General features: G+C 45.7%; 3 protein-coding genes and 1 long non-coding RNA gene across 14 annotated transcripts in view; 1 reads left to right on the forward strand and 3 right to left on the reverse strand.

Moving 5' to 3' along the window:
• Window positions 1-15,520: 15,520 nt before the first annotated feature.
• On the reverse strand, window positions 15,521-96,205 carry ABCA2 (ATP binding cassette subfamily A member 2). Of its 4 annotated transcripts, none has more exons than XM_085855059.1 (47): window positions 96,007-96,205; window positions 87,746-87,839; window positions 86,872-86,983; window positions 86,405-86,625; window positions 82,702-82,823; window positions 79,171-79,371; window positions 77,415-77,758; window positions 76,747-76,906; window positions 76,493-76,621; window positions 75,549-75,698; window positions 73,251-73,347; window positions 71,583-71,756; window positions 70,477-70,579; window positions 66,482-66,596; window positions 65,841-66,031; window positions 65,537-65,687; window positions 65,211-65,415; window positions 59,810-59,971; window positions 59,515-59,695; window positions 56,308-56,520; window positions 51,497-51,693; window positions 49,794-49,958; window positions 44,102-44,262; window positions 43,804-43,933; window positions 43,488-43,682; window positions 42,954-43,187; window positions 41,828-41,930; window positions 41,417-41,703; window positions 41,005-41,212; window positions 40,778-40,883; window positions 40,304-40,415; window positions 39,713-39,773; window positions 39,148-39,322; window positions 38,776-38,891; window positions 38,514-38,661; window positions 35,028-35,151; window positions 34,795-34,927; window positions 33,466-33,586; window positions 32,973-33,148; window positions 32,609-32,750; window positions 25,983-26,117; window positions 25,667-25,770; window positions 25,473-25,565; window positions 25,160-25,262; window positions 17,952-18,089; window positions 16,387-16,653; window positions 15,521-16,222 (listed from the first exon to the last, which is right to left on the reverse strand). In XM_085855059.1, the coding sequence occupies exons 1-47, from the start codon at window positions 96,070-96,072 to the stop codon at window positions 16,187-16,189; spliced, it is 7,161 nt and encodes a 2,386-aa protein (XP_085711185.1). In that variant the 5' UTR covers window positions 96,073-96,205; the 3' UTR covers window positions 15,521-16,186. The 4 variants fall into 4 exon arrangements, with proteins under 4 accessions (XP_085711185.1, XP_085711184.1, XP_085711186.1 ...); XM_085855058.1 differs by having other exon boundaries at window positions 42,954-43,190; XM_085855060.1 differs by lacking the exon at window positions 79,171-79,371 and having other exon boundaries at window positions 42,954-43,190.
• LOC147013332 (uncharacterized) lies at window positions 32,639-92,955 on the forward strand. Of its 4 annotated transcripts, none has more exons than XR_015051280.1 (5): window positions 32,639-32,763; window positions 33,290-33,668; window positions 73,186-75,708; window positions 89,981-90,105; window positions 92,126-92,955. It is a non-coding gene; the product is annotated as an uncharacterized LOC147013332 (long non-coding RNA). The 4 variants fall into 4 exon arrangements; XR_015051281.1 differs by lacking the exon at window positions 92,126-92,955 and having other exon boundaries at window positions 73,186-73,275; window positions 75,577-75,708; window positions 89,981-90,393; XR_015051279.1 differs by lacking the exon at window positions 92,126-92,955 and having other exon boundaries at window positions 89,981-90,393.
• A 6,993-nt stretch (window positions 96,206-103,198) lies between the features above and the next one.
• MRPL41 (mitochondrial ribosomal protein L41) lies at window positions 103,199-105,999 on the reverse strand. Of its 2 annotated transcripts, none has more exons than XM_085855062.1 (3): window positions 105,845-105,999; window positions 105,308-105,547; window positions 103,199-103,590 (listed from the first exon to the last, which is right to left on the reverse strand). In XM_085855062.1, the coding sequence occupies exons 2-3, from the start codon at window positions 105,539-105,541 to the stop codon at window positions 103,408-103,410; spliced, it is 417 nt and encodes a 138-aa protein (XP_085711188.1). In that variant the 5' UTR covers window positions 105,542-105,547; window positions 105,845-105,999; the 3' UTR covers window positions 103,199-103,407. The 2 variants fall into 2 exon arrangements, with proteins under 2 accessions (XP_085711188.1, XP_085711189.1); XM_085855063.1 differs by having other exon boundaries at window positions 105,697-105,956.
• Window positions 106,000-125,056: 19,057 nt separating this feature from the next.
• LOC147013334 (uncharacterized) overlaps window positions 125,057-144,179 on the reverse strand; it is a 41,436-nt gene continuing 22,313 nt past the window's right edge. For 3 of the 4 annotated variants that reach the window (XM_085855064.1, XM_085855067.1, XM_085855068.1), the window contains exons 4-11: window positions 143,184-143,285; window positions 137,887-137,938; window positions 135,249-135,319; window positions 128,249-128,388; window positions 127,469-127,631; window positions 127,084-127,350; window positions 125,554-125,632; window positions 125,057-125,422 (exon numbers count right to left, since the gene is read on the reverse strand). In XM_085855064.1, the coding sequence (XP_085711190.1) occupies window positions 125,280-125,422; window positions 125,554-125,632; window positions 127,084-127,350; window positions 127,469-127,631; window positions 128,249-128,388; window positions 135,249-135,319; window positions 137,887-137,938; window positions 143,184-143,285 (1,017 nt within the window). In that variant the 3' untranslated portion in view covers window positions 125,057-125,279. The remainder of the gene's footprint in view (window positions 125,423-125,553; window positions 125,633-127,083; window positions 127,351-127,468; window positions 127,632-128,248; window positions 128,389-135,248; window positions 135,320-137,886; window positions 137,939-143,183; window positions 143,286-144,179) is intronic. The other variant, XM_085855066.1, reaches the window with a different exon arrangement.

Here is a 144,179-nt window from a genome sequence, read left to right on the forward strand (position 1 = left end):
AGTTCGGCATGGATGCCACAGATCCCTGGAGCTTTGCCCCGTTTCAACTGGTTCACCGCAGCCCGTGTTTCCACAAGCGTAGGTGGACCACAGTTGATTCGAGGGTCAGCAACAGGGATTGTAACACCCTTGACGTCCAACTCGACAGTTGGGGGATCAGCCTGGTACAACCGCTCAAAGTAACCGGCCCAGCGGGCCTTCACTTCAGACTCCTCTGTCAAGAGCCTACCACTCTCTGCTCGAACTGTAGTGCTCCGAGGGATGGGCTTGGATGAACGTAATGCGCGAATTCCCCTGTAAGCGGGACGAGAATCACCTGTCCACAGGTGATGCTCTACCCCTCACAGATTCCTCGCACATAGGCCTCCTTGTCCACCCTCAGTGCACGTACAGTTTTACGCCTCAGCTCCCTGAACAGCTCAGCTCTGCCATTCAGCCTGGCCCTGCGACTCTGGTCAATGGTATCCAGTGTCCCTTGAGAGACAAAATTCTTCTTTGCCCTGCGGTGAGCTCCAAGGCATCCACCGGCAACATCAAGGACGGTGGTCTTGAAGGCGCTCCACAACTCTTCAGGACCCCCCAAAGCACCCAGACCCCCAAGTGTCCACTCAGCCTGTTCGCAAACTCCTCAGCTACTCTCTCATCCCTGAGCTTGGCAACATCCAGTCTCAGCTGGGATGGTACCATTCTCCAGGATTTAAGGTGCAGCTTTAGAGTTGCTACAACAAGCCTGTGGTCAGTATTGAGGAACTGAGCACTCCGGTAGACCCTGCAGTTCTGGATCATCCTCCAACGACCGTCAATGAGGACATGGTCAATCTCCTTTGCCACACCGCCAGCGTTGGAATACCAAGTCCAGCGATGAGCTTGTGGGCGCTGAAACCATGAACCAGCCACCCTAAGTCCATGACTTCTTGCAAAGTCAAGGAACTTAGTGCTATTCTGGTTCATAGTTCCTGACCCATGGGGACCAACACACACCTCATAACCGTCCCTATCAGTTCCAGTCGATGCATTGAAATCCCCCAAGACTAGAAGTGTATCTCGTCTGGGGCACTGATCAACCACAGACTCGAGTGTGGCGTAGAATGCATCCTTCACGGTGAGATCACTCGCCTCAGTCGGAGCATAAATAGAGACCAGGGAAATGACACCTAAGGAGTGACGAATCCTTAATCTCATAATACGCTCGTTGACCGGTGTTACCTCAATTATCATTGGGGTCAGCTTATTGGACACAGCTACAGCAACTCCTTGGGTATGGTAACCATCAGAGCGACCAGACCAATAGTAGGTGTAACCACCCACCATTATCTCGCCGCAATCCGGTCTCCGAACCTCAGAGAGAGCTGCAATCCCGATGTCCAAACGCTTGAACTCAGATGATAACAGATACAGGTGATCATCCTCTCTTAGGGATAGGACATTCCAGGCACCCACCCGAAGGGACCGCCTCAGGTTAACCCAAGGAGACCGCCGTCTGGTGGACAACACCTCAGCACCACTCCGACACACTCTCCCGCAATCTGACCCAGGGATGTTACCCCGTGATTTCCCTCCTATCAAAGATTGGGGGTCCCGAAGGCTTTGCCCCAATCCCGTCATCCAGTGAGCTGCCCTGCGAAGGGAAGCTGCACAGGAGGTACTCCCACGGAGTGGGTTTTCAGATTTTTTTGCGTTTATGCGTTTTGCGGAATGAAGGGTTTTACGGTGGCCGGAGTGCAAATCCTGCCACCAACCTCCTCGCCTCGACCGAGGCCTGCAGTTTCGATTATTCGCAATTTATTCTTAATGGCCAATTATTCAATTAGCGCCAACGTATTTTGCCTTTTCCCAATGTCATCACAAGGAAAAACACAAAGAGAAGAGGAAAGAGGAGAAAAAAACGTGCAAAAAATAATTTACTTCCTGCTTCGGAGCATACCAGCTTACTCTGATGTTCCCCAAATTTATGCACCGTCTAATATGAAAACTGAAATTGATGCGAGGAAAAACCTTCGGAGTGTAGGCTTTATTTCACTTGAATGAAGCCGCTTCTACAGACACATCAGGGAATACATGTGCAGCAAGGAATACATGTGCAGCAAGGAGTACATGTGCAGCAAGGTATACACGTGCAGTCGATCACCGCAAAATAAATCAGCAATTAGCACGGAGTCCGGTATACTCTCAATTCTTACCATTCAACGAGCACCAAGTGAACCACCGCCGTAAATGACAATGCCCCAGGGACAATCCCACCGACCGCGCGGAATCTCGGTTTTATCTATCCCGTGTGCGAGCCGCGCGACATGTGATCACGCGTCACATCCTTCAATTCATCACATTCTCCCCATCTTTAAAATGTAACTAGAGGCTCAACTAACGCACCATGATTACTTCAACGCTATAGGAGTATACATTTCAAGCAGCGCGAACTATTTAAACTACAGAAGCATACATTCCAAGCAGTGAGGATTATTTTGAGTTTTAGGAGCATGGTAAGGTGCCATCGAGGGATGCCGATAATCCCCTTTACAGATCGAGTCGGCGAGGGGGTTTTATCCATCGACCTCTGCGGGAGTAAATGGTGGTTTCACTTGAGGAAGGCTTCCGATCCTCTTGGGGAGCCTCGACTCGTGCCGGGGATGACTCCTCGATCGCTCTCGGGTGGAACACGGCAGCTCCGTCGCCACCATTCCTGGGGGGGAAACACCTGGGGAGGGAATGTCAGAGGGAGGAGTACCAGATGAAGGAGTACCTGCAGGAGGAGTACCTGCGGGAGCCAGATGGCGAACCAACACAGTGGTCTCCCTGCCATCAGGAAGTCGAACATGAGCATACTCAGGATTAGCATCGATGAGTTCGACCTCCTCCACCATTGGTTCATACTTGCTTTGTCGTACCGGGCGCTTCATGAACACTGTTCCGGGATAGGTTAGCCAGTTGGACACTGATTGGCCGTCAACATAACGTCGTTGGTGAGTAAACATTCGTTCGTGAGGAGTAGCATTGGTGGACGTACAGAGCAAAGAGCGTATGGAATTCAGAGCGTTGAGTAGGGTAACCTCCCACCGCTCGGGCCCCAGTCCTCTCGATTTCAGCGCCAGGGTTACGGCTTTCCAAATGACTCCATTATACCGTTCCACCTGCCCATTACCCTGTGGGTTGTAACCCGTCGTTCGACTAGCTGCTATGCCGTGCTCAAATAGGAACTGTTTTAGCCCGGCCGACATGAAACACGGCCCTCTGTCTGAATGTATGTACGAAGGTTTCCCAAACATGGCGAAGAGGTCAGAGAGACATTTCACGACAGTGCCCGAGGTCATATCCGAGCACGGGAATGCGAATGGGAACCTTGAGTATTCATCAACAACAGTGAATATTGTGACGTCCACGGGACTTGAACAGTCCCGCCAATGTAGAATGAGCCGAAACGATGGAGGCGGTTTATTTGTTTATAACCTAAACATGGCGGTTCTAATCGCTCTACCGCAAACGGGACGAGGAAGGTGGCACGAGTCGCTTTTCACTGAGTTGATGATGTTTATTCGTTTTTTTATTATTACCAGAAATAACAAGACTCGGCAAGAAGAGGGATCCGGGACGATTCGACGGGATGGTGTGGGATCGGGCGTGGGGAAAAACACAGACAATTCCAATGAATATACAGTTCTCAATCCCTCTAAGGCGCCAAGCACACACACACACACACACACACACACACACACACACACACACACACACACACACACACACACACACACACACACAAAACGTAGCTATTTCTGGTGGTCAGGCTGGACCGTGGTGTGGACGCAACTGTCCCTGGATCGGCGTCGGACGAGCCGGCCTTGCTCTCGTCAGGGGGGCAGGAGAAACCGTGGTGCTGTCGACCTCCTGGTCTTGGCCCAATTCCGCTCACAGCCGCCAGGGAACCAGCTCCGGCGCCAAGCCGCGAGCAGGAGAGGGAGGCAGGTCGGCCCGCCGCCCGACCCCGCACTCCGAGTCAGCAGAACCCCAGAGCCAACCAAAGCGAGGCACGAGGCTCGGCAAGGCTCCCAGACACGATCAATAACACGATCGATTCAGCACAACAACCAGGACGCTCTCTGCCGCCACAGCTTCCACACCAAAAAACCACGATCTTTTGGTTGTAATCTTCTTCCTCTTCCTTTTCGACCCCGAACAGAACCTTTTTATCCTTCTGTCCTCGTCACTTCAATCGAGCCGTTTATTGGCCCACCGCCATCGCCCTCCGCCAATTGCGATCACGGGGCGGAGCCATCCGCTGCACTGTCCTGTGACGTCACGGCCAGTCTCCAGAGAATACCAAAAAGGGGTTTACGCAGACACACTTACCCTATCCCGTGTCCCTATCTAATTACGTGACAATTATCATCTCCCCCCTTGAAGAAATGAACATTTACTAGACAACTTATCACCACTGAATTGCTACTTATTACATCGAGATCCTGGTAAACTCGAACAGCATGGCATAACTAATTAAACATCCTAATTACCCTTTGAATGCATACCCCCCCTCAAATGTAACACTGCCCCCTCCTCTGGTACCGCAGCTCCTGCAAGGTATATCACAGGCGCTACCGTACCAGCCTTAACACTTACTGACTCACACCTAATTAACCTAACGAAATAAAGTAGGAGGGGCAATGGGCAGCGAGTCGCAGCTAACTTACCTATCCTGCTTAATGTACTACCCCCTTATGGCCTTATCCTCGCCTAAACAATCATTCGTTTTTTTGTTTTTTTTTTATTTTATTTTATTTCATGAGAGCACTGAGCGAAGTTGCACTCCATCTTCTAGATCATCGCTCTTGCCCAGCACTCTTCCAGTGATCTGGGGGAGGGGAAACAAAAGGTTCCACAAAAACACAACACTTATACTTTACATTCCTACTCTAAGCCTTAACGACACTATTCACAGGATATTTACACTTGACCGCCTCCCCCAGTGGATGCTAATAGACCCAGCGTTACCTGGGGAGCCAATTTTCAAATTTGCTTGCCCCAAAATTATGCGGACATCATGCCCTTGCTGCACATGTCAAGTTGTGCGGGATCGAGTGGGACTCACACATCTTCACAACACTCACACCATGGTCATCATCACATTTCTAGGTCATGGTCCTCATTTTAATCATGCAGGCTGAATCCCGTCATGGCCGTGGGGTGGGTTACCACAAGATGATGGGGGCATCTCAGGTGCAACCATGCCCACAGGTAAGCTTTAGTCCAACCTGGACGTTTCTCCGCCCCGCTCCCTTTGATTCCCTCCCCCCTGGTAGCCATCAGCTCTAATCCCGTACAACACTCTGGAAGGGGTCTCACTGGCTCCTCTGGCCTTCCTGGGTCGCCAAGGTCCTACCCGCCTTGGTCGCCCAACCAGACCCTCTCCCAGTTGCCTCCACACACTGTCATCATTAGCCACCAGGTGGTGAATCTCCTTGAAGGGGGTCGCAATTCATGCTCACCGTGAGCTTCAGCAATCCCTGTGGACAAGCACATCATCCCCACCCACAAAACCCACATGACTCCCCCACCCCATCGGCCTTACATGTGACACCTGCATTTCTAACACTTCACCGACCATGACCTTCCCTGTTACCACACCATGTCCAATAAAAATCAATGTGTGCACCATACATTTCACTTCTTAACTTAAAACAACTCACACAGCACTTCTCACCCAATCCACGCACCAGCCATTGGACAGCCACTCGTGCCCGCTTTGTTTCCAATTACCCACTGTCCCGATTGTCACTCTAAAACCCAGCAAAACTTACAAACCCATGCCAATTTTCCCACAATTCACTTTTTTCACCAAAGGAGGGCACATCGCCACAATCTCACCAGCCGAGCATGGCCCTATATGCTCAGCCCAATCTAGTCTCCCCGACCCCCGACAGTGATCTCCGGACCCGACCTATGAAAGGGCATCTCGGATAGACCTGGCGGTTCAGCAGGAGGATTCATCCTCTCCGGGCTTGAAAGTCTATTGGAGGGTCTCTCCATCTCCGGGTACCGGCAATATCATTACATGTGTCCTCTTCGCCCGCACCGGAAACAACTCCCCATAAAAGGCCCCCGTGAGTATCGGTGAAATGTCTCTTGCGGTTCCGGACCCCCTCGGCCATAATCAAATTGCTCTTTTGGCTGGGCTGGACCCCGCCGCTTTGGCGCATCAACTACCGAATTACCCCTTATCAAACTTGACAGTTTCTGGCAAATTTCCTGAAACATTTGGGTAATGCCAATTTCTCCCAGCCCCCCTCCCTGATCCTGCATCTCCGCCTGTCGGATCGTCACCGATGGCCTCTCTGGAACCCGACCCGGCCGACTCCACGAGGCCAGCCTGGCCGCGCACTCGGCCACTCGGTGAACAGTGGGTGGATCCTGTAACTCCACTAGCGCTCGGACCTCAGGGTCAGGAAGAGCAGCTAAAAATTTCTCTAGTGCCAGTCTGTCCCATGCCTCCACTGTAAGGTCCCGATACGCGATCCTGACTGATTGGTAAATGTCCTGTGCCAGCTCCTGCACTGTCTCACCCGGCTTTAATCTGCGGTGCTGGAGCTGGGCCCGCACCAGATCACAGTTTGCCGCGAACCCAAACCGACGGCTCAACGCCTCGCAAATGTGGGAGCTGGTCAACATCCCCTCCGCGATCACATTTAACACATCTGCGGCTGGTCCCCGCAACGTTGCCACCAAATTCCCTGTACGTTCCCGCTCATTCCACCCGTTTAGTCAGGAAATGCACTCAAATTGCGTCAGAAAAGCTTCAACGCTCCCTGACCCGTCGAAATTTACCAGGGGGATCACTTTTACGGTGGCCCGCTTCTCAGTTTCTCCCTTGTCCGAATCCAGCCCAGGGATCAAACACCCTTGTGGCTGCGTATCCAATTTCGGAGCCCACTGTGGCCAAAGATGTTTTGTGGTGAGCATCTCATGGGTCAATTTTGCCTCCTGTTCCAGACGTTGAATGGACTGATTCACCTCTTCCCGCAGGATCTTCTGGGCCCGCACAACCTCCTCCAAGGCTCCGTCGCGAGTTTGTAGCTGCTCCTCAACCAACCCGGACACTCTACTTACAAAAGACGGCTCTACCAGGCCTTTATCAAAGACTTCATCTTGGCTCATAATTTTATCTTGTTCGTCCAAACGAGCCTCCAATCCTTTTACCTCCTCCGCCAAATTCATCCCTTGATACCTCAGCTCTCCCCACTCTTCAACTTGCAGCTGCATACGAGCATCCACACAGGCACGATGACGTTCCAGGCTTTCATCCACTTTATCAACCCGAATGTTCGTTGCATCAATTTTATCTACCAATTTTTTCCGTATATTTTCCCCCTCCAATGTAATTTCTACCTTTGTTTCCTCCAATCTATCCTCGAATTTACTTTGTATTTCTCCCAATTTAACATCCACACACTCCTGCATCTCAGTTTTCATTTTCTCCATCTTTTCCCCCAATTCATCCCTCATTAAATCAATCCGTGCACCCAACTGTACCCCCATTACCCCCAATTGATCTGTCATTTCTGCCCTCTGTGTCACGAATTGATTCGCCATTTGTACCGTCATGTCCCCTATTAAACGTTCCAACATTGTCCAGATCGACATCGCACCGGTTTCCGGCGCTGCCGGCCCCGTTACGGGCAATGAAGCACGGTCCACGCTCGGAACGGGGGAGGTTCCAACCCTACCCCCGTCTCTCCCCTCTTCCCCCGACTCGCTGCCAGACACGTGGCCTTCCTCCTCAAACATCTGCACATCCGCCATGGTGCAGAAGTCCCGTTTGCCGCCAATTTATTTAAATTTGAAAAATCCTGCCAAAATTTTCCCGCGCTCGCGCGCTTTTCTGTAATAATTTTATATTCCAATTCGTGGCGAGATTTTAATCCTGGTATATAATTTAGAGGGGTTCGAACATCCAACACCCTGACACCAATGTGACGTCCACGGGACTTGAACAGTCCCGCCAACGTAGAATGAGCCGAAACGATGGAGGCGATTTATTTGTTTATAATCCAAACATGGCGGTTCTAATCGCTCTACCGCAAACGGGACGAGGAAGGTGGCACGAGTCGCTTTTCACTGAGTTGATGATGTTTATTCGTTTTTTTATTATTACCAGAAATAACAAGACTCGGCAAGAAGAGGGATCCGGGGCGATTCGACGGGATGGTGTGGGATCGGGCGTGGGGAAAAACAGACAATTCCAATGAATATACAGTTCTCAATCCCTCTAAGGCGCCAAGCGCACACACACACACACACACACACACACACACACACACACACACACACACACACACACACACACACACACACACACACACACACACACACACACACACACACACAAAACGTAGCTATTTCTGGTGGTCAGGCTGGACCGTGGTGTGGACGCAACTGTCCCTGGATCGGCGTCGGACGAGCCGGCCTTGCTCTCGTCAGGGGGGCAGGAGAAACCGTGGTGCTGTCGACCTCCTGGTCTTGGCCCAAGTCCGCTCACAGCCGCCAGGGAACCAGCTCCGGCACCAAGCCGCGAGCAGGAGAGGGAGGCAGGTCCGCCCGCCGCCCGACCCCGCACTCCGAGTCAGCAGAACCCCAGAGCCAACCAAAGCGAGGCACGAGGCTCGGCAAGGCTCCCAGACACGATCAAGAACACGATCGATTCAGCACAACAACCAGGACGCTCTCTGCCGCCACAGCTTCCACACCAAAAAAACCACGATCTTTTGGTTGTAATCTTCTTCCTCTTCCTTTTCGACCCCGAACAGAACCTTTTTATCCTTCTGTCCTCGTCACTTCAATCGAGCCGTTTATTGGCCCACCGCCATCGCCCTCCGCCAACCGCGATCACGGGGCGGAGCCATCCGCTGCACTGTCCTGTGACGTCACGGCCAGTCTCCAGAGAATACCAAAAAGGGGTTTACGCAGACACATTTACCCTATCCCGTGTCCCTATCTAATTACGTGACAATTATCATCTCCCCCCTTGAAGAAATGAACATTTACTAGACAACTTATCACCACTGAATTGCTACTTATTACATCGAGATCCTGGTAAACTCGAACAGCATGGCATACCTAATTAAACATCCTAATTACCCTTTGAATGCATACCCCCCCCCCTCAAACGTAACAATATGTATCTGTTGTCTGTCTCGGTCGGCAGGGGTCCTTTGAAGTCGATATTTAGTCTCTCGAAGGGAGAAGTGGCCTTGAGCAATCTGCCGGGAGCGGCACCATAGAATCTGGGTTTTAGTTCAGCACAAACAGGGCAAGAAGCATTCATTTGTTTAATATCTTCGATAGAATAGGGAAGGTTTTGTCTGCGCACAAAATGTGCCATTCTGGTTACCCCCGGGTGGCACAGACACATGAAGGTCTTGCAAAGCCCGACCGATTGTCGCCGAACAGTGGACCCGAGAGAAGGTGTCTGCAGCAGGGTTTTCCCTCCCAGGCCGATAAACAATGTCGTAACTATAACAAGATAGATCCATCCGCCATCTCATTATTTTCTCGTTCTTAATTTTCCCGTTATTTTTCCCATCAAACATGAAGGCAACGGATCGCTGGTCCGTGACAAGTGTGAAGTGATTGCCCAGTAAATAATGCCTCCATTTACGTAGGGCTTCGACAATAGCGTACGCTTCCTTCTCTATTGCTGAGTGTCTCTGCTCGCTTCCTGAGAGAGTTCTCGAGAAGAACGCGACGGGTCGGCCGGACTGATTGAGCGTCGCGGCGATCGCGTAATTGGAAGCGTCCGTTTCCACCACGAACGGCACCGTGCTGTCGATCGATAATACCACGGAATTACTGATATCATCTTTGAGGCTGTGGAAAGCTTTTACAACAGCGACATCTGGTGGGAAGTTTTTGCAGTGCACCAGGGGATGTATTTTTTCAGAGTATTGGGGGATCCATCTCGCGTCGTAAGCGAACATCCCGATCACCCGACGCAATGTCTGCAGGTCCTGAGGTGGGGGTAGCTCACGAAGTGGGCGCAATCGTTCAGGATCGGGCTTTATCGTGCCGTCGGCTATTGTGTAGCCGAGAAGATTAATTGTCCTTGCCGAGAATACGCATTTCTCGTAGTTGAGAGTCAGATTATATTTTCTAGCAATGCTCAAGAATCTGTCCAGATTCATATCATGTTCCCCCCAATCCTTACCGCACACCGTGACATTGTCCACGTAAACAAAAGTGTCTTTGAGGTTTTCATCCAAGATGATGTCGTCCATAACTCGTTGGAAGCAAGCTACTCCATTAGTGACACCGAACGGAATCCTCCTGAATTGATAGAGGCATCTACCTGCCTCAAACGCGATGTAAGGTTTGTCTTCCTCTCGAATGGGAATTTGATGATAGACGCTTAGCAAATCGATGGTGCTGAATATTTTGGAATTGGCCACGCGTTCGACCATCTCGTCTATGCGCGGCAAAGGGTAGGCATCGAGTTGGGTGAAGCGATTGACCGTTTGAGAGTAATCGACAGCCATTCGTTTCTTATGGTTCTGGTTGGTGATCACCAACACCTGCGCGCGCCATGGCGAATCGCTCGGTTCTATAATACTTTCTTCCAGTAATCGCTTGGTTTCAGAAGTGATGAAGTTCATATCGGCAGTGGTATATCGTCGCGATTTGATCGCTATCGGTTTACAGTCCGGCGACAAGTTAGCAAACAGCAGGGGGGACGATACCTCTGCGGTGGTCAGAGCATTTAGAATTAGACGAGGTTTGCTTCCTCCAAAGGGTATTTCGATGCTCGCGTGCTGCTTGAGGACATTATGACCCAGAATTACATCTGCGCATAAATCACGAAGCACCAGTACCCTTACATCCCGATGCGTGTACCCTTTTACGTCCAACTCAACATTGCAGTACCCTCGTACGCGGGACTGTAGTGATGTGGAGGCCATGCATACCGTATTGTCTGTTGGGTGGATCTTCCATTTCCTGCCCTTCACTAGCGAGCTGTTGACGAAACTTTCAGAGCTACCGGTATCAATCAGAGCCTCAGCCATATGCCCGTTAATTCGTACGTTGATGATAACTTTGGATAGATTCCCCGGTGAAGCTGCTGTTACTTTCTTTTGTGAGTAGAGAGCCGCAGAAGTGGGTTTATTTCTTCTAAGAGGAGATTTGCATACCCTGGCATAATGCCCTTTCTTGTCACAATTCATGCCTGTGGCATCCCTGGCGGGGCATTTGTTGCGGAAGTGTCTTTTATACCCACAAAAGAAGCATTTACCAACCGAAGTCGTTGCTGAGGAGTTTGACGAGGTCTGGGTATCCGATTCCTTGGGTTTATCTCCATCCTCAGTGTCGGAGGTGTCCCGGGGGGTTCCTTGAGTTTCCGCCGTAGCAGCATTCATTAGCAACACCTGTGTCCCATATGACTCAGATTGCTGCTGAGCCGTATCCATAGCTCGGGCCTGGTCAGCTACCATTTCAAGAGTGGGTTGTGCTTTCTCCAGTAAGCGTTGCCGAATGGGGGCTGACCTGAGCCCTTGGATGAACGCCTCTCTGGTCGCTTCATCTCGATGTTCCTCGGCGGTTACAGCCCGGAAACTGCAGTCTTTGCCCAACTGCCTCAGAGCTTGCAGGAACTGATCGATTGTCTCCCCGGCTGCTTGCCTGCGTGTGTTGAGAAGATGTCGTATGTATACCTCGTTCTTGCGCTTCACGTAGAGCGCCCGCAGCACGTCGATCGCTGCGTTGTAGGTGTCACACTCCGAGAAGAGCCTGAATACACTGGGCGAGACATGGTTTACAAGTGCGGCCAATTTGTCGGCTCCCTCTTCAATAATGGTCAGATAGTGTGAGAAGGAACGGAACCAATGCGACCATTTCATTTCCGAGTCAGTAGCGTTTGGGTCTGCATCGAACCTCTCCGGCTTGTAGATCTTGTCCATCGTCGGTTGAGGGAGCCGAAGGGATCAAGTGAAATAAATTGAAATGAATGCGAGGAAAAACCTTCGGAGTGTAGGCTTTATTTCACTTGATTGAAGCCGCTTCTACAGACACATCAGGGAATACATGTGCAGCAAGGAATACATGTGCAGCAAGGAGTACATGTGCAGAAAGGTATGCACGTGCAGTCGATCACCGCAAAATAAATCAGCAATTAGCACGGAGTCCGGTATACTCTCAATTCTTACCATTCAACGAGCACCAAGTGAACCACCGCCGTAAATGACAATGCCCCAGGGACAATCCCACCGACTGCGTGGAATCTCGGTTTTATCTGTCCCGTGTGCGAGCCGCGCGACATGTGATCACGCGTCACATCCTTCAATTCATCACAAAAACGATCATAACTTGGGGCATTGTGTTTATCTATAAATGCACATAAGAAATCGAGAAATTATTCGAATACACGAAAAAAAAACGTGCAAAAAAATAATTTACTTCCTGGTTCGGAGCATACTAGCACTCTGATCTTACCGAAATTTATACACCGTCTAATAGGAAAACGATCATAACTTGGGCCATTGTGTTTATCTATAAATGCGCATAAGAAATCGAGAAATTATTAGAATACACGAAGTCATCACTCTCCGGAAGCCCGTACGTTGTAACCTGTAATGGGCAACGTGGTTGTGCTTCCCTTCACCATCGGACACGCCCACACAACAACGTGTCTTGCCATTGGTTTGGTAAATAAATGGCCATAACTTGGGAAGCACTTGTCTGATTAATATCAAACCTTGAAAAGGCACATCCTCAGGTCCCCAGCAATATATCTGGCAAGTTTCAATTAGATCGGACCAGAGGTTGTCGAGAAACAGCGGTCACACACACACACACACACACACACACACACACACACACACACACACACACACACACACACACACACAGATTGCTGGAATTATAGATAGATATTTAATATAAATACCCAACAAGTTGGTTGAGTCGGTTGACTATTTCTGAATTGTGAGGCTTGGAAGTTCAAATCCCAAATTTGTAAGTTACCCTTTATTTCAGTATTCAAAGCTATTTGATTGTTGTAATTATTTAATTTGAATACCTAACAGTTTCAGTGGATTGAACACCAACTGCTGAGGCCGATAAATTCGAATTGTCTCTTTATCCTTTATTTAACTGCTGAAATGTTTTTTTGTTTTTTTTTAATTGACGTGAACGGGGTTGGGGCGAGTTGAAAGACTTAGTTCATCACTTGAAAGGTGTGGATTCGAGTCCCGTGGCTGTACCTTCGGTGCTGAGTCCTGAACTTCCAACTTGATCAGTTAGTTGGCTCTTTTAACCTGCTCTTTTATTTAAGGGGCTGGTGTGAGGTTGGGTGTGACGGGCTCGCCCTCCAGTTGAGTCTGGAGCTTTAGGGGGGTTATGGGTGCCCGGAGGGATAAGGAAATGAAGGGGATAAGAGCGGGTTAGAGGAAGGGGATTTTTTTAAAATAATTAAATATTATACAAGTTGGGCACATTACAAAGTCATAATTAACAAGAAACTCCAACCAGGATTCAAACCACAACTACAAAGAAGAATCCTTAACTACTCAGCCATCGAGTAATAAGTTGTTTTGTTTTTTCAGTCTCATACAGTAGATTAACCTTCATATTAACAAATTACAGGTGTTAAAACCCACCCTTTGCTCCAGCACTCTCTACCTCATCCTTCTCTTCTCCCTCAACACCTCCACCTCATGGCACCAGCCCTCCCATTTTTATGAGATCCTCCCATGTTATGCGGAAGTGTGCCCCGTCTCGTTTCATCTGTTCCCGGGATGCCCTTTGTCGCCGTGTTCTCAGGTCAGGTATGCGCCGGAGCATCGCTTATTCTCAGCATGTCCCATTATTAGGTTTTCATGCCAATTACGAGAACGGGCCTGGTCTGCCCATACACAACGTGACCTTAACATGCCATTGAAGCAGTCTCAAGTATAAATCCTTAAAACCTCCTACATTATTTAAATACAGTACTTCATTCAACCTTAAGAGCTCCTTTAAATAATTAAAACCTCATTCATTTTAGTCATCCCCTATTTCCCCCACAAGGGGGCCAAAAGCAGCCCACTTTATGGATGACTGCGTCACTTTTTTATTTTTCATGAGAGCTGCTCACTCTTTTGAGGTCGGGGTGGCAGTCTCTTCTTCTTCTTCTTCTTCTTCTTCTTCTTCTTTCGGCTGCTCCCATTAGGGGTCGCCACAGCGGATCATTCGTATGATCCGCATAGTGATTTGGCACATGTTTTACGCTGGATGCCCTTCCTGACGCAACCCTGGTCGCCTCTTACGACACAGGGATATGGTACACCTATTTTAACCGGGGTATACACCGGCCCAGTATATTGGTACTCATTTCGCCGACCTCGGAAGGATGACAGGCTGAGTCAACCCCCTGGTGTATTAATTCAGTGGCCCAACGGGGCTTGAACTCAGGACCTTTTGGATCCCAAGCCGCTGCCCTAACCACTGCGCCAACACCAGGCTTGTCGGGGTGGCAGTCTATAGTTGGGGATATAAGCAATGTGGGTAGTTTAGCATTTGTCAAAAGGTGAGTGAGGGGGTAGTGTGGAATAGCATCTTAAAGCTAGTATTCTGCTCAGGGCCAGAAGGCCAGAACTATGGGTCAGAGGATGAAATCAATGGGTCAAGAGGACGAGGGCTCGGAATAGGCAGTTGGCGGGAGAGAGAGAGAGCTCGGGTATAGTTGGATGGGCGAGAGCATGTATCGGTTTATGGTTGGAAGCCGTCAAGCTAGAGATGACAAAGGCCTTATTTCTAAACAGGATCAAGTTATGCAAGTTTACATGAGAACCCAATTATTTTTGGTCCTTTGGGAAGCCAATAATTGACCTGCACGAGATGGCCAGTTTAGTGGGCCATCTGAGTAATCAACTGAGCCCTGAGCAACGGGAGCTTTTACACAAGTGTGCAAGCTTGGAGAAATTATCCTCTGCTGCTCCATATGTTTGTATTTCCACGTATTTTCGTCCAGTTAATTGTGTCAGAGGACCCAGGTAACGTCCTGGCACAGATTTTGTTCTTTTTCTCAGGGTTGCATCCCATCTGTTTGTGTGTGTGATCCCTTTTGCTATCCCAGAACTTTTTCCCTCTTGCTATCCAGCACTTCTTCTTGCGACTTACCTTGAGCAAGAGATAGGGTGGTGGTGGTGGTGGCGGCGGCGGTAGCGGCATAAGAGTAGGAAATTGGTACCAGTTTCCTTGGATGTCAGATCCACCATTTGCATTCACCTACTGTCCAGACACCATGGAATCTTTAATATCCACCAACAAATGTGAGTACATGGAACACCTGTCGTAATGTTCATTGGAAGGATGGCATGCTTTTGTGAAGCTACCAATCCAACAGTTCGTCGGGTCAGAAATCAAACTTAGACACAACAGCTTAAAGACATGTGCTACCTCGACACCATAATGTCAAACCAATCCATTCCACAAATAATATTCACATTTGCAAGTCAGCAAGAAATGGGGATGATGTTCAGGAGAATGCAATAAATATACAGAGGGCAAATTTAGAATTCTCAACAAAATGTTTACTTCACTCACACCATACAAAACATGCAACTTCATGTGTATCACAGCCAAATTGCATGTCACCAACAATGAGACACATGATAAATAAGACTGGCCATCAAAAGCAACACACATCCCTGTTTTGGAGGAAAGAAAAAAACTCAACCTGTATTTGATAAGATTCTTCATGATGGGCATCAAAACAAATAAAATTTTAAAAATCAAGTGATGGCTATTAGACATTGATCACACTCAGCTGCAGCACAACAGGCAACAAGGGGTTCAGGATCCACGATCGGTAATGAAGAGTCACTGTGTGACGTCCCGATGGAGTTCCACCGTATGCAAATGCAGATCTCGAGTGCAATTACAGTGGATTTGAAATACGTAAAGCCACCAGGCTCCACTAAGGAATACATCTCCTTCGCCACCAATTGGCAGGAGGAAAAAAAAAGTCATGCGCAATAGACTTCGATTCATACCTGGCACTTCGAGCATAATGTCCTCCATTGTAACCAGGACTTGGCCAGTCAAGGTACAGATATAAGTGCAGAGACTGGCTAATGTCCTCTCTTTGTTACTTGGTGGTTTGGGTGAACAGGCTGGGATAGATATCAGGCAGTGATGGTCTGATAATGAAAGGTGAAGAACAGTCAGAGAAGAGCTAACAGTGAAGATCGGTGCTGAAGGCAAGATGTGCCTAAAGAAAGAAATTGAAACATTTGATTAGTTTGTGCTGGCAGTGAAGAAAATGAGAATGAAGAAGAGTTGAACTGGTTAATAGTGATCGACACGAATACACAGTGCAATTCAAAGCAAGAAATCGTCATGAAAACAACAAAAATGGCACAGGTTACAACACACCCTTTCCTCTGGAAAGCTCAGCAAAGCTTCATCGTCGTCATATTCGTCAGAATAGCTGTAATCCTCTACAGGATGTGCTGAAGAAGATCCTTGAACCGAAGGCGGGGCCGTCATCCGATGGAACAGCCGACACCATGAGGTCAAGGAGTGGTGCAGCTCACACCCTGCAATGCGCCAGGTTCCCACGTCACCCATAGGTGTCATGAGGGTCACCTGTTCATCACCATCCCGGCTCTCACTCTGCCGTTTAGCAAAGTTCACAAAAACCTGCAAAGTGAGTCAAGAAGTTAAATACCTTCCACAATAAGTGCTCAACACCATGGAAATATCCCACTATATGAGTTCCAGCTTATGTTCACATGACAACCATTAAATATATACCTGGCCATTTGAGTTAAGTAGCTCTCAACATATTTAATCAAATAAATGGCAGGAATGTTTGAACCCCTTCCCTCCTCTCATCACTTCCTAACTTTCCTTTCGAGATGTTCTTCCTCAATACACGACTTTCAAAATGACACACAACTGCACATGAGGCCTTTTCAACACGATTTTCAGCTTTGAGACAAAAGAGCGGCAATTTCAGGATGTTTAACCATAACTGTTCTGTTCCTGAATGCAAATCGGACTCATGAAAATGTAGGAAACGTGAGCATATCCGTGGATGAGAGGTGTCAAGTTTGTACCATTTCCTGGTCGGACAAGCGAGCGGCGGCAGTGTGTGTAACACACGTACAAGGACGGACGCTTTTTTCCCTTGCAAAAAAAAAAAAAAAAAATACAGCACAATTTCTCTTGCAGCCCCGAAAGCAAGCAAAAAAAAAATACATGACAGCCTCACACTCCACACAACTTCCACTCCCATCCATCCACCCCAACCCCCCCTCCTCCTTCCAAACATGATTTATAGTAAATACCGGCATTTTTAATGAATTCCATGTGCATCGACAAGCCATCGATACAACCTTTCCATCGGTGTTAAGAAGCATCGATATCGGATATGGTGTCTCCCTCTGGGAAGTCTCCCTGAATGTTGGGAATGATGGCATCAGCTTTTCAATTGCAGACTCCATTAAATAAATCACCAAGCCTGCCATGTACACACGAGGTAATCCCGCAAGGTTCAAAGTCCACTCAGTGGCAGGGATGATTGGAGAGGTCGGGTAGCACGTACCCATCCACAGGCTTTTACACGGACCCACATCGTTGGGAGTTTGTACCGTATGGGCGGCAAGCTATCACCTTTTTACGCAAGTTGATTGGAAAGTTTTCCAAAAAATCTTTCTTGAACAGAGGCACTCCCCTCTCTTACAATCATGTACTTTTCCATGTGTTTTAAACTTTGTTTTCAAAGCTTTGTTAGCCATTTGAGGTAACAGTCCTTATCTGGCACACACGATGTATGTTCCCAGCCCCACTTTGCTCGGGGTTTCTGTGCACGTGCGCCAAGCATTCTGGGGCAGATTACATCAGGTCAAAGTTGAGGTGAGGGAGGGGGCTGGTAAAGAGCTTGAACATTGACACAGTTATGCTTTCCTCCACCACCGCACAACCACCATGCTCACATTATCCAATGTTGTTTGGCTCAAAGAGTAGTCCACGATGCCCAACACATGCTGGTCCTGCTGTAAATACCGAAACACCTTTGCCAGGGAGATGTTTGTTCCAGCCAGCTGGAACTGCACTTCGGTGTGATGACATTCCTGGAAGGAGACACAAAAGCACAAATCGACGGGGCTCCAGGGACGAGTCCCCATGGCCTGATGAGTCTGACAGGTGGAGTGAATAGTTCATACAACGGTGACCACCTAACTTCCTGGCTTGAGGAAGTGACTTCTGATCATGTTAAAGGACCATTTAATCTATTACATATGCAAATATGGAAGAATTGTTGAACACCCCACACCCTGCAAGGAACGGGCGGAAGAACTTTGTTTCCACAATAGAACGACATATTGCCAGAGCATCCTCTGTCAGTTTTCAAGCCCAAAATGTTAGACATTTTAATGTTTTGTGTTAAATAAGAGTAGAGATCATTACCTATGCCACCAGGTTATGTTTTCATCCCTGTCTGTCTGCTTATTACTTTCAAAATCAAAGATTTTTCAAGCACTATATCGGTCAGTCGATTTTGTTGTCTGTCTGTCTGTTTGTCAATTGCCTACAAGTCACAATTTTAAACCAATCTTCACAAAACTTCACCACATGGTAGAGTTTGCCATAAGCACAAAGCCTACTGTTTGAGGTCAAAAGGTCAACATAGGCCACAGGTCAACAAATTTGTCAAACTTCTAAAATCCTCAATTTTCATCTAATTTGAACAGGATTTTCATATCAGCTTACAGAATTCAACCACCAATTATTTTTGAGGTCAACATTCGTCAAAAGGTCAACTTAGGTGAGATTTCTAAATCCTCATTTTTATCCCATTGACTTGAAATTTGAAGAGGATTTGCATATCAGGAGGTCACTGAATTCAACCACCAATTATTTTTGAGGTCAACATTCGCCAAAAGGTCAACAACTTAGGTGAGATTTCTAAATCCTCACTTTTTATCCCATTGACTTGAAATTTAAAGAGGATTTGCATATCAGGAGGTCACTGAATTCAACCAGCAATTATTTTTGAAGTCAGCATAGGCCAAGTTTCTAAAATTGTCAATTTTAATCTGATCGACTTCAAATTTGAAGAGGAGTTGCATATCAGGTCATTGAATTCAACCACCAATTATTGTTGAGGTCAAATTTGTTTTAGGGATTTTGCAAGTACCATGCTCTGCACGACATCTTTATCTTGCCAAAACAAAGTTTTTGCAAGATATGTTAGTCAGCTTGTATGTTTTTTTTTTGTCTGTAATCACGTATAAAAAATTCTGCAGAGCACAGTTATCATCGGAAATTTTTGTAACTTCGCATATCAGAGGCCTATAGAGGTCCCTTTCAGTGCACAAAATTTTGAAGGTCAAGGTCAAAGGTCAAGGTCACTTTGGCGCAAATCAGGGGAGTCGACGAAACCCTTATTTTTTGATTAATTTTGATCGGATCGCCTCAAACTTCATGGGAATATAGTTCATGGTCTGGCGCTCAGCTGATTAATTTTTGGTGGCGATTGGCCTTGACCTTCATATGTTTTTTTTTGTTTGTTTGTTTGTTTGTTTTTTTGGTCTGTAATCACGTATAAATCACTCTGCAGAGCACAGTTATCATTGGAAATTTTTGTAACTTCGCATATCAGAGGCCTATAGAGGTCCCTTTCAGCACATAAAATTTTAAAGGTCAAGGTCAAAGGTCAAGGTCACTTTGTCGCAAATCAGGGGAGTCGACGAAACCCTTATTTTTTGAGTAATTTTGATCGGATCGTCTTCAAACTTCATGGGAATATAGTTCATGGTCTGGCGCTCAGCTGATTAATTTTTGGTGGCGATTGGCCTTGACCTTCATATGTTTTTTTTGTTTGTTTGTTTGTTTTTTTTGGTCTGTAATCACGTATAAATCACTCTGCAGAGCACAGTTATCATTGGAAATTTTTGTAACTTCGCATATCAGAGGCCTATAGAGGTCCCTTTCAGCGCATAAAATTTTAAAGGTCAAGGTCAAAGGTCAAGGTCACTTTGTCGCAAATCAGGGGAGTCGACGAAACCCTTATTTTTTTGAGTAATTTTGATCGGATCGTCTTCAAACTTCATGGGAATATAGTTCATGGTCTGGCGCTCAGCTGATTAATTTTTGGTGGCGATTGGCCTTGACCTTCATATGTTTTTTTTTGTTTGTTTGTTTGTTTGTTTTTTTGGTCTGTAATCACGTATAAATCACTCTGCAGAGCACAGTTATCATTGGAAATTTTTGTAACTTCGCATATCAGAGGCCTATAGAGGTCCCTTTCAGCGCATAAAATTTTAAAGGTCAAGGTCAAAGGTCAAGGTCACTTTGTCGCAAATCAGGGGAGTCGACGAAACCCTTATTTTTTTGAGTAATTTTGATCGGATCGTCTTCAAACTTCATGGGAATATAGTTCATGGTCTGGCGCTCAGCTGATTAATTTTTGGTGGCGATTGGCCTTGACGTTCATGGTTAGCGCCTGAGGTCAAACATATTTGACCACAAGGTCAAATTTTCAAGTTTTAGGAACCATATCGTGTAGTACCTCAAATTGAACACCTCGATGAGTGCTTTCTAGATATGTCAAGCTTGAGACATTATGACATCATTTGGTGACGTTATGAGGCAAAAGCATATTTTTCATGGTTTCTCTGTAGAACGATTCTCATTGGAATCTCTTGTAGGCAGATATTCCTCAAGGAGTCGCTCCTGGTGGATAGCAGCTCTGTTCACCTCAGTGTGACCTTAAAGAAGTCACACGTGGTCACCTTTTGGCAAGATACGGGTCACCCTGCGGGTGACATTGGTTTATTTTCTTGTTTGTCTGTGAGCAGGATATCTCAGGTTATGGACAGATTCAGACAAAACTTGGTGGACAGGATGGGTGTGTGACAAGGATGAATAGATTCGATCTTGGTGAACATCCAGATCCGGATTTGACAATTTTCGAAGTGATTCTTCGCCATTGAGAGATAGGGCCAAAAACGATATCTCAAACAATTATGGACGTATTCAAATGAATCTTGGTGGATGAGTTCGTTCGGTGACAAGAACAAGCTGATTAGATTTTGGTTAAGGTCCAGATGCAGATCTGGCCCATCATTGGGATACAATATGTAAACTGTTCAACCTGGTGGAGGTATGTGTTCTACCGAGTACCATTCAAGTTTTAATACAGGTCAGGTCAGGCATGGGAAAATGCGCCGGAGCAGCGCATCACTGCATCCACTTTCTGCCGCTAGTCCAAGGGCCTCCATCTGGCCACCCCCAGATCGAGAGATGGGGAATTAAGTCTCCGTCTCAGATCCCTGGTTAGAGTCCAAGTCTGACATCCATAGAGCAAGACTGAAAGCACCAAGGACCTGAAGACTCGGACTTTCGGTCTCCCACACAGGTACCGGCAGCGCCACATCCCCTGATCCAATGAATCCATGACTCCCCAGGCCCGACTCAGACATCTATTGACCTCTGGCTCACAGCCAGCAGAGACATGAATATCACTGCCAAGGTAAGTGAATCTCTCCATGACCTCAACATCCTCAACTCAAACAGGTACAGATAGGATAGCAGCATCCAAGATGTCATTGAAAGCCTGGATCTTAGTTTTGACCCAAGAAACCTGCAATCCCAACGGCTCTGACTCCTCAATCAGCACCACGAGGGAGCCCAAAAGGATATCCAGAGTGTCTGCAAAGATGACTGCATCATCTGCGAAATCAAGGTCAGAGATCTTGACATTTCCAAACGATGCACCGCAGCTTGATCTCTCTGAAATCCTCCCCAGAATCCAGTCCACACAAGTGCTGAAAAGTGTAGGGGCCAGTACACACCCCTGACAAACTCCAGTAACAACTGGAAATAAGTCAGAGATGGTACCACCACATGTCACAGCACTCTTAGTACCAGAGTAGAGTTCAGACATCAGATCGATCAGTTTTGGTGGCACCCCACGAAGACCAAGAATCCTCTGGAGGGCATCCCGATTCACTGAATCAAATGCTTTACAGAGATCAACAGAGGCTGCAAGCAACCCCTGCCGAAACTCTTGTCTGGGTTCAGTGAGGACCCGAAGAGCAAGGATACGGTCAATCATTGACCTCATCTGGTATAAAGCCTGACTGCTCTGGACGCTGGTGCTCAAGCAGATGGTGGCGAACCCTATCAAGAATTATCTGAGCAAAGACCTTGCCAGCACTGAGAGCAGTGTCACCCCTCCGTAGCTGCAGTCTTTGCGATCACCCTTCCCTTTCCAGAGAGGGACAACAAGGCCCCTCTTCCAGTCAGTTGGGATGATGCCTGTGTTCCAGGCAGAGCACAAAACTGCATGCAATGACATGAGCAGAGCACTTTCACCAGCATTGAGAAGTTCAACATGGATGCCACAGATCCCAGGAGCTTTACCCCATTTCAACTGGTTCACCACAGTCTGCGTTTCCACAAACAAAGGTGGACTACAGTTGATTGGAGGGTCAGAAATAGGGATTGCAATACCCCTGACATCCAACTCGACAGCTGGTGGATCAATCTGGTAGAGCCGGTCAAAGTAAATGGCCCAGCGGGCCTTCACTTCGGACTCCTCTGTGAAGAGCCTACCGCCCTCTGCTTTAACTGCAGTCCACCGAGGGACGGTCTTGGAGGGGCACATTGTGCGAATTCCCCTGTAAGCAGGATGAGAATCCCTTAACCACAGGTGATGCTCTACCCACTCACAGATTCCTCACACATAGGCCTCCTTGTCCACCCTTAGTACACATACAGTTTTACACCTCAGCTCCCTGAACAGTTCAGCTCTGCCATTCAGCCTGGCCCTGCGACTCTGGTCAATTGTATCCAGTGTCCCTTGAGACAAAATTCTTCTTTGCCCTACGGTGAGTTCCAAGGCATCCACCGGCAACATCAAGGACGGTGGTCTTGAAGGCACTCCACAAATCTTGAGAATCCCCCAAAGCACCCAGACTCCTCAAATCTACACTCAGCCTGTTCGCAAACTCCTCAAGTACCCTCTCATCCTTCAGATTGCCAACATCCACTCAGGCTGGGATGGTTTGCATATCAGCATCTTGGTGGATGAGTTTGTTCTGGCCATCCCCAGACGGAGAGATGGGGAATTAAGTCTCCGTCTTTTTTTGGTCAGCTTTGGTCAACCGCTTTTACTATTTTTCCAACACGCAGCACGCTAAGCTTTGAATATTGTCCAATTGCCCTCTTCTTATATTTGATTCCAAAACAATTGCAACATCAAAAGATGTAAAGAAATGCATGGAAAGAAATGTATAATCCAGTCATCCGGTGAGCTGCCCTGCGAAGGGAACTTAAATCCATTCTCCTGGATTTAAGCTGCAACTTCAGAGTTGCTCCAACAAGACTGTGGTCAATATTGAAGAACTGAGCACTCCAGTGGACCCTGCAGTTCTGGATTATCCTCCAGCGACCATCAACGCTGATAATGGTCAATCTCCTTTGCCACACCACCAGCGTTGGAATACCAAGTCCAGCAATGAGCTTGTGGGGGCTAAAACCATGAACCAGCCACCCTAAGTCCATGACTTCTTGCAAAGTCAAGGAACTTGTTGCTCTTCTGGTTCACAGTTCCAGACCCATGGTGACCAACACACGCTTCATAACCATTCCTATCAGTTCCAGTCGATGCATTGAAATCCCCCAAGAATAGAAGAGTATCTCGCCTGGGGCACTGATCAACTGCAGACTCAAGTGTGGCATAGAATGCATCCTTCACGGTGAGATCACTCGCCTCAGTTAGAGCATATTCAGAGACCAGGGAAATGACACCCAGGGAGTGACGAATCATTAGTCTCATAATACGCTCGTTGACTGGTATTACCTCAATTATCATTGAAGTCAGCTCATTGGACACAGCTACAGCAACTCCTTGAGTATGGTAACCATCAGAGCGACCATTCCAATATTAGTTGCAATCACCCACCATGATCTCGCCGCAATCCGGTCTCAGAACCTCAGAGTGTGCTGCAATACCGATGTCCAAACGCTTGAGCTCAGAGGATAACAGAGACAGGTATTCATCCTCTCTTTGGGATAGGAAATTCTAGGCACCCACCCGAAGGGACCGCCTCAGGTAAACCCAAGGAGACCACCCTCTGGTGGACAACACCTCAGCTACACCCCGACACACACTACCGCAATCTGACCCAGGAAGGTTACCCCGTGGTTTCCCTCCTATCATCAAAGATTGGGGGTCCTGAAGACTTTGCCACAATCCAGTCATCCGGTGAGCTGCCCTGCGAAGGGAAGCTGCACAGAAGGTACTCCCACAGAGTGGGTTTTCAGATTTTTTTTGTGCTTTTCATACGTTTTGCGGAATGAAGGGATTTACGGTGGCCAGAGTGCAAATCCTGCCACAAACCTTCTCATAAAAAGTAATCCAACTGCAGGAGGACGTCCGCAGACACAGTTGGGCACTAGATATGGATGACCGTTGGCTCACAAGGAGCTCCTCCGCCCTTTGACAGGTTTTGTTTTTAATCCTGCTGGGTGTCCATATCCAAACACCCTCCTCACCCAGAAAGCTGGTGGGGGAGACGGTTTAGTCGCCGACAACCCGACCATGAAGCAATTTGGTCGAGGTTTACATGGTACCTGTAGCAAGTCACAGATCTCACCTGACGTGACAAACTTTAATGCAGCATTGTGCTAAAGAAATGCATGGAAAGTTGTCGCAAAACAACGTACATCAGAACATACCTCCAAACAAGGGAAGGTGTATTCCACAAGTGAAACAGGTGAGTCGAGTTTTCAGCTCCATAATATGGACTGCATGCTCTCCATAAAAATATTGCAAGTAAAAGAGATTCCTCTCACAGCCAAGGCTCTGGGTGTCATTTGGACACACCCAAAGCATTCAAACCTCACAGTTATTTATGGAACATACTAGTATCAATATGCCTTGCTGCACACAGATATTTAATATATTGTAACGCTTTCCAAATAATAAAACAAAAGGTTGATCATTGAAAGGAAACAGTTGGGGAGGCAAGGGGTGGGGAGGAAGCAATGTCCCCTCCCCCCCAATACCCTCACATATCCAATGCATATGCAATAGATGGTTCCGAAATAAAAACAGGACATCACTGATTGTTACAGGTCGGTATGAACCGAATCAAGCTTTTTGCCCAGCAAAAATTGTAGCGAGTCTTACCTTCAACACCGAATCAGGAAAGTTGTGCAAGAAAAAGCGTGTAACGTCCTTCACACTGCTGGTGGATTTTGTACGAATAGTAACCATGTAACCATCACCGAACCTGCGTCGGACATCCAAAAGCCTAATCTTAAAATACAACCTGCTCAACTCCAATAGGTTTTATTTTTTACCAAAACCAGGTCATGTGATGGAACTCATTACGGCTTCCAATATTGTCCAATTGCCCTCTTCTTATATTTGATTCCAAAAGAATCGCAACATCAAAAGAAGTAAAGAAGCATTATACAATACGCAAGTCACCAACGCTCACCTGTTTTTGAGATGTTGGCTGCTGCCCAGGCAACGGAAACTGCCATTGACCATAATGGCAAGTCGTGTGCACAAAGCCTCACATTCCTCCATGCTAATGGGACACAATCCAGTGGACAACCATTCGGTCATCATGTCAGATTTGCACCATCGATGTTGCTAACAGATTATGGTCAAGTTGCACTGACAATGTACCTGTGGGATGTAAGAATGACTGAACGACCAGACTTGACAATGTCCAGAATCAGATTCCACAAAAACCGCCGTGATGCTGGGTCCATTCCAGTGGTTGGTTCATCCTAGAGCCACGGATGCAGGAAGTTCTGGGTATTACTCAGAAGCAGACAATATGCAAACAGATCTAATAATGCTGATTAATTGTCCAACATGTTTGCACTTTCATATTGCCTGGCCACACGTGGTGATTACGAGTCAAATCTCACTCGAGTCCTCCATACTCGATGAGTTAAAAAAGTCGAAGTGCACAGGTTAAAGTAAGCAACTTTATTACCAAAAAGATGAGACGTGGGCAGCCAGTCAATGCAATGGCAGTGCTAAGCTTGCGCTTATCGCCACCGCTGTATGTTCCAGCAGGTCGGTTCGCCTGGTTTGATAGATCCAACTTCTGAAGACCCCATTCCACTACCTGGAGATGGAGGACAATAAGAGCAATGAGGAAAAAAAAAGAATTAAGCAGCAAAGTAAATAAATGTATGTACCATTGACAAATAGATAGTTGACTGTTGATCAACTCTACTCCGTACTTATTTAGTGTCTGCAGTGGTACTTAAGTTCTTCAACAAAGCAACACCAAAAAAGATAGCAGGTTACCTTCGCAATCTCAAACCACCAAAACAAATGGAAAAATAAATAATATGATATTGTTATGTTTATGAAGGGAGGTCTATAGTTGGTTTAAGGCCTCAGGACCAAATGGGTTTTCCATAGTAATATTGTTGCGGGGCCGGGCGTCGGCTGCGAGCACGACCCCTAGATGGAGCAGTAGAGTCTGCTCGACCGATCGCCCGGAATTCAGATCGTACTTTTTGGAAAAGTACGGGTCCCTTTTGAACCGTGAAGCGTCAATATTTCGGCCACGTGGTACAGGGTTATTTGCCAAATATTCAAAATACCTCGAGACCACGTGGCGATCTACCGAGTATTCACACCCTAGACGGCTCCCGTACGAGCCGAGCCGTATTCGCGCTCAACCCGTGTGCGATCAGAGCGGTTTAATTGCCGAGATCTGTCGATCCAAATGTCCCCTTACAGCCATAACCACTTTTACTATTTCTCCAACACCCAGCACGCTCAGTCAATGAAGGAATAGACACAAACGAGCTGAAACATTGAACAAATGGGGTTTATTTATACAACAATAATTGGGGAACGAGGGAAGCACGGAAGAAACAGTTAAACCAAATATTAATAAATGCATGTATATACAGTCAAAAAGTACTTACACAGTTTACTGCTTAGCAGACGGGCCCATGGGCACACACACCCAAAAGAAGTGGTGGCTGAAGCCTTTATTGCGGACTTCAGCTCGGAGGGACAGGCGAGCTGAAGACCAGGGTCTATCTTGGACCTGTCCACCTCGTATGGTCTTCAAGCTGACTCAATCCGCGGAGGAGGAGGAGGACGACAACCAAGACGAGATAAGACCAGCCCTCGACGACGACGAAGGCCCAACAGGACGAGGTCTCCAGACCAGCTCGCTAACCACCAAGACCAACACGACGAGCCCAGCAAGACGAGCACTCCAGCAAGATGAACCTTGCAAGACGACGACCACGATGGCGACCACCAAGACAAGAAGGCTCCAGACCTCCCAGACGACGACCAAGCCCAGCAAAGACGAGATGTGATGTGATGTCCCAGATGCAGATGTACCTCACCAAGATCAGCGCCCACGTCTTTATTCACCCTGTTTCGGGGTGGGGGGGGGGAAGTCTCCGCCATCCCCGCTCTCTATCTGAGGTGGAGAGGTCCCTGATTGGCCAGGGGGGCCCACCCCTCCCATCCTGGGCGGAGTCTCGATCTGAGGGGATGCGAATCCCTGCCCACGTTCGTGGTTGAACGCACGAAGAACAATGGCACCGGTCAGAGCGGTGGGGGGGGATAAGGTGTAGAAATAAAAGAAAAACCCTATCAAAGTAACTCACAGCGCATTTCCATTTAATCACCCTTTAAACACGGGCAAGGAAGCTATCTATAAAACACATACTTACCGATATAACTAATCTATAGGACCTGAATGTTGTGTGCGATAGGTTTCCAAATTCGTAACAATATCACTTTTGGACAATCTGTATCAAGTATATGTGGAGGGTAAAATTGTCTGGTGTGGCCCAGCTGGGTGAATGAGCAGTCATTTTAGCTGAGTTATGGAAAGACTTCTCATCCTGTGTACCATGAGTCTGACAGGGCGGGAGTTGGGTGAGAAGGGGGTGCTCCCCAACATTGGCACGGCCGACTTGTGGCTCAGGGCGTGAGCGACGATACTTGCTCCCTCCCGTACACCACTGGGAGAGGTGGTGGAGAAAGTTCAGGCCTATAAGGTTCATCAGGTGAGGGGCAGACCATCGAGCATGGCCGTGAGAAAGCCGGCACGCGATTGGCCCATGCTGCTAGAAAAGGACGGGCCTTGCACCACGGCCACCTCTGATTAGAGGAAGAGGTGACACACCATTTGCCATGCTGCTTGATGGACACAGAACTGATTGGTCAAGAATGTCTCCATACAGAAGTGCAGTAGGTCATGGGCCGACAACACTCCCAAGCCATCCCGGATGTGAACTTCGCCACCCTCTTCAGCACACAAAGATAGCCTGCAGTGTTCATTCTGGGATGAACTGATAGCCCTTTAATTATCCTGCTCAGTTGTGTGAATGTTCGAGTGCGTCCCTTGCCCTGAGGAATTTGTTTGTTAAGTCATTGCTTGTTTATTAATGACCGAATGTTGGCTTCTGTGTTTGAGATTCCATTACCGTCCGTCCGTCCGTCTTGTGTGCATGTGCAATTAAATGATTTCTAAGTGCACTCGTGTGTATCTGGTTTCCACCATCTTTCTCATATTGACCGACGTCAGTTAATTGAAAACCCCTGGAAGAAAATAAACTAATGATATCCACTTTATGAGAGAGACAGAGAGAGACAGAGACAGAGACAGAGACAGAGACAGAGACAGAGACAGAGACAGAGACAGAGACAGAGACAGAGACAGAGACAGAGACAGAGAGAGAGAGAGAGAGAGAGAGAGAGAGAGAGAGAGAGAGAGAGAGAGAGAGAGAGAGAGAGAGAGAGAGAGAGAGAGAGAGAGAGAGAGAGAGAGAGAGAGAGAGAGAGAGAGAGAGAGAGAGAGAGACAGAGACAGAGAGAGACAGAGACAGAGACAGAGACAGACACGCGGTCACAAGGTTCGGGTGGCGTGTCATCCAAATTGAGCCTTAAACTTGCTATTCATGGGATATGAACTCCCGGCATTTACGGTTCCCGTCTTATCGCTTATAGTTTTGGGTTGAGGCCCATACATACATGACAATACATTTTTAGCTCGCCTGTTCGAAGAACAGAGAGCTATAGCGATATCCCCGGCGTGAGCACACTGAACAACAAAAATTTTTTACTGGAGATGTGTAAAGTGATTTAGACTAATTTGGGTACGCTGATTTCAAAAATCATAACCGTTTTGCTGTATCACGTCAGGATTTTCAGTAACAGAAATATTCCCATTGCCTAGAAGTCAGGATTTCAATGAAATTTACAAAAATTCATTTATTCATTTATTTCATCATGAATGCTTCAAAATTATAGAAATTACAGAAAAACTCCACTAGAATGTAATTAAAAATGCTTTAGGCATTTGGCTTTGCGTTTGTGCTGCTCTGTGTCAGTTTCACGATGCAGGAACCAGCAGAAATCGCTCATCATGTTCGGGTTGTGCCGCCCTTGGTAACGCGTCTCCATGAGTGAAATCTCTTGGTGGAATCGCTCGCCGTGCTCGTCCGAGACTGCTCCCAAGTTGTCAGGGAAGAAGTTCAGGTGCTGGTGTAGGAAATGGATTTTCAGGGACATCCTGGAGCCAAGTTTCCTGAAGGACTCCAGCAGCTGCTGCACTATTTCTTCATAGTTGTCCGCGCGCTTGTTCCCCAAGAAGTTGTCCGTCACAGCTTTGAAGCTCCTCCACGCTGCCAGCTCTTTGGGGTTTAGAGTTGTCGGAAAAGTTTCGTCCTTCATAATCTGTCGGATTTGCGGTCCAACAAAGACACCAGCCTTGATCTTGGCCTCTGACAAGGTGTTGCCAAACTTTTCCTTTCCTTTTCCAAACTTTTCCTTACTGCTGTAGATAAAAACCCACGCCCATTCAGATCCATTGCCCGTACAAAACTTTTCATCAAGCCGAGCTTTATGTGGAGTGGTGGAAGGAAAACCTTGGCTGGGTCGACAAGGGCGACATGCTTCACGTTGTGTCGACCAGGTACATGCTCTTTTCGCTCTTCCCAATCTTTCTTCGTCCAGTGATTCTTGTCGTCTCTGCTATCCCAGAGACAAAGGAAGCACATGTATTTCGTGTAGCCTGACTGCAGCCCTAACAACAGCGCCACCACTTTCAAGTCTCCGCAGATGTGCCAGTTGAAGTCATTGTACTTGATGGAATCAAGCAGCTGCCGCATAGTCTCATAGGTCTCTGTCATGCCGAACGCGTGAGCCAGTGGGACTGATGGTTTCTCGTTGCCATTGTGGAGCAAAACAGCCTTCAAGCTGTTCTTCCCCGAGTCGATGAAGAGGCGCCAGTCTGCAGGATCGTGATCACACCCAAGTTCTTTCAACAGACCGTTGATGTCACTGCAGAATGTCATCGTGTCTTCCATCTCAAAGAACTCAGCCATGTCTCTGTGACGTGCTCTGAACAAGGATATCTTGGTGTTAGGTTCAAGTAGATTCCACTGCTGCAGCCTTGATCCAAGCAGCTCTGCCTTCGCCTTTGACAGCAAGAGATCTCTTACAAGATCATTTAAGTCTCCCTGGTTCAGAAGGTGTGATTCTTGAGTGTCGGGTTCAAAAGGTTCATCATCACCATCCTCTTCACCACTGCTTACAGCTATGTTCTGATCAGCTGGAGGTGTTGGAACGGGGTTCTCGTCATCATGAGGCACAGGTTTACGAGCAGAGACGCAGTCAGCGTACTTGATGTGACCTTTATTCTTCTTGTTGAAGCCGGCGATGCTTGTGCAGCAGAAATAACAATCATCATGATGATTCTGCGGCTCACGCCATATCATGGGCACCGCAAATGGCATGCTCGCGCGCTTGCCCACCAACCACTGAGTCAAGGTTGTGTGACAGCTTGTGCAGCAGATGTGTGGTGCCCAGCTCTGTTCTTGGTCCCCCACCTTACACCCGAAGTAGTGAACGTAGGCGGCCTTCATTTTCACTGCTGTAGATATACTTCGCTGTTGATCTTTTTTGGTATACCGACCACAGACATAACAGAAGTTGTCAGGATGATTGGTACAGGAACGCCTACTCATCTTTATCTGAACGAAAGAAATATAACACAAGTTAACAACAATTGTACGAAATAGACATGTTACAGACATATGTAAATTTCATTGAAATCCTGACTTCTAGGCAATGGGAATATTTCTGTTCCTGAAAATCCTGACGTGATACAGCAAAACGGTTATGATTTTTGAAATCAGCGTACCCAAATTAGTCTTAATCACTTTACACATCTCCAGTAAAAAAAAAAAATTTTGAAATTTGTTGTTCAGTGGCATCAGCGTGAAAATGTTAAATTTTTTGTATTATGGAAAAACTCCTCGACGGATTTCGACGAAACTTGGTGGGGGGGGTTAGGTATGGTCCAAGGATCATGCTATTCGATTTTGGACTTGGTCCCACCCCCAAAAAAAAATTTAGAGAAAATAATATATATTTTTTTGCATTTCTACATGTTTTAAGTGATTTCCAACCCCCCCCCTCAAAAAAAAATTTTAGAGAAATTTTTTTTTCTTTTTGCATTTCTACATGTTTAATGTGATTTCCAACCCCCCCCCCCCCCCCAAAAAAAAAAGAAAAATTGTTAGAGAAAAAAAAATTTTTGCAACTTTTTTTTTCAACAAAATTTCGATTTCTTTTTTTTTGCATTTCTATACGTTTTAAGTGATTTCCAACCCCCCCCCCCCACCCCCAAAAAAAATGTTGGAGAAAAGAACTATAACTGTCAGCACTGTTGACATATTTAATGAATAAGATATAAGGTTCACTTGAGTGACCCAGCAGTATTGGCGGCGGAGGTTTTGCACTCTCCCGAGTGCTCCCCCTCTAGTTTCCTTTCTAATGTTTTTATCTACCACACTATTTTTTTATACGCCATATATATATATATATATATATATATATATATATATATATATATATATATATATATGTATATGTATATATATATTTATGTATATGTATATATATATATATATATATGTATATATATATATATATATATATATATATATATATATATATATATATATATATATATATATATATATATATGTATGTATATATATATATATATGTATGTATATATATATATATATATATATATATATATATATATATATATATATATATATATATATATATATATATATATATATATATATATATATATATATATATATATATATATATATATATATATATATAGGGGCGTATTATGTGATACCGGTCATCCGTCCGTCTGTCTGTTCGTCCGTTCCTGTCCGCACTCTAACTCCCAAAGTTTTCAACTTTCACGTTTCATATTTGGTACATCGATACAGACTGTGGAGATGGTGTGTCATGACATACGGTCGTCATCTAAAGTGGTTACCATGGCAACCAGGATGCTGTTTTCCATGTAGTAGCACAATTCTGTATATACCTTCTTGTTAGGGCGTATATTGTGCTCACTTGCGCTCTTGTTAATGATTACAATATACAAATACATATATTGCTTTATAATTATACTTCACTGCAATGCTTTATAAAAAATATTAATTATTAGACTCATCTTTTAAAAACGATAAATGTATAAACAGGGGAGCATTGGGTGGCTTTGACACCAACTCTGGTATATAATAACATCCTAACCTGCTTCTCTTCCCTCCATGGAACACCACGCAGTCGCGTGAACAGTTGTAGATGCTCACGTGCTGTCAGCTCATCGAAGAGAGCATCAAACTGTGGGCAGTAACCCAGGCTCTGCTGTGCTCCACTCAGCTCCTGCAGCACACTTCAGCCACCAGGTATATTAAAAAAAACACACACATTCACCATTTTAGACAATGATTGCTCACATAATCACAACTGAACATGGCACAGCACCAAAGGTCCTATGCAACATCGATGCCCCTTCTTAGCAGATCTCAACACAGCCCTTTGGATCCATTTCCCCAGTTGTGTGCACCCCAAAACAATTCGAAATAAACAAGAACAATTCAATGGTGCGAGGAACCTGTAGCCATTGATGCAAGCATTTCCAGATGTGATCTGAGAGTCGCCGGTTAGCATGCGAAATGCGCTCGTCTTTCCAGCTCCATTTACACCCAGAAGGCCGAAACATTCCCCACGACGTACACCCAAGCACAGCCGGTCCACTGCTAACATGCACCCATGGCGCACACGAAACACCTGCAGATGATGCGTGCACGCATGATGTAATGTGTAGAAATGAGTGGATTTGTAAACATTACTTTGAATTGTGATGTGCACAATGTATTGTGGGTAACAATGGTGGTCTTTCATTGAAATGGCACTTTGTGATCACTGTAGGACATCTTTTGGCTGTTCATCATGAGATCAAGAGACTGAACATTACAAAAGTTAACACACAAAATGTGGGAACTTGAATATGATTTCACAGTTAAATTTCCATTCAGCAGCTCGTGGTTTTCACTTGGTGCGAGCAACCGATGACAATTGTATAACCGATTGACACAGGATCATGCCTTGGTTAGGTCAAGGAGCTGTAGAACATCCCCCTCAGCATCTCCGCGTTTAACACGCCGGCGTTCAGCAGCAACATCTTCATCCTCCGACGCAACGGACTTGTCCGACAAAGGAAGTCTCCTTTGCAACACAAAAGACAAAGCACACGCGTGCTTCAATGGACTTCAAATCCTGACTTTCAAAACTGTCCCAATACTTTCAAGTGAGTAATTACAATCTTACCCAATACCGCCTCCTCCACCATTTCCTCTTTCCTTTTATTGATGAACAGAAATCTCAATTCTTCGATATAATTTTGTTTAACCTGAGCACATGCCGCAAGTCTCTAAAAATGACGACAACAACAACAACAACAACAACAACAACAACAACAACAACAACAACAACAGTAATTTCCCATCTGCAAACCACTCTGTTTGCTTTGTATTCATTCAATCCCTCACCCAACATGGACTTGTACAAACATAAGAAAAATGTATTGAATTACATAAACAAACCTCTTTGCCATTACCCATCACAAAAAACTAGCATCCGTTGAAGACAAAGTCTTCGATATCCCCCGCCATAGTAAATGAGGATTAACAAACTTATATTCCCTAAGCGTGTGCAATATGTATGTGAAGTTTCCCCTTGATCTGCCCAGCCATTCTGGAGAAGAAGATTTTTAAAATTTATTAATTTTCAATCCAATATGGCTGACGAACCATGTGACCTATGACATCATAAATTTACATTCTGCCTCCAATCCTCCAGTGGAATACATGTGTGAAGTTTCGTGTTAATCGGATGAAGTGTGTTTTTCTATCCAAGATGGCCACCAAACCATGTGACTTGTGACGTCATAATTTTTACTATGTATGCAGACATGATGGAAGATGATAGTTGCAAATTTTCGCTTCGTTAGGTTATGTGATTCCAGAGAAAACATTATTTAATATTTTCTTGAATCCAACATGGCTGCCAAACCATGTGACCTATCAATTAGAAAATATCAAAAGGCACCAGTTCACCACTTGCTTGATATGTGTACCAAATTTCATAAATATATATTGAGGGGATTTGTAGTTAAGCTCCGGAAACGAAATGTGACGGACGGACAGAACCCATTTCTATATCCCTCGCCAACTTCGTTGGTTGGGGGGGATAAAAAACGAAGTCCCCCAAAATCTCCACTCAGGATTCATTTTTTTATTTTCTCCAATTTCCTTTTCTTATCAATATATGACATTGAGCTGCAGCTGTTGGAGTGGAGATGCGCTGCAAGGTGTATGGACAGGGAATAGTCCTCAAATCCACCTTTTCATGCAATATCATACAACGACCGGTACCTGGGTTTGAAGAAGAAGCCGTATTGGCACATAATCGTGAAGAAGAAGCCTACAAAACCCTCAATTGCCATGGCAACAAGGCCTCGAGTAACGATGTCCCACTGAAACGGCGAATTGATCTTGGCCTGCTGACCTGCACACACAAAATAAAGCGCACGGTGTGTACTCTCACCATTCGACTCCCAAAGGGCCCATAAAGATCTCACCATAAACAGAGGCATCATCATACATACCTATCTTGGCGTAGTATTCATTCATATACTCATTGTAGGCCAGGTCCATCAGTCCACGACCCAGGTTGTAATTGGGGAATATCAAGAACACAGTCTTCAGGTACTCGTTCACCAACTTTATATCCTAAAATTAAAAAAAAAAAAAGAAGATATAAAATAGTCTTACGTCATACACAATCGCTTACCTGATAGGTGAGATGAGAATACCAATCAGAGTCGCTAGGAGTCAGTAGTTTGGTTGTGAGTTTGCACAGTTTGACCAGAAAGTATTTGTTTATACCATTTGGTAGCTGCATCACACCAAAGGCCAGCTAGGGATAACAAGATACAAACAGGTTTATCAGACAATTGTCATTATGTATGAACCGTCGTTTCGGATAAACTCAACCACCTGCCCAAGGAAGGAACCTGCAGCAACCATTTTACCAACAACACTCCCATCACTCAATGATGTGCGAGATGAGACAGAATCCAGCACGTCGTCAATCCCGGATTCTCCTGTTTGCATCAATCACTTCCCCCTTGTCGTAATCCCCGAGTCTCCTGTACGGTTTGAGCGAAAGGTGTTCTGGTCATGGTGACCTGGAACGATCCTCGAATGGCATTCCTCAAATTTATTTGGTAGTTTCTGTGACCCACGTGACTGTCCTTTTAACACTGCAGAGAGAATCGTGCAGAACCATGCTGTGCGCTAGGAGGTGAAGATTGAATTACAGAAACAATAGAATGTCGAGGAGGAGGTAGAACAGAGAATCATCTCCGACTGTGGACAGCAGGTTTGAGCACAGGTATGCACGGCTTGCACTGCCAATGAAAATCTCGGCAGAGGTGATGTGTGATGTGTGATGTGTGATGTGCTTCCTGGTGTTTCGTCGGTGAGAATGGCAGGGGCATCTGTGGTCAAGAACGTGCAGAATATGCCCTTTTAAGGAAAAGCTGTTTAGATTGTACAAGTCAGTTGTCTGCACGACATTTTAATGGATAACTTCCGATTTGCATTCGTTGCTATCCCAGATGCACTTGCTCCCGTCTTTTGGTCCTTTTGAGCGAGATCTCTTATAAACTGGGGAGTTCAGAGAACAACTTACGCTGCGCAGTCTTGAGGGGGGGGGGGAGTCTGCAAGCGGAAAAACTCACACCATTCAGAATCATTAATCACAATCTAATTTGAAGAGGGAAAAAAAAATTTAACTTTTTTTTGGCAATCACAAAGTGTTGAAAAAAGCCCAAGTGTGTCGATTTCCAATTTTGCTAGTGACGTCATACTTTGGAAGCCATACTGATCTAAATGGCGACTTTACATGGAGAAACAGCGTATTTCGAGCTCGGATTCCGATACCGATTCCACCGTCAGTCGCAACTCTGGAGGTTCTCAGAATGCTGAAATGGATCAGTGGGATTTTCAAGAAACTGTGAGACAAAATCATTGATGAAAATGCTTCCGGGGGAATTGTGGAGCCGTATAATGTTGAGCCTTGTCCAAGCGATTTCAGAGGAAGGAAGGGGAAGTGTTTGTGGAGATAAAAACGTTGGTCGCATGATCACTTCAGCTCGGTAGGGTTTGATTTTCTGTTCAATTAACGGTTTATATGTGAGGGATTTTGTATTGATTGAACAGAAACACCCATCGTCGCTCGAAGGGCATGGGTACCGCTCAAGTACGCTCAGACATCATGGACAAAATGGGCGACAAAATGGGCCCACCATCGCAGGTTGACCAGGTGTCATGTATGTTACGGGATCGTCTCATTTCATACTTTCCTCGGACGCCATTTGTGTCTGTGCTGTGTCCTACCGTCATGTCTGTGGGGTGTCGATATCCCTCCCCAGTGGATGGGGGATTGAGGAGGAGAGAAGAGGGTGGAAGGGGTAGAAGGTTGGAGGGGGTTGAAATAGGTAGGAGGGTGGAGGGGATGGAGGGGTGTGGTAGGGGGGTCGGGATGGTGGTAGGTATGGTGGAGAGGGGTGGGTGTGGGATGGTGGTGAGGATGGAGGGGTGTGATTGGGATGGTGGTGGGTATTATGGGGGGATGGTAGAGGGGTGGGTGTGGGATGGTGGTGGGGATGGAGGGGTGTGATTGGGATGGTGGTGGGTATTATGGGGGGTGTTGGAGAGGGGCAGGTGTGGGAGGGGTGTAGAATGGTGGTGGGTATTGTGGGGGAATGGTGAAGGGGGGGGTAGACCCTGAAAGTTTTAGCATCCTAGGTCACATCCTCTCGGAGGAGTAGATGATGATGCATACTTTCTCTCCACTATAAATAGATGGTTGTTCATTTGACTTAAAGGAATTTGTGTTGATAATAGATAATTATTTTCAGATGCTTTTGTGGTAACTGATGGGCAATGGCAACAGGTGTCTGATTCACTGCTCAAATCGTACATGTGCTGGTAGCTGGGTGGAGATGGTGTTACTTTTTGAGCGACGGCTGCTTCTTCCACTTAATCGTGGGGACGGCATCCTCTCTCAATCATGGCAGATAACCACAAGATCTAGCAATCTCTGTTGTTTAAAAACAGTGCTCTCACATGTTCCAAGCACAAAAGCGAACATTTTGTAGGCCCGATCCACACTCGGTTATTTCGGACAAACCTCGTCCAATTTGTCAAACTTAAGGTCTTTCGGCCGACCATTGTTGTAGCATGAAACCATCTCAGTTTGTATAATATACAACTACCAAGGACGCATCGACTCGGCATATTGGTGGAAAATCGAAAATTATTTGCCATTTTAGTTAAATCATACCGCAATGTAACCCATAGACAGTACGGATCTGGTGGTCTACTTCCTTTGTGCAACTTCATGGCTAATCTGAAGAAGAAGAAGAAGAAGAAGAAGAAGAAGAAGAAGAAGAAGAAGAAGAAGAAGAAGAAGAAGAAGAAGAAGAAGAAGAAGAAGAAGATGATTTTGACTTTATCGCAAATTTATCTACTTTGTAATTCAGAAAGAAGACGCATATCTATTTTGTAGGGCATCAAGGGAGAGATTGGCTTCGAGATGGTCTGAGCGTTTGGGTTGCCGTTTAACGTCACACCTGCATTTTCTCAGAATCCACCAGGCATTGATAGACATTCGAGTCAGGATGAATCCGATGGTTTTTGTAAAGTTGTCCACTTGTCAGCCAACACAAATTGGAGATTCTATTTGTCCTTTTAATTAAATACTAGACATCAGAATTTGTGTTTTTTTAATGCCTGAAACAGTTTTGAAATTGGTCTGGATGATGTGTGCGATTCACACCGACGCACGTTCAAAATCGATCATGTGAATGCATTCGCATTCCATGCTTAATGCAAAGTCCTTTCTGACCCTTGTAGGTCTAGATTCTTATCAAGTTCCTGATAGCTCTTCAACAACCTAATATTGAAACAAACACGATAATCTACAACATAATTCCAAGGCCAAGCAATGCGATAACGAGCAATGCCGCTTGTAACACGCCCGGGACGAACGGAGCTTGTACGCACAAGCGAGCAAAAGGTCGAACCTGATCATGCTCAAACAACTGCAGTAAGAATGTGGTAACCGTGGCAGTAATGCCGATGAAGAGGTTGATGATCAGCAGAAAAACGTACGCCGTGCTGGGCTCGGAGAACCAGAAGGAGGCAGGGTACATGGTCGGAGTGATGGACCAACTGCAGGAGAAGCGACAGCATTCCACAACTGTACCTTTCAAGGTCGGCGAATGACTTTTAACACGAGAAATAAAACTCGACCGGCTGGTTTACAAGTCAAGATGCTCCACCAACCCATAGAGAAGGAAAAGTGCGAGGACGGCAGGAAGGTTGCTTGGGGAGGTGTAAGCTGGCATGTCGAAGCCAATCAGGATGATGATGCAGCAAAGAGCTGGGACGAGGTAGTTGAGCTGCAGAAGCAAGGGTGAGATGTTATCAATTTGAACTTGCCCATTCTACTATCTCTCCCCCTATCCCCTACCCTCCTCTCCTCTCCTTTCCCCTACCACCCACACCACCCAGTGACATTGCCTCTGCAACAACCATAACTAAAAAAAATTACATGTAATGAAAGAATGAGGGTGTCATGGAATAGGGACATAAAAAAAACAGGGACAATGAAGCCAATCAAAGGGCACTACCCATCCAAAGGCCTTTCCCACCCACCATGTCCCACACGTAGTTGGCAAGCCAGTAGACGATCGGGTTGCAGCCGCTCACAAACTGCAGGTGCTTAGCTTTGGATGATCTCTCAGCCACAAGGAAAACAACAAAGCTTGCCGGCACGAAGGACATGGCGACGATGATGAAGATGGCAATCACGACGTCGGTTCCTTGCAATCTGAAAGCCAAAAGGTGACAAGGTAACCCTCGTAATGATTGGGCATGTGCACAAAGGTAACGGAAATATGTGAGGTATGACCCCGACTACACTGGAGCACCACCTCCCACTCAGTCTTTCTCATTCATCTTCCTCTGGTGAAATCAGACTACTAAAACATCAGCTTAACTCATACCAAAGCATGTCCTAAGTTTGTTATTGGCTGTCGATCATGCTTGGATCACATCAATGAGCTTTTCTATTACTCCAGATAGTTTCAACATCAACGTTATCATTCTTCTATCAAGCTTGCTGTACACGTTTTTCCAAATACAGATGAGTCCAAACATTATCCTAATCTTTACCATGAGATCTCAGCAGGTATAGATGAGAGTGAGAGAAAAGCCTTACAGATAATCCAGGGAGAGACTCGCACTCGTTTTGTTCATTGGATGGTTGATCACAGTGATCCCTGCAGAATATTGCACTCAAATGAACCACTCGCACAGACACACTTTACCATATCAAAAATGACCAACCACTCGAACTATACGTCATTGGAAAATTGGCAATTTGATTCCGATCTCAGATTTCATCATTGGAAACGAGACGCAAAGTATCGCTCTTTAAGTTTAGCACCAAATATATTTAGCCAGCCTATAGTCCTCCATATTATGTATATGCAGGAGATTATCAAAAATAATTAAGGGAAGTGTGGATGAGTCAGAAAAAGAAAACAGTTTGTGAGGGAGAGAGGGAAGGAGGGGAATGAGGGGAATGGGGGAGTTGGTAAGAAGGGGGTCAAAAAGAATCAAACAAAGTAATTTATACTACGAAGCAGGAATGGTGTGTTTTTTGGCAAAATCCTCCTCCCGTGTTTGGCCGAACTCAACAAAACTTCTGAACTAACCCTTATCCATACCTCAAATCAGCTGTTCTTCATCTTTACAAACTCATCAAACAAACAAAGCCATCCTCGCCTACAACCCATTTCTCCAGTACCATAAGCAGCAGGGTTTCCTCGGGAAGGTGGTAGGTTTGCACGCAGTATGGCGTTGTTGAGCACATTCAAGTAAGTCGGCATGCTGTGGTACCCCTTGTGGTTGTAGTAGACCTGAAAATGAAGAGGAGTGGCACATCTTTAAGTCTACCCGTCATGAGGTCCAGCCCTACCAGGGTAGAGAACAAGAAAGATACCGAATGGGATTTTTGCTAATGTTGCAGTGAGGGTGTTTTTGTGGTTTTTTTTTCATGCAAAGGAGCCTCCTCTCTCACCCTCCCCCCGCCCCCCTCCACTTCCCCCATCCCACCCCCGAGTGTACACCTGTAGGAAATAAACTCAACCTTGATGCCGATACAAGAAGATGCGCTCGTGATGCAAACAATCTAAACTGTTGCAGTTTTAGGCAAATGACAAGCACCACAAATAACTTGTTTCTCGATTTTTGTTGTGCAGACCTTTCATAGTGGTCATACCTGTGCAGCCCTGCGGACGGCGAGCTTACGCAAAGAAATGGGAACCCTGTCCACAAACGACTGCGGGATGAACTTACGGACATTTCCAAAAGTGATCGCGCCGTACCTAGAGCAGACAATCACAACCGACACGACCATAAGACCTTTTTATTAAACCCCAAACTTTCACCCGTCGTCCCTTAGCTACTGTACTACAGCTTCAAAAACATAAATATTAATTCCCATGCCTGTGAAGGCGATATTGGTCCGTGGTGAACAGCAGGTACTCCGACACGTTGTGACCAGTCACATCCACCAGAATATCTCCCGTAACCACCCGCCGTTCAGGTGATGGGGGACCAGCTCGTCCAGAGCACAGAAATCCCATTCCATGGGCTGAGCAGACGCAGCGTCTCGTTTCATGTACAGTCGGGGGCAAACCTTCATTGGGAGATGCTGCGAGGACATACAAAGAGCGTCACTATTCCTGTTGAAAATTCATTTCACAAACAGTAATCTGAAAAAGTCAGAACAATATCGAGGGTATAAATAAAAACAAAATTAATTGACAGTGAAGCAAATTAATTTAAAAAAAAAAGAAAAAACGACGTCATGAGAACGATGACAACAAAGACAAACTCGATGATCATAACCTCAGACCTGTATCGTTTGGCACGGACATTTCCCAATGGACTTCATCCGTCAAGCCTTGCGTCGGGGATTCCGGCACGAAGTTTGAAAGCGGGATGCCCTTGGCAACTGAATCACGACAGCTTGGTCCGAAGTACTCGGCCACGATCTCTGCTGAAGTAAGAGCTTCACTGCGATGAGCGTAATTGGCCGGCGAAGCGCTGGGACTGCGGAGTACGCATGATGCACCGAGTCCCGATGAGAGCCAGAACGTGTCCAAGAGCTGCTGCGGTGAAGCATCTGGTGACAAGCCGAGTCTGTAGGATTTTGGAAAACAAAGGTTTAGGACGTTTTATTCATCGAGTTTAAAAGCAAAGAAGTTCAATGGGTAATTTTTTTTTAAATATGGAAAAAAAAGGAAGGTCACGTGACCAGCTTCACCTGTAACTTTTCCTTTCCTCATTGGCAAAAGGTACAAAGTTCCCACGAGGCTGTGTGTAGTTGTAATATTGAGATGGGGAGAGTGTGATGGGTGGAAGCTCTCCTGAAAACAAGTAAAAAAGGTAAACCAAGGAAATAAAAATTTACTCATTGGAAAACATCATCAAAACGATAATGATCAATTTGCAGCACAGCAAAGCGAACCAGAATCGTCATCCAAAGGCAAAATGAATGGACCATTAATATCTACACCCCAACAACAAATATTGGTTGTAGCCGAGTAGTGAGCATATCACTACTGGCTTCTCAGAGGTTGTGTGCTCAGAAAATAACTGAAGGTAAAGGATTTTGACTGTAAGCTTTGGACAACAGAGCCCTTTAATGGAATAAAGCAAGGCTCACTTGGCTGCTCCTGGATGGGGTTTGCCGGTCGAGGAGCAGCAGCTGAAATCCGAATCCTATCCAGGTTCCTCCTGATGACTCCATCTTTGCATATTCTGGTTCCTCCCGTTGGCTACAAGGCTGTATTTTGGTCATTTATTTGATTACAAAAAGAAATCCAATCCGGCTCATGAAGGCCCCTGAAAAATTTGCCCGTCCCAGATGGCATGTCAAACAGGTGGTAACTGGTCGACACTTTGAGGTTCAGATTCAAACGTCCTCATGAGAGATCTTGATGGGCACCAGAATGCTTCATCGAAAAGGGAAACGTGACCCCCATTCCCCCCGACCAAACCGAGAATTTATAAAAAATAATAGTAAAATAAAACAATGGCACAAGATCCGCGACATCCTCGAATTGCCGTCATTTCAAAGGAAAGCCCATCAATCAGGTCTTACCTGCTTTACTTGACTTATAAACATTACAAACCATGGAGTAAATTTATCACAATTGATAGCATGATGTCTGTGGTTCCACCCCGTCCACCCCCCCCCCCCCTCCGAGTCCATCTATATATTCTCAACAATCAATTTATTCAACACAAAACGCTTTAGATCATCTGGATACACATTACGAAGGTTATTTGTGGATAAAGCTAACCTTATGGAGTTTACCGCTTCCTTATCAAGTCACTTCAACCTTTAATTCGAAGAAAATTTGAATGAAATAGCAATACAAACGTACCTATTTCTGGAACAGAGAGAGCGACTGTCATGGCAATGCAGACAAAGAGGACAGGTAACAGGATCTGTGAGAAGAGACCCTTGGTATTCCTCTTGGCATAATGGAAGCGCTTGACGAGCAGGCCCTGAAATTGCCTCAGGTGAAGCAAGCCGCCTTTCAACAGCCGTTCACAGTCACCGGCACAGGAAGCACTTTCCATGGGGAAAGAGTCGCCTGAAGCTTCTTGTCCCACCGCTGCTAAATGAGAGAGTAAACCGCAGTAACAACCTCACTGCCGCATTTTCCCTCCAATGCAAGAAATGTCATCGGAGTATTGAAGTTATTTCTACCAAGTCATACTGATGTCAAGTACTTATTGCCATCCAGTGGTGATGGACACGACAAAATGCAATGTCCCAAAATCGATGTCTCAAAGAGTGACGTCATCAGGGCCTCAATTTTATGACGATTTGAGGCTCGGGGTGGAGATGGTATACCGAGAGGCGCTGTGGCCCTGTTGGGAGAGAACAGGTTGCACCATTTGCTCTTGCTTACCACTGATGGATGAATGTTCATCTCCATCTGCAGGCACCAGGGGGCTGTACATTGCATTGAAGTCGACGTACCATGGGCTGTCATTGCCCCTCACAGAGCCCACCGATGACGAGGGTGAAGATCTTTCAGAGCAGCCACTCCCGTCACGTCTTCCCGAATCTTTGGCCGACTTTCCCTCCGGTGAAATTTGGGAAACTGCAACGATGGCTTCGTATTACCGACCGTCAGGCCGACTTGTCCTACTTCAACAACAATTTATACATTCACATGATGGAGACAAATTATTGCGATAAAACACATTTGTAAAGGAATTCACCTGTGGCTAAAGCTCCCACGTTCTCCGCAGATGTGTCCATCTCAGATACCTTGAGAAAAACCTCCTCCAATGTGCTGTCTGTGAGACCAAAGCTGCTGAGGCCTAGTTTGGAAAGGCCATTCTCCAAAGCCTAGAGACATTTGGCTTCAATAAATCACCTCAACCAATTCAAATCACACACTGCACAATCAAAATGACGACTAAAAGCACAGAGGAAACAAAGTGAACGACTCGAGAAACAAGAAGGTGATATGGACAAGACAAAACAGGGCAGTCATGAGTACAAGTGAACAACAACCTGGAAGAGGTCGCAGAAGGAGTTTCGCTGAGCTGGCTCAGCTGGCAAACTATAGCAGAGTTCAGTGGGCGAGTGCACGATGAGCGTCGCGAGTGGAACGAATTGGCAAAGGAACTGAGAGACTCGTTCTTCTTCGTGGCCTCCAGTTATCCATTGTTCTCCTGCACACACTTAGACCATTACCAAACTCAACTGCCAAAGCAAAAGGTAAAAAAAATTAAAACTGTCGACGTTGGTCAGCACTGTACTATGTCTGAAATCCGATCATCGAAGGTACAATATCAAAGATGTGACATGGCCAAAGTGTACACCTGAAGGGGTATTGTTAGAGCAAATAAGGATTTGATGGTGTGATCAATGGGGACAGGAAGACAACACCACACAGAAAGAAGCATGACAGTATATGAAGGGGAGTGACAGGAAAGGAAAGGATTAGAAAGTCTGAGTATAGGAGAGGTCAGTGGTATATAGGCAGCAGTCTTTTCTTTTTTAAGCTACAAAATCAAGATTCAGAGAAGAATGAAGTTATAGTGCATTGTTTTTACCCTCTGTCAATATGGCGGCAGGTCCACAGTTGGACAATGAGAAAAGAAATGATTGGGCAGGAAAAGAGGAGGAGGGGGGAGGGGAGGAAATACAATAACCTGTAAGAAAGAGGATCGGGTTTGGTTATGGGTGATGGCTGAAGAGAAGATTGAGGGCATTAGGGGAGGTGTGTGGGAAGACATGAAATTGTGGTCCTGGAGGAACTGTGGCTAAAAGAGCAAAGGGAGCGAGACTGGAGGCGAGGCGGTACAAAAAAAAAGCAGAGGCCAAAGACCTGTCTGCGATGTGACAGCAACAGACCTGGTGCTTTGGTATCATTATTGGAGATTCCAATAATGTCAACAATTTTAGATAAAACAGAGTCCAGGAAGGATGAATGTGATACTGGGACACACCAGCCCACCACAGCAGACAGCAGTCCTACCTACATCAAGCTATGGACGAAGGCCTTGCAGACTGTGAGTAGCTCAAAATTTACATGGAAAGACTGATCGATGAACGATGTCCAGTCTTTGGCTGGCTGGCTTTATAGGTTAGCTTTGCTATGTGGTCGGCTTGAGAGAGGTCATGGCTGATGAGGCCGAGACATTCAAGAGACTGAACCACTTCCAGTGGCTGAGCAACAAGGGCATACAAGGTGGGGGGGATCAAGGGGTGGGGAAATGCCACCCCCCAAAGCCAGCTTAGATTTCATAATTTGGGCATAAAAATATTAGGATGGAAAAAATATTGTGAGATGATAAAACATCATGAGATGACAGAATGACGACAACCTGGAATGTAAAAACTCAAGTGAATTGTTGTACGTTTAACTTTTTGTAATTATTAATCCAATTATTTTGGGATAAATAGTAAATATACGATTAATATCAAATTTATTATACATCTAGCAAGTGGCAGTTCTCCCCAACTGCCGAGGCTTCGCCCACCCTCAAGCACTTTTGAAATGACGCATTTCCGTCCTTGAATGCGTGGTATGCAGAAACACAAATGGCTGATGGTCAGGCAATCGCCAGCACGTAATGGTAAGGCAAAGACGATGTACTGGGCCCTGGGATCTCTGAAGATCTGATTAGGATTCTCAACGACTTGCTGATTGGCTGTTCGTATTGCAGGATTATGTCTACGGAAGGTCGTATTACTTCTATGGAAACCATCGGTGGTTGCAACTGATTTTTCTGAAGCTTTTGATTTGATAAATCACAATGTCACTGTCACAAAGTTGATACGAATGGGTGTCAGACCTGCCTTAATTCCTTGGATATGTAGTTTTAGATAAAAGAGCTCAATGTGATACAGACAAGGGTACCTTGGCTGTAAATCGAATCCTCAATGGAGGGGCTACCACAGGGTACCAAATTAAGCCCTCTCTGTTTTTTTGGCTCAAATTGATGATGCAATGACTCAGCTCGAGGACTATGCTCATATCCTCGCACTTAAGTATGTTGATGACGACATGACACTTGTTGAGAAATTCAAGGGGCAGGCAACCTCATATGACACCACTATCTGCTTTGAATGATTTTACTCGATGGGCAAATAAAAAGAACATGATGTTGAATACTGATAAATTTGCCCTTATGGAAGTGCGTTTCATGAAAGAACCTCCGCCGAGGCCTCTATTTACGATCCAAACTACTGTACCGCAGAAGGTTGATCATCTGATTTGAAGTGGAACCTTCAAATTCACAATATTGTCACCAGGTCAAATGGAAAGTTGTTTATGTTGAAGATGTTCAAAAAGTTTAACTTAGCCATGGAAGATTTGCTTACCATTTATAAAGGATATCTAAGATCACGTTCAGAGTATGCTGTTCCAGTTTGGAATGCTGGCCTCACAATTCGCCAAAGTAACGAATTGGAACAGGTTCAGAAAAGGGCTCTCCGAATCATTCTTGAACAATTACAGTGATTATGACCAGGCCCTTCAGTCTTGTGATATTCCAACCTTGAAACAACGCAGGTTTGAAATTTGTCTGAGATTCACACACCATTTGCGAACATCTAATGAGTTTAGACATTGGCTTCCAGACCTCAGGCACGATAGGACACATCACTCTCAGAAATTCATCTCAACGTTCACTGCTTATGTGTAAAACCCAAAGGTACAAAAACAGTGCCATACCATACTTTGTTTAAATTATATTATTAATGAATAATGTACATTGCATTCCCAATTTTTTTTTTTAATGGCATCCTCTTCTAAGATTTTTAAAGTAGAAAGTAATTGCAGTCCTTTACATGTCTATCTTTTTCCTTATACACTGCTGATTTTGATGATGATTTTAATTGATATTTGATATGCAATGTAGCCGCTGTCCTCTATTAATGTTTTACATAAATTTTGTATCAGAACACCTGTCCCTGCCTTTTGGTCAAAGGTAGCTCAGACATTTTATTTTTTTTATTTTGTTTGAACATTATATAGCCTCGCTTCCATGCTGAGTTTCCCTTTTCCCTTCTTTAATCCCATTTACCCTGGTTTCCCCCCCTTCTCATGTTTACCTTATCTCCGTTTCCACCTCGTGATGTGCTATTGCACCTATTCTCTAATTCTCCTTTTGCTGTTTGCTGTATCCACCCTCTTACGGTGTCTTTCCTGCATTATGGTCATGAATTATTGTTAGGAATTTGGAAGCCTTGTGCACACAGACAGACAGACGTCCCCGTAGCTTAGTTATTTCGATAAGTATGTGTTTCTAGTTAGAATCCATCCCCTATGTCGAATGAGAATTAAGTGTACGTGCGCTGCGCAGTTATTTGATAGATAGGATTTTTACAGCACCTTCACTGACAACAGCACCTTCGCTCCATCCTGACACCATAACGCTCGCGGTGGGCGGAGATCAAAAGGGCCTGGCCTCTCTATCGCCCAATCAGGGAGATGCGAGCGAGTTCCCCGGCGGGAACTGTGAATACGAGTTGATGGTTGACAAGTTCTCCAGATACTGCTCTGTCACAGAATCAATTGTTGAGTTTAAGTGAGAAAAACCTTGAAATGTATTCTTAAAGAGTACATGGAAAAACACATAAATAAACTTTCTGAAAAACACAAGCATGAAAAAATTTCTCAACAAATCAACTTATTGTTGATTAAATTACTTTTTTAACAGCATCAGCAAATTGGGATATTTCATTTCAATTGTAAAAAATTGATCAATTTTCCACTTTTTTTTTCTAAATTTGGTAGAATATTTCCCAATGAGGCTAAACATGTTTTGGTATTTATATGCCACAACAGTCTCTTGAAAGTTGGGGTTTGTTCTAACTGTTCACTTTCGCTGGGGTCAAGTTCAGCTGTCAGAAAGACTTCGATGCCAAGGCTACGGTGTATAATATATTTGGGTCCATTATTGATTCATTCCATTTCTGACTCTTGAGTGACTAGAGCAGTGTTTCTCAACCGGGGTTCCCCGGAACCCTAGGGTTCCGCGAGAAACAGTAATAAATAGGCTAATGTATTTTTGAGTCGTTTTTGTTTGATTTAATATTCGTAATTTTATTATACATGTACGGCATATTGTTGGAAACTCCTTGGTTATTATAATAGAGGCTTCAACCTCATATTATTTACAATTATAACAACTATAGGGAATGTATTTAACGATGTCTATATGGCGCCAGTGTGAAACCGCCCTCACTGGTTAGTGGACGTCCTGTACGCGGCGGATTCGTGTATCATTGAGTGACTGACTCAAGTACGGGACGTGTGCATGGTGTCCATCTATCTTCTCTGTGCTTCCTAGCGCGAAGTCTCTCTCTCAAGGTTAGTTCCTGTTTACCTTTATTGCTTCAGCTTTATTTGTTTAAGTTTTGTTGATCAAGTTACATGAGGTGTGTTTTTTAATTGTCAAACAGACTCGGGGTTGACAAACACTTTAAAAAATGACGTTTTCAAACAAACAAAAAATAATAATTTTTTTTGTGAATTAAAACCTCGGTGTGAGGTCTCATAAACGAGCAGTACGTTTCTTTTTTTCATTGCCAATAAATTTGACAAAAAGGGGGTCATTTTTTCTTTAAACCAGGTATCCGAACAAAATATATTATATTTACCACGTGAACTACGATAAAATTATAAAAGAGCTAGATATTAATAAAGGTATATAATAATTTTTTATGCAGGGATTCCCTGAGACATGAAAACTATTTCAAGGGTTCCACAAGGGTAAAAAGGTTGAGAAACGTTGGACTAGAGGATTAAAAATTATTATATCGTCACAGACGAATCAAACTTTACATTATTTTATGCATCGAAAAAGAAAATGAAAATCTACAAACCAATCTGTCGGTGTGAAGTGCCGGACAGTCAGTCCTGCCACTTGTACACGAAATAGGCCGTTTTCTGGCACTTGCAAGTGGCTCAAATTGATATGGCTCAGGGCCAGAAACTCCATAGTATAAATTCCCATCATCCTCCGACTCGTCCTCTGCAATATCGGAATGAAAACACTCAATTTCATCGCCGCTGAAATCACTCTCCGATTCGCATCTCACCATTGTTCACACGCTGTTTCCGAATGTTCACGAAGTTTTCGGAGAACGTGACGTCATAGCATCTTCGGTAAATTCCGGTCTGTTTTCAATCACTGACAAAAGTTTTGACTAAAAAGTTAATTTTAGCATATTTTGAGTTTCAAATGTAAGAAAATAATTGCCCAACCATTATTAATGTGATTACAACCTTCAAATCACACGAAGTCATCAGCGACCCAAAACCTGCTCTTTAAGAATAAAAACCTTTATACCAATTTAGACACACAACAGTATGTAGGAAGACGATAAACAAGAGCATGAAAGGCAATGGAGGCCATCGAGGGGGGAAGTGATCCATCCATCCATCCATTGGGACCATACTCTGTGGAGAGCATTGGTGCTGCCTAAGCAGTCTCCTTGGCTATTGTGCACAATCCTAGACAGGTCGCCACTCCGACACAGGATACCAGCAAGTTGGCACTCATTTTGCCAACCTCGGAAGGATGACAGGCAGAGTCATCCTCCAACCCCACCTGGGGAAGTGATGCTAGCAAGTTAAGGCTAGAGTGACTAAAGGTGAAGGTAAACAGGTAGGTCGATAACAAACACCACAAGCCGATAAACTGAGGTAGAATGTTGAGACTGCATATGGCCTATTATGGTGCCGCACCAGAAGGAGTCTTGACCACAACGAGGCGGTATCCATCTCCAAATGTGGCTTTGAGGAACGGGGGAGTTCCACAGCAACGTAAACGGCCATGTGACAGTATGGCAATTCTGTCTCCCAGCAACTCCGCTTCGTCCATGTGGTGGGTAGACAGCAAGATCGTCCGACCTGGAATGTCAAATCGTTTACAAGCTTACCATCAAATTTCACAATACAATGATAAGGATAATCATTTCCACTGCAGAAAATGTTCACAATCTGGCCCTGAGTACTCCAATGCCACCCAAAGTGGTATGGCAGCAATTATTTATATCTGTATCACATTTCCTGAGATTCCCACCAAGGAACCTCACCACGCGTGTTGTCCTTAAATACATTGTGAAAGAATTTGGTGATTAAAGCTGAGCTCATTCAAGATTTTGATGATTTGTTTTTTATCAGTGGCTCTTGTTGTGGAACGTGCGGGCACACAAAGGAAGACATCAGGCTTTGTTTGACGTGCAGGTACTCATCCGATTTTGAGTAGCCATGCGTCACTCTAAAATGCTATATGACATTTTCTATATATGAAATGCTATATATGCTATATGAAATGCGATATGACTATTTGACATTTTCAACACCGGTATGGATTTCAGTTTTGATAATCAATGGACCCTTCAACTGCAATTTACTCACTGAGCAAAACGATACCCGTAAGATGTTTGATTTTACGTCACAAAACGAGAATCTGAGCCTCGACGTCATGAACGATGCAAGACCTCGGTGATAACAAAAACAGAATGTGCAAATACAGTGTTCATGCTTCACTGCTAATTAAATCGAGTCTGTTACATCATCGTTTGGCCATTCTCTGCGAAACCAGATTAAAAATTCTGTTCATTTACACCAATGGTAATGCAATCTATTGGGACAAAGTGGTGAGAAAGGGAAGGCAAGGACAGAAAACAATTAGTATTTATTATTATTATTATTATCCATTGAAATTCCTCACTCAAATGGTCGGTGAAATCACAACAGCCAATAAGAGGCTGATACACACGCAAGGAAATTTGGCACAGGAGGAGGCCGTCCAGCCCATCATGTCTGATGATGAGTCCAGCCCATCATGCCTGATGATGATGATGACGCGACACCAACCCCGGTATTGTCACCCATTCACACACAAGCTACCTACTATCCACACAAGCCAATAGCCCCATAGCCCTCTATCTCCAATGCATCGACACAGAGTGAGAGTTCAAAAAGTGTGTCATAATCAACCAATGATAAAATAACATTTTGACTTAACCTCATCAGCAAATACAAGTCAGCTTGATTTTAGTTTATTAACCGTCGATTTAAGATTCATGGAGGAGTGTCTACATATGTCACATGCAGGACAAGGACATGAGGAGACTAATGATTTTTTTTACACGTTGAAGAAGTACAGGGACATCAGCGGACAATGGACAAATGAGTACGGGATTTGAGCCTGGGATCCCCAGCTTTATGAGCTAAGTGCTCAGATGGGGACATGAAAACAGGCCAACACATTAGGATAGGAAATGTGAGGTTGCTTTAAAATAGACTTCATTTATGGTTTCCAATAATAATGATTAAAAGTTATTTGTCTGCTCCAAGAGTTTGGTTAATAAAAAATGATGAATTACGAGGGATTGAAAAGTCAAAGAAGACCGTTAAAAAACAAGAAGCGAAATGCACACCTTTTTTGTACTTGATGATGAGGTCCCAAATAGCACGGCGCGCGTAAGGGTCCACCCCGGCCGTCGGCTCATCCAGGATCACAGCGCGGGATCCACCCGAAAATGCAATGGCGACAGACAGCTTCCTCTTCACCCCTCCAGAGAGAGTGGCCACAAGGCTGCTCCTCCGAGTGTCCAGAGTTAGATCTCCAATCATCCTGGTTACCAGGGAAGACTTGGTCAAATGGTTTAAGCACTCCGCACATTTAAAATCTCCTCGGTGCAAACATTCCCACAAGTTTGTTTTAGCTGAGAGGTTATCAATCATCATTGTCATCATTCACACAAAGGGCTCTCGGTGTAGTTAAACCTGAAGAGACTTCACGGTAAATCTTTAGCTCAACTGTGTTTTAAGAGCAAATTGCGTCGATTTTGTGAGGAGCAATCAGAATAAAACAATCCTTAAAGACCACCATAAGAACCACCACCACCCATAATGCCCTTCAGCAACACAAAATTAAATGGTTGGTCAAATATTTACAGCAAAATGACAAAATTATTATTGTGGAGTGATACAAAAGGAAATGCCATGCAAAAGGTCTCCACTCTTTTCTCCTGTTTTTGAACCACTTTCCTGACGTCGTCCAATCCCACTCGTCCCTTCAAGGTTTCAGGTCAGGTCAGGCCAGATTAGATCTGTGACTTCCTACAGGTATCATGTAAACCTGTACTAACCTGTTCCATGTTTGGGTTGTGGGCGACTAAACCGTCTCCCCATCAGGTTTTTTGGTGAGGAGGGTGTTTGGATATGGACACCCAGCAGGATTAAAAACAAAACCTGTCAAAGGGCGGAGGAGCTCCTTGTGAGCCAACGGCCATCCATATCTAGTGCCCAACTGTGTCTGCAGACGTCCTCCTGCAGTTGGGTTACTTCTTATTAGGAGGTTGGTGGCAGGATTTGCACTCCGTCCACCGTAAAACCCCTCATTACAAAAAACACAAAAACGCAAAGAAATCTGAAAACCCACTCCGTGGGAGTACCTCCTGTGCAGCTTCCCTTCGCAGGGCAGCTCACCGGATAACGGGATTGGGACAAAGCCTTCAGGACCCCCAATCTTTGATGATAGGAGGAAAACCACTAGGTAACATTCCCGGGTCAAATTGCAGGAGAGTGTGTGGGAGTGGTGCTGAGGTGTCGTCCACCAGACGGCGGTCTCCTTGGGTTAACCTGAAGTAGTCCCTTCAGGTGGGTGCCTTACCTGGAATGTCCTATCCCTAAGAGAGGATGATCACCTATCTGTTATCATGCTGAACTCAAGCGTTTGGACATCGGTATTGCAGCACTCTCTGAGGTTCGGAGACCGGATTGCGGCGAGATCATGGTGGGTGGTTACACCTACTATTGGTCTGGTCGCTCTGATGGTTACCATTCCCAAGGAGTTGCTGTAGCTGTGTCCAATAAGCTAACTCCAATGATAATTGAGGTAACACCGGTCAACGAGCGTATTATGAGAATAAGGATTCATCACTCCCTGGGTGTCATTTCCCTGGTCTCTGAATATGCTCTAACTGAGGCGAGTGATCTCACCGTGAAGGACGCATTCTATGCCACACTTGAGTCTGCAGTTGATCAGTGCCCCAGGCGAGATACTCTTCTATTCTTGGGGGATTTCAATGCATCGACTGGAACTGATAGGAATGGTTATGAAGCGTGTGTTGGTCACCATGGGTCTGGAACTGTGAACCAGAAGAGCAACAAGTTCCTTGACTTTGCAAGAAGTCATGGACTTAGGGTGTCCGGTTCATGGTTTCAGAGCCCACAAGCTCATCGCTGGACTTGGTATTCCAACGCTGGCAGTGTGGCAAAGGAGATTGACCATGTCCGCGTTGATGGTCGCTGGAGGATGATTCAGAACTGCAGGGTCTACCGGAGTGCTCAGTTCCTCAATACTGACCACAGGCTTGTTGTAGCAACTCAGAAGTTGCACCTTAAATCCAAGAGAATGGTAAATCCTTAAATCTTACCTTAAATCCAAGACGAGGCTGGATGCTGGCAAGCTCAAGGATGAGAGGGTAGCTGAAGAGTTTGCAAACAAGCTGAGTGGAGATTTGAGGAGTCTGGGTGCTTTGGGAGGTCCTGAAGAATGTGGAGTGCCTTCAAGACCACTGTCCTTGATGTTGCCGGTGAATGTCTTGTAACTCACCGAAGGGCAAAGAACAATTTTGTCTCTCAAGGGACACTGGATACCATTGACCAGAGTCGCAGGGCCAGGCTGAATGACTTAGCTGTTCAGGGAGCTGAGGCGTAAAACTGTATGTGCACTCAGGGTGGACAAGGAGGCCGATGTACAAGGAATCTGTGAGGGGGTCGAGCATCACCTGTGGTCAAGGGATTCTCGTCCTGCTTACAGGGGAATTCGCGCATTGGGTTCATCCAAGCCCATCCATCGATGTACTGCAGTTAGAGCAGAGGGTGGTAGACTATTGACAGAGGATTCCGAAGTGAAGGCCCACTGGGCCGGTTACTTTGAGCGGTTGTACCAGGCTGATCCACCAGCTGTCGAGTTGGACATCAGGGGTGTTGCAATCCCTGTTGCTGACCCTCGAATCAACTGTGGTTCGCCTTCGCTTGTGGAAACACAGGCTGCGGTGAACCGTTTGAAATGGGGTAAAGCTCCAGGGATCTGTGGCATCCATGTTGAACTTCTCAATGGCTGGTGGAAATGCTGCACTCGTGTCGTTGTATGCAGTTCTGTGCTCTGCCTGGAACACAGGCATCATCCCAACGGACTGGAAGAGGGGCCTTGTTGTCCCTCTCTGGAAAGGGAAGGGTGATCGCCAAGACTGCAACAACTACCGAGGGGTGACGCTGCTCTCAGTGCCGGGCAAGGTCTTTGCTCGGATAATTCTTGATAGAGTTCGCCACCATCTGCTTGAGCACCAGCGTCCAGAGCAGTCAGGATTTACCCCAGAGGTCAACGATTGACCGTATCCTTGCTCTTCGGGTCCTCACCGAACGCAGGGACTGCTTGCAGCCTATGTTGATCTCTGTAAAGCGTTTGATTCAGAGAATCTGGATGCCCTCTGGAGGATTCTTGGTCTTCGTGGGGTGCCACCAAAACTGATCGATCTGATGTCTGAACTCTACTCTGGCACTGAGAGTGCTGTGAAGTGTGGTGGTACCATCTCTGACTTATTTCCAGTTGTTACTGGAGTTTGTCAGGGGTGTGTGCTGGCCCCACACTTTTCAGCACTTGTATGGACTGGATTCTAGGGAGGATGTCGGAGAGATCAAGCTGTGGTGCATCGTTTGGGAATGTCAAGATCTCTGACCTTGATTTCGCAGATGATGCAGTCATCTTTGCGGAGACTGTAGATATCCTTTTGGGGGCCCTCGAGATGCTGAATGAGGAGTCGGAGCCGCTGGTATTACGTGTTTCCTGGGTCAAAACTAATATCCAGGCTTTCAATGACATCTTGGATGCCGCTGTCCTGTCTATGCCTGTTTGTGGTGAGGATGTTGAGGTCGTGGAGATATTGACTTACCTTGGCAGTGATATTCATGTCTCTGCCAGCTGTGAGTCAGAGGTCAATAGATGTCTGGGTCGGACCTGGGGAGTCATGGATTCACTGGATCATGGGATGTGGAGCTGCCGGTACCTGTGATGGAGGACGAAAGTCCGAGTCTTCAGGTCCTTGGTGCTTCCAGTCTTGCTCTATGGATGCGAGACTTGGACTCTGACCAAGGATCTGAGACAGAGACTTAATTCCTTTGGTACCAGGTCTCTTCGGAGAATCCTTGGCTATCGCTGGTCGGACTTTGTGTCCAACGAGCGGTTGCTGAGAGAGACTCCAATGAGGTTTGTTACCTGCATAGTCCGTGAGCATCAGCTGCGGCTGTACGGACATGTGGCTCGTTTTCCTAACGCTGATCCTGCGAACCAGATTCTCTCAGCGAGGGATTCTCGTGAGTGGAGGTGGCCAATGGGCCAACCACGTGCCTCGTGGTTGCAGCAGGTTGATCGGTATCTCAAGGAGATGGGGATGGGCCAGGAATCTGCCTGGGATTTTTTCATTCCCTTGCTTGATGAGTGCAAATGTGGCCAAAATGACCCTCTGTCAGTTGCCTTTTTACCCTGAGTCACCTCAGACTTCCATTTTGTACACAAATGACAATAATATTAATAATAACTATCATAATAATAACAAGTAGAGGTACATTCAAAGTACACCGCCCCCATGCCAAATAAATAAAATAACAAATAATAACTGTAAAACAATTAATTTCTTAAGTAATTGGCTAAAACATACCAAAACCACCACCATTTCATCCGAATCTGTAAACGTTTGAAAATTAAAGCAATTAATTGAAAAATGAATAATCAATAAATCAAAAAAAATACTCTTTATTGCCAAATCTCTTGTTCACCGTCATGTCCAAATATCAGCTTCCGAACTCAAAAAGTGTCTGAGATATTGCCCCGATGAGAAAGAAAATAAAGCAATTCATAAATCGATTATAATTAAGTAATCAATTAATTGATTAATCAAAAAATAAAAAAACATATCGTTCTTGCCAAAGCACATCTTCACTTTTGTCCCTAAATTTCAGCTTCCCAACTCAAAGGATGGCTGAGATATCACCCAGACAAACAAACAAGAAAGAAAGAAACAAAACAAAAAAAAACAGACAGGGTGAAAACTGGGTACTACTCCCTTTGGCGCCTGGCGATGATGTCATGCATTGCCTGGATATGGAATTGGGAAGGAGTGGTGTGCAATAATTCTGAAATAATGCTGCTCAGATTGAACCTGTCTGCCCCAAGCCTTACTTGTCTGTTTCGGAACAAACACGATCAGCTGGGAGTCCCTTAAGTCGTGCATAGAACCACAAGTGTTCCTCAACCGTCAGCTGGTCAAACAGCACATTGTGCTGTGGACACATCCCCAGGCCCCGGCGTATGGATTCCATGTCCCAGCGTATATCATGTCCGTAGACACTCGCCGCACCAGACGTTGGAGGAAAGAGACCCGTCAGTATGGACCTGGGGAAGAATTAGGAGTTTTACATTTTGATCATTGAAAATGTTAAAATATATATTATATTTCACTTTAAACCCCACTATCCATGTGGTAACTATTAAAAACTCAAATAAGCAGAGATTAGTGATGTGGAAAATGTTTTGGATATGATAAGATAGTTCATATCTAAAGGAGTGGTGAGCAATACATCAAGAAACTGTTATTTCAGGACAATTGCATGCAACACATGCACACACATTATTGTTACGAATCTGGAACCCATTGCACACAACAGCCAGGGTCCCTATAGAATAGTTATATCGATAAGTCTGTGTTTAGAGTTAGGGCCCCCTACCTGTGTCTAACGGGAATTACGTGTGTGCGCTGCGGATATTCGTTTACAACAACACGGCTTCACCTCGCTTCCTCACACCGACGCTATTGTCTACGTGCTTTCGACCACGTACGTGGGCAGAGTTTCCTCGGCCACCAGAGCTCCGACTCCACCCCAGAGAGATGGAATGTTCCCCGCGACCAATGAGAGGGGAGACGTCTCAGACATCGACTTTCTCACAAACCCCGGGCCAATGGGAGGCGTGAGACGTCTCAGACATCGACTTTCTCACGAACCCCGGACCAATGGGAGGCGTGAGACATCTCAGACACCGACTTTCTCATGAACCCCGGACCAATGGGAGGCGAGACGTCTCAGATGGCGATCCTTCCCACGACACTCCCTCCTGCAGGAGAAATACAATATAAGGAATGGCAGGGCCTTGGAAACAGCGTCAGGGTTGGGCGATCGGGTTCGAGGTGCCGGAGATAGACTCTTCTGGTCTGGTCAGCTTGGCAGTGCTCGGGTCGTCTATCGTCTCGTCCACCTGGCGTCCGACGCTTTTCCTCCGTCCCTGGTGCTTGGAGTGGCATCGTGTTGCGGGTTTGAGTCCTGTCGAGCCGGATCGTCGAAGACCACACTAGGTGGACAGGTCCAAGCGCAGGCTCTGGTCCCCAGCTCCCTTTCCTCGAGCTGGAAGACTTCAATAAAGTCCATTGGGGTCCGTGTGTGTGTGTGTGTGTGTGTGTGTGTGTGTGTGTGTGTGTGTGTGTGTGTGTGTGTGTGTGTGTGTGTGTGTGTGTGTGTGTGTGTGTGTGCCCGTCTATAAGTAGCAACTGTTAAGTGCTTTTTGCTTGTACATTGACTGCATTTCTTATTTTCGGATAACTCTGCCCTTACGTGCTCTCCTCATTTCCCTGTTGTTTCATAAATATCCCCATTTGTGAAATGTATCAGCTCGTTTGTGTCCTTTCCTCCATTGGCTTAGCGTGCTGCGTGTTGGAAAATTAGCAAAGCCGTTGTGCCGCCGTAAGGGGACCTTTAGACCGACAGATCTCAGTGACCATCCGCTCGGGTCACACACGGTTCGAGTACACTCGCAGCTCGTTCCGTACGGGTGCCGTCGAGGATGTGGAGCCTCGGTAAATTGCCACGTGGATATGTAGGTATTTTGAAAATTGGCAAATAACCCTGTACCACGTGGTAGAGATATTGACACTTCACGGCCCGATAAGGGACCCGTATTCTTCGGAGTTTTCCAAAGAAGTATGATCTAAATTCCGGGTGATCGGCGGAGTCGACTCTTCGGCTCCATCTTGCGGTCTTGCTTGCAGCCGATACCCGGCCCCGTAACATTATATCACCACATATGAGGGGGAGTCAAAAGATTTTCCCCTTTTCAAGAAGGTTTGGGGCGGAGGGGGTCAACAACATGACTTCCTTTCCAGTACCATCAGGAAGCTCGTCCATTGAAGGAAAAATGTGAGACACTGGCCGAAGACCACAGTGAAAAGGACCAAGGTCTGAGCCAAGTTTCACTCATGCATGACCCTTTCTTCATGGTTGGAGGGGGAAACATTCTGTCTCCCCAAAGTATATAAACTATAATGTTGGCGGGTGCTATTAAGCTATTTTATGGTGTTTTGTAAAAATAATTTTTTTTTAGCAAAAGACTTAGAGAGTTCGGTTTAATTGAGCAGAACACAATATGAACATATATTCGATATGCAATTGCCTCTGGACAAGACAATCAGTCTCAGAGAGAAATATTAGTTGAGTATCAACAAAATGTAAAAATAAATGAATTGGAAGAAATTTTTCTTGTCATAATATCAAAATTATCCCAAAGACCATTTGTTTTAATGTGTCTGCAGTCTTGAATGAAGGACAAGGATACTAAGAAACAATAGACAAGTTAACACTGTACAGTGGACCTCAATTCGATAGCATGTTACAACGCAATTACTTGCATCACAATACATGTCACTGATGTCAGACAACCCAAGGGGAAACATGCCATGATGGCCAACTGCGTTGTAGTCCTGGAGGTCATCCCCCTATACTACAAGAGGTGTACAAAATGTTTCAGAAACAAAGTGCTCACAATCGCCGAAGATAAGCTAACAAATTATATTATCATCCTTGCAAGGGAAATTGGAACTTTCGGCTTGAGGTGTAGTCTGCGTGAAACACAAAGACCTGCCCGCTGACAAAAAGCAGTGTCAGCTGCTACACTACGACCTGCACTATCAGTCACCCTAAATAGGCTTTAAAAGGAATTCATTTTGATGATGCCAGGCCACCCCTTAGGAAGAAAATCCACCCACGAAGGCATTTCTTGCTCACTGCCCTTCATCAATGTGGAGTGGATTCCCCTGAAGAGTTGAACTGACAAGCCATCGCATAGGGTATTTTACATATAATATCATTTTTTATTTATATATTTATCTCCTTGGACCTTCTTGACATATTTTGGACTAATGCAAGTATCTCATTTGTATCGTTTGTGACACCCCTTGAAACATATATAAAAATATATTAAAAAGCCAAAAATAATTTATCGTGAGACTGGATAGAAATCTGATGAAGTTTTCAACAGATATCATTAGGAAATTTAATAAGGAAGTCCAACACATTCTTACATAAAACAAATAAAATACAAAACTGGATTGCGGTTTCATACATGGTCGTGGTTTTTCCAGCACCGTTGTGTCCAAGGAATGAGGTTATTTGACCCTCGTAGAGGTTCAGAGAGAGCCGGTCTAGCGCGGGACGTTGACCACTTCCGTACACCTTGCTCAGCTTGTTGATGCAAACACCCAGCATCATGTGGCTTGGTTCTTCCTCAAAGTCTGGATTCTCTTCTTTTGGTATAAAATGGGCATGTGACAAGGTGGTCAAAAAAAGGTCAAGTTGATAAAACATCAAAAATTGTACAAGACACTGGAACTCAAAACAAAGCACAATGGCAGACTTACCCTGATGTCTAGTCTCCATTGCACAGGCCTGGTCCTCCTGTCGAATACTAAGCCCAACTCTTTGCCTCCTCCAAGGCAAGAACGATGTACCAGGCAAAGAGCACCATGGGGAGGCAAAGTGCTGGAATGGGAAGTACCATGGTCGCGGAAGTCCATATGTACCTGGAACACAAGTACCACAGTCATGCATGCATTTCCAGCCTCACCAAAGCCAATCCGTAAGTTCCCTTACAATCTCCAAAATATACCCTTTCTCTCACCTCTTCTTGCAGAAAAACACTGCCTACAGTCCTGGGGTGCTAAGCCTCACTTTTGAGAGTCCAATCCTATGACAAACATCACACTCAATTTTGTGAAGCCCCAAAGCCTTGGACATCATTGGTGGTGGACTGACTGGAATGTTGAAGTACAAGATGTTTGGAGGATCTCTCCTTCCAGGGTCTTCAGTCTAAGATATATACTCTTGCCATTACCCATACACTTTAGCTCCACAAAGTACATGGTGATCCATGGAATTTAAATGTCAAATTTTTGATAATCCGAGGTGGAAGGGTTAATCTAGTGTTGAGGCTGGTGGAGGAACTACAACACAGATCATATCAGGATGTAACAGAACAAAAAGAAACAGTAAAAAGAAAGAGGGGGGACACAAAAAAGCAGAGTTGAAGGACAAAATAGAGGGAGACTTGGAAAAATAAGGGATGTGGGGAATAATGAGAGCAAGGGGTACACAGGGGGTGGGGTAACAAGATGGAGACAACCGCAAAAACTCAATACCAGAAGTGGAAAGAAAAACTGGAAATCTGGAAAGAGTTGGGCTTGGTGAGGGTCAATGGGAGTATAACAGATAAAAAGATCATGGTTGTGGATGGGGGATGACCTGGGATGATGGTTAACAGCTGTCTTGAAGCTTTGGAGGGAATAAGGGAGAGAATGGTGAGAAAAGAAAGAGGATTGACCAAGTGGAGGTAAGCAGTGAGTCTGGATTTTTGGAGTTTCACCAGAAGGGTGCGCCCTGCAGACCACATGCACCATGCAGAAATCCTGGAGGGGACAGAGCAGAGGAATAGCATAGTGTGCAAGACCAGAAAGTCAGTGTTGGGGGGGAGAGAGAGAGAGCACCAACCTGTCTGTGATATGAAAGAATAACCTCGAGACATAGCTTTGTTGTGGGTGATAATGATTTTGAAGGCATTGGTTCCCATGGCATCAAGGGGAGAGCAGTATTCCGTCTAGCTGCAGATGAAGGCCTTGTAAGCAGATAAAAGTTCAGTTGTGCAAAGGAAAGACTGCATGATGGAGGATCTCCAGGAAAGACTGCATGGCAGAGGACTGCCTTTGGAAGCTAACTTTGATACTGTATGTGGTTAGCCCAAGAAAGACCATGGTTGAAAGTGAGGCCTAATGGTTTGAGTGACTGAACTCAAAGAGAATTGTGAAGGAAGTAGATGAGAGGGTTTGCCAGATTGTCTTTCCAGATAGAGATAGCGAGAGGGTGAGACTTATCAGAATTGAATGCCATATCCCAAGTGTTGGACCAGTTCCTGATTCTATCAAGGTCTGTCGAGAAGGAAAAGGCTGCTGCCTGCCTATCTGAAGGATTGCGGATGTTATGACAGAGATGTCATCAGGAAATTGATAAAGATAATTTTCCAGAGATTAAGAAAGATCGTTGAGAAAGATTAGGAATAGGACTGGGCCCAGAACACTGCCTTGGGGCACTCCAGCCCTGGCAGGGAGGAGGAGATGAAAGGATTCCGTTGAGTGTCAAACATTGGCTACAAGAGTAGAGGAAGTCAGTCAGCCATGTGTGGAGTTGGCCTTGGATACCAAGGACAGTGTGTTTAGAGAACAAGGATGGTGCCAAACTGCATCGAATTCTCGACATACGTCGAGAGAGATGGCTATGATCTCATGTCAGAGATTGAAGGCCTCCAACCATTGCTGGGAGAGCAGGAGAATCATGTCCAAAGCAAAGTGACCAGGTCTCAATCCAAACTGATGGTTTGAGAGGCCGTGGAGAAAAGGAAGGTAATGATGTCAACTGTGATGATCGATTCCATGACGTAGCTGATGATTGGAAGGCAGGTAATAGTTCTGTACTCGAGGATTTGTTTTGCACCTTGTTTATGTTATGCAGTGATGGCTGATTTCCAAGCAGAATGAAGAGGATCACGGGCAAATGATTGGATGATTCGGACAGAGAGGATATCCAATTGCAGCAGAGCAGGTTTTGAAGACATGTGCGCCAATGTCGTCCGTACCAGTTGCAGAATCAGTTGAGGGTTGCCAGAAACAGTTAGGTGAAATTGGGTAGAGTAGGAACAGAGAACAAGGGGTTGGGTATGCAAAAATTTTGAAGCATACACAAAAATGAAGCATTTTTTTTGTATACCTTGTCGAGGCTCGTATGAGAGCGAACACACAACGCACAGCAAGGGGGCATGAGACAAGAGGGGCGGGAATGGGAAGGACAAAACAGTGGGGAACAGACATATTAGGAGATCTGTGGAAGGGAGAGGGATGGGATGGCAAACATGGGGAAGAGAGGATGGACATTACAGGGACTTTCAGGAAGGAAAGCAAGGGAATTGAAGGAAGTGGGCTTGGGTGGATTATCGGGGGTAGAAAAGATCGAGGATTTGGATGGGGGATGATAAGAGGTGGTGGTGAACAGCTGTTTTGAAGGCCTGGAGGGAAGAATGGGAAAGAATAGAGTGAGGGAGTTTATTCCAAAGGTGGGAAAAAAGAGGAATGAAAGAGTGAAAATGGGCAGTGATTCATGATTTTGGTAGTTTTACCAGAAGGGGGTTGTTGGCGGACCTTGAGCGCCCTGTGGAAATGTGGTGGGGACAAATTGCAGAGAGAGCAGGGGGGCAAGGCTGGAGAGGAGACGGTAGAAGACAGAAAGACCACCGACCAACCTGCGGTGATTGAGTGAGAGGCCCAAAGACTCAGCTTCATTGCGGGAGATGCCGATGATCTTAAATGCCCTGGTTTCGACAGCGTGAAGCCGAGAAAGGTGGGAGGCAGGAGCACCAGCCCAGAGGGGAGAGCAGTACTCCATCAGGCTACAGACAAAAGCTTTGTAAGTGGTCAGGAGCTCAAGAGGGCCGAGGAAGGACTTTGCACGACGGAGGATTCCCAGTCGACGACTGGCTTTGGAGGCGAGGTTGGAGATGTGACTTTCCCAGGAAAGGTCATGGCAGATAGTGAGACCCAGAAGCTTGAAAGAAAAGACTTCTTCCAGAGGATTGTTGAGAAAGTGGATGGGGGGGGGGTTCTAAACGGTCCTTTCGAAGAGACATCGTGAGAGTGTGAGATTTGTCTGGATTGAAAGACATGTTCTACATGTTGGACCAGTTTGTGATTATATCCAGACCTGCAGTGAGCGAAGAAGCTGCTGCTTGCCGGTCTGAGGGATGACAGCTGGTACGGCAGAGGGTGGAGTCTTTTTCTCAAGAGCCTTCTCAAGCATTCAGCCTTCTCAAGAGCAGAGTCGGCTGTGGTGCCATTTGAAGAGAGGGAAGGGATGGAAGGGGAGCAGCGTGGACTTCTCGGATTCCAGAGACGGACTGAACCAAAGCACCAGGTTTTGTAGGGGGGAGACAAAAGGAGGGGACGTTGCAACCAGAGGTACTCCTCTGTGTTTGGAGGTGTCGGAGCAGTACAATGACAGTGAGAAAGGGGGTTTTGATGTATAGTGCAACTCTACCGCTGGCACAGGGTTCAAGCCTATAAAACCAGAGGAGACAATAGCCAATGAGAGACAATAAGGAGTCAGGCACGACTTGTGGGAGGAAGGATTCTGCAAAGCAGATAATGTCCGGTTTATCAGGAGTGGGTTAAGATATCTGTCAGGTTGGACCAGAAGCCTTGGATGTTGGCGGTCTACACAGTTCAGAACAGGGAAAGAGGCCATGTTGTCAGGGTGCAGTAAGTTGGCGAAGGGATGGGGGAACTTGGAGAAGGGGTGTGGTGGAGGGAAGCGAGGAGGAGGCAGAGGAAAGAGGAAGCTGTGTGAGGGGGTAAGCTGGGAATCATCAGTGGGGTGAGGAGGAAAGCTGGGAGGGGCAGGGAGAGGGCGGGGAGATGGGGAAGCTGATGTGGAGTTTGACATGATTAATAAATGTTTTGGGAAGTCTATTGTCACGAGAAGGCAACCATTGCAGACTGGACTTCTCATGATCTTCATCAAAGGCCTCTCTCTGCTCCATGTCTGCTTTTGCAATTCATCATCCAATTTTTCGAACATTTAGTCACCTGGTTGTCTCCATCCATTGAAACATTTCCAACTCGAGGTGGAGCACTCGGTAGAGTGCAAAACCTCCACCGCCAATACTGCTGGGTCACTTAATTGAACCTGATATCCTATTCATTGTAGGTCAAAACGGATCAGACTCCACTGAACCACGATTGAATGAACTAAACTAGATCGACACGCATGTAGAAATGCTCAAAAAATAAAATCGAAATTTTTTTGGAAAAGAAGTTGCAAAATTTCTTTTTTTTTTCTCTAACAATTTTTTTTTGGGTTGGAAATCACTTAAAACATGTAGAAATGCAAAAAAAAAAAAAATTCAAATATTTTTTCAAAATGGCCGCCATAGCGGCCATATTGGACTTTGGACCAAGTCCAAAATTTAATGGCATGATCCTTGGACCATACCTAATCCCCCCACCAAGTTTCGTCAAAATCCATCCAGGAGTTTTTCCGCAATACTGTTCACAAACAAAGAAAACAAACAAACAGACAGGGGTGAAAACAGTAACCTCCGTCCATCTTCGATGGCGGAGGTTAATAAAATAATAAAGCGATGTCATGACAAGCATGCAAAACCTTATGTCCATGACATAACCATAATAAAGCGAAAGCTGTCTTGACATAAGTATGCACACCAAGAACACGTTCCTTCACATACCCCAAAATGTCCCTCATAACGATATGCCAATAATTAAAAATTTATACAAGTGCATGTTCCATGTCAAGTAAATATTTTGCACTCCATATCTCACCGAGACTATTCCTCGAAACAGCCGTTTTTACAGCCATTTTTCCCTGCTGAGTAGGGGTTAGCTTTTCTTGAGGCAATGTTTTATGGCCGGATGCCCTCCCTGACGCCAACCCTGGTCGCTTCTTATGACACACAGGGATTTGGTACACCTATTCCAACCGGGGCATACATCGGTACTCATTTCGCTAACCTCGGAAGGATGACAGGCTGTCAACCCCCTGGTGTTAATTCAGCAGCCAACGGGGCTCAAACTCAGGACCTTAGGATCCCAAGCCAGCCACCCTAACCACTAAGCCAACACCAGGCTTGTCGAGATCATTCCTCTATCTGAGAATATTGCAGAACTCTAAAGCCATCATGTGTAACAAAATACCAACAGGACATACCAGGGTGCACAGCCTCGATGTACCAAGTGAGTAACCAGTAAAGGATGCTGTCAACGGCAAGCATCAGCATAGATAAGGCCAGGCTGAATGCGTCACCCTCCACTGGTGAACGCCTCAACGTGCTCCACTGGATCCCCACCCCAGCCATCTCGTACAGGGCGAAGTACTTGGCACCCAGACCAAACGCCGTTGTGGACATCAGAGACTGAGTCGGTGGAAATGCAAGACATGGTATAAGGCATATGAGAATTATGATGCAAGTTCAGTTCCAAGTTATTTTGTTTATTTCCACCATCGTTTCAAAATATTGAGTCCACTGTACTCACAGCAATGCACTTCTGCGTGGCAGTGATGTGGTCATGGGCAACCTCCTCACGAATGGCCACATACATGTATGGAACATAGCTCAGGAAGTAGGCGATACCGGCGCAGGCAGCTGCCAGCTTCGCCTTTGAGTAGAGCACACTCACCAGGAAGCTTAAAAAAAAAAATTGTCATGAAAACAAATAAAATAAAATAAAAACTCTACATTTCATCAGGGATGTTTGATTGGAGGATCAATCATTCAGCAAAAATTATGACCCTCTCCCCTGCTGCGCTCTGCTCCACCACTAATAGGTTGCTGCTCACCAAAATGTGACTGTCGCAACGGCGTAGATAGTGAGGAAGAGCCAGATGATAAAGGCATCGCTGTGTGCGAGAACATGGCCGTACTTGAGGATGAGGGTGAGGCCTGCAACACTAAGGGATAGCTGGGAGAATCCTGTGATGAACCAGGCAAGCCAGTGTACGGCATTGCTCAAGCCCATCATTTTCATCACCTGTACAGGCAGCAGGTGGCAGGTGACAGGAGAGATGCAGTGTGGATTGTTTATAAAAAAGCATCAAAATGACTTCCATACTATACAGTATATAAATCAAATGAAATTGCAAGAAAGACGGATTTGAGGAAGTGCCGCAAAGTGTTTGGCAGAACATCGTCCGTTAGTGACGACAGAGATGTTCTGGTGAGATCTCAAACAGAGATATTTGTGTGGGTAACCTGGCTAAGCCTTAAATTCCCAGAAATAGTCACACGTCTTTTTTTTCTTTGTCCAGATTACTCGGGTCTCTAACCGTCATAATAGCCCCGTGAAGGTTTCATGAGTATGCAGCCAAGCTGAATAATTAACATGTTGTGGGAAAGTTGATCTAATCTGATTTCTCTTTAACTTGTATGTTTCACCATAAAGAGACAACCAAGTGGAGCATCTTTTCCATCATAGTCTTACCTCCTTAAGCCGCTGTTCCTTCTCTGTGACGATGTGTTGCACCATCATGGAGACCGAGTACACCCAGGAGATGACCAGACAAAGTGGCATCATGTGCTCAATCACAAACAGGAAGCTGGCACACCCAAACATGCACATACGAATGAATGATACAGCATCAAACTCAGAAGACAGAAATCGTTTTGTTTTCGTGTCCAAGGCTCAATTACCTAAAATACAAAAGCATAGCACAACTAGACATAACTTGACATCATGACATCGACCAATATGCCTCTGCCCACATTGTCATTGCTTACTCTAACTTTGATCTAAAACCTCAAGACCATTCGACCTCAATATTATATTTGTACATACTGTATGCATCATGGTACATGTACTTAGTTTCGTTCAAATCCCATTGGAAATTGTATCACATGAACAGGAGTTTTAATGTGACCTCTGACCCTTGACCTTTTATTAACAAATAATCTATTATGGACGGACATGCTGACGGAAGTTTATACATACTTGTACTAAGTTTGATTGAAATCCCTTCAGCTGTTCTCAAGTATCACATTTTTAGCTGACATGACCTCCGACCTTTGATCTCTTGATGCCAAAATATAATCAGTTCATCTTTGCATCATATTATATATTTGTACCAAGTTTGGTCAAAATGCCATTATCGGTTCACAAGTTAGCACGGTAACAGAATTTTTACCGAACGGGACCTCTGATCTTTGACCTCATAATCTTAGCAGTTTATCTTTACATCACTGTACATACTTGTACCAAGTTTGACTGAGATCCCTTCAGCTATTCTTAAGTTATTGCGGTAACGGAAACCTGTCATGGACGGACAGTCGATGGACAACCCGAAAACATAATGCCTCGGATGACTGTCGTGGAAGCATAACAAATGAATCAACACAATAGAGTGTATTGGAAGCTTCAATCTGTGCATCTCTGACTGTAAAACCCCCTTTATGCTCTTTACTAATGACTCCACCCTCTCTCCCATGACATCCCCAATCCTTCAGATAGGTGAGCAGCAGCCTATTACCTCTCTTCAGACCTTGACAAAAATCACAAGCTGGTCAAACACTTGGAATAATTATTTCAATCCTGAGATATATGTCTCTATCTGTCTCTGTCTCTGTCTCTCTCTCCAAAAGGAGTGTCTGGCAAACCCTCCTATCGACTTCCTTAACAATCCTCTTGAGGAAGTTCAGTCGTTCAAACTCCTGGGTCTCACCATCAGCTATGGTCTTTCTTGGGCAAACCATCTTTCAAAGTTGGCCTACAAAGCCAGTTGCCGACTGTGCATCGTCCATCGTACAAAGTCCTTCCTTGGCACACCTGAACTCCTGTCCGCCTGCAAGGCCTTTATCTGCAACTTGATGGAGGACTGCTTTCCCCTCTGCACTGGCTCCACTGCCCCATCTTCACAGCTTGACACTGTGGAAACCCAAGATTATTGGAATCCCCCATGATGAAACTGACTTGATGGGCCGATCACTTTGCCATCGCAGACAGGTTGGTGGTCAATCTGTCTTCTACGACTCCTTTCTAATCTTGTAGCTTCTGCCCTTTATCCTCCACCGGTCCCTCTTCCCTCCCCCCCCCCCCACCCCCTGGTTTCTGCAGGATGCATGTGGTCCAGCAGCAATCCTCTTCTAATGAAACTCCCAAAATAAATCACTCACCACCTCTCATTCATCCCTCTCTTTCACACTTGTGGAACCAACTTACACATTCTTTTCAATCTTATTCTTCACTCCAGGTCCTCAAGAAAGCTGTTCACCACCATCTCAGAGCATTCCCAAACCATGATCTTTTCGACCTGTTAACCCCCACACTCCCCACACCCTTCTAAATTTCCAGATTTTCCTTCTTGAGGGTTTGCGTCTGCATCCATCTTGTCAACCCCGTGCGTCCTTCCCCGCCCCTCAATCTTATCCGCATCCCTTGTTTATCCAAGTCTCCCTCTATTGTGTCCTTCAACCTCCCCCACCCCCCAATCCCCCTTTCCTTTCTACTGCTCCTTTTATTATGTTGCATAATGATCCATTTTGTGTTCTCGCTCTTCCGAGCCTCAACTTTGTACACAAGAAAAAAAAAACAATCTCAAGTTGCTGCAAGAACGGACAGGGCATGCAAGAGCGTCGCAAGGACAGATTGGGGAGTGGAGGATAAAGATAAATAAATAAATGTCTTTGGATCCAATTTCACCGGAATTGTCAATTGGTCTTTGGTGAATCCGAGAGACACCATTAAAGAGAGAAAAAAGACAGATGGACAAATATTGCAAGGGAGGGAGGGAGGGGAGAATAATTACTGGAATAGGGAAACAATGAGACATTGAAGCTGATGTGATACGATATCATAATAAGAGTACAAACAATACAGATAAGAGTGTTCAAAGAGAAGTTAAAAAAGGTGCAAAAACAGATCCCTGCAACTAAAGACCAATCAGCCTTCTCCCAATCATCAGCAAGATTATGGAATCCATCATCACTTCAGACATTAAATCCTTCCTCTTCTCCAATGGCTTGATTTCCGATCATCAATTTGGATGCAGACAAGGTCACTCTACCCTGGATATGCTGCTTCTGCTCTCCCAACAATGGATGGAGGTCCTCAATGCCAGACATGAAATCAGAGCCATCTCCCTAGACATATTGTGTACTGTACTTTCAATACGGTCTGGCACCCTGCCCTGCTCACCAAACTGTCTTCCTATGGTATCCAAGGCCATCTCCACTCATGGTTCGCAGATTTCCTCTCCTGTCACAGTCAACGTGTGGCCCTAAATGGAGTTCTTCCATCCCCTCTTCCTGTCCAGGCTGGAGTTCTCAAGGCAGTGTTCTGGACCCTGTTCTTTTTCTGGTTTTCATCAATGATCTCTCTGACTCTCTGGAAAATGCTCTATATCTCTTTGCTGATGACTCCACCCTCTGTCGTTCCATCTCTCATCCCTCAGATTGGCAATCAGCAGCCCCTTCACTCTCTGCAGATCTGGATAAAATCAGAAGCTGGTCCAACACATGGAACATGTCTTTCAATCCTGACGAATCTCACACTCTCACTATGTCTCTCTGAAAGGATCATCTAGAACCTCCCCCCCCCCTCCAATCTACTTTCTCAACAATCCTTTTGAAGAAATCCTTTCATTCAAGCTTCTGAGTCTCACCATCTGCCATGATCTTTCTTGGGAAAGCCACATTTCCCAAGCCTTTCGGTCTCCCACACTTTCACTGCAGGCAGGTCGGTGGTCTTTCTGTTTTCTACCGTCTCCCCTCTGGCCTGCCCCCCTCCCCTATTCTGTCTGAGATATGCCCCCCCCTATTCCCTCAGGGTGCTCACAGTCTGTCAGCTATCCCCTTCTGGTAAATCTCCCAAAATCATGAATCACTGTTGACCTTCACTCTTTCATTCCTCTCTTTTCCCACCTTTGGAACAAACTCTCACACTCTCTTCAATCCCACTCTTCCCTCCAGGTCTTCAAAACAGCTGTTCACCACCATCTCTTATCTTCCCCCATCCAAAACCACGATCTTTTCTACCCCCGTTAATCCACCCGAAACCCACCTCCTTCATATTCCCTGCTTTCCTTCCTGAAAGTCCTTTCGTGTAAGGACCTGAAAGTCCCTGAAGTGTCCATTTTGTTTACCCTGCGTACCCCACCCCAAACCTCTCCCTTCCACAGATCTCCTCATGTCTCTGTTCCCCACTTGTTTTTTCCTTCCCTCTCCCACCCCTCTTGTCTCCTGCTCCCCTTGTTGAACGTTCTCTGTGTGTTAGCTATCATAACGAGCCTCGACAATGTATACAAAACAAAGCAATTGCATTTTTAAACCTTTAAAGCAAACAAACCAACTTCTCTGCTTTGTGGCAAGACGACGTGCTCACTTGTCTCAGATTTTGTAACTGTTGTTGAAATATCACCTCTCAATATATAATGTAAAAAGGTTCCAAAATCTCCATTCTGTGACTAATATGCTCGAGCATCTCACTCGTCACGAGTGTAGCAGGGATATGGGATCATCTGGACGTAGTTTCCCGGCTCAACCACGTCTCTACCAACAAATGTGTCGATGATGGCCCGTTCAATCATGTCTGCACACACAGGGAAACGAGAAAGGTTTCAGGCAAGAATAGTGATCTCAGTGTGCTCCATCGGTGTAATAGGAAAATTGGATTGTGAAAGCTTGTATCAACAACATGAAATGGATTGTTGTTTCCACCTTTAAGACTTTTCTTCAAGAGAGGTGCAAGTACAAACTGGCATTGCAGCTCCTTCATAAAAAGGCAAAGGGCGCAACGGCCATGCGGGGCAATGGGGCGCAACGGCCAGGTGGGGCAATGGAGCGCAACGGCCAGGTGGGGCAATGGAGCGCAACGGCCAGGTGGGGCAATGGGGCGCAACAGCCATGTGGGGAAATGAGGCGCAACGGCCATGCGGGACAATGGGGCGCAACGGCCAGGTGGGGCAATGGGGCGCAACGGTCATACGGGACAATGGGGCGCAATGGCCATGTGGGGCAATGGGGCGCAACGGCCATGTGGGGCAATGGGGCGCAACGGCCATGCGGGACAATGGGGCGCAACGGCCATGTGGGACAATGGGGCGCAACGGCCATGTGGGACAATGGGGCGCAACAGCCATGTGGGGCAATGGGGCGCAACGGCCAGGTGGGGCAATGAGGCGCAACGGCCATGCGGGACATTATAATGTTGCAGCAGTTACATTTGGTGTAATAGTAGCTTTCCGTTGAGCTCTTTGTTACTCCCATTCTGAGCACATGGCTCATGATGCTGGGAAATTGGAAGGTCAAACCCACATAGTGTCGATTTGTTTATAGTCTACATTTGTAATTGCTTTCCAATAAATCAGAAATGGCTTCCATTGTCCTCGTTCGAGGACTGAAAATTACTCCAAGTCATCATGATTAAACAAGCAGTGAATTGCATGACTGTAATTCACCACAATGATTACTATTATTATTATTATTATAAAAAAAAAATACCATCATCTCAATCCAATGTTCCACAGCATGTCGATACAGGACATAAGGGCCATTAAAAAGTAGGACGTTCCAAGCGAAGCGCCCGGTTTCACCTTGGATCCAGATAAAGCCATAAAAGAAGTAATATCGTCCCTCAGCGTTGGGGCCGGGCCGCCAGTAAGCTCGTCGAATCTCATTGGTCTTCTCCGTAAAACTTGAGTTCTGACGGATTTTGTAGACGACATGTGGCGGAAGGGAACCATCCGCTGCCATCTGGAAAATTATGCCTGCATGCAAGATTGTACGAATCGATTAGAGGGGCAAAGCACAAGTCTGGAGAAATCTGAGTGTCGATTGGTTAACATTCGTGCCATCATCAATTTCATCATTTCAACACCGAGACCATCTGCTAACTTAGACTACTCGTAGTGTTCCGATGGTGTGGCTCTTCAGCAGCTGCTTTTGCTATTCACAGTTTTTAATACACTTGGCTCATGGTGATAACAAGTTGGAAGTCCAATTATGTAAATATTTTTTTAATCTCTTCAGAGACCCATCCAAAGTATTGCTTGACCACCTTTTTCTCCATATTTTACAAACTGCAGCCTTCACGCACTCACCCCCCCCTTTTTACCCTTACATACATCCCCTTATTGCCCCTCCCTATTCCTCCTTTTGTTAAACCCTTCCTCCCTCACTCTCATTCTGATACTCACCCATTCTCCCTCTCATGTGCCTCTATTCAACTGCTGGTGTTTCTCCCACACTAGTATATTACCCATAGTGGTGATTGCTTCCCCAACCCCACCCCCCCTCCACCCCCCTACATTGACAGACACTGACACACACACTTGTAGTCAATTACATTTTTACTGCAAATAAACTTTCACATGCAATTCTGAAAATTCATCGCCCTCCCACCCCACTCAAAGCCTCAACCTCCCCCTCCCAAATCTGTCCCATCTTTGCTCTCCCCCACCCCCCACCCCCAACCCCAAATCCTCACCCTTCCACTCCCAACCCTAAGGCATCAATCCCCTCCCCACTTCAAGCCTTCAAATCCTTTCCTAACCCTCCACTCCCCCCCCCCCCACAGCTGCTCAACCCTATTGGCTCAAAATCCTTTTAACTGTCGCTTTGTTCATTTTGCACTGAAGGGAAAACTTATAGGGAGGACATGGCGATAGTGAATTTGACAGCTTCAAAAATGTCTGACTTCACATCACAGTAAGCACCAAAATGGTGGCCATATTATAGAAATTGTGGGTGGAGTCAGGCAAACTGTCCCACCAATGGGTGGGACCCAGATGCATGGACGCATGGCTCCTTTTATAATAAAGCTTATATCTCTTTCACGAATCTCAATTTTGTGTCCAAAAAAATGTACATCTCCTATGGTCGGCAGCGAGTGCCCCAGAAGCAGCAGGGGAGAGAGAGTGGCATCTATATGTGGGAGAATTGCCTATTCAGCCTGTAGGTTTCCCACATAGCTCAGATGACAGAGCACTGGTAAAGTTTTCCAGAGGACCTGGGTTTGATTCCTGGTCTGGGCATGTAATCTTTCCCAAATAAATATATATATATATATATATATATATATATATATATATATATATATTTATTATGACCTGTCCTTAGAGCAGTTTAATGGGAGTAAATCTAAAAAGCAATTTATAACTTATGAAATATTGTTTTTTTTTATTTTTTTTTCCCCAGACAATGCTCTCATAGCTTTCACAAATGAAACAAAACGTATCAAGTTGACAAGAGGGAAGACCCACTGGCAAAGACGGTGACATTGTCATGGTACGCCCGATTCAGCGTGTAGTTCACAATGGCCTCCTCGGTTGGAAAGCCCTTAAACACATCGACGCTCACCTATGAATGGACAGAGGAGGCAGTCAGCACATTCACCATCACCAATGGTCCTTGTTATACCAATGGAGTTAAAAAAAATTATTGTTCAGGGTGTCCTGTTGCAACTTTGAACTTTTATAACTTCTAATGTACAAATAGAAACAAGCAAACTGTGAATCTTCATGGACACAGAAACAAACTGTAGATGGCATCATCATCATCATCATCATCATTTGAAAGCCTTTATCCCTGAGAAGGGGTCAGCTTTTTGCAGGCTTCAATCATGGTACCCTTTCTTGTAGCAATGTTTTACGGCCGGAAGCCCTTCCTGACGCCAACCCCTTTAGTCGTCTTCGACACGCAGGGATAATTACCAGTATACTGGTGCTCATTTCGCCGACCTCAGAGGGATGACAGGCTGAGTCAACCCCCCGATGTTTATTCAGTGGCCAGAAGGGCTCGAACTCAGGACCCCGAGGATCCCAAGCCACCACCCTAACCACGAAGCCAACACCAGGCTAAACTGTAAATGGCATATGGAAGCATAATTCATAAAGTTTTGTCAATTTTAATGTTATTATTAGCTTATCTGGAATTTAAATTCATTGGTATTGAAGGTATTGTCTGGATAAGGTATATATATATATATATATACCTGGATAAGGTATATATATACCTTATCTGGAAGGTATTGTCATTGCACACCATCCATCCATCTATTCTTCGGTCTCCTATTTAGACTTCTCTGTCCAAACCATTGGGCTGATCCGACTTAAATTTGGCAACAACATTCCTCTCCTGATTAGTGACAGGAATTGCAAAGCTCGTTCCTGTCACATGACAATGTACTGTAGGTCAAAATGGCTGATTTAGTAAATTTTTATCAAAAATCTTCTTCTCCAGACCCACCAGTCAGAATGCTACCAAATTTGGGTTTACAACATTAAGCCAGAGTAGGGACATTAAATCGCCAAAGTCATGCCAATCACGTGACCAGAAGTGTGTCAAAATGGCGGTCGCGTAAATTCCTTCAAAAAAACCTTCCGCTCCAGATTCTCAAATCAAAATGCTATCAAATATGGGTTACAACATTAGGCCAGGGCCCAGATAAGCTACAGGTCCAGTAGTCCTATTTTTAATGCTATAGCTTTTGTTAAGTCCACAATTCCCCTGAGTTTTCCTGATGAGTTGACATTTTCTGAGACAACTTCTACATCGGCGGTAAGGTCAACCACCACAATTACCGCATTTGGTTCCGGAACCACGACGATCAAATCCTTCACAAACCATCTTGTACAAGCAAGACAAGACCCTCTACCACTATGTTTCAAATTTGAGCCCCTAAGAACCATACCGGGCCATCCCACCTTTTTTTGTGAAATTGAGTTATGAACTTCTTCAGGTGCACAAAACTGATACCTTTCAGGGCCAAAATGGGCCAACCCATCAGAATATATCATGATAAGGATATAAGCAAAAAACCTCTCTGGCTCTGTTAATATGCATCTGACTTGCCAGAGCCTGAATGGGCCATCCCACATTTTCCCCATGATTCTATGTAAACATGGTGGCCAGACATCTGACAGATGCTGAGTATTTTATCCTTAGGTATTTTTTTATTGTTATTAGCTCATTGTGACACAGGAGACTGAGAACTTTGAGTCCCTTTTTCTCAAAAGTACACCAAGATGGGATGGCCTGGTATGGTTCTTAGGGGCTCATTTGTGACTGTCTTGAATGACGGCTTCCCAGACAAGTGGATCGATAGACATGAACCAATTGCTCAGCCAACTCACCTGACCTGTCCCCATTGGACTGCATTTTATGGAGTTAAATGAAATTGTTTACTCATCAAAACCATATTTGGGTAAACTTATGGCTATGATCATAAATTCAATTCATGAAATTACTCAGCAGCAACTGGAGAATGTTTTCAATAAGCTAGAACATCAGATTGCACGATGTATTACCAAAGATGACGGTTATGTTGAGGCCTAAAAATGTCAACTGTGTCTCGTAAAAACTTTATTAATTGTGCGTTCATGTACTAAATCATGTTTGTTGATATCCTATGTACATCAAAAGTTATAAAAGTTCAACATTGCACAAGGACTTTATGGACACCGTGTACAATATAAAATATTGTCATCGACCGTGAAAGCCCAAACCACGGTTGTTAATCATCTACACGTATGATCCCTCGTTAAAACATGAGACCGTACTTTAGACATAAAGTTGATCCATCCACAGGCTGCATTGTCAATGATGTCCAGCTGGTGAAACAACTGTGTCGAATCTGGAAGGCTGAAGTTCCACAACGAGAAATCTTCATCATCCAAATCGGGATCAGAAACGTCCGCGAGCTCGGACAGCTGCAACAAGGTGCGTGCACGATTACCTTTTTTTTCTAGTTCAAAAGTAATAATGGTGAACCACCTATATCAACAAACACCAACAGAGCATAATCGGTTCATTTATGGGGGGGAAGAAAGAATTGTTGTTTTTTTTATGGATGAATACACAAGTAATGACATATGCAGATTCATACTTCCGACATTTGCTTATGTGACATTTATGGCTGCCATTTGCAAATCCACCTGACAACTCATACAGGTGTGTCTGCTATTTCTGCCTATAGTCATACACCTCAATGTACATGCTAAGGACTTCTGCAGCTTCAGGATCATCGCTCAATTCACAGCTGTATGGTTGCAGCTTTTACGATGAGGCCGCTCCCTACATTTCTGTGGCCTCGTTAAGGGAGTGCCAAAGTTCAACATCAAATGTCAATAAAAGGTTTTCCAGCAATGGTCCTGACTGAAACAAAGATAATCCACTAACCGATTGTTTATCAATATCGTCAAGGAGACAAGCACAGTACTCATGTACGAATCAGCATGGACATGCACAAAGTCTGTCCATTGTGTCTACGGTCAGCTGTCTATTTGCTTTAGGTTTCTGGCATCATGTGTTTATAAATGAGACATTCCGTGTGTACTGTACTTCTTCGTCAGATTAAATAATGAAAGGGGCCATATGCCAATTGCATACACAGGAGGGCAATGCAATTATTCTGGGGAAAAAAAAGAAGATAAAAAGCAAACAAACATCAAACTCGTAATGAGCTCGTACTTTGAAGAGAGTCTATAAAGTAGAGATTCAACACCTTGCTTTTCCACCACGACATGTTGGCAAGAGCATTCGGATGGAGCGCCGCCCTCAGCTTGCCTGAAATGACCAGCCAGTGTCGTGCATAATGGGTCACATTTCCCACAAATGCAAAGGTTTCATTTGCCTTTGGACGGAAGCAAAGGGCGAGGAAGGCAAGACACAAAAAGTGATGGTAGAGAGGGAATGTCAGAAATCAGATGAAGCAGAAAGGGTGGAGAATGCAACAAGGGCGACGTGAAAGACCCACACCTTTTGTATGATGCTATCAGCCTGTGAACCAGCCGGTGCGTACAGCACCTTGGGGTTCGACGCCATGAGGTGGATAAGCAAACCCAGGTTTCGTTGCTCCGTGTACGTGAAGCCGAGAGAGCTCATGTTTCCCTGCCGCAAGGCCTTCGGTGTTATTTGCCTGGGGCGAGGATGAATGAAACGAAAGGGTGAGTTGAGTTACTGCAACAAAGTGAGATGAATCTGAAGTCTGTATGCAGATGCGACCTGTCGGTGGGATACAAAACGTAAAACTGCTCAGCCTGGCGGAGGGATGCGCTCTACCGAGTGCCGTTCTAGTTTCACCTGCAATATGTACAAACTCCTTCATGAGCCTTACACACCAAAATAAATATCATCATCAAGTTTATACATTCATGAAGAGACTTAACTGCAGTCTTTTCCCATGTCAGACAAATTGACTGTAACATAGTAAACACCCCACCCAACTCCAACCCCTCCCCTCAACCACCAACCCCACTCCCCTCCAAAGTCAAATTTTTAAAAAGCTTCCCCATCGTCCTGGTCAAAATCATCTAAAAGGCCAATTAAAAGGGATTCTCCATTGCATAAATAAATTAATTACTTTGCACTTGATTGCCTAACACCCCAATGACCTCCATTCTCACCGAGCTCAGGAACACAAATACCTTTTATTGCCACAGATGATGGGTTGAAGTCCTGCCCAAAGACGTACAAAGCCCGAGAACTGGGCAGGTCCTTCATCATCGGTCGTCCCGTTGTCCAAGTCTTCAACAAATCCGTCCTCATCCAAGGACCCATTGTCTTGGTTATCCATCAGTTCCTCGGTGCTAATTGGAGTCGTAGGCACGGAGAGAAGAGAGTCACGGTGGGGCCGAGCACAGGCTCCGTGGGGCAGCATTCGAGAAAGCCCTGCCAGAAGGTCCAGGTCACGAAACAGGTGTCTCAAGCGCTTCAGTGCCTGATGTAGCTCCGTGACCGACGACTCAGTCGTCGTTGTTGTTGGAATTGGCTGGAGAAGAGATGTTATTTGTCAATCTTCATTAATCTCCAGCATGTTGAATTTCCTTTCTTTAATCATTATCCACATTTTCGTATTATTTTATGATTATTAATTGCTGGATTTTTGCTTGGGCTTTACTTTGAATCATTGAAAACTTTGGGTGAAGTCTCGAAACAGGTCTGCAGTTCGGGTAAATCACAACCAAAGGACATTGTTAGAAGCAGTTAATAAAACAAAAAGTTTTACATCGAACTTACTTCCATGAAACATTCCACCACAGCAATGATCCATAATAAAGGAATTGATCGGTGGATGACCAAGTGACTCACTGTTATAATTATCATCATCATACACTCCCCACCTACCCCCAACCGCCACTCCCCAACCAAGAGAGGCATGCATGACAAATCGGAAGCATATCCGTCACCCAAGATTTACTAGAAAAGCCATCGGATGGTCAAGCCGAAGGTGCCCTCAACCAGAGAAGGAAATTGGCAATTGATAAAGGGCACACAAAAGGAGTGAGGGGGTAGGGGGGCCTACGTAATACATAATTAAATCAATATGGTGTAGAGAATGCATGACTTCAGTAACAAACTAGAAGGGCACTCGGTTGAGCACAGTCCTCCACCCTGTAATGCCTGATCCACGAAAACATATCTGGCCCAATAATTTTTTGAGATATCATGCTACATATAGTTTTTGGCCCTATCTCTCAATGGTGAAGAATCACTTAAAAAATTCTCGGAGTCGAATCCGGATTCGGATCTTTACCAAAATCGAATCAATTTGTCGTGGTCACACGTCTACCAAGTTTCATCCGAATCCATACACAACTTTTTGAGATATTGTGCTATATATTAGTTTCGCCATATCAATGGTGAACAATCACTTAAAAAATTATCAGATCCAGATCCGGATCTCCACCAAAATTTAATCATTTCTTCCTTGTCACACACACACACACATGTCCACCAAGTTTCATCCAAATCCGGCAACAACTTTTGGAGATATCGTGCTATATACCATATTTGGCCCTATCTCTCAATGGTGAAGAATCACTTTTTAAAATTCTAGTAGTCTGATGTGGATCCGGATCTTCACCAAAATTGAATCATTTCTTCCTTGTCACACATCCAACCTGTCCTGCTTTCAGGCCGGAACATAACTACCACTAAAAAACAAAATTTAATCTGGATCTGTCCACAACTTTTTGAAATATCCAATACACAGACAAACAGACATACAGAAAGGGGTGAAAACACCACCTCCTTCACCTTCGGTGGTGGAGGTAAATATGTTAGTGAAGACAAAATTGGAAAACTAATCTCCCTTTAAGTCAATTTGTGAGACGTTTGCAAATCCTCAAACCAAAGCAACGTGGAAACTCGACGCCAAAATAGCTTGTTCATCACATTTACTTCTCTAACGACGTGGTCCTGGCTGAGCTGCTTCTGCAAGCTGCTGGCAATGAAAGCGAAGCGATCGGAACGCTGCCAGCTGAGCCCTCGGCACAGCGATTGCCGCAGTGCCTTACGCAGGTCTGGCGGGAGAGTGCTGGAGTTGATATCATCTCTGGCACACACCACGCGTCCCAGCTTTTTTGGGTGCAAAAATATGTTCTGCCAGAAAACAAAACACAACAACACAAAAAGATTGTGCTTTAAAACTGATAAATCATTTCAAGGATTGAAACAATCACTTATAAGCCTTGGGTGCCTGCTGTGCAAAAGGTCTTCAATATGAATAGCAGAAGTAGGTTTGAGTGCCAGGGTCCGAAGTGCTTGGTTTCAAATGGCAAAAAAATTGCAAATCAAGTCTTGGAGTTGTTGTACTCCTGGGAAAAGGCTAATTGCTGGCCGAGTGCTATATTCAGAGGGAATGTAAACGCTTGAAGCTTAAAGTGTCACTTGTTTCCGTCTAAAAATAAATAAATTTTCCTCAACAGAATCGATTCCCAGAGGAAAACAAAAAGACTCAAGTGAAGTCAATCGAGGGATTTCGAAATTAAAATGTGGCTCGGCCAGTTTGCTACTCCTATCGGAGCATATCGGCTGACGTTACTGGAATCTCGAGGTTCAGATCCCAGACACTATGTACGTATCATTCTGTCCACCATCTGCTAATGTCCTTGAAAATCATGAACTACTACATTGATGTCTCCCGTCTTTGTCCCATGTGATTGTAGGCACCAGCTTCAGGACGAGCGTCATCAATTGCAGGAATTTCTTTTTCTATTGATTTTTCTGAGAGTGATCGGTAAATACGCAGCGCAACAAAATCTCCACTCATATTAACAAACACGATTTTTGTCTCTTATTCTTCTTTCTTTAACAGCCACTTTATTATTCCCACTTGTGGGGTTGGCTGGGGTCAGCCTGGCCCAAGTCCTTCACGAACTGGCTGGCCCAGCCTGACATTAGACGATGTAGTTGGGGCAGGAATTTGGAACTTGTTCAGGGTGTGAAGCTAATCTTTGCATAGCACACCATGGGATCTTTAACATCTGCCAACTAATGCCAGCAGATGGGATGCCTAGTTTAACTACCATCCGAGAGATGGCACACACATTGATGTCTGCTAACTGCCATGGGAAACAAAGGAGAAGCTCATGTTCCAGGCATCAACCACTCTTTTGCTCCAATGAAGGGACAACGTCCGAAACGCCAGCTTCTCCTTGCTTCACACTGTGTTAGCAACCATCGGATTGGTGGTTCACGTGCAGGGGTGTTGCATCCCAAAGTGCATCATCCCTCGGATGGACGCTAAACCGGGTGTCCCGTCTGCTAGTATTAGTTGGTGAACACTAAAGAGTCTATGCTGTCCTTCACAAAGAGTAAACGAGCAATCGCCAGCACCATGAACAAGTTACAAACACCTGCCTGAACCGTGGTTAGCAAGTCGTCTTACCTCATCCCATATCCCTCGACACCGAGTTACACTGCTTGCTGACTCAATGTGTGGTTGTTGTGCGGGCTGCTGCTTGTACTCTATAAACAGTCACGCTTTCAGACATTCACGTCTCGTGTCAATGGCAGTCTTTGGCTCTGAAGGGCAAACCAACATATGCTAGGCCACAAACTTACTGATCAACCTTCAACCATGAATGACAAAAGTGAATCTGCAGTTTCATTTTGTCCTTCAATGAGCCTACTAAACTGTCACCAATCACACTACCTTCGGCTGTATTAACAACTCCTTTACATGAATTATAAATGGCTCACCAAACAAGACTATTTATAATCATGACTTGCAATATGCACTTCCAGTCCATATTCCATGCGATACAGTAAATCAACACGAGCCAGGTCTGGGAGTGCCAGACACCCAAATGAATAGCACAGTATTTGACACCTGAATACAGTACTGTAATACGCACAGGAAGCGGTCTCATTTTTCAATTTGGTGTGACAAAGTCTGCCGGTGAATCTTCATTGTTTCACAAACTACATTTACATCACTTTGCTGCAAATGTGCACAGGCAGCATACTACAACCACATTTTACCTTATTAGAGGTTTTAGAGGTAATCAATATCAATATTAAGTTTTTCTTTAGCCCTGTATTGAAGTAAAAGACTTTTGATCTTCCTTTTATTGAATGGTCAATGTATCAAAGCACAAAGCAGTTCTGAACACATTACTGTAGTACACACAGAGTGAGGTATGTGTAGTTCTTTCGACACGATGAAGATGGTATGAATGTTTACTACCTGTTTTACTACCTATATTTTACAAAGTATTTCTCTGCTGTTTAAAGTGTAGGCCTGTGATTTATTTTCAACTCGCAAATACCACTCGTTACTTCGCTGACAAGAATAATAAGAGGGGGGGGAGAAAAATAGAAGAGGGGGAGGGAGAGAGAGAGCGAGTGGGGGTGAGGAGGGGTGTCGGGGCGAGGAGGGGTGTCGGGGGCGAGGAGGGGTGTCGGGGGCGAGGAGGGGTGTCGGGGCGAGGAGGGGAGAGCAAAGCGAGTGAAAGCAGCATGAGGGGAGGAGAAGGAAAGGCAGCCTGAGGGGAGGAGAAGGGAAGGGAGCATGAGGGAATGGGGTTTTGGGGTTTTTGGGGAGTGGTCTGGAAGGAAGAGGGAAGGGGTTTGGGAGGAGGTAAGCATGAGGTGAGGTGAGGTAAAGGGGAGGGAGACATGCGGTGGAGCAAAAATTACAATTCATAGGCCGACTGTTTCATCAAAATCATTCTGCATTGACTAACAGTGAAGATGGAAATAAAATAATGTCGGAAATACATTTTCTACTGGTGATACGATAAACACCGTCCGGGGACAATGACCACCCTGACATGTCCGGGAACATCAAATAATGTACGAATACAACTCTCTGGATATTTATAAGCATTACAGCTGAAATGCGATAACCTCTACAATCTCTTAACCTGAACTGAATTTCAAAATTTAAAATGCGGAATTGATCCGAGCAGCAGTTCCGACTGCTAAAAAAAAAGGCTCATTTGTTTAAGTCACAAATTGTTTGACACTTCGGTTTTAGCTTCTAAAACATCAATATCCGTACGATTTTCCTCCTGTTTTCTTTACAACCGCATTTTATCTTAATTCATCAATTGTCTTAAACCATCTTAGCCACGATAAAAAATTAAATTAGATATCGAATTCGAGTAAAGATAATGCCATGCTAGTCAGAAGGCATGAGCCTTACCAAAAGAGGCCGATAAAACCTCCGACCTATACAGAATATAGAAAATAGAAATATGGCAGCGGTAGTATGGATATTGTGAGTTAAGTCAGGCGAACTGTCCAACCAATGGGTAGAACTCACCCACCCGCACAGACGGACACACACACACACACACACACACACACACACACACACACACACACACACACACACACACACATACACACACACACCTCCTTTTATATTATATATTAATTTCAATGAATATATTCATGAACTGAGAGCTTTGACATGAAACATACCTGCTTTGGGTCAAAGGGCAACTGCAGCAACATGGCTGCCGTTTTGTTTGGCATGGACAGGTTGCTGTGGAGGAACCTCTGGAATGCCTTTCTGTCAGATAGTAGGAAGCCGAGGCTGGAGCCTAACGGGTCCAAAAGGGAACAAACAGTGCGTTTACAAAGATGCCAACTTTTGGAAATCAGAATTAGGGAGGATTTGCAACCGACACCAAATAATGTGCGCTAGGCGCACATCTCGAGCGCGTAGCGCTCGACCCTTGCGGCGGGGTCCAGGGCCCGCCTTAGGGCCCTGGAAGCTCTGGGGTTCTAGACGCTCTCTAGTGCCATCTGAGCCCTATTTTGGAGCATTTAACATGTTAAGAATTCCCACTTTTTGAACAAAAAAAGGGGAAAATTGTGCACTTTTTAATGTTACATGTATGTTAATATTAGTAAGTTAGGGGACAATCAAAGATTAACAAAAAGCGCAAAAGAAGCAATATTTTTCTTACCTTACTGGCTGGTACTACTGCTGCTTGCTTTTTCCATGGCAGCTTTGCTGAGTGACAGCTGTGTGGCTCTTTTAGCCCTTCTGATTATGTCTTTGCTGTATTCTCTCTGGTAGCAAGGGGTGCTATGAGCTAGTTTTTCAATTAAGAGAGCTTCCAGGGTTTTGACACTCAAATTGGGACGAAATTCAGTATGATTCTTCCGTACAAGACTGAGTGCCCGCTCACATGATGCGTTCGAATGAGGAATGACCAAGATTCCCTTCATCACTTTGCTCAAATTAGGATACTTCTTGGCACCAGTGCAGGGATCTGTGAGCTGTGAAATCCGATGCCACTGCTCATCCACTCTCACTGTCTCAGTAGCAATTGTAGCTATGGAGGCGTCTGCCTGGTAGTGAGCGAATTCACTCTCAAGACTGTCTATGTCACTATCACCGCCACTGAACAGACAGGGGAATTTCTTGATGAAAAACTCCACACAGTCAAACCCCACTTCTTGGTGTAGCTTAACATCCAGCACCTGAGCATGCTTGGCTAATTCATCATCTAGCGGCCAGGTTTTGAAGATGTAATTGCAGGCTTTCACATAATATGAGCGAACTGCACTGAAGAAACCTTGGATGTCTGACTCACTCAGAGTGAAGGTGGATTTCTTGAGACTCCTTTGTTCCCTTATATACAGTTTGGCATCGTTCCCAATCATGAGGTCCTCATCATTCTTCTGATGATTTCTGTCAGAGAAGGGTACATTTACAAGAGCAACCGATGACACCGATGGTTTCAAAAACCGTACGAAGATATCTTTCAGAAGACCATTCAATTCTCCGTGCAGGAGATGAATACAGGGTTCGTCTCTTAGGAGCAGAAGATTCCCCTTCTCAAAAAGCTTGTTAGCATATCGAAGGAAGAAACAATAGAGTTTTGTTTGTGGAGACAAGAACATCCTGTTGACACGTTTTTCTCTAGATTCCTGCACAGTGTTTGAGGAAGATGCGCTTTTAGTTGTAGAACTCGTAGTACACTTAGCCGCAGGGCGATCACACTTGCGTTTACTGCCAGCAGAAGAGGTCAGACTCGTAGTACCAGATCCAATTTTACGTTTGAGGAGAGAGCTTGAGGTAGGTGCAGCCAAGGAAGAAGACCTCTGATTCGAAGGTTTTGCTGAGCTTCTATCAAGTGATTTGGCAAAAGCAGAACTTAACTTGGGTCCTTCTTTGCCTGTAGATGGGACTATCACAGTCTTTCTCGACTCTGAAGGGATCTGCTTTGTAGATGAACGTGATGAAGGGCCGGTGATGCTACCTGCTCTCAGCATTGGTTTTGGTGCTGTCCCTGCTGTCTTCTTCGCAGCAGATACTGCAGTGGTAGTGGTGAATGCTGCTCCACTAGTGCTTGATCCTGCAGTGCCAGTACTGGCAGTAGATACAGTGCCGTCCTTCTTGCTCGTTGTTAGAGTCTTGGCTACAGTTGGTTGCATTTTTCTTCGTACTTCTTCTTTGAAGAAGAGGCGAAGTGGCTCCCACTGTTCAATCAGCCTGTCTAGGCACTGACCAAGGGACAGCCACCTTGTTGCGACATGCTTCAGAATCTTGTGTGTCGGGGCATCACAGAGTTCTTGCAGTGCTTTCACTCCTTTGACGCGTTTACTACTTTTGTCCAAGTAGTAGTAAATATCGATGAGAAAGTCATCTAATTCAATGGGTAAGGCCTGAGCCGCCTTCTTGGCCGTATTGTGCATCATATGGCAAGGGCATCCCATGATGTAGCACTCTGGATTTTGTTTGTGGATATAAGCAGCGACTCCTTTGTGCTTGCCCACCATGACAGAGGCATTATCAGCACAAAAGGAAACACAATTTCCCCACGGAATTTTCCTGTCACTGAACTCATGATCAAGCAGTTTGAAAATGTTTTCTCCAGTGGAATCTTGTTTGCACGCAGGCAAACTTAGCAAACCTTGCTTCACAATTCCAGCACTGTTGTCATAGTACGAAATCAGGACAGGATATAGCTGGGCCTCACCACTGTCATTGCTACCGTCTGTAGCTAGGCTAAATGGAGCTAGTCTAGCAATATCGGCAATAGATGAAGCAGTAACATTTGACAACTCACCAATTATTGCTGAAGTTTTTGTTCTTGCACATCCATACTTTGAAGCAACTTTTGAATCTGGAAACATCTTTTGAAATAGAGGTCCAGCATGATCTGAGACTGATATGGGCAAGTTATGTTCCACAATAAATCCACTAAAGAGAAGTTCCGCTCGGGTAACATCCTCTTCCTCGCTTGTCCCTTGTTTGGTGAAATAATTCAGAAGTGCACCGGTACTCGTGCTCGAAGATCTCTCCTTTGCAATGTCTGTGTGCCGTTTGCTTCCAACGTGCTTCCGAATATCATCGCGACCTCCGTGCTCAACTGAAATATCAACGCTGCATACTGTACAATACGCATGATGAATTCCTCTTTCAGACTTTCGAATACATGGGTATTGGAGACTGTATTCGGTCTTGTACTTCTGAGACCATTTCTTGGTCTTCGTAAGCTTCTTTTCAGCCATTTCGTAATCAACATCGAGGGCTTGAAGCATCGGTAACTTCGAAGTCGATGTTCCACAGCTGCAGCGCGACTCGTAGAACTCTAGCGGCTGTTAAACACCGCACGGTGGTCGCGACCGCCGGGCTGGTACGGGGCCCAGCTGCATGCAGTGAGCGTATCGCATGCATATACACTGTGCATACATACCGCATGCACTGTATTGCACACATACCGCATGCACTAAATCTCAGTGCATGATCGCATAAGCGAGATCCAGACCCAATGTTTCGCTGCTCCTCATTTGAATTTGCAATTTTTTACGTACAATTTGGTAGCAGCGAACGTTATGGAGTTACCACATGCTATACGTAGCAGACGATGCTTTTCATTCAATTCTCATACTAGTACATTCTGATTAGTGAACAGTGCAAAAATATCAAAATTTCGGGAGGATAAGGATAGTGATCGTAAGGGCGGGAGTTTGGGTGAATTTTCGGAAGCCTCCCGATGAAATCGGGAGGGTTGGCATCTGTGCGTTTAACCACACAAATCGATAGCATATCTTGTAAAACAAAACCCACATTCATAAAACCACTCACATACAGTAATTATATTTGTGCTGCCAAAATGACAGAGGGGACAAAAGCAACTTACGGCCAATTAAACTGCACTGCTACCTGTTGCATTGTGGGTAGATCGGTGAGCATCATTCTGGATGGTGATATTATCTGGGGCTAAAGAGGAGGCCAGTGGCGTTGCTCTTGAGGGCCTGTGATCTAGTAGGCCTTGAAGCTGTCGTTGAATTTCTTGGAGGTCAGGCAGTGGGCCTGGATGATCAGGATCGAAGTAATCTCCTCCCGAGACAACCTCACCCAGCCGTTCAAGAAGCTGGCTCACCCTTATAATCACAGGAAGTAGAAATATTACAATCATCAGATTAGGCATGAGAAGAGATTACAAACACCATAAAAGTCTCAATTGCACATAAAATAAAAACTTGAACATGCGAAAAACAAAATTGGAACCACAGCATTTTGGATGTTATTTTGAGCGTGTGATTAGGGTGTGGTAGAGGGAAGGGTTCTCTTCTTTTTTTTGTATACAACGTCTCGGACGGTGTACGATTACAATGTCATGCACGTACATGGAGTGCCTTTGTTCCAGGAATCCAAAGTCATCCCGCTGACCCCCAGGACATATAGACTGCATCACATGGATAATGCCAGCAGAGGTGAGCGGAGCTGCCGAGTAGTAAACTGGATTGATCAGAAACGAGAGGCAATGGGCAGGTTTAGGAGGAGGTTAGATATGATGGGTGTGAACGAAAACAAAATGGATCGATGGACTGCAGAACAAATTCAAAACAAACTGAGGACAAGACCGACATTGTACTTTATATCAATGACTAATGTGTCATTAAGGGTCATAACAAGCTAATGTTGAAAGATAGCATCGAGAGCTTTTCATTTTGAGATAAAGGGAGATATGAATACGCGAGTGTAAAAGTCCATCAAACACGACGGGTTGGAGTTATTTTATTAAAATGGAAGATATGATGTTTCTTAGCAAGAAGCGTTATTTTAAAACACTACATGCACAAATGTGATCATATTTCCTTCATTTTCTGGAGTGTCTTGTTTCGACGGTACAACCTCATGAGCGTGCCAAAGTCGGAAGCCTCATCCGAGGGTTAGGTGTGTTTTCTATCTTCTTTATTAGACATCCTACGGATGTGAATGAACACAAGTATTACCCTGCATGGGTTGTGCATCATGTGCAGCGAATTTCACCTCCCTGCACCTTATATTTATTGTAATTTAAGAAAAAACTTCTACACACCGCCCTTGAGGCTCAGTTTGCAAATCACCGTCTACAATTCAGATAGAAGACGTAATTATTCTCTCATGGAAAATGGATTTGTCTGAGTTACTACGATTAGCATAATGAGCCGATCAATCACTCACAATAACAAAAATCCACTCATGCCAAACTTTGCTTACAAGGACCAGGAAACGTACCCTCACGCGTTGTGATGGCTGGTTTCTTGACCCGCAAGCCAAGCAAGATGAAAAAGAGCACCAGTGGGATGAACACTTCAAAAGCCAGGACCCACTGCACACACAGCATCGACCAATGCTAAACATCCAACCCACAGAAGCCACTGCACCCATCAACTCAGATGAGGGTTTGGCAAAAATAACAGCAATTGTTATATAGCCCATCTACATATTCCATACATTTCACGACCTCCTTTGTACATGACACAAAACATATGAATCCAGGAATTAGATTGGCTTGTTTAGCATTCCCATCTGAACCAATGGCTCATGATGCTCAGAATCCAGGTTCAAATTCTACAGAGCACATGCATGCATCTGTCTACCGTCTCCCAATGTTCTCATATATCATTCACATTAAAGTACTGTACACCGATGTCTACGAATGCCTTTGGCCTGCAGGTTCTTTATGTACAAGCTCCATGATGAGCCTCAGGGCAATGTAAACAATTTTTTTTAAAGGTGTAGTTCTGCATCTTTATATAAAATGGAGGGAAATGCAAGATTCATCTACTCCTCTGAGAGGATTTGACCAAGGGAGCTGAAACTTTCAGGGAGTAATGAGGCCACCCTGAAGTAGTGTCTGTGCAGGTTTCGTTTGATTACATCGCGTTTTGGGGGGGAAAAAAAAAATTGCCCATTTTAGATTTTTCTTCCTTTGTGGGGGTTGGGGTGAGGGGGATGCAACTGGAATTATCCGAGCTATATAACCACGATGTAATACATATATATATATATATATATATATATATATATATATATATATATATATATATATATATATATATATATATCTATATCTATATCTATATCTATATCTATATCTATATCTATATCTATATCTATATCTATATCTATATCTATATCTATATCTATATCTATATCTATATCTATATCTATATCTATATCTATATCTATATCTATATCTATATCTATATCTATATCTATATCTATATCTATATCTATATCTATATATATATATATATATATATATATATATATATATATATATATATATATATATATATATATATATATATGAGCCTGGTGTTGGCGCAGTGGTTAGGGCAGCGGCTTGGGATCCAAAAGGTCCTGAGTTCAAGCCCCGTTAGGCCACTGAATTAATACACACCAGGGGGTTGACTCAGCCTGTCATCCTTCCGAGGTCGGCGAAATGAGTACCAGTGTACTGGGCCGGTGTATACCCTGGTTAAAATAGGTGTACCATATCCCTGTGTCGTAAGAGGCGACCAGGGTTGCGTCAGGATGGGCATCTGGCGTAAAACATGTGCCAAATCAGTATGCGGATCATACGGATGATCCGCTGTGGCGACCCCGAACGGGAGCAGCCGAAAGAAGAAGAAGAAGATATATATATATATATATATATATATATATATATATATATATATATATATATATATATATATATATATAGTGACGGATTTCAGAATCCGGTCTGATGAATGCATCCACACCTCCAGGTCCTCAGACAGTTATTTCCTTAAATGCATGTTCAGATTAGCCCCATCCCCATGTCTAATGGGATTTTAAATGTGATGCGTTGAGAAGGGTAAAGGATAGATCCCCTCTCTTATGGGAAGTTTTTTTTCTTTATGACAGACATGTTTACACACATTTCTTTCACGAGCGCTGGCGCCTACCTCATTTTTTCTCAGCAACGTTTATGCACATATTTTTTCGTGAGTGCCGACGCCCACCTTTTTTTTTGAGCACACGGGTTGTCATGGTAACGGTGCACAAGTGGGGCGGGGTGAGCTTGGGGGGGACTTTGCGCCGCCGAGACGGGCCGCAGATACAAAAAGGAAGCACGAGCAGAAGCAGAGAAGTAAGCGAGAGAGGAAGCGCGCGAGAAGCGAGCAAGAAGTGGGTGTAGGCACGTGAGGGAAGAAGCAAGTGTGCAAACGCGTAGGAAAGAAAGTGAGAGTTGAAGCATGCAAGTGAAGAAGCGAGACAGAGAGGAAGCGTGCTAGCACGCAAGCGAGCAAGCGAGCGTGTGGTGCGCGTGTGAGTGCGAGCAGTGCCGACGAGTGAGGAACGGGTCGGTCAACAACGAGTGAGGCGCGGGTCACTGGACATCGCCAGTTTTGTGAAGTGTGAGGAGCTGCCCATGTCGCAGCACCAGGGTCGAAACCCGCGACAGATGATCTCGGTGTCCCACCCCCCCCCCCCCAGACGTCGTCAACTGGCGTCCAAGGCTATTCGTGAGTGGGTGCACAGCAAGGCTGGGTGCTGGCAACTGACAAGACACTCGCACACACATTTCAAGACGTTTTCACTTCACGTACGACTACTCTCTGGTGAGCGAGACGACTCTTCTCCCCCCACCCCGAATGATCTGTTGGGTACCCTTGTCTGTGTTTAGTAGTTTAGTGTTTAGTCAACCCCCGATAAGCATCTGCTCTCTGTCTCTTTCCTGTCATTTTGATTGATTTTGTCTGATTAACTATTCATTTCGATTGCTTTGAAATTTATTAATTTCTTTACCTCAGAAAATAAAAAGTTGTTTTTATTTATTTTCTAATTAATAAATTATTTATTGACTTCCAGCCTGTCCGTGTTTGTCATTTCCTTCCATTGGTCTGGCATTGTCCGAACCTCGATAGACTGGGAGGTAAATTACCACAGATTTGACCAAAAATCGTCAACACGCACCAGCGGTTAAAACGCTCGGCCGCCCTCATTAAAATCGAATTGAGATAACATTGGTGCTTTGCCAAGGGCACGCTCCCCGCTCAGGTAACCACGTGACCTCCAGTTAAACGGCATAATTAGACGGTGGATACTGGAACTCGTTAACTGGGTGGCGTTCGTGGTTTTAAAACAACCCACCGTACCACAACGTTAATTGTTAGCGGTGGCCCCAGGTCCGGCTTTTCCGCGGTCGACCGGGGATTAATCCCCGAGTGACAAGCTGGTGTCTCGGTATCGGAGGCCGCAATATATATATATATATATATATATATATATATATATATATATATATATATATATATATATATATATATATATATATATATACATATACACACACACACACACACACATAAGCAGTACGTATGCTTTTGCTTCATCAGCGTAACCTGGGATTTTTTTTTACTTTTGGGAGCGATCAAGGTAGCGGTTTGTTGCCTATGCACCGCCCAAATAAAGGGATGCATCAGAAGAACATGTTGCTTGCTTGGAACAAGATCATCCATTTGGTGGGTACTCTGCTGTGGTATTAATCCTCATGACAATTCATGGACCCGTGTTTGTGTGTTTGTCATGCTACTTCTACAGTTCTGGGCTGATTACATCCATACTTGCTACAGAGGATCAGCATGACCCAAATTAATGTGAAGGGGTGTTTTTATCTTTGCCGGTGGTCTTGTGGGGGAGGGGTGAATGCAAATTCTCCATATAAATATATATCGTGTCACACCGCTCAAGATTGGAGGAGGTATTACAAGGCCCCACCCTTTCAGTATGGTATTTCCTGTCCCCACGTTTTCCAGTGAAATGAGGTGTTTTGAATTATAAGCAGTAGGTATGTTTTTTTTGTTTCATGCACGGAACCCGGGGTTGTTGCTTTGGGGGTGTGGGGGGCGGGGGGTTGCCGAAACAGAGCTGTCAGTTGGCTATACACCGCTCAAATAAAGGTAATGTGTCAAAAAAAATGTGTTGCATGCTTGGAACAAGAATCGCTCGTAGGGTGAGCACTCAGCTTGCAATCATAACAAACATAACTAGACATGCCACTTTATAACTAGAGACAGTTATGGTTGGGTCCCAAGCAATCTGATTTTGACACAACACCGCTTTCATTTGACACGTGACCCATGACGTCCTTTTTACCTCCGCCACCAAAGGTGAAGGTGGTTATGTTTTTATATATCTCTCTCATCTGTATGAAATTTTGTCGACAGTTTCGGTGGGTGACAAGCACGAACTGATTAGATTTTGTCGTCGGAGCCGATGACTAGAATTTTTTCGAATGATTCTTCACCATTGAGAGATAAGGCCAAACTCGTATATAGCACGATATCTCAAAAAGTTGTGGACGGATTTGGATGAAACTTGGTGAACATGTTGGGTGTGTGGCAAGGACGAATTGATTCGATTTTGGTTCCACACAGGTTTGTGCAGAGTTTGTTCAGGTCTTCATATCCACCAATTTGCTTGCCGTAGTCAACAGCCATCACATTTCTGGCAACACTGATGACTTCCTGAACCGTTTCGGTTATGTCCGGCTGACTATAGAATTGCTGACGTACATGAATGAGTTCTTGCATGACGCCCTGCTTTTGATGCATTTATAAAAGATTTATTCTCTTTCAGATAAATGAAGCTTGTGGCATCGCATCTGCTCAGAGCATGTAATAATGGCAAGATGGCCATCTCCTTTTCACCAAGCACTGCTACAATCTTGAGGACTGGAATCAGATCATTCTGAAATTGTATCCAGAACTCCAGGTTTACCTGATGCAGTACCCGTGAGTAATCAGTACGAGTCGCTCTCAATTGAAGATGCAGACACCCTGCCAGTAGATCAAAGTGAATGTGGCTTGCTTCCAGAGATAATTAAATAAAGCACAGTCTTGATTCCTTCTTATGGTAATAAGAATGAGCCACATAAGGACTCTACGATAAAACAGCCAAAAACTTTCCCCCGTAGCCCCCCCCCCCCAACAGTGCTCTGATTTAACCACCAATGACTCTTCAATTGCAGAAATTCCCACACCAGCTACCTCTGAAGACGTGCCTGAGTGTAGTGACAGGGTTGAAGAACATGATGTTGACAAACCTGTAGGAGTGGACTCTGATCCTCCCAACCCTCTTCCTTCCACGTTACCTGAGGTTGTGTCAGAACACCCACAAACAATGTTTCTAACATCTTGTCATCGCAAATCCTCAAATTCCCGAACCAGACTTTCAGTAAAAGACATATTGATACCAAAGATCATTTTTCTGATTTGCATGGGTTCCTTGAAATGGCGAGAAGCATTATTCGCCGACTGAGTGATACAATAGGCTTAACAATATCCCCCTTCCGCCACGCGGCGGGGGATAAAAACAAACAAACAAAAAAACACATTGGTAAAGATACTGTACAGAGGAACTTAAACGCTGCCTATTTTTCTTTGCTTGCCACCTTTACATCACCATGATGACCCTTGGTAGCCTCAATATAAATGGCAGCGTGAGCCAGACTCGGAGGGAGGGAGTGGGAAGGACAAAATAGTGGGGAACAGAGACATTTGGAGATCTGTGGAAGGGAGAGGGATGGGGTGGGGAACATGGGGAATAGAAGATGGACATTACAAGGACTTTCAGGAAGGAAAGCAGGGAATTTGAAGGAAGTGGGCTTGGGTGGATTATCGGGGGTAGAAAAGATAGAGGATTTGGATGGGGGATGATAAGAGGTGGTGGTGAACAGCTGTTTTGAAGGCCTGGAGGGAAGAATGGGAATGAATAGAGTGAGGGAGTTTATTCCAAAGGTGGGAAAAAAGAGGAATGAAAGAGTGAAGGTGAGCAGTGATTCGTGATTTTGGTAGTTTTACCAGAAGGGGGTTGTTGGCGGACCTTGAGCGCCCTGCGGAAATGTGGTGGGGACAAATCACAGAGAGAGCAGGGGGGCGAGGCTGGAGAGGAGTCGGTAGAAGACAGAAAGACCACCGACCAACCTGCGGTGATTGAGTGAGAGGCCCAAAGACTCACCCTCATTGCGGGAGATGCCAATGATCCGAAATGCCTTGGTTTCTACAGTGTGAAGCCGAGAAAGGTGGGAGGCAGGAGCACCAGCCCAAAGGGGAGAGCACTACTCCATGAGGCTGCGTACAAAAGCTTTGTAAGTGGTCAGGAGCTCAGGTGGGCCGAGGAAGGACCTTGCACGACGGAGGATTCCCAGTCGGCGACTGGCTTTGGAGGTGAGGTTTGAAATGTGGCTTTCCCAGGAAAGGTCATGGCAGATAGTGAGACCGAGAAGCTTGAAAGAAAGGACTTCTTCCAGAGGATTGTTGAGAAAGTGGATAGGGGGGTTTTCTAAACGGTCCTTTCGGAGAGACTTAGTGAGAGTGTGAGATTTGTCCGGATTGAAAGACATGTTCCAAGACTTGAATTGCATCCTGCAACCCGAGTGTGATCAGAAAGGAGTAGAACCTCAACCCAGACTGGCCAGACCGCTGTCCGATTACACAAAGAGATTTTGATATTCAATATATCTGGTGGGTACAAAATCCAAACACCCATCAGGTTACCCGGTGCTAATAATTGTCGGGTGGCCTTCGCTCGGCTTGACAGATTTTATGTAAATTCGTCGTTTCACATTCTCTCCCATAGGACGGGACTTTCTCTGTGCGGTTTCTCCGACCACCACCTCATTACCGTAAGCTACCGTAGAGCGTCATTTCCAAATCGCCACTCCTTCTGGAAATTCAACATCTCTGTATTGGTTAACCACTCCTTAAGGAGTGCTTTTGAAAGTGTATGGTCCAGCTTGATATGTTCCAAACCCCAATTTAAGGACCAGCGATCATGATCGGGCAACGCAAAGGTCCAAATTCAGAGTTTGTCAGCAAATCTGCTTTCTTACCACACAAATGGAATGCAGAAAAAAGCGGAGCTGGAGAAGCAAATTTTACAAACTGAAACCACTTAAAAAAAACCCACTCTACCCCCAACAAAAACGAAGACTACGTGAGAAGAAGCCCCTTCTCAATAGCAGAATTGCCAGCCAATCCCAAGGAGCGTGAACGAGATTACGCTTTCCAACACCTTCACCTCTTGGATACCCGGACTTGGTTTTTCTTTGACTTAAAATCACAATCTCCTCATTCCCTAATCACTGCTTTGAGACGTCCTGACAACTCAGTCACTACTAACCCTGCAGAAATTAGGAAGGATGTAAAACTCTTCTTCTCTAAGCTTTACCACACGACAGAAATCAATTTAAAACTTGTTCGCCCTTTGGTTGATGGTATCTGTACTCTAACTCGCAAGCAAAGGTCATACTTACAGTCACCACTCACACTCGAACAACTCTCTGTTGTCCTTAGGACCCTGGACGGAGGAAAATCGCCTCCCTTGGATAGTCTGCGTGCCTGGTGTTGGCTTAATGGTTGGGGTGGTGGGCTTGGGATCCTAGGAACCTGAGTTCAAATTCCCCTCAGCTGTTGAATTAATACCAGGTGGGGTTGACTCTGCATGTCATCCTTCTGAGGTCAGCATAATGAGTTCCAGTTTACTGGTATACTGTGTCGGAGTGGCGACCCGTCCAGGATTGTGCCCAATAGCCAAGGAGACTGCTGAGGCAGCACCAACGTTCCGCACAGAATATGGTCCCGATGGATGGATGGATGGATGGATGTGTGTGTGTGTGTACCCCAAGTGGCACTTTCTTGGAGCCGAGGGGTTTCACATCTTATGCCCTTTTCTGGTCGAGTTGGGGCGGAATGACCCCACAGTATGGCCGGTGCGCCGGAGTTCAACGACTCGATGGTCTTGGCAAACTTGTCCGACTCTTGATATGCCACTTACCGAACTCGTCTTTGCTCGAGGAAGGGAGACACAATAAAATGGACAACATTGGTGGTAATTTCGATGGTATGGATTGTGGGTTGCGGGTTGTGGGTTCAACCACGTATCACCGACAGGTGCACATCGCCCCTCATCACAATGACTCGGCATACCCATCCCTCATCTTTCGTGGCGTAAAACGTTTCTCATTTGTTCTAAACACTGCAAAACAATTTCATTCATTCGTTCATTCATTCATTGAAAGAAAAAAAGGGAATGTTCTCCAGGGAGTCAAACGATCCCCCTCCCCAGCCACTCACAGTATTCAAACTTCAGGGATTAAATTTCACATCATTCATTCGAAAAACGAAATGTGTTTACAATAAATTATAACAATTATTGTAAACACGTTACGCGCGGTGAATGTTAATTACTGCTTCCTAACAGCTTAATTATCTCATCCATAGGTATTATATATATATATATATATATATATATATATATATATATATATATATATATATATATATATATATATATATACATCCCACATCAGCTCAACGTGACCCGAATCTGACCTCCGTCTCCAATCGAGACCCCCCCCTACCCCTAACGCAGTGAACCTTGAAACATGACGTCATACGATTCAGTGACGTCGATTTTAATTTGCATCGACCATCCCCCGCGCGATCGCTCTAACTCACCGGGCTGCGCCGCTTCAGCGTGAAATTTTTCCACAGGAGCAAGCCGAGCTGGTGGGTGAAACCCATTGTTGTTGTAACGTTCCAAGAACACGACACTGCGGGACGGTCAACCGGACGGACGGACCGACGCGCAGACTGACTGGAACACCGCGCGCGCCCGACTCATCACAACGGCCACGCCCTCCTCGCTTAGCCACGCCCTCCTCGTTTAGCCACGCCCTCCTCGTTTAGCCACGCCCTCCTCGCTTAGCCACGCCCCTCCCGCGTGACTTCCCTCCATGACCCACCTTCATCACGTGCCTCAAAATTACATGGACGATGAGCCGATGACCAAACTTTGATGTTTAAGTGGTGAAGCTAAACTTGCTTGATTAAGCTTATTCAAGGACATGAAGCAAAAAATAATAATAATAATAAAAAAAAATGATTCCATTCACTTCAATGGGTCAAGTTATGCTGAAACTGTGCAAAATGGCCATTTATATATTATGTACGCAAAGGGAAGGAGGGTGATAAACTTGGAAGAAAAAAATTATTTATTGTGTGGAAGGGAGAGAGAGATGAGGGTGAGGAGGATAAGAGTGAAGAGGAGTATGAGTAGGAAGAGTAGTCGTACGAGTAGGTGTAGTCGGAGGAGTAGTTGGAGTAGGAGGAATAGGAGTAGGAGGAGTAGGAAGTGGAGAAGGAGGAGGGGTAGGAAGAGGAGGAGTAGGAATCGTAGTAGGAAGAAGATTAGGAGTAGGAAGAGGAGTAGTAGGAGTAGTGGGAGGAGTAGGAATCGTAGAAGTCGGAAGAATAGGAAGAGGAGTAGTCGGAAGGGTCGGAGTAGTAGGAGGAAGAGGAGAACTTTCGTGTTCAGATGCATTGGGCTGCCGAGGCAGTTTTTCCTTGGTTTGGGGGCACAATCCTGGAGGGGTTACCACTCCGACGCAGGATACTCAATTGCTCATTCTTCTCAGTAAGCTGGCACTCATTTTCACCAACCTCAGAAGGATGACAGGCCGAGTTAACTCACCTGGTGTTAATTATAAAAACTCAGGACCCAAAGATTTTAGCGAGCCACCAATTAACAGTTAAGCCAACACCAGGTGTTTTTTAATACGAGTACAACATAGACCAGAGTTGGTGTCAAAGCCACCCAATGCTCGCCTGTTTATACATTTATCGTTTTTAAAAGACGAGTCAAATAATTAATGTTTTTTATAATTCTGACAATTTTTTTTGGGGGGGGGGGTTGGAAATCACTTAAAACATGTAGAAGTGCAAAAAAAAAATTTTTTCTCTAACAATTTTTTTTGGGGGGGGTGGAAATCACAAAGCATGTAGGAATGCAAAGAAAAAATTTTTTTGTCCAACAATTTTTTTTGGGGGGGGGGACCAAGTCCAAAATCTAATGGCATGATCCTTGGACCATATCTAACCCCCCCACCAAGTTTCGTCGAAATCCTAATCACTTAAAACATGTAGAAATGCAAAAAAAAGAAATCGATTGTTGAAAAAAAAAGTTGCAAAAAACTTTTTTCTCTAACAATCTTTTTTGGGGGGGGGGGTTGGAAATCACTTAAAACATGGAGAAATGCAAAAAAAAATTTCTCTTACAATTTTTTTTGGGGGGGGGGAACAAGTCCAAAATCTAATGGCATGATCCATGGACCATACCTAAACCCCCCCCCCCACCAAGTTTCGTCGAAATCCGTCGATACGAGGAGTTTTTCCGTAATACAAAAAATTTAACATTTTCACGCTCAAGTCGGGGGTATCGCTAGAGCTCTCTGTTCTTCGAACAGGCGAGCTAAAAACGGAAAGATCATTAAGAGATAGGAGTAACAAGAGGGGAGGAGGGGTGGGTATTAGGGTGGAGAATGGAGATTAAAGGTGAGAAGTAGGGTAGGGTGTGTCAAACATTCCACCATGTTTATATTCATATTATTGTTACTGATCTGCAAACCATGCGCACTCAACATTCAGGTCCCAAAGTTAGTTATGCCGGTAAGTACGTGTGTAGTCAGATCCCCTTCCTTTTTGTTTTGTGGGAGGCTCGAAAACGTGCGTTGTGACGTCTTTAGTTAGGTTATTACATCCAACGAGCCATCGAATAAACCATCCCATCTGCGTGATCCATCCCCCATCACGATCCACAACCAACCCGCTGTCTACAAGCACTCTGACTTGCCAGGGCAGGGTCTTGCAGCCGTTCCTTGCCGCTTCCACCAATGCTCCTTCCACAAACGTTTTAACTCTTCAACCAACGCAACATGGATACTGTTACTCTTCGAGAGCGGAGCCACGTGGAGAATATGGGGTCTCCGAACAGGGGCCACGGCTCCGCCCCGTTGGGGTGCAGCCGTGGGCCAATGAGGGACGGACAGCAAGATGATTCTCGCCAAGGCCCCTCCCCGTGGGGGAGGTGATATATCTCTGAGATGCTCTGTGCAAGAGGAGGGGTGTGGCCGAGAGTTCGTGTGGGTGAGAAAGAGTTTTGACGGTGGCTAGTCGGGTTTTAGCCTGGTGTTGGCTTAGTGGTTAGATTGGTGGCTTGGGATCCTCGGGCCCTGAGTTCAAGCCCCGTTGGCCACTGAATTAAATACACCAGGAGGTTGACTCAGCCTGTCATCCTTCTGAGGTCGGCAAAATGAGCACCAGTGTACTGGTAAGGGGGACACTGCATCAGCAGCATAGCCGCGTCGCAACCAATGATGCAACCAGCAGCCACAGGCTGAAAGAGAGAAAGAGAGAGAGAGAGAGAGAGAGAGAGAGAGAGAGAGAGAGAGAGAGAGAGAGAGAGAGAGAGAGAGAGAGAGAGAGACAGAGAGACAGAGAGACAGAGAGACAGAGAGACAGAGAGACAGAGAGACAGAGAGACAGACAGGTTTTGAGGCAGTTTGTTCATGGTGGCTGTTGCAGGGAGTTCTGGTCTGTTTTGTGAACCCGACCATTCGCCATGCGGGCCGCCACGAGCCACCAGTCCCACACGTGTGGCTGGGACTTTCGACGACCCACAGGTGCCCATCCGAACTCTGACCCCCAGCTCGTCTCTCTCATCGGCTGGAGGGTCCAATAAAAACTCTGGGTTTTCTTTTCATTTGTGTGTGTGTCTGCGTGTGGGCCCGTCTATAAGTATAATTGTTTAAGTGGTTATTTCATCATTGTAAATACTGCATTGCATATTCGCGATAAGTCTCGCCTCTTCTGTCTTTTGATTTTATTGTAAATAAATTAGAAATGTTCCCAGCTCGTTTCCGTCCTTTCTTTATTTGGTCCAGCATGGTCGGGTCTGAGTTCAGATGGGGTTTCATCCCCGATAATCCGTTAATCCTAGCAAGCACGGTTTTGGCAGTTTCCGCTCGGCTGCAACCGGGCCGGAGTTGGTAGTCGCAAGTTGGAACTCTACCGCAGTCGGTAGAGTGACCCGGTTCGAGAAAAACGTGCCGAGGGCGTGAATCCCCGGTAGCCAAGACTGCGTGGTTATTTAGGTATATTGGGATCGAGACAATTAACCCTACGCCACGCGGTCAAGATATTGGCATTTCACGGTCGATTAATCGACCCGCCGGCTTCGGAGTTATCCGGAGCGACGGCCTATAAATTCCGGGGAGTCTGGTGGGAGACGGCGTAAACTTCCCCACCGAGTGGTCGTTCTCGCCACCAACCCTCAGCCCACAACAATATTGCTATGGATCTGGAAACCATTTGCATTCAACATACAGATGTCCCAAAAGTCAGTTATCTCGTTAAGTATCTGTGTAGTCAGATCTCTTTCCTTTTGTATCGTGGGAGAATCAAAGGCATGCGTTGCAATTTCTTTTTAGTTAGGTTATTAAATCTTTACATCCAACGAACCCTCCAACGAGCAACCAACAACCATTCCATTCCCCATCACGATCCACTACCCACCCGCTGTATACAACCACTCTGACTTGCCAAGGCAGGGTGTTGTAGCCGTTCCTTGCCGCTTCCACTAACGTTCCTTCCCCAAACGTTGTAACTCTTGAACTCTTGCACGACGGCCTGTGCAACATTGATATTGTTACTTGTCAAGTATGAATCCGCGTGGAAGACTGGCTGGGGTTTCCCGGCAGGGGCCAAGGCCCGGCCCCGGAAAGGCATGCCGTGGAAGCCTGTCCAATCAAGGCAGACACTGGCGCGTGCTTCACGGAGCTCCACCCCGTACGAAGGCATTCTTTTTTCCCTCTCGTGGTTTTTAAAGGAGGGGTGCGAGGGCTGTGTGGAGTCGTGAAAGGAGGAGTTCTGTGGACGAGAGTTCTTGTGTGGTTACGAGGAGTGGTTACGAGCAGTGGTTGCAAGGGGCCAGTTTTATTCATGGTGGCTGAAGAACCAGTTTATTCACGGTGGCTGAAGAATCAGTTTGTTCATGGTGGCTGAAGAATCATTTGTTCACGGTGGCTGTTACGAGTTCTTGGCTGGTTTTGACCCCGACTATTCACCACGCATCTCACACGTGCGACTGGGATCAAACCCATGACCTTTGGCAGGTGCCGCATTGCAGAGTACTCCTTTCCCTCCGACGGCCAGGTACCCACCGAACTCTGAGCCCCAGCTTGTCTCTCTCCACGGCTGCAAGAGTCTAATAAAGACTCTGGGTTTTCTTTTCATTTTGTGTGTGTGTGTCTGCGTGTGGGCCTGTCTTTAAGTAGAACTGAAGAAGTGTTTTTGGATCATTGTAAATACTTCTTGCATATTCGTGTTGTCTTGTTTTGTGTCTTCATTTACTGTAAATAAAACTTGTTAGAAATGTTCCCAGTTCGTTTCCGTCCCTTCTTGAATTGGTCCAGCATGGTTCGGATCTGAGTTTAGGCAGGGTTTTATCCCCGATAATCCGTTAATTCCAGCCGGCATGGCTTTGGCAGTTTCCGCTCGGCTGCACCCGAACCGGAGTTGGTAGTCGGTAGTTGGAACTCTACCGGAGTCGGTAGAGTGACCCGGTTGGAGCAAGACGTGCCGAGGGCGTGGTTTCCCCGGTAGTCGAAATCGCGTAGTTAATTAGGTAAATTGGTTATACACAAATAGACCCTACGCTATGCGGTTAAGATATTGGCGACCACGGTCGGTTAAACGACCCACCGGCTCGCGGAGTTATCCGAGCGACGGCCTACAATTCCGGGGAGTTTGGTGGGAGACGACACAAACCTCCCCCACCTAGTGGTCCTTCTCACCACCGACCCCCGGCCCACAATATTTACACAAGCTACAAACCATCTTGACCCGTAAGTAGCCTCCATGTTCCTTTTGAATGGCATACATGATCACATCGTCACACAATGGAATGAAAATTTAAAACAGTCACAGCAAAGCACAGCTACAACTAGTGTACTGAAAATTTAACGATACTCATGGTTTCAGGAATAATAATGTCATTCCATGTAGAGAACATGGAAATCACTAGTTCATAGCACCGTGGAGACCACCACCACCTTGGGAGCAAGAAATAGCCTTGAAAATGCAAACCACGTTGATGCCCTTTGGAAAATACAAGACACGTTTACAACCAACGACGTCCTTTGCTGTCAAACACCTTCAACTTGCCATGTTTGGGTAATCCTATCATGCATTCAGGTGGTTGGCTGTTCACATCCACGCAGGTTGGTACCTACCACCCACCACCTGTCACTTCGAAGCCTTCAGGGAAACATTGGTTCTGTTCCAAGCTCTTGGAGCAGGATACCAGTTGAGGGAAAGAAGGTTGTGGGTTGTGGGGGATTATTTCTGCCTTACGGGTTGCGTTCCTGGTTCTGAAGTGCCTGCTCGAGGGTAAGATCGGAGGAAGTCTGTGTTCCTACAAGCTTGCTGCCAGAAAGCTGGAGGCCCGAACCTGGATGTAGCACCCTGTACTGGAAGGCTGCGTCATCACCTGCCACATAATCTCAGGTTCTCTTCTCTGCCATTTTGCAACTGGAGGCGCACCAAGAACGGGGTTCCAGGAGGCCCTTCCAAGGCCACTAGTTTGCACTGTTGGTGCCATATTGGAACACTCCTTGTTTGTTTCTGAAGTTCTCTGAAGCCCCTCGCCCCATCTTTTATTTTATCGTGGGCTACTAATCGGTGGCACCCCATCCATAATTTCCATCTTTCCTTGCCTTTTCACCTGGGAGCCCCCTCTTGATTTTTCAGCTCAACCATTCCCTGGTAGTGATTTAAGAAAAAGAAAAAAACCCACTCATGTCCAAAGGAAGTGGTTCAATTTGGCTTTCTTTAATGAAATAGGCAAAGCATAGAAACAAAAGAAATCCATTAGAGTTATCCTTTACACATAAACAAGGTGGGTTAATGCCTGGTGTTGGCTTCATGGTTCGGGTGGTGGGCTTGGGATCCTCGGATCCTGAGTTCAAATCCCCCTCGGCTGTATAATTAATACCAGGTGGAGTTGACTCTGCCCGTCATCCTTCCGAGGTCGGCAAAATGAGTGCCAGCTTGCTGGTAACCTGTGTCGGAGTGGCGACCTCTCCAGGATTATGTCTAATAACCAAAGAGACTGCTTCGGCCATACCAACGCTCTGCAGAGTATGGTCCTCATGGATGGATGGATGGAAGGTGGGTTAGAAAGGTTCTTCTTCTTCATATTTAAATGACAAATGGAGGGATGGATTGAAGGAAGCACATATCCAAATACTGAAGCGGCTTCACGGCCTTAAAAAAAAAAAATTCTAACTAGATATGTGGTGAAATATCATGTTCATGGTTTGCTCGAGCTAACCACCAGTTTTATCACATGGAAATCCTTTCCAGGAACATCCTTTAAATCTGTTGCACCCCCATCCCACAACAATACCAACACAAAACAATCTGCAAAAACAAAGTTGCAGCATGTAAATTACCTTGGGAACCCCTCCAGAAAAATGTGGTGGAACGGGTAAATCCACCATATTTTTTTAAAGGGTAGGTCACCATGGTCCAGTACCTTGGCCACCTTTCCCCGAGCGTCTTTGAACTAATCAGTCAACAATAAGGATGGTGAGTATGCCCATTTTATCGAGAGGTGCTGAGTTTTTCGCTAATCTGTGGATTCATACCGTTCTGACTTGAACATCATCACCGATGACGGGTCGGTCCATCCTCCAGTAAAGCCGAGCACCTTTACAGATGAAAACATGCTTACCAAACAAATAACTAGTTGAAGATCATTTTCATTGTGAGGCTTCACCTTCATCGACCCAAAATGAAACCACAGCAGACGCCGAGTGTTTTTATTTTATTGTGGATTAAAATAATAAACTTTCAAATGCAGTCTGAGATTTTACAAGTTCAATCCAGTTTTCTCTCAATCCATTTATTTCATGATATGTCTAATTCATGTGTGCAGGTCTTGTGAAAAATAAAAAAACAAAACGTGATATAACACACACCAAGAGAAGGGACGGACGGGGTCGACATCGACAACGGTCTTCATTGAGTGTAGTTCTTTGGATATAGCTTGAAAAGCTTTCCCTCCTGCACGGGCTCAAACCCGTACTTCTTGAGGTCGGCGGGTTCAAACGTTCCCTTCTTTATTGCGGTCTCGATCTGTGGCACGACGACGGATTCAAACAAGCTACGTGCCGATGTTGGCTTTACCGTAACATCAGGGGTCTGCAACACATGCAAGATGATAAATGTCTCCTTACATTTGGTCATCACCCTCCTGTTGTGGAGGTGAGGGGGCACTGTAGTGGGTCGTCAATATGAAGCAATCAACAGGTTGGTGAAAACCAAAAACTAAAGTCTGACATAAAGATGAAGAATTAATATTTCCACATCTGATTTTAGGGAGTTCTAATTTTGAAGAGTAAGTACTTGTCACTGAAGGTGGATGGAGGTTACATTTCACCTCTGTCTGTAGCCTGGTGTTGGCTCAGTGGTTACTATGGCGGCTTGGGATCCTAGGGTCCTGAGTTCAAGCCCCGTCGGCCGCTGAATTAATACACCAGGGGGTTGACTCAGCCTGTCATCCTTCCGAGGTTGGCGAAATGAGTACCAGTTCCAGTGTGTGCAGTGGTAGAGGGGCACTGCATCAGCGACACAGTCACGCTTCAAGAAATGATAGCTACCCCGGCAGCTAAGCTGCCATAAGACCACACACCTCTGTCTGTCTGTCTGTCTGTCTGTCTCTCTGTCTGTCTGTGAGCAGGATATCTGAAAAAGTGGTGGTGGATGGATTCGGATGAAATTTGGAGGACGGTTTGGTTGTGACAAGGACCAATCAATTCGATTTTGGTGAAGATCCGAATACTTGAATTTTTAAGTGATCCTTCACAATTGAGAGATATGGCCATAAACGATGTATCGCACGATATCTCAAACCATTGTGTATGGATGACAAAATTTGGTAGATGAGTTAGGTAGGTGGATTGACAGGATGGTCTAAAGGTATGCACACTGTGGCCCAATATCCCGACTCAGCTATAAACTGTTATCCCGGTGTTTCACAGGCAGGCTCGTTCATGAATGTGAGCGCCGTCCCTCAGATGTACGTTAAACGGACGCCACATCTGCCGGCATTCTTTGGTGGACGCTAAAGATCCCATGGTGTCCTTCGTGAATATGAGGCGAGCTACAGCCGGCACCATGGCCAAATTCCAAATTCCTGCCCTAACCGGCAGAGGGCACTGAATCAGCAGCACAGCCACAATCAAGGATGCTGCCCTGCAGCCTTGGCTGTATATGAAAGGAGAGGTTGGGTAGGCGACAAGAATCCAATTTAAGGTCTGTATTCAAATCCATCTTATCAATGGGATACAAAACGTAAACCGTTCAGCCTGGCGGAGGTACGCGCTCTACCGAGTGCAGTTCCAGTTATATTTTGTTACTTCCATTGTAATTAATTAAATTGAATTCTTACATCTGAGGGTCATTATAAAGAGCTGCCTGGGGCCATCAAAGGACTACTACTACTACTACTACTACTACTATTACTACTACTACTACTACTACTAATACCATCCTGTGGAGTCTGCAGGAACGTTTTAGTCCAAGACTTTCACGAACCGGCTGGCAATACCTGATGTTCGGCTGAAGTCGGTTTGGGCAGGAATTCATAGTTTGTTTAAGGTGTTGGAGATTACTCACCTCCTCTTTACTTAAAGACATCGCGGGATCTTTAACGTTCACCGACTGTTGCCAGCAGCCAGGACACCCGACTTAACGTCCATCCGAGAGACGACACGCTGCCTGTGCAACCCAATCCAAGTTGATAGTCGAGTTAGGATTCCAACCTAGATTACTAGATCCACGATAAAAGACCCTCGGGAGCCCCATGTCAGCCACCTCACCCAAGGTCATCCACCGGTTTTGTCCGAGTCGCACATACCTTGTACGAGACGTACGGACGCAGAGTGCACCCCGTCAGAGAGGGCACCACAAACTCGGGTACCATCTCTGGGACTATGACGTACTTCCCAGAGCTTGTGTGACGTCCCGTGGGTCGTGACCCCCGACTGGCGTAATGGTCGCGAGGTCCACGTTTACTCGTGAACTTGGAGACGCGATCGGCTCCACGGATGGATCTGCTGACGACGCCTTCCAGCGCACCCAAGAGACCCATGGTGAGCTGGTCGGGGATAGAGGGGTGGGAGAGATTTTAAGTCGACATTGATAAAGAGGAAGATCCCCGAGTACAGTGCGGAACGTGCACACTGTACGGACGGTGCGGGTGTGTGAAAGGGTAACTGTGGATCGGTACACCGAGTAAACACACACCACCACGTGCGAACACGAAGAAAGCTGATCAATCCTCCATCATACGGTCATCCTAACACCGTGTGAAGGGAACCGGAACACGTCACGGTCACCAAACAAACTACGAAACAAAGGACTCGATTTTTTTTGCTGCAAAAAGTAAATTTACCTGAGTTTACTTTTAAATGGTTATGTAGTACAAGTTACAGCACTCGGGTCGAGCAAAAAGCGGATCCAGCTATCCCCGAATATTCCTGTCAACCATTTTAAAACTTCTTCTTCTTCTTCTTGACAATTATGGTGGGTTTCTTCTTCCTCCGACACAGGGTGAGATTTTCTCTTCACCATCCATTGCACTCACTGTGTGGAAATAAACGTCTCCGACTCGAAGAAACAGCAATCCCAGATCAACGACGTGTCGACATTTACAAGTTCTTTCAACCACAACACATTAACGTATATGTGTATATATATATATATATATATATATATATATATATATATATATATATATATATATATATATATATATATATATGTGTATATAGTGTTACGTTTGAGGGGGGGGTATGCATTCAAAGGGTAATTAGGATGTTTAATTAGGTATGCCATGCTGTTCGAGTGTACCAGGATCTCGATGTAATAAGTAGCAATTCAGTGGTGATAAGTTGTCTAGTAAATGTCCATTTCTTCAAGGGGGAAATGATAATTGTCACGTAATTAGATAGGGATACGGGATAGGGTAAGGGTGTCTGCGTAAACCCCTTTTAGTATTCCCTGGAGGCTGGCCGTGACGTCACAGGACAGTGCTGCGGATGGCTCCACCCCGTGATCACGATTGGCGGAAGGCGACGGCGGAGGGCCAATAAAACGGCTCGATTGGAAGTGACGAGGACGGGAGGATAAAAAGGCTCTGTCCGGGAAAAAAGGAGGAGGAGGAGGAGGAGGAGGAGGAGGAGGAGGAGGAGGAAGAAGAGGAAGAGGAAGAGGAAGAGGAAGAGGAGGAGGAGGAGGAAGAAGAAGAAGAAGAAGAAGAAGAGGAAGAGGAAGAAGAAGAAGATCGGTACAGAAAAACCGTTCTGGTGGAGGCTGTTGTGCTGGGAGCGTGCGGTGTTGTTGCGCTGATTCGATCCAGGTTTCATCGTGTCTCGTGGCCTTGCTGTGCCTCGTGCCTCACCTCGGTTGGCTCTGGGGTTCTGCTGGCTCGGAGCACGGGGTCGAACGGCGGGCGGACCTGCCTCCCTCTCCTGCTCGCAACTTGGCGCCAGAACTGGCTCCCTGGCGGCGGTGAGCGGACTTGCGCCGACACCAGGAGGTAGACAGCTCCACGGTGTCTCCTGCCCCTGACGAGCGCAACGCAAGCTCGTCCAACGCCAATCCAGGGACTGTTGCGTCAACACCACGGGCCAGCCTGACCACCAGGACCAGCTACATTGTGTGTGTGCGTGTGTGTGTGCGTGTGTGTGTGTGTGCGTGTGTGTGCGTGTGCGTGTGTGTGTGCGTGTGTGTGCGTGTGCGTGTGTGTGCGTGTGCGTGCGCGTGCGTGTGCGTGTGCGAGTGCGTGTGCGTGTACCTGGCGCCTTAGAGGGTTTGAGATTGGTATATCCATTGGAATTGTTTGTGTTTTCCCCACGCCCGAACCCACACCACCATCCCGTCGAATCGCCCCGGAACCCTCCTCTTGCCGAGTCTTATTATTTCTGGTTAGAGAAATAAACATCATTAACTCAGTGAAAAGCGACTCGTGCCACCTTCCTCGTCCCGTTTGCGGTAGAGCGATTAGAACCGCAATCTTTGGGTTGTAAAGGATAAACCGCCTCCATCGTTTCGGCTCATTCTACGTTAGCGGGACTGTTCAAGTCCCGTGGACGTCACATTGGTGTCAGGAGTGGGATGTTCGAACCCCTCTAAATTATATTTGGTATCGGGAGAATATACCAGGACTAAAATCTCGCCACGAATTGGAATATAAAATATCAGCAGAAAAGCGCGCGAGCGCAGGAAAATTTTGGCGGGAGTTTTCAAATTAAATTTAATTGGCAGCAAACGGGACTTCTGCACCATGGCGGATGTGCAGATGTTTGAGGAGGAAGGCCACGTGTCTGGCAGCGAGTCGGGGGTAGGATTGGAACCTCCCCCATTCCAAGTGTGGACCATGCTTCATCGCCTGTAGCGGGACCGGCAGCGCCGGAAACCGGTGCGATGACGATCCAGACAATGTTGGAACGTTTAATAGCGGACATGACGGTACAAATGGCAAATCAATTCGTGACACAGAGGGCAGAAATGACGGCACAAATGGAAAATCAATTCGTGACACAGAGGGCAGACATGACGGCACAAATGGCAGACATGACGGCACAAATGGCAGACATGACGGCACAAATGGCAGACATGACGGCACAAATGGCAGAAATGACAGATCAATTGGGGGTAATGGGGGAACAGTTGGGTGCACGGATTGATTTAATGAGGGATGAATTGGGGGAAAAGATGGAGAAAATGAAAACTGAGATGCAGGAGTGTGTGGATGTACAATTGGGGGAAATACAAAGTAAATTTGAGGATAGATTGGAGGAAACAAAGATAGAAATTACATTGGAGGGGGAAAATCTACGAAAAAAATTGGTAGATAAAATTGATGCAACGAACATTCGGGTTGATAAAGTGGATGAAAGCCTGGAACGTCATCGTGCCTGTGTGGATACTCGTATGCAGCTGCAAGTAGAAGAGTGGGGAGAGCTGAGGAAGCAAGGGATGAATTTGGCAGAGGAGGTAAAAGGATTGGAGGCTCGTTTGGACGAACAAGATAAAATTATGAGCCAAGATGAAGTCTTGGATAAAGGCCTGGTAGAGCCGTCTTTTGTAAGTAGAGTGTCCGGGTTGGTTGAGGAGCAGCTACAAACTCGCGACGGAGCCTTGGAGGAGGTTGTGCGGGCCCAGAAGTTCCTGCGGGAAGAGGTGAATCAGTCCATTCAACGTTTGGAACAGGAGGCAAAATTGACCCATGAGACCCTCACCACAAAACATCTTTGGCCACAGTGGGCTCCGAAATTGGATACGCAGCCACAAGGGTGTTTGATCCCTGGGCTGGATTCGGACAAGGGAGAAACTGAGAAGCGGGCCACCGTAAAAGTGATCCCCCTGGTAAATTTTGACGGGTCATGGAGCCTTGAAGCTTTTCTGATGCAATTTGAGTCTATTTCCCGACTAAACGGGTGGAATGAGCAGGAACGTACAGGGAATTTGGTGGCAACGTTGCGGGGACCAGCCGCAGATGTGTTAAACGTGATCGCGGAGGGGATGTTGACCAGCTCCCACATTTGCGAGGCGTTGAGCCGTCGGTTTGGGTTTGCAGCGAACTGTGATCTGGTGCGGGCCCAGCTCCAGCACCGCAGATTAAAGCCGGGTGAGACAGTGCAGGAGCTGGCACAGGACATTTACCAATCAGTTACGATTGCGTATCGGGACCTTACAGTGGAGGCATGGGACAGACTGTTACTCGAAATTTTTAGCTGCTCTTCCTGACCCTGAGGTCCGAGCGCTAGTGGAGCTACAGGATCCACCCACCGTTCACCGAGCGGCTGAGTGCGCAGCCTGGTTGGCCTCGTGGAGGCGGCCAGGTCGGGTGCCAGAGAGGCCGTCGGTGACGGTCCGACAGGCGGAGATTCAGGATCAAGGAGAGGGGCTGGGAGAAATTGGCATTACCCAAATGTTTCAGGAAATTTGCCAGAAACTGTGAAGTTTGATAAGGGGTAATTCGGTAGTTGGTGTGCCAAAGTGGCGGGGTCCAGCCCAGCCAATAGAGCAATTCGATTATGGCCGAGGGGGTCCGGAACCGGAAGAGACATTACACCGATACCCACGGGGGCCTTTTATGGGGAGTTGTTTCCGGTGCGGGCGAAGAGGACACATGCAACGATATTGCCGGTACCCGGCGATGGAGAGACCCTCCAATAGACTTTCAAGCCCGGAGAGGATGAATCCTCCTGCTGAACCGCCAGGTCTATCCGAGATGCCCTTTCATGGGTCGAGTCCGGAGATCACTGTCGGGGGTCGGGGAGACTAGATCGGGCTGAGCATACAGGGCCATGCTTGGCTTGTGAGATTGTGGCGAAGTGCCCTCCCTTGGTGAAAAAAGTGAATTGTGGGAAAATTGGCATGGGTTTGTAAGTCCTGCTGGGTTTTAGAGTGACAATAGGGACAGTGGGTAATTGGTAACAAAGCGGGCACGAGTGGCTGTCCAATGGCTGGTGCGTGGATCGGGTGAGGAGAAGTGCTGTGTGAGTTGCTTCACGTTAAGAAGTGAAATGTATGGTGCACACGTTGATTGTTTATTGGACATGGTGTGGTAACAGGGAAGGTCATAGTCGGTGAAGTGTTAGAAATGCAGGTGTCACATGTAAGGCCGATGGGGTGGGGGAGTCATGTGGGTTTTGTGGGTGGGGATGATGTGCTTGTCCACAGGGATTGCTGAAGTTCACGGTGAGTGGGAATTGCGACCCCCTTCAAGGAGATTCACCACCTGGTGGCTAATGGTGACAGTGTCTGGAGGCAACTGGGAGAGGGTCTGGTTGGGCGACCAAGGCGGGTAGGACCTTGGCGACCCAGGAAGGCCAGAGGAGCCAGTGAGACCCCTTCCAGTGTGTTGTACGGGTTAGAGCTGATGGCTACCAGGGGGGAGGGAATCAAAGGGAGCGGGGTGGAGAAACGTTTGGGTTGGACTGAAGCTTACCTGTGGGCATGGTTACACCTGAGATGCCCCCATCATCTTGTGGGAACCCACCCCACGGCCATGACGGGATTCAGCCTGCATCATTAAAATGGGGACCATGACCTAGAAATGTGATGATGACCATGGTGTGAGTGTTGTGAAGATGTGTGAGTCCCACTCGATCCCGCACAACTTGACGTGCAGCAAGGGCATGATGTCCGCATAATTTTGGGGCAAGCAAATTTGAAAATTGGCTCCCCAGGTAACGCTGGGTCTATTAGCATCCACTGGGGGACGCGGTCAAGTGTAAATATCCCGTGAATTATATCGTTAAGGCTTAGAGTAGGAATGTAAAGTATAAGTGTTGTGTTTTTTTTTTTGTCGAACCTTTTGTTTCCCCTCCCCAAGATATATTGTTGTGGAAATGGCCCTTATTGGACTACTAAATATAGGATTAGCTCAGATCCCCCATTAAATGCATGTATAGCTAGGTTGTATGGTAAAATGGACGTTACATGTGTGTCGGAACGTGTAGGAGGCTGTATTATTGTTTGTGCGGTGGTGGTGGAACGAGAGTTCCCTCTTCTTCTTCCCCATCCCGGACTAGGCCCTGCCGAGTGGGCTGATAGGGTGTGGCTAAAAAGAGGAAGTTAAGCTAAGGGGAGGAGTTTGTCGGCTTCGTAAAAGGGGAGGAGCCAGTGGCTCGCAGCGGGCGAACGAAGACCTCGTGAAAAGGTTGAGTTTGTGGAAAACAGTCGGGTTTTCCAGGCGTGCTCGGGGTGGCTTCGAAGCGAGCGAACAAAGGAGGGACAGTTTTGGATCTGCCAGGAGAGACGCTGAACTTGCCTGCACGTCGAGTCTTCCTTTTTGGGGCAGTAAGAGAGGCTGCCCGCACGTCTAGTCTGCCTTTTTGGGGCAGTGGGAGAGGCTTCCTGCACGTCGAATCGGCGATCGACTCTTATGAGGAGGTAATTCTGCCGTGAGAGGGACGGCATCCGGCTTTGAGAGGTGAGCGTGGAAATGGTGATTCTACAGAAAGAAACTGAGAAGACGGAGTTGAGAAGTCGGGCTTCGAGGCGGGAAGGCAAGAGAGGAGACGACGGAGCCTCTGACGGTCCCTGCTCACACCAACGGCTCGACACGTTTGCCGATCCGCTTGCCGGAGCCCGGCACCTCGATTTGGGCCTTGTCTGGTGAACAGGCCAGGCCTGGATTTGTATGCTGGACCTAAAGAGAAATCAGCGGAGGCCCATCATTGACCTTACGCAGGGTCAGAGCGCGCGGAGACCGCGTGCGGAAAGTAAAGAGTGCGGCACCGCCATCTTGCCACGCGGTGCGTTCGAGCCGGGGCTCGAATCCGTGGACATCCGCCTGTTGCGAGCGACATTCGTGCTTTTGACACTGTCCTCTCGTCCATGAAATATCACCAAGTACTCTGTCTTGTCTTGCATGAATGCTGTCTGTCTGTCTGTCTTTGTGTGCACGTGTTGTATAAGGCATATCTCGGTCGGGACCCCCTCGAAACCTGTAGTCCGTAGTTCCCTAGTTAAGAACGGGTTAAAGATTGTTAATAAAAGCATTGTCGTGAATGTTTTGCTTGTATCGTCCTCCCCGATGTTCCCCAATAAATCTGGTTGATTCGGATGAAGTTGCTGCTTTGAGTTCGTGTGGCTTCGAGGAACGATCCATTTGATTGGCATATAAAACCAAGATGGTTACAGACTGGCAGAAAACGCTCGGCATCTGACACAACCAGTCTGTAACCGGGGTTCTATTTCTGCAACTGGTAAGGAACAAGGATTGCGTTGGTATCGCGATTGAAGACTCGTGACCCGAGGCCTGTGCCGAGCCGGCCGGCGTTATAAACCCTGGAGACGGTGGTGGTGAGGGTGACACCAAAGGATCGGGTGAGAATCCCGCCACCCCGGATCCGCAACAGTTTGGTGTCAGGAGTGGAATATTTGGACCTGTGGTGCATTTCGCACCCCGGACATTGGTTACGAGAAGCAGAAAAAAACGGTCCAAATTTGATTTGATGTTATGCTTGAGCGGATCGGATGAGGAACTTGGAAATTGTAAAGAAAATGGAGTCGCAAAATAGCGGCGCGGCTCCATCTCGGCGCGACACGAAGCGGGAGTGGGCTTATAATAGCACAACAAGCCGCACGGCATGAAGGAAATGCTCCCGCCCACCGGTTCAGGCCACGTGAACATGGTATACGCCATGGCAGACGAATCAGGACGCCAACGCATACATTGGCGAGCTTCCTACACGATTGGGGGATGCCTTGGAGCAGTGGAGGTGTGGTGATGACTATATAGAGGAATTGCAAATTGAATTGGATGAGGAACGGCGGCACGCAGACGAGGTTCGGGAGGATTGCATACACGGGGAGTCACAACAGTTGGCCGATGCACAGGAACGAATTCGGTGGCTGGATTGTGGGTTGGCTGGCGCATTGCGGGACGGGACAGAGTCCAGATGGAAACACGATTTGGAATTGAAACATCTGAAGGAAGAGGTAAGATCAGGCAATCAGATAAGAGATAGCCTAGAACAGAAGATAAAAAAAAGAGGAGAGAAATATCTGGAGCAAAGGAAGGAAGAATTGTTGGAAAAGTCTGAACAGCTTCGGGAATTAAAGTCCAGGGGAAATGTACTTGCATGTGAACTGGAAATTAACAAGGAATACGGGAAGAGAATGGATAACATGAGGGAGGAAGATTGAAAAAGAGGTGCGGAGATGAGGAAGGAATTATGGGAAAAAACTTCGGAGTTACAGAAACACCAAAACAAAGAGACGGGATTACAAAACGAGCTGAGGATGTTAAGAGAGGAAAGAAAGAGAATGGAGAATGAAACGTTGAGGAACCACACTGTGCAGATTGAACAGTGAGAAGCCAAAGCAAGATTAAAGAATGAGATGGAAGAAAGAGTGGTGAAGGAACAACGAATGAAACAGGAAAAGGAAATCAACAAATTGAAGGCAACTACGAGATTGGAGAATGATGAACAAGCGAGACAGTGGGTTGGGAAACAAAAAGAACAAGGATTTGAAATTGAACAACTAAAGGAAAAAGCAAGGTTGGAGTACGAGGAGATAGTGAAAGAACAACGAATGAAACAGGAAAAGGAAATCAACCAATTGAAGGAAATGACGAGATTGGAGAATGAAGAACATGAGACACGGTGGGAAAGAAAACAAATTTGAAACTGACCAACTAAAGGAGAGAGCAAAGTTGGACTACGTGGAGATGGAAAAACTCCGGAAAGATAACGAACAACTAAAAAGGCACGGAGAGGAAGAACGACTCAAATGGGAAGGAAAATGGAGCCAGGAAATAGGACAGCACAATAATGTGGGATGTGTGACATCACCACAGGGAGGAATGTTAGTGGTGCGGGACTTGATTGACATCACTCGTCGGATGACACCACAATTAGAGAAAACCCTGGTGATGGAGACATTGAGGGAGCAGACGGGGTTGTTGACGAATGAAACACATTTTGAGCAGGTCCAGCATGTGGAGCTGACAGCCCCAGAGGAATGTGGCGAACCGATGATGAGCAACCTGCTGGAGAGAAGCGACCGGACAGAGGTAACTCTGGAACGAAGCAGGTACTTGGCTACATGCATACATGGTGCGGACGATGAGCTTAAGGTAGAAATTGAATTTTATGTTCACGAAGAGACTCTGTCCGATGGGGTGCACGTATGCGTGCCCCCTGAATGTGTGTGTGGAGTGCCTGTGAACGAATGCTGTGAGCCTACAGTCCAGACTGCAGCACCGGTACGTGCTGCCGAGGCCGAAGTGTGTGTGGGTACTCACCTGGCGGTCGAGAATGTAGCCCTGGAGTGTGAGGCAGTTGGTCAGTACACAGGCAAGGTTGAAGGTGTGGAGGGTCAACACATAACCTTGGAATGTGTGCAGCCTGCTGTGAGTGGGAGTCCTGAGCATGGAATGAGTGGTGACGTAGGAAATAGGTTAGAGGTGCAAGGAGAAATAGAAATGCCACCAGGACAGAATTTGAGCCAGGGGACGGAAACCATAATGGACAACCCCGCATGGGTTCTTACAGAGTTGGAGGTGCTGCATCCAGGAGCAGGCTTTAGAAATTGGATTTTAATTTCTCTATCAGCCTCACAGGAACTTTGGAGTGGAGTGCAGATGAGTAACAGGCGGCACTGGCATGCGTCACTTTGTCTTCAGACCTTTCTGAGCACACGAGTGGTTTGGCTAACTGAGTGGGGTTTATCTGTCTTCAAGGAGTTATGAAGAAGGGGGGGGCACCTCCCTTATTGGGGTTTACCTGATTTCCGTGAATCCTGGAGAAGAGGGGGAGGCCATTCCACCGATAGGAGTTTACCTGACTTCCGCGAACCCTGGAGAAAAGGAGGGGGTAGATCACAGCCTCCGTTGAGGCGTGACCCCTTTGAGCCATGGCGGAAAGGCGGCGGGGTCATGTAATGGGAAATGAGGGATTCGTTCCCTCACTCCCCTTCCAATGAGCCAAAGAAGCAGGCCATATTGGGATGTAAGAAATCTTGATTGAGAGTTGTACCGAAAGTGATTGCAAATTGAGAGATGACAGAAAGTAAGAGTGGCACGAGTGGATTTGGGTGATTATTTAAAAAAAAAGAGTGGTGGAGACATCACAGGCAAACCGTTAAACACACCTGAAACAAGTTGATGACAAAGAGTGGTTTGTTTGAGGAAAGACTGAAATACCTGGATGGAACCATGCAGAGGTTCCATGGGGCTGGTGAAGAGGTTTTGATGTTTGATTTAAATTGTTGGAAATAAACGATTAGGGCAGTATGGAGGAGACCAGTGGACGACGGACGTAGTGACAAATTGATTGGGATTTGAATAAAAAGTGTACCAGTTAAATTTGATGACCAAGTGGGATCCGAGGGACAGGTGTGTTTTTGTTTTCACATAAAAGTGAAAGGTGTTGGATGGTGTTGTGGACTGGGTGTGTGGCACTGTGGAATGAATGAATGACTAAAGTGTTTGGGTGAATGGTGTGATTGTGCAGATGAGGAGAGTGAGTGCGAACAACGTACCCTGTCGGTAGGAGTCTCTTAACCAAGTTAGTGGTAGGTTAGTGGGACTTAGAGGATTTGACAACCATTCTGGCTGCTGTTCCATTGTGCAGGCGGACTGCGAGGGGTAGGTGCAGGCCAAGGTGTGGGGATTACTGGCTGGTGGTGTGACATGGTATTGGAAGTTGGTGAATCGGGAAATAGGGCATTAGGGCTTTGTGGGGGGTGGGGGGGTTCCTGGCAGGTGAAGGCTGTCAGAGGTGCCAGGAGAGCACCGTAGGGTTCAGTGCCAGGAGAGCATGGTAGATTTTAGTGCCAGGAGAGCACAGTAGGGTTTAGTGTCAGGAGAGCACAGTAGGTTTTAGTGCCAGGAGAGCACAGTGTCGGTGCTATGAGAGCGCAGTGTCGGTGCTATGAGAGCACAGTGTCGGTGCTATGAGAGCACAGTGTCGGTGCTAGGAGAGCACAGTATGGGGGTGAGAGAGAGCCACCCCTTAGTTAGGAGCGCCAGAAGCACACTCAGGTGAACTGCGAGGTCGCTTAGTTTCCCCCACCCTGATTGGAAGCAGGCAAAGAGGCCTAGTAGTAGTCACACTCCCCAGCCAGCGAGTTATGCCTGGCACCACTAAATGGAAAAAGACTCATAAGGGCCTTGCCCAGGTTTAAAAGAATGGAACAGTGTGCCAGGTTGGGAAAAATGGGTCATTAGGATCATTCTAGCCATAGCAGGGTTTGTTGCATCGTCTAGAGCTAAAAGTGAATGGTTAGGTTCGATGAACTCTCCTCCGCACCATTCATGCGTGACACCTGGTACAGTAGTGTTGATGGGAGAATTTGTTAACAAGGGCCAGGCTGGGTCACCCTCTCCAAGTGCCAGATAGGCCACCAGTATGACGAGCACACATCCACGAAGATAACAGTTGAGTCAGAAAAACACCATCCTGTCTGTAAAAGAAAAAGAAAAAAAGAGGAAGGAAGGAAAAAAAAAAGAGAGAACTCAACTGAAACAAGTCAGGCAAGGAAGGTTAAGGGTACACTCCATCTCACCTGGTCTGAGGTCATCACACCCATTTGCATCTTCAAGAACACCTCCAAACTGCATTTGCTTACCATCAATATCACCATGCCACCATTGCTGTGTCACCTGCTGTCCAATGCAGGGCTTGCTGCCTGCTGCTGCTTGTGAGTAGGCCATATGGGCCAAAGCATTTTTGTGGGCCATTGAGGCCAAAGTGCTTTTGTGGGCCATTGCGGCCGAAGATTCATGCCATTCTGTGGGCTCAGTGGGCCGAATTGCTCTTTGTGAGATTAGGCCACTGGGCCGACTGAACTCACCTGGTGAGAGGCCAATAAGGCCACGAAGTGAGGAAACCCTCAGGCGTGAATGGACAATACTGGCGGGAGCGGGCATGAAGGAGTGAACCCGTGAAAGAATGTCCTGCTCCGATGCCAATATTGGTGTTAAAAGTAAAATTGAATGCCCTCCCGTTCAAATCCATAATTAGAATGTTAAGTCGTGTGCAGAGAGTGTGAATTTGTTTGTTAGATTGGTGACCCGACACCCTAGCATAGGGACATGCCAATCTTACTGTGACACTTTGATTTTTGAAGTTAAGTGCTTCCCATCTTGTGGGTTAGAGTAAATGGGAGATCTGTGCTGTACGTTAGACAGGGCCTTTGCCGTGGGCTGCCCCAGATGGAGGCTCGGGAGAAAGGTGGGGGTAGTGTTACGGAAATGGCCCTTATTGGACTACTAAATATAGGATAAGCTGAGATCCCCCATTAAATGCATGTTTAGCTAGGTTGTGTAGTAAAATGGACGTTACATGTGTGTCGGGAGGTATAAGAGGCTGTATTATTGTTTGTGCAGTGGTGGTCGAACGAGAGCTCCCTCTTCTTCTTCCCTATCCCGGACGAGGTCCCGCCCAGTCGGCTGAGAGGGTGTGGCCAAAAAGAGGAAGTTAAGCTAAGGGGAGGAGTTTGTCAGCTTCATAAAGGGGGAGGAGCCAGTGGCTCGCAGCGGGCGAACGAAGACCTCGTGAAAAGGTTGAGTTTGTGGAAAACAGTCAGGTTTTCGAAACATGCTCAGGGTGGCTTCGAAGCGAGCGAACGAAGGCTTCGTAAAAAGGTTCAGTGTGTGGAAATAGTCGCTCTCGAGGAGCGCTCGTGTTTTCGAAGCGAGCGAATGAAGGAGGCACAGTGTTGGATCTGCTGGGAGAGACGCTGAACCTGCCTGCACGTCGTGCTGAACAGCCGGGGCTCGAATCCATGGACATCCGCCTGTTGCGAGCGACATTCGTGCTTTTGACACTGTCCTCTCGTCCATGAAATATCACCAAGTGCTCTGTCTTGTCTTGCATTCATGCTGTCTGTCTGTCTGTCTATCTTTGTCTGCATGTGTTGTATAAGGCATATCTCGGAAGGGACCCCCTCGAAACCTGTAGTCCGTAGTTCCCTCGTTAAGAACGGGTTAAAGATTGTTAATTAAAGCATTGTCGTGAATGTTTTGCTTGTGTCGTCCTCCCCGATGTTCCCCAATAAATCTGGTTGATTCGGATGAAGTTGCCTCTTTGAGTTAATTTGTGTCGCGTCGAGGAACGATCCGTTCGATTGGTATATAAAACCAAGATGGTTACAGACTGGCAGAAAACGCTCGGCATCTGACAAAACCAGTCTGTAACCGGGGTTCTATTTCCCCAACTGGTAAGGTACAAGGATTATGTTGGTATCGCGATTGAAGACGCGTGACCCGAGGCCTGTGCCGAGCCGGCCGGCGTTATAAACCCCGGAGACGGTGGTGGTGAGGGTGACTCCAAAGGATCGGGTGAGAATCCCACCACCCCGGATCCGCAACAATATATATATATATATATATATATATATATATATATATATATATATATATATATATATATATATATATATATATATATCTTCTTCTTTCAGCTGCTCCCGTTAGGGGTCGCCACAGCGGATCATCCGTTATGATCCGCATAATGATTTGGCACATGTTTTACGCCGGATGCCCTTCCTGACGCAACCCTGGTCGCCTCTTACGACACAGGGATATGGTACACCTATTTTAACCGGGGTATACACCGGCCCAGTACACTGGTACTCACTTCGCCGACCTCGGAACGATGACAGGCTGAGTCACCCCCCTGGTGTATTAATTCAGTGGCCCAACGGGGCTTGAACTCAGGACCTTTTGGATCCCAAGCTGCTGCCCTAACCACTGCGCCAACACCAGGCTCATATATATATATATATATATATATATATATATATATATATATATATATATATATATATATATATATATATATATATATATATATATATATATGTATATATATATATATGTATATATATATATTGTTGCGGTATTCGTGCCCGCCGGCGTGCTGACGGCCACGTAACTCGAATCGCGGCACGTCGCCCACCGGACGGACAATCCAGTCGTGACCCTCTCGGACTAACGCCGGGAACCAGTCACGGGTGGACCTTTCGGTCTCACCGCGATCGAGCCAATCAGCCCCCGCGTGGGATAGGGTTGCTCGCCAAATTCGACCCACCTAAGTACCCACGCGGAGGGTAGACCGGGCGATCGCACCTCGCCGCAGGTCGACTTCGGACACGGGCCACTTAAGCGACCCGTTCCGTACTATCGGGATAACCGAGCGGTGTTATTCGTCGACCTCGACGGTTCGATTAATTATCGGGCGTATTCAGCCCACTACCAACCCTTTACGTGAAGCAAGATGAGGATTCAAAGAAAGAAATGACGAAGCGAAGCGGGAAACAGTTCAATAATAAAGCACATTTATTCGCGGCACACGGGAAGCACACAAATACAATTCCACCAAATGCACACAGAAAAGAAAAACACAATTCAATTTACACAAAAAGCAAATGCAAAAGCGAAGACACAATGCAGAGCTAATACCGACTACCGAGCACACGGCAACACTTATACAATTCTACTTCACAGACGGCGCCGACAACACATACCCAAAACCAAGGAGAAGAATACCCTCAAGGATGAGGCGGGCCTGAGGCCGAGACCGGGTCGCGCCTACCCGTCTGGTGATGAGACGCGGAGCGGCGATGGCGCCTCAACTCCGCGGGCCTCGCGGACAGTGTCTGGTAGGGGGTGGGAAAGGGGCCCCCTTGGTCGCACTATCTTAGCGCGGGGGGAAACAGGAGGGGGTTGCTGATTCTCGGGGTATAGAGGATTTTTATTATCCCGCGACGAGCGTCTCCACCTCGGCCAGGTCGCGCTGTCGGCCTCCCTGGGGTGCAGCTCCCGACGCGAGCACCCCCCTCGTCTGGTATCGCCGCCTTTCCACAGCTCCGTCCCCTCCGTTCCGACTCCAACGCACACGACGACCAGCTCCACCGCCCGTGAAGTCTTGACTCTCCGACTCTCCTACTCTCCGCCTCTGGACTCCCCTACTCTCTTACTCTCCGCCTCTGGACTCTCCTACTCTCCGCCTCTGGACTCTCCTACTCTCCTACTCTCCGCCTCTCGACTCCCTCTCGACTCCACTGGACTGACGAACCCGGTCCTTTTATCCGCCCCGTAGCTTCGCCCTCTCAGCTTTGACCCCCTCCCTTCGACCTTTCACCTCGCTCCCCATTGGCCCGAGAAAAAGTGGGCGTGAAGGCTTTTTGATCCATAAATTTGCATATATCGATCGCCCTGGGGGTGGGGCCAATTCGCCCCTCGCTCACCGATTGGACGGCAAAAAGTGGGCGTGTGTCGTTTTTGATCCGTTTTTGAAGCACAAAATCCGTGATTTTGTACACGCTGTTCGGCCGTGCCCTGCACGAGTCCAACACCGGTACCCACAGCGGGGCAAGAACGGTGGCGATGCGACGGTTGCGAGGTGTGACGGGAAGGTCGTGGCGGTTGTGGTGAAGCGGCGTTGTGGTTGGTGGTTGATGTTGTGGTTGTGGTGGTAATCATGGCGGTTGGTCCAAAATAAAGATAGCAAAAGAAAAACAGCTATCCTGAAGAGTCGCAGCACGCATAAATGACATGTATTCCCACTAGACAACGGGTTTGGGCCTAACTACACATGTACTTACCGAGATACCTCACCTAAGGGACCTGAATGGTGGTTTGCGAATTTGGTAACCACAACAATATATATATATATGTATATATATATATATATGTATATATATATATGTATATATATATATATATATGTATATATATATATATATATATATATATATATATATATATATATATATATATATATATCAGGTCAGGTATGGGAGCATGTGCCAGAACAGCACGTCGCTGCGTCCACTTTCCGCCGGTACTCCAGGGGCCTCCGTCTGGCCATCCCCCAGGCAGATGCCAGGCCCATCCCCATCTCCTTGAGATGATGGTCAACCTGTTGCAACCATGAGGCACGTGGTCGACCCACTGGCCTCCTCCACTCATGAGACTCCCTCGCTGAGAGAATCTGGTGAGCAGGATCAGAGTCAGGAAAACGAGCCACATGTCCATACAGCTGCAACTGATGCTCACGGACTATGCAGGTAACAAATCTCATCCGAGTCTCTCTCAGCAACCGCTCGTTGGACACAAAATCCGACCAGCGATAGCCAAGGATTCTCCGAAGAGACCTGGTACCAAAGGAATTAAGTCTCCGTCTCAGATCCTTGGTCAGAGTCCAAGTCTCGCACCCATAGAGCAAGACTGGAAGTACCAAGGACCTGAAGACTCGGACTTTCGTCCTCCCGCACAGGTACTGGCAGCGCCACACCCCATGATCCAGTGAATCCATGACTCCCCAGGCCCGACCCAGACGTCTATTGACCTCTGACTCGCAGCCAGCAGAGTCATGAATATCACTGCCAAGGTAAGTGAATCTCTCCACGACCTCAACATCCTCACCACAAACAGACACAGACAGGACAGCAGCATCCAAGATGTCACCGAAAGCCTGGATCTTAGTTTTGACCCAAGAAACCCGTAATCCCAACGGCTCCGACTCCTCATTCAGCATCTCGAGGGCCCCCAAGAGGATGTCTAAAGTCTCCGCAAAGATGACTGCATCATCTGCAAAGTCAAGGTCCGAGATCTTGACATTCCCAAATGACGCACCGCAACTTGATCTCTCCGACATCCTCCCTAGAATCCAGTCCATACAAGTGCTGAAAAGTGTGGGGGCAAGTACACATCCCTGACGAACTCCAGTAACAACTGGAAATAAGTCAGAGATGGTACCACCACACTTCACAGCACTCTCAGTACCAGAGTAGAGTTCAGACATCAGATCGATCAGTTTTGGTGGCACCCCACGAAGACCAAGAATCCTCCAGAGGACATCCCGATTCACTGAATCGAACGCTTTACAGAGATCAACATAGGCTGCAAGCAGCCCCTGCCGAAACTCTCGTCTGCGTTCGGTGAGGACACAAAGTGCAAGGATACGGTCGATCGTTGACCTCTTTGGTGTAAAGCCTGACTGCTCTGGACGCTGGTGCTCAAGCAGATGGTGGCGAACCCTATCGAGAATTATCCGAGCAAAGACCTTGCCCGGCACTGAGAGCAGCGTCACCCCTCGGTAGTTGTTGCAGTCTTGGCGATCACCCTTCCCTTTCCAGAGAGGGACAACAAGGCCCCTCTTCCAGTCAGTTGGGATGATGCCTGTGTTCCAGGCAGAGCACAAAACTGCATGCAACGACATGAGTGCAGCATTTCCACCAGCCTTGAGAAGTTCGGCATGGATGCCACAGATCCCTGGAGCTTTGCCCCGTTTCAACTGGTTCACCGCAGCCCGTGTTTCCACAAGCGTAGGTGGACCACAGTTGATTCGAGGGTCAGCAACAGGGATTGTAACACCCTTGACGTCCAACTCGACAGTTGGGGGATCAGCCTGGTACAACCGCTCAAAGTAACCGGCCCAGCGGGCCTTCACTTCAGACTCCTCTGTCAAGAGCCTACCACTCTCCGCTCGAACTGTAGTGCTCCGAGGGATGGGTTTGGATGAACGTAATGTGCGAATTCCCCTGTAAGCGGGACGAGAATCACCTGTCCACAGGTGATGCTCTACCCCTCACAGATTCCTCGCACATAGGCCTCCTTGTCCACCCTCAGTGCACGTAGAGTTTTACGCCTCAGCTCCCTGAACAGCTCAGCTCTGCCATTCAGCCTGGCCCTGCGACTCTGGTCAATGGTATCCAGTGTCCCTTGAGAGACAAAATTCTTCTTTGCCCTGCGGTGAGCTCCAAGGCATCCACCGGCAACATCAAGGTCGGTGGTCTTGAAGGCGCTCCACAACTCTTCAGGACCCCCCAAAGCACCCAGACCCCCCAAGTGTCCACTCAGCCTGTTCGCAAACTCCTCAGCTACTCTCTCATCTCTGAGCTTGGCAACATCCAGCCTAGGCTGGGATGGTACCATTCTCCAGGATTTAAGGTGCAGCTTTAGAGTTGCTACAACAAGCCTGTGGTCAGTATTGGGGAACTGAGCACTCCGGTAGACCCTGCAGTTCTGGATCATCCTCCAACGACCGTCAATGAGGACATGGTCAATCTCCTTTGCCACACCGCCAGCGTTGGAATACCAAGTCCAGCGATGAGCTTGTGGGCGCTGAAACCATGAACCAGCCACCCTCAGTCCATGACTTCTTGCAAAGTCAAGGAACTTAGTGCCATTCTGGTTCATAGTTCCTGACCCATGGGGACCAACACACACCTCATAACCGTCCCTATCAGTTCCAGTCGATGCATTGAAATCCCCCAAGACTAGAAGTGTATCTCGTCTGGGGCACTGATCAACCACAGACTCGAGTGTGGCGTAGAATGTGTCCTTCACGGTGAGATCACTCGCCTCAGTCGGAGCATAAACAGAGACCAGGGAAATGACACCTAAGGAGTGACGAATCCTTAATCTCATAATACGCTCGTTGACCGGTGTTACCTCAATTATCATTGGGGTCAGCTTATTGGACACAGCTACAGCAACTCCTTGGGTATGGTAACCATCAGAGCGACCAGACCAATAGTAGGTGTAACCACCCACCATTATCTCGCCGCAATCCGATCTCCGAACCTCAGAGAGAGCTGCAATCCCGATGTCCAAACGCTTGAGCTCAGATGATAACAGAGACAGGTGATCATCCTCTCTTAGGGATAGAACATTCCAGGCACCCACCCGAAGGGACCGCCTCAGGTTAACCCAAGGAGACCGCCGTCTGGTGGACGACACCTCAGCACCACTCTGACACACTCTCCCGCAATATATGTATATATACATATATACACGTATATCCAATATATTAAGCTCATTCTAACAACTCACGACTCACTGACTGACTGATATTAAAGTTCAGTACCTTCTGGGTGACGCAGAAAGCTGAAATTTCACGTGCTGATAGACATCGAACCCGATACGCCAGAAAAAAATCACAGAACCATTGGAAAGCGTCTGTAAATGAAAATATAAATAAATGAAAAGAAATAAGTGCAAGTGAGTGACCCATGACAATGAGGAAGCACGATTCGTTATTGCTTACAATTTGTAAGCAAACCCCGCTGGTATATTACATATACCCATGTAAATGAAAGTTGCGCTTTTGTGTCTGAATGGGGTAAATGCGTCATAACCACAACACGTACAATCCTCAATGATACCCCCATGTAAATGAATGCTCTTGGGTCTGGATAGTGTACGCGGAGGTCTACAAATATCGGTATTCACGCTATTTTGAGTTGTGTGTATTTAAGTTGCCCACACATGGGACACGTGTATAGACTCAGAGTCACTGGTTCGCATACCGACCGGAAGTAACAAAAAAATAGGACCACTGGACCGGTGACTTATAATGTAACCCGGCCGAATGTTGTTACCCAAATTTGGGAGCATTCTGTAGAACACAAACCTGTGTGGTGAAGACCAGACTCTGATGGTGACGAACAAAGTGTGTTTTTCATATAGGACAGGGCCACACAAACTCACTCCTGATTGTCATCCCATTGAATGAACCACCTGACTGCACTGTAATTACCCCCCTTAATTGAGCCGATTCACCTCGAGGTTCACATCCTTTTTCCGACAAAGAAATTGAATGTTGAATCATTTTGCTCAAGAAATAAATTAAAAAGTAGATGTTTTTGTGTGATATTTGCTTAATCAGGTTCTATTTATCTATTATTGTGGCTTCGATGAAGATCTGATCACATTTTTGGTGAAATTTATGCAGAAATACAAAAAATTCTGAAGGGTTCACAAACTTTTTCTCACCACTGTATATTGCATGCTTCTAACTTCCCACAAATTTTTAACAGGGAACAGCACCACAAAAGTTAAAATAACCCAAACGTTGTCATGGTACTGTACACATTGCTCTGCAAAAGTCAGAGACGCACAAGAAACTTTGCACAGGAGGAGGCCATTCGGCCCAACATGTCTGCGCCACACCAACCCCAATCGCCTCCTTTCCATTTAAAGAAATCCTGTCTCCTTCAACCGCTCCTCATAGCTTCGTCTAGCTAACCCTGGAATCAATCTAGTAGCACTACGCTGAACCTTGTCTATGGCAGCTATGTCCTTCCTTGGATGTTACCAAAACTGAACACACAAATTTTTATGAACATGACATCACAAAGTCATATATTGTCCTTTCTTTATAATTTTTTTAATACATTGATGGCTTTAGTTGATAAAGCTGAGAGTAACTCAAACTATGAATAAAACCAAAAGATGATTTGTAAGTTTGCGAAGTCGCATGTGAATTCAAAACCGAGTGTCTCAGATAAAGCAGACAGGCTAAATATTCTCAACTTCATGGGCCAAACAAGAACGAATCAAACAATCATTAGGTCTTTGCTCGCTTGTTTGACTTCTTCGATGAGCGAGCACTCATGGCAATCAACCGTTGTCCCCACATCTTGATGTCTGCATTAGTTGGTGCACTGTTACCCTCATCCTCTTCGTCCTCGTCTGAAAGCATCGTCTCCTCTGCAGGAACATGTCATAGCGATTAATAATCAAGGTGATGGTTGCATGAAGTTGATTATCTCGTAAAGTTTATTGATTTGACTATAAATACAATGATTCCTGTAAACACTTGTGCCGATGAAGTACTATACCACTTTGTTGCTGTTGCCCGATGTTAATACGACAGTTATGCCATTCCAACTGAACGTCCCACTCCAGCAGGTTCTGGATCTGAAGAACATTCAAAACCGACGTTTATAATCGCAACAATCCAACCACATATTATTGTTATTATTCCTTTCCATTGGGGAAAAGGTCCTTAAACATACCACCTGTTTCGCCTTCTCATATATACACCTGACTTTTCCTTTCTATTAGCCAATACCAGGAACTCGGAGAAAAGTGAACAATGTGGGAGAGATGGATAGATGAGCAAATTAAGGCTCTGTGCATCAAGGGTTGTGAGTGCCGCACACTCAAGGCTTTTGTAGCATCGCCAATACAAAACGAAACGGAAATAATAACGAGACAAAAGCAAGTGGAAAAATGAAGAAGGATACAAAAACCAAAGTTATGCCAAAAGACCGCGACAGCCATTCTGAACTAGTAACGGAAGCCAAAGAGTGCGGACATGATAATCAGAGCAACTGGAGTGGTGGAGCAGAACCTCGTTGGGATTGTGAAACCAATTTTGGGACATGTTACAGCAAATTGAACGATACAACATTGGAGGTTGTCCGAGGTTCGGTGACATTCCTTAAACGGGTTTAAAAGCGGTATTGGAACAAAGATATGAGAACAGAACAAGCCACAGTGTGAAAACACCTCAACGCGGTCCAAGGAACGTGATCCCAGTAAAAAGGTAAGAAGAAACTTTGGGCCCAGTGAGGACTCCATTCCACATTTTAAACCCATTAAGTGAGATTACAACCAACAGGAGAAAAAGAAAGGAAAAAAAGACTTCACGGCAACAACGATTCCGGGACATGTCGCATGAATGCAAGTCAGCTCGGCAATTCGTTACACACTCAAACACACATGATGATGCTGAACCAGTTAGGAGCAGACAATGAAGTTCTGCAGAGAGGAGCGAACACAGCCAGCCATTCTTCCTGACAATTTCATTGTGTTAAATTACTTGAATTATCGAAACGAATTGTTTGTTTGAAACTTGAGATGAATTTTGATGAAATGGCAGTGAAATCTTAATTTAATTTCATTTACCTATTTTCCTCAAAATTCGTCTTGGAGACTATTCATTTTTAGCTCACCTGTTCGAAGAACAGAGAGCTGTAGCGATACCCCCGGCGTGAGCGTTAGCATCAGCGTGAGCGTGAAAATGTTAAAGTTTTTGGTGCAAGTTATTTCCTTTCTAAAGTTTTTATCGACCACTATTTTTTACTGATTACAATATACAAATACCTATATTGCTTTAAAATTATTTGGATCAGACTTCACTGCAATGCTTTATCAAAAATATTATTAAACGAGTCTTTTAAAAACGATAAATGTATAAACAGGCGAGCATTGGGTGGCTTTGACACCAACTCTCCGGTTAACAAGACACTACAGTCAACCAATTATTTGTTTTCTTTCGAACTGAAATCCTCTTATACTATTATTATTATATTTTTAATCGAAGTGGGGAAATAATGAAGAAGCACAAAATCCAACCCGCTCACCTTTTCCTTTACTGCTGCATCATGCAAGTCTACAGACACGTCGACAGTCGCAGCAGACAACTGCAGCAACCTTTCCTCGCAAAATTCCAGCATTTCCATTGGGTCCAAGCCATTGGAAGTTGGGGTCTCTACGAAGTCCGCTTCATGCACACGTCCTGGATGAGCATCGTGCTCACCCTTAAGTGACTTAATCGGTGAACGATGCTCCAGTCTCTCAGCTTCTGACCCCTTAGAGCCTTTATCCTCCTCATCACAAAAGGAATATGGCTATGGGGGTAATGAAAGGAAGCAGGAATCGAGAATATTGCACCAACGTCTTCCAGAATTATCGTCTATCATCTTTCCATCGTTGTCACCTCTGGGCCTGGATCCACATGTCCCTTACCGTTGTCATTAAGATGCCACGCAGTTTGCTGTAGAGGGCACTAATGCCATGCAAAAGCTCTGCATACACATGAGACTCTCTGAAAAATGCTGCCAATGCCTCTGCCTGTCTGGATTGCAGTCCAGTGAGGCACTCCTGTAACTCAGCTTCTCGCATTGCAAGGCTGCACAAGAGAGGATTGTGGGTGAGATGGGAAGGGAAAGGAAGAGGAAAAAAACAGAGTTAATTAATCAAATCAAACTTCTGTGCCATCCTCAATGTTCACTTTCAACTATTGGTGTCCGATACATTGATCGGCACATACATTGATCCCTTGCCCTACATGCGAAACACCAGGATGACAGTTTCTGGCTGGTTGGGATTCGAACGCAAGCTAGACAGTTTGAGTGTGCAAACCTCGAAGCTATCCTAACAGCTCCTGAATTTGATGTGTTCAAGGAAACAAGGTTTTTCAATAAGTAAAATCGGATGCAAAAAATGCCGAAGTATTTATTACAGGTTCACAGAAGGGGGGGGGGGGGGGGTAGAGTTAAATTAAATAAATTTAAAATGAGTGACGGAAGAATGGTAGGAGAGGAATGGAGAATAGTGGATTCTGGAAGGTTTGGAGAAAGAAACGAAAAATGTTTTGGAGCTGACAGAAGTAAAGGCTTTATATGTAATAAACATGGATTGGGGTTGGAATGATGGGAATGGGTCAAAAATTCTGCCATATTTGCGTACATAATAAATAGATACCATTCCAAACAAAGTCTTAACAGTCTGAGTATGTGCTCCCACCTGGATTTGTGCAATGGTTCATGGAAGATAAGCTGTGAGTGATTGTTTTTGAGGTAAACAAGCTTTTCATGGTTGGATGCAAAGTCTATCTCATCCATCTTCAGCCGCACCCGTAGATGTTCCATTGCTTCTTCATCTTGCTGCACACAGAGCAAAAAAATATGAACTTTGAGACAATCACAATTTCACTTGAGCCACCCATCCACTCCGATGCATTATTCGCTTGGTGCTCCCATCAATAGGTTTAACAGTGTTGAAATTAGAAACTTGCATTGGAACTTTGAAAAAAAACACAATGCATTGACAGTAACATCACATGTTCAGCAGTTAGGAACTAATTTGTGTACCTAACAGACCGGCATCAATGAGAATACAAGGGGCGGACTTAAAGATGGATGGTTCCGAGTCCAGACTGTGTTCATAAACTAAATGGGACACTGTGTGTGATTCTCTTCTGCTGAACAATCACTTGTCTGACATCAACACAGTGTGTGGAGGTGCATGATGCAGCTTTTAGCAGGTGTGTCCAGGTTTCTATGACATTCCTATACGTGCTTCTCACACAACTGATGGCTTAGGGATCCGACTTTGTTACCTAAATGCTCTGATGGTTATATTTGTATGAAATTAGCCAAATATACAGGGTGAGTCAAAAGTAGTGCCCGATTTCTGTTTTTTCGGCTGTCAGATTCTTTCTGGGAAGTCATGTTGTTAATAATTGTCTTGCAGATTATTAATTTTCGTAATTTATTTATTTTTGATTTTGTTTTGCCGGTTATTGCTGCGAGTTCGGAAAGTTACTGAATTTGCACCAAATTGAGCTTAATGGCACAATTAGCAGACACAATTGTGTCGATTGGGCTTCGAATAACCCAAGAGTGACAGTTGAGAAGGAGGTAAATTTACCTGGAGTGACAGTTTGGGCAGCCATATCTCCATTAGGGATAATTGGACCCTTTTTCTTTGAGGGATCTGTCACTGCAGAAATTTACCTGGATATGCTGCAAATCTTCTTTTGGCCCAGGGTACAAGATCAGGACTGTCATTTCCAGCATAATGGAGCTCCACCTCATTATGGACGTTTTGTTCGTCAGTGGCTTGATGAAAACTTTCCCAGAAAGTGGATCGGCCGCCGCGGTCCGATCGAGTGGCCGGCACGCTCCCCAGACCTTACACCTCCAGATTTCTTTCTTTGGGGGCTCATGAAAGACCTTGTTTATCGTGAAAAGCCTCGTACCATTCAGGAATTGAAGGCTCAAATCACTGCAAAGTTTGAGGAAATTGATATCGAACTCTGCAGACGTGTGTGCTGCTCTGTGCCTGCTCGGCTGCAATTGTGCATCGATCACGAGGGAGGGCACTTTGAAAATTGCAAGTAAAACAGCTTGGTACAGTTCCGTAATAATTTTTTCTTGATTAAATGGTTAAGCCGCTGTCACACCATGACGTTTTAGCCAGCGTATGGCAACGTATCAAAATTGATCTGAAACGCTGGCGTACGCTGAACTATTTTTTTTTTAATTTTTGGGCGTATAATAAGGTGTTGGACGTATGCATAACGTATTAGTAATGTAAACAGAACGTTTTAATCACATATAGATTACTTATACCAACGAATGCTGAGCGTGTTGTCGGCGTTCACAACCTATGCCCAACGATAGTCTAACTTATGCATAGCACGCAGCAGCGTATCGCCAACGATCACGTGGCATAGGCTATTCATAGGCTGCGGCTCGACGATTCAAATCTTAACCGCACCAGACATCGAAGTGAGAGGCCGCTGTCACACCTTGACGTTTTAGCCAGCGTATGCCGACGTATGAAAAATTTGCCGAACCAAGCTGGCACACGACGAATACGTTATGAGTAAGTTTTGTATACGTTAATAGCATGCTGGCATACGTCGTAGTACGCTGGCATACGTCGTCATACGCCGAGTATGTCGAGAAATTTTCAGCATGTTGAAAATTTCTCGACGTATGACACACATTCTGCATACGCTGGCATAAGTTGTAGGCATGTTACACGATTGTTGGCACACGTCGACACACGTTACTTGTACGTTACTCATAAGTCGAAACACATCAAGGTAATGGCTATACTAGCGTCAGTGTTCCAGACTCCCTGTTTTTTGTTTTTTTCTTCGGTATGACGGTGATGTTGACACTTCGATTTCTAGTGCAGTTATGATTTAAATCGTTGAGCGGCAGCCTATTAATTATATTATATTGTTGCGAATTCGCACCCGCCGGCGTGCGATCGATCGCGTGTAGCCAAAAGCGGCCATCTCGCCCACCGGAACGGACAATTCAGTCGTGATCCTCCGGGAACTACCGCCCGGAGCCAGTCACGGGTGGGGGTTTAACCTGACCACGATCGTGCCAATTGCCCACCCGTGCAGGATAGGGTTGTTCGCCAAACTCGACCTACCTAAGTACCTGCGCGGGTAGTTAACCGGGTGATCGTACCTCTCCGTAGGTCAGCTTAGGACACGAACCACTTAAGCGGTCCGTTCCATGCTACAGTGATAACCGAGCGGTGTTATCGCTGACCTCGACGGACGTGATTATTTATTGGGTGTCTAAACCCCACTGCCAATCCTTTACGTGATGCAGGATGGAGAGTCAATAAAAATAAGGGGACGAAGCAAAGCGGGAACAATTTAACAAACACATTTAATACACACTCAGACAAGCACAGAAGGCACGTATTCAATCACAATAATAATACAAGGCAAGTAAATGAAAGGCACGTATATACAATCACAGTAATAACAACAAAAACAGAAGAGATATTCCAACTCAAGACCGATACACGGCAACACTTCAAACAATAGTACTTCGTCAGACAGGCGCCACCCACAGACATTCACACAAAAACCCAAGGAAAAAGAAAGTTGCGACTTCCCTGAATGTGTCGTCCAGCGTTGCGTTCTCGACCTCGAATCCGAGCCTCCCCCGATGCGGTCTACGGCTCGCACCTCGCGCCCTGCACGTGTAGCCGCTCAACGCCACGAATGGGGCTTCCGGCACTATCTCAGCGCGGATTATGGGGGAGGGGGAATTGTTGATGCTCGAGGTCGATGAGGGAAATGGTGGATGCTCCGTCCTGCTGGCGTGGCCTCCGGACCGCGGGCTGATCGCCTTGGCACCTGACAGAAGGTTCGTTCTCCTCCGAGGCAGACGGCAACAGGGCCCAGGACGATGATGCGCCGACTCGACTCTCTCCACTTCCCCGACTTGACTCGTAGACGAACTCTGACTTGACTCAACCCGTCTCCCGACTCTGCCCCACCGACACTGCCAGACTGACTTGAGCTCCACTAGGTTCTCCGACCCCTTCAGACTCCGCAAGCTCCGTTCCTACTCTTCCCCCTCTCACTGCTTCCAGGCTGCCGCGAGCTCCGTTCCGACTCTTCCCCTTTCCACCAACTTCTTCTTCTTCCAACCCGCCCGTGTGCATCCTTTTATACCCCGAGGGAGGGGCGGGTATGGTAATTTTCGGATCAAAATGACCTCGGGGGCTGAGCCACGCTCGCCCATTGGACGGAGGAAAAGGGGACGTGAACCTCCCTTGATCCGAATTTCTGGGAAAGGTCGCTATTCTCCTGTAAAGGAAGGTGCCGGCGGTTAGAAGTCTGCCGCGATTCTGGGCCGATGTTGGGCGTGAAGAGGAATGTGAAGGCGGTTAGAAGTCCGCCGCGATGCTGGGTCGATGTTGGGCGTGAAGAGGAATGTGAAGGCGGTTAGAAGTCCGCCACGATGCTGGGTCGTTGTTTGGGCGTCGTTGGAGAATGGCGGGTGAGGCGATGTTTGCGAGGTTGGGTTTGTGCGGGTGAAGGTAGTGGCGGTCTGGTGGAGTTGTTTGGGGGCGTTGGGGGTGATGACGATTTGGTGGTGGAGTGGTGTTTGGTCCAAAATAACGACAGCAAAAGAAAAACGGCTAACTCAAAGAATCGCAGCCCGATAAATCACATATATACCCTCTATACAGCGGGTTTGGGCTAACTACACATGGACTTACCAATATATCTCACCTGAGGACTCTTTATGGTGTAATGCGAATTTCCACAACCGTAACACTATTATAACCGCACTAGAAATCGAAGTGTTAACATCACCGTCATACCAAAGAAAAAAAAACAACAAAAAAAAACCAGGGAGTCTGGAACACTGACGCTAACCATTACATTGATGTGTTTTGACTTATGAGTAACTTACAAGTAACGTGTGTCAACGTGTGTCAACGTGTGTCAACGATCATGTAACGTGCCTACAATACATTACTCGTAGGTTAGAAATAAGTTTCGGGTACGCTAAACATTACCTCGATGTGTTTCGACTTATGAGTAACTTACAAGTAACGTGTGTCGATGTGTGTCAACGATCGCGTAACGTGCCTACAACTTATGGGCAGCGTTATGCGGAACGTGTGAGTCATACGCTGGCAGACGTCGAAAAATTTCAAGCATGGAAAATTTGTCTAACAGCTCGGCGAATTACGACGTTTGCCAGCGTACAAAGACGTATGTCAGCGTTCTTCGACGTATGCCAGCATAGTACAACGTATGCCAGCGTTCTCTTAACGTATACAAACTTACCCATAACGTATTCGACGTGTGCTGGCGTTTTAGCACAATTTTGCGTACGTCAGGCATACGTTGGCTAAATCGTCAAGGTGCGACAGGGCCTTTAGATAAACATGTCATTCATTTATTTCTACCTTCTTGTACACTGTAATACAAATGGCAAACAAACAAACAACTGACAGAAATCGGGCGCTACTTCTGACTCACCCTGTATAACGGTGATTTGGGGCAGCGATATTGCACCAGCTGCCATATATTTGAAGTGTTATTTTAAATAATTTTGAAGGGATTAGGCTCAATCCCCAAAATACCATCCAACTAATCCATCAATGCTGGAATTCATCCCTGAAATGAAATCCTTAATCAGACAAATGAGCATCAAGATTGTGACGTCAGGGCGATGACATATCCTTCCGGTCAAGGCAGCCAATCAGCTTCAACTCATTTTCAACAACAAATACAATGCGTCTCGCAAATAACTACAATGACAGATAGAGTAAAACACAATGGATACGATAAAATACAAATTCATTCTAGTCAGCTTTAAGAAGTACTAGGTGTGCCAAACCGTCACTTCGCTGACGGGTCTAATCAAGACAGTACAGTACTTCACCAACATATTGCATGTCTATTTGTGAGTGTCAATGAGGATGTAAAATGAAGTAAAATATGTGAGAAACGATCTTTTATAATATGTAGTTGTTGTTGTCTTGGCTGTGGTTGTTGCTGTTGTTATTGTTGTTGTTGTTTGTGTGCTATTTGGTCTACAGTACTTTTATATATTTTTTTCTTCTGCTTTGAGAAATATTACTAAATATAATTGTGGGTGCTCCTTCTAAGTCTTTCTGAAATATTCCTGCTGTCATCGAATAATAAATGTTATTGTTGGAACCGCTGCATAAAGCTCTCATTCCCACATCTTCTTCTAGTGGGGCAACTTCGCATAACAATTGTGCATTTTGTGAGGAAAGCACCAAATTTGGCACACTAGTAGCATATCATATTATGAACAGATTTGGATATTGGGTCATCTAAAATTCAGCCCCTGATGGCTGTGGCAGCCATTTTCCAATGCCATCAGAAATTTTGAGATGGCCCAATATCCAAATCTGTTCATATTATGTTAGGCTACTAGTGTGCCAAATTTGGTGCTTTCCTCACAAAATGCACAATTGTTATGCTATATATATATATATATATATATATTTTTTTTTGTATACCTTGGTCGAGGCTCGTATGAGAGCAAACACACAACTCACAGCAAGGCGGCATGAGACAAGAGGGGCGGGAGTGGAAGGGACGTGTTCATATTTAGCTAAGTTTCCCCACTATTCGTCAATGCCAGGAAGAGGGCTTTTAAACAGCCACCCTTATGATTAAATGGACACAATTTTTGTTTTACATAAATATATTATTAGTTTTTCAAGCGACAAAATGATTATTATCAACTTTCCAACGGGACAATCTATATATTAATACTGAAGGACCAATTTTGTGCTCCTCCTAGCGGTCGCATCACGTTTTTCTCAGTACTGTGACCTGGACTGAAAGAAACTTCGTACCTGTGAGAGTGCATCGCACATCGTGACAATAGTCAAACTTCAACTCTGAAGCAGAATAAACAATTTTCGTTGAGATGGGGGCGAGGAGTGAAAAGGTGGGGCCGGGGGATGAAGAGACGGGGCAGGGAGTGAAGAGGCGGGGGCAAGGTAAGCCAATTTTTGGGTGGGGGTAAGCAAATTGAAAGCAGGAAACGGGGGGGATTGGGTGGGGGATGAGGTGAATTAGGCGGGGTTGAGTGTGAGGGGGTGGACAGGGGGATGGGGGCAAGTGGGGCGGGGAATCGAGAGACGGGGGTCAGGGAGTGAAGAGGCGGGGCCGGGGTAATTAAATTTTTGGGCGGGGGGTAAGCAAATTGAAGGTGGGGGGGAATGGGGCAGGGGCGGGGGATGAGTGGCGGGGGATGAGTAGGTGGGAGCAAGCACGCCCTGTCCAGTCCATGTCCCTCGAGTGTGGATGAGCTGGTGAGGGTGGTTGAATGAACGGAATCCTTCTGTGACGGGGCTTCGGCTAGTTTATATTATTCTACGACAGCAGGAACCACTTCTTTAAAGCTCGAGGTCCTGCTTCTTCTTCCTCAATCCTAGAAACACGGGCTTTTAAAACAGGCATCTTGATGTTTAATCGGATATAATTTTTTGTTTCAGCCAAATCGATTATTAGCTTTCCAAGCAAGGAAATTGATAATTAGCCTTCCAACGGTACCATTTTTTTATTAATATTCTTTGACACACACACACAGACACACACACACACACACACACACACACACACACACACACACACACACACACACACACACACACACGCTTCTCCTTTAAGTAATAAATGAAATTGGCATCTGATACAGACCTGATAAGTTTGATCTGCAGAAGGAGTCACTTGCTTTAAACACTTGGACTGTGTGTTCAACCCAATGCCTGCTGCACACCAAAGAAAAAAAATAAAGCTTTAAATAAACTAAACAATGATGAATATTATGATACACAAGGATGTACAAGGGGCTTGGATGTAGAAGAAGGCCACTTGGTCCATCAAGCCTGTGATACATCAGGTCAGGTCAGGTGTGGGAGCATGCGCCAGAGCAACGCGTCTGCATCACATAAATTCAATGTCACAGTTTAAAAATACAATTAAAACAACACCAATGATGGATTCTTATCACTAATAATTATCATACTATTATTATAACTCTTGTCTATTATGAACACCAGAAAGCTGATGAAATGAAAATGGAATGAAACTATTTTGGAGATTGGAACGGACAACTTACTATCGAATGGGTACTCCTGATTGGTTGAGGTGAGGTCATGTGATTCTGAAAAATAACCTGGAGCGTGATCCATTAGCAATCAGCTCGCTTATTGCTCGCCGAGTGGCTTGCTTGATTCAAAGCGTTCAAGCAAGCACTCCAATAGAACGGAGTGCTCGGCACCGCTTAACAACACGGCGGTCTCCATGGAAACAATGCTAATTGTGATACTCAAGAAAATGCTGTCCACGCCGTCGTTTTCAGTTTTACCCATTCATCGTGTGACAACAACTTCCTCAAATGAATTTATTGTGTTAGCAGCGGCTACGGAGTACGAGGAAGAGGAAAAGAAAGAAGAAAAGAGAAAGAAATGGGGAGTCAGAAGGTGGAGCCCCTCTCCCTCCCCCCCTGCCAAACCTATCAATGGACCTCCCACTGTGCATTTTTTGGGAGAGAGGGGTGTTTTGCATGTTTGTGGATCTCAAGGAATTAAGATGAAAAGTAGAAGTAACAATTAAAGGATGAAATGCACCTTTCAATAATATTATGAGTATACATAACAAGGGTATGCTTCTGAACATTTCATTGGTTGTAGTATCGTTTTGAATCCGACTATGGCGGCCATTTTTGCTAACATAACGAAGCACCTCCTTAATCACTTACTCCACTTGCTGAGCAGCAAGGCAAGCGGCTTGCAAAGCAGTGGATATGGGAGGACTGGCTTGAAAAGCGATAGAAAGCCGCTTGCTAACGGAACACACCCCAGTTGTTGCAATGATCGATAAGTTTCGACTCTTAAAGTCATAACTGTCTCCATCATATGCCTGGAGTTGGTTTAATGGCTGGAGTGGTGGGCTTGGGATCCTAGGGTCCTGAGTTCAAATCCTGCTTGGCTGTTGAATTAATACCACGTGGGGTTGACTCAACCTGTCATCTTTCCGAGGTCGGCAAAATGAGTGCCAGCTTGCTGGTATACTGTGTCGGAGTGGCGACCCGTCCAGGATTGTGCCCGATAGCCCAGGAGACTGCTGAGGCAGCATCAACGCTCTATTCAGAGTATGGTCCCAATGGATGGATGTCTCCATTGTGATCTCAAAACATTTCACCAGTAAAATGCATTTCCATTCAATTCAGGATTAACTTTTGAATTGATAATATTAATTATGCATCAATGACTCAAGCCAGTCCACTCCAACAACACAATTATTTTGGCTTTCCCATGAAGTCACACCTTAAATATTTATGAGAAAAACCTTTATTTATTGCATGCCTCATGACTTATCGCACAAAAGGATGCACAATGACCAAGATATGGAGTTTGCCATTCACGTTCTTGGCACAACTTCCGAGAGTGCCATCGGTGAACACGACAAGCTGGTGGGACCCAAAGTACCTTGGGGAAAACCATATGACTGGCTGGAACCAAAAATGCCCATCAATGATGGTAAACCATTATAAGCAGACAATAAAGAGACACAGACAACTCTTGGGTGGAGAGCTAAGTCCATAAGCCCTGGGTGGAGAACACAGTCACACCGAGCAGCCAAAAATGTGTGCCGGAAAAGAATAACGACGGCACCTTCTCCAATGAGGAATAAGAAGATCTCAACCTCACTATGAGACAGACCTCTGCACCAAAGGATAAAGCTGAAGAGGTGGCACCTGCCACCAAAAACAACACAGAACAAAGCTCCAGACAAACAGAAAAGATGCAAAAGAAATGAACTGGAGCATCGAGGAGAAAGAGACCATCGTCTACTTCAAAGTGTATTCCATGCATGTGGCACATGAGGGACGCACAGTCAAGGAAAAAAGGTTTCGAGGAGCAACTCAGAAAAACTTCAAAAGATCCACAAAACATCACTTTGATAGAAACTCAGAGCACAATGGTCATAATCAACAGAATTGTCAGAATTGTCAGAGATCAAGACAATTGGAGGCTGTCCGTGGTTCAATGACATGAGAACCACAAGAGATCACACCTTGGTCCTCAAGACATGATCTCTGAGGAAGGTGGATATTTTTGAGACTTGAGAGGACTCCGATCCACCTCCTGAATCCCACAAAAGGAGATTCTAATCAAAGTGAGCAATTTCTCTGATTCTGCGAAGGGCGGTGCGCTTAAGCACAGGACATGTTGGTAATGCGGTTGAAATTTGATGGTTTTTAAATTGCACTTTATTTAATGACATCATGATGAATAAAATGACACAAGTGATGCGGTGAGGCATATTTTACCAGGAGGTGGAGAATGATTCACATGTTCACTGGCAATCAATTTCCCCAAAGCCTGGAAGACAATCAAAAGAAACATTGTTAACTCTGTCAAATGAAACACATCCAATTATCGTTTTCTTTTTCCGATTTCAACGACAGGATTATAAAGCCTTTTAGGAAGAGGACAAAATTTCATTTCCTTAAGGGACCACCGACGTGATACATGAATGGGGGAGAGGTGGGGGTGTTTGGAAAAGATAGAAATCTATCTTTCATCCTATCTTTCTTTCCCTTTTTGAGAAAGAGATTTTTTAAAATCTGTTATCAAACCTGTTATTTGAGAAAAGGATAGAGATAAAAAGAAAGATATCCTTATCCTTCCTCTTTCAACGTTGCTCTTTTTCCATACATTCATTAAATGCTATGGGGCAGTACTTCTTTTTCTTTTATTCTCCTTCCATATTCAGCACAAGGCTGTGAGCGGCATCATTGGCTGGGGTTGTCAATGGGCTGCTGATGCAACGTCTCCTGCTGGACCAACCACTATTAATGGTGGTACCTACCACATGAAGTGGAGGAATTTGTAATTTGTACAGGTGTCGGCGATAGCTCACCTACTCTTTGTGAAGGACAGCGTGGGGTCTTTAGGGTCCACCAACTAATGCTGGCACGATGGAATGCCCAGTTTAGCATCCATCTGAGGGACGACACACACATTGATGCTTCACTCTGCCTGCGAGACACCATGATGACAGTTTGCAGCTATGCCGAGATTTAAACCCAGTCTAGACACCCCAGAAGCGAGTGTGCGACCTCTGGGCCACTCTGCCAACCCCTATGAGGTAGTAGTGATAAGGTAAACAGGTGAAGGGTGAATGAACGGCACGGATAAGTAATGTGATAGAGGTGGATCAGCCTGGGAAGTGTCAGGGTATAGGAGAATGGTTTTTTGCCTCTTCCTGTTTCTCCTTCACAGTGGCGAGTTGTCTATCCTTGATGGACAGCTTCCGTGTTTGTTTTCGCGCTTCCTTTGTGTACTTCAGCTGGGTTGAAACGTATTTCTCCTGAATGTAGGAAATAAGTGGAAATCACATGAATGGGGGAAGATACATGATATGCACTTTGAAAAGTCAGGAACCATTGCTGTGACTAAGCGATATAGGAGGTCTATGAAGGCAGACTCTAATTGTTACCCTCATTGGAATGGCAAGCCTTAAGCTTTTCCCTTTTCCAAGCACTGGAAAGCTTTTGTGGAAGAAGGAACATCCTTGGATGATCATCAGGCGACATGATTGACTATAACTGCAGATGCTCCTTGCAGGTGCGGAGCAGATGTTGTTCCATAGTAAGAGTGGAGCTAACAAGTATATCTGAGAAGTTGACATGGCCACTCTTTTTGAGAATGGAATGACACAGCATGATACAGTAAAGCATGGTACAAGCTGATATGGTCTGGCTCTGGCAAAGCACCTGAAACACAACCTGCTCTAAAGTGTGAACAAATGGTAAATGAGGTACAGCACAAGCTCGACAAACCATGGATTGTTTCTGCGCTCTTATAGCTTGTTCTTGCAAGCTTCGAACATTCTCGAGATCTCTCTCCTTGAGGTTCACAATCTCTTCCAGCTCAGCAAATTTCCTCATCGAGCTGTTGTATTCCTGTAGAGTGTAGACAGAGATTTGAACACACCTGTATCACAAACCTCAATCTTTAATGGCCAGTGAGTACAAGCAATGTACGATCGCCCCTTTTTCACACATGCGGTTGTGCAAGCACATTCTCCACGTGTGCAGCCGCTAAGCCACTGCCAAGTATTCCTTCGTCAATCTTTGGACTGATCAGTGTCAGGGACCAGTTTCAGTGGTCGTCAATAGGTCTTCGTGAGACCCGGTGGGTCATACTTTGGTAAGCCAGAAGCATGAAGCCACTTTCAGCTTTTGCCTGTGTTGCCCAAAAGTTGCTTTCCCATCTTTTCACACGAGAAGTTTCAATTGTACGGTGTCTTCAGAAAGTATTCACACCCCTTGACTTTTGTCACATTTTGTTGTGTTACAGCCTGAATTCAAAATAGATTAAATTTAAGTTATTGGTCACCGATCTACACAAAATACCCCATAATGACAAAATGAAAACATGTTTTTCGAAATTGTTATATATTAATTAACCAGAGAGTTGGTGTCAAAGCCACCCAATGCTCGCCTGTTTTTTTCATTTATCGTTTTGAAAAGACTAGTCTAATAATATTTTTTTTATAAAGCATTGCATTGAAGTCTGATCCAAATAATTTTAAAGCAATATATGTATTTGTATATTGTAATCAGTAAAAAATAGTGTGGTAGATAAAAACATTTGAAAGGAAAAAACTTTAATGTTGATGTGCTACAAAAAAGTAAAGTTCAAAACAGGTCAAAAATTTTTAAAATTTGAAATTATTTTTTAATTTCAACTTCACTACATCAATAATATACCCCAAAGGAACCTCCATGTCAAATATCAGCATCCGACTACACATATTAAATTAATGGCAAGCTTCTAAATAACTTGCACCAAAAACTTTAACATTGATGTGCTACAAAAAAGTTAAGTTCAAAACAGGTCAAAAATTTTAAAAATTTGAAATTATTTTTTCATTTCAACTTCACTACATGAATAATATACCCCAAATGAACCTGCATGTCAAATATCAGCATCCTAGTACACATATTAAATTAATGGCAAGCTTCTAAATAACTTGCACCAAAAACTTTAACATTGATGTGCTACAAAAAAGTTAAGTTCAAAACAGGTCAAAAATTTTTAAAATTTAAAATTATTTTTTTCATTTCAACTTCACTACATGAATAATATACCCCAAATGAACCTGCATGCCAAATATCAGCATCCTAGTACACATATTAAATTAATGGTAAGCTTCAAAATAGCTTGCACCAAAAACTTTAACATTTTCACGCTCACGCTAACGCTGATGCTGACATCACGCCGGGGGTATCGCTATAGCTCTCTGTTCTTCGAACAGGCGAGCTAAAAATGAAAATCTGAAATGTCTTACGTCAATAAGTATTCAACCCCTCTGCTATGACACTCTAAATTAAGCTCAGGTGCATCCAATTTCCATTGATCATCCTTGAGATGTCTCCACAACTTGATTGGAGTCCACCTGTGGCCAATTCCATTTGTTGGACATGATTTAGAAAGAAACACACCCAGATAAGGTCCCACAGTTGATAGTGCATGTCAGAGCAGAAACTCAACCATGAAGTCCAAGGAACTGTCCGTAGAACTCCGAGATAGAATTGTGAGGAGGCATAGATCTAGGCCTGGTGTTGGATTCATGGTTAGGGTAGTGGACTTTGGATTCTTGAGTCCTGAGTTAAAATCCTGCTTGGCTGTTGAATTAATACCAGGTGGAGTTGACTCAGCCTGTCATCCTTCCGAGGTCGGCAAAATGAGTACCAGCTTGCTGGGATGACTGAGCCATTCCAGTATCCTGTGTCGGAGTGGCAACCCATCCAGGATTGTGTCCAATAGCCCAGGAGACTGCTTCGGCAGCACTAATGCTCTGTACAGAGTATGGTCCCATTGGATGGAATAGATGGATAGATTTGGGGAAGGGTATAAACCAATTTCTGGAGTGTTGAAAGTTCTTATGAACACAGTGAGCTCCATCATTAGGAAATAGAAAGAATATGGAACTACCCAGACTCTTCCGAGAGCTGGCCGTCCGACCAAACTGAGCAACCGTGCAACAAGGACCTTGGTCAGGGAGGTGATCAAGAACCCAATGACCACTCTGACAGAACTACAGAGTTTCTTGGCTGAGATGGAAGAACCTGCCGGAAGGTTCTTCCATCTTTTGTTCTCCAACAATCTCTGCAGCACTTCACAATTTAGGCTCTCTGGGAGAGTGGCCAGATGGAAGTCACTCCTGAGAAAAAGGCACATGGCAGCATGCCTGGAGTTTGTAAAAAGGCACGTGAAAGACAGAGCATTAGGTAAAAGACTCTATGGTCTGATGAGATGAAAATTGAACTATTTGGCCACAATGCAAAGGGCTACATCAAGTGGAAACCTAGCACAGCTCATCACCCATCAAACACCATTCCTACCATGAAGCATCGTGGTGGCAGCATCAGGCTACGGAGACTGGGACAGCTGGCTTGGTAAGCGAATAAAGAGGGAGAGGATGGTAGAGGAAGAAGATTGGTAGCATCATGCTATTTTTAGCAGTAGGGACTGGGACACTTCTAAGGATAGAGGGAACAATGAATGGAGCCAAATGCAGGCAAATCCTTGAGGAGAACCTGCTTCAGAGTGCAAAAGACCTCAGACTGTGGCAAAGATTTATGTTCCTAAAGGACAATGACCCTGTGGATACAGCCAAAGCAACACTGGAATGGCTTCAGAACAAGAACATGAAAGTCCTCAAGTGGCCCAGCCAAAGCTCAGACTTGGATCCCATTGAGAATCTGTGGAAAGACTTTAACATTAGTGTTCTCCGACGCTCCCCATCAAAGTTGACAAGGCTTGAGCAAATCTGCAAGGAAAATTGGGAGAAAAATCCCAAATCTAGATGTGTAAAGCTGATACAGACATACCCACGAAGACTCGAAACTGTAATCACTGCCAAAGGTGCTTCTACAAAGTATTGACTCAGAGGGTTGAATACTTATTGATGCAAATCATTTCAGCTTTTCATTTTTAATTAATTTGTAAAAACTTCTAAAAACATGCTTTCACTTTGCCATTATGGGATGGTTTGTGTAGATCCGTGACAATTTTTTTAAAATTTAATCCATTGTAAATTCAGGCTGGAACACAACAAAATGTGACAAAAGTCAAGGGGTGTGAATACTTTCTGAAGGCATCGTATTTTCACTAAACCCTTCACTGAAAGGATATAAACATCGATTTAATTTGTCTTTTCATCAACACAACCTGAATAATATTGAGATGCAGTAACTTGGCGATGATTTGGGCTCAATTCTCTTTCTCAAAATGGAGGTCCTACACACAAGTGACACAACCTTTGACTCATTATGGGTCATCTATATATTACATAAGCAAGGGGAAGGGAAGGGAAAGGAACTAAGTAAAGAAAAACAAGATTGGTTAATGGAGGAGAGAGGGAGAGGATGGTAGGGGAAGGAGATTGGGAGAAAGTTGGAGAAACATATAGTTCGGTTTTGTCAGTCATTGACTTTTTGAGTATGGCCACAAACTTGCCGATCAATCACCCTCGTAGTTCATTCGCATTAGATTTGTACAGTTGAATTCTAGACAAGCCTTTAATAACAAAAGAAGAACAAAATGAACAGACCTCTAAAAGGTGATTTCTCAACTTGCTGTGCATAGTCATCATGTTTCGTGCTGCTGTGGCCTTCATTTTAATCTTTTCCAGCATGTTCTCAAGCAATCTGACCTACAGCAGGTACCCGGGAGAGAGCATCATGTTAACAACTCAGTCAAGCGGTAACTCAAGAGTACGTTTGAATATATGTTAGGGGAGGTAAAGGATGGTTAAACTTCTGGATGGTGTAATGTTTAGTGTTTTCTTTTCTCATGGATGGTTAAGTACCATGTGTTGTGGAAATGACTCCTAGGGGTTAATAAATTATATAACAGTTATTTTGTTTCATATTAATATCTCGAGTAAGTATGAAGTAATTAATCATGTTATTAGATACGTGTTGCTTATATGTCTAGTTATGTCTACCCTAGTTATGTCGAACTACAGATGGCGTCCACCCATCCCAATGTCTGTATTTACAATTATCAACGCTTTTGATCTCATTTTTACTGTTTTATCCTCCTCAGTCAGTCTTAAATGTTCTTTAAAGTGTTCGCTAGGCCAGCGGCATGAGTTTTTCCGGGAAAAATTGCCACACCATTAAGACCAGGTCGTGCCACCTAAGGAGGTCGTGGTGAGGGGTCACTGAGGAGTCGCTCCTCCCAACAGCCTGATCCGACAGCCAATGATGAATGAGAGGGGAGGGGCGCACACATCGTGGGTGATGTGGGTGGCCCGAGGCGATAAAGGTGTGTGTGCCGAGCGGAAGCAAAGGAGAAGCCTGAATACCCTTGAAGAAGAGTTGCATGCTTCGCTCACTCTTACCTAAGCCAGAGCTACACCCCACCCACAAAAGAGCCACGTCTTCTCCTCTCCTCTGGGCCAGATGCTGGGAACATGATGGGCCGCTTTCCTGCCAAAGCGCCCAGGACCCTGATCATCCTGTGGTGCCCTGCTGGGCACCACACGGTATTTCTGTCTTGTGAATTCCTGCTATGTCTCTCTATTGTGGTGTGTCTGCTGGTC

Source organism: Eptatretus burgeri, chromosome 14, assembly GCF_056783735.1.
Source record: "Eptatretus burgeri isolate ZD-2024b chromosome 14, Ebu_testis_v1, whole genome shotgun sequence".
NCBI classification, from domain to species: Eukaryota; Metazoa; Chordata; class Myxini; order Myxiniformes; family Myxinidae; genus Eptatretus; species Eptatretus burgeri.

Bases quoted from the DNA above. Each gene is read 5' to 3' on its own strand.
- ABCA2 (XM_085855058.1), bottom strand. From the start codon at position 96,072: ATGGGTTTCACCCACCAGCTCGGCTTGCTCCTGTGGAAAAATTTCACG. The intron at 82,824-86,404 runs GTAGCAGTGCAG...TGGACCCGTTAG, and splicing joins ATCTACCCACAATGCAACAG to GCTCCAGCCTCGGCTTCCTA. The intron at 43,191-43,487 runs GTAAGCAAGAGC...TCTCTCATTTAG, and splicing joins TGAACATTCATCCATCAGTG to CAGCGGTGGGACAAGAAGCT.
- MRPL41 (XM_085855062.1), bottom strand. From the start codon at position 105,541: ATGGGTCTCTTGGGTGCGCTGGAAGGCGTCGTCAGCAGATCCATCCGT. The intron at 103,591-105,307 runs GTATGTGCGACT...CATGTGTTGCAG, and splicing joins GTCCGTACGTCTCGTACAAG to ACCCCTGATGTTACGGTAAA.